The following is a 142,493-nucleotide window of genomic DNA, read 5'->3' as shown; positions in this document are numbered from 1 at the left end:
AAAAGAGAGAGAGAGAGAGAGAGAGAGAGAGAGAGAGAGAGAGAATAAAGCACATCAAATAAAAAGAGGCCGGTAGAGAGAATCACCCACGCATCAATCCCCTCGACTCTGTGTGTGTGGAGGTTTCTCTGTGCTGCCGGCGAGTCAGACACCTTATCTGCTCTTTCTTCGGCTGAGCACCATTTATACATTTTACACATTTCCCCGACGCTGTTATCCCCCTGCCACTCGACAAGGAGCCTGAATAAGCATAAACGGCTGGTGGGTCGTCGGCGTCATAATCGACCGAGGGGGGGGAAGCAGATGGAAATATTCCCGAGTCGCTCAGAAGGACCACGTACGATAGAGGACAGGGTGAAGAGACAAGAGGAGTAATGTCGTTCTGCAGCAGGTTAAAACAAAAAACACACGGGGGGATTCATGTCCCCGAGGATGAGAAGGAAGGAGGCTACAAAGATACGAGCAAAATAAAGAAATGTGTAGATTCGTATGTCTTCAGGAAGGTTTAACATTAACAGAAAACACCAGAGAGGAACAAGTTTATACAAAGAAAGAGACACATTACTAAAGATACTTGTCATAACATGTATTGTGTTGTTGGCCCTGTTGCAGTTTTGCATCGGCCACAAACATCTACAGAAATAAATGAAAAAGCAGGAAACATAAGGAAAACATCTTACTACACAAGATATTAACATGAGACCACTGTACATTCACTCAGCAAGGACTTCAGTGGGTTTAAAGCTTGTAGCAACTGAAGGAAATGAAGGGAACTTAGAAGAGAAGACATACTAAGAAGCGGATTAAAAGGGAGACTTTGAGAGAAAATAATTGAAACGTGTGATGTGAAATCAGAGCACGTTATCGTCACCGCTCAAAGATGACTTCAGATGTCAAAGCAGACATGAACGCGACCGCGATCGGCCTATAAAGGATGTGTGAGGGTCACTGAAGAAGGCCGAGACTGAGCCGCGTTAACTGTGAGGTTTGAGTTTGTATTGCGGGATGAATCTGCACTACTTATACTTTGTAGGTTTAGTTTGAGGTATTTGTACTTTACTTGAGTGTTTGTCTTTTCTGCTTCTTTACATTTCTGCTCTACCGTCAATAAGACTTTTCTGATCCTGAGCAGGAAATGCAAGCAACCAAACAATATATGAAGGAGTGTGAAATACAAACAAATAAACATTTAAGTGACGACACATTGATGCATCCATAATTATAATGATATATATATTCTGTAATATCGTATAAATACTATTCTGAAATGAGGCATTCTGCAAAAGTAGTACTTTTACTTCTTATAGCCTACTTTAGTTATTAACACTTTTTGCAATTTTACTTAAGTAAAGTATTTAAATGCAGGACTTTTACTTGTACCTTGTGAGTATTTTGAAACTGTTGTATTATTTATTTTTAGTGCAACGACCGTTCATAACATGCATATATTGGGAACGGGGCCGAGCGCTCGGCCTGTGGCGAGGACTGCTCGTAAACTTCACATAGTGGCGTCACACACTCAAGTCGCGGCGAATCACAAACACCGTCTGAAATACGGTCCGGTTCACAGGAAATAAACACAACCAAGTCCAGAACAAATGGTGGAATACACTTAGTGGAGGTACTAATAGGCAAATAGGCAGATTAGTCACTTGCTTTGATGCAACAACTTAAAAAGTAGAGCGTGGATTTAGACGAGCTCGACTCTGAAGCCCCTCCCCCGCTGCTGCACGAAGCCCGTCTTCTTACTGAGCCAAAGTTTGTTGATATTGAATGCGTCAGACGTCCAAAGTGCACCAAATTCAACTCTGCACGTCCTCCTGTCCCCGTCAATACACACACCAAGTGTGAAGTCGATCGGACGAACTGTTCTCAAGATATGCAAAGGACACACAGACACGTCGACAGATGGACGGTGATTCTTTGCTTCATTAGATTAAAATATCGGAGTACTTCTTCCATTACTGCAGCATCTGTATCAAATTCTGTTGGACACAAACAGCAGAGGAAGCTTCGGTTCTCTCCGTTGGCTTCCTGGCACACCTTAATGGACCTGAGCCATCATGAATGTAATTATTTATACCTGCACTTCTCGCTGATGACTTAAAATGTCTGCCCTGAGTAAGCTCTAAATCTTTGTACCCTCTAAAATTTAATTTCCCCATAGATTTGGCTTCAAACGGATCTGTCTCTCCGCTGGCAACACGGTGTAGTTTCGCGTTGATGAATGCACACTCACGGGGACGAATGAGAAAAGATGTGTCTACAGGAGTCTGCTCTGTCAGTGCATTTGCAAGGACGTTCTCGGTACAGTGACAGCTTTCTGCGAGCCAGCAGCGAGCCAGATTTAGCTCCCCAGCAGATCGATAAAGTATTCATACAGGACGGAGACGAGGGCGGCATAAAAGGCCCCATTTTTTTTTTGACATGTCGTTGCAGTGCTGCGTGCCTCGAATGTGAAGGAGGAGAAAGAGGGGAAACTCCCACACAGGAGATCTGCATGGATGATGATGAAACGAGGACGAAGCTCCTAATGTGTGTGGAGTTTGAATTCCACGATGTTAACGATGTCGCGGTGATACAGAAATTCAAAACGCATTATCAAACTGAATTAAGAGGTTTTTGATCAGATTTTCACACCGAGAAACTAAAGAGAAACGAGTCCTTTCGTGTTAATAATTAGGAGTAAAAGTGAGAATGGACAGTACAGTGAAATGAGTTTATCATTTATCATTAATCCAATTTAAATCCATTCTTTTTGAGATCACATCTGACCTGAATATGTCTCCTCGTCACTAAGGATGTATAAATATATCCATTGATAAGTTTGAGTGTAAGTTTTCTTAATTTGAATCAAAATGGTGTAAATATTCACAAACACATAAGATGTCGGTGGCATTCGAAGTCTTTCGACATCCAAACAGCAGAAGAAAGATTCTCCAAAACTCACCTAGTCGACTTCAAACACGTGGCACCTATAGTCTATGTTAGCACGTAAGAAATCCAATTTTAGACACTGAAAAACTTAGATTTTCTCCAAATTCGCGTTAGTGGACTAAGCGATGTTGGACAACTTAAACTTTAAGTTTGTTTTAAGAACAAAAGTGAAGCGTCAGACATAAAATAGACATAAAATCCTGTAAATTGCACGGCAGCGAGATTGCTGCCGTGCACTAACCTACTTAAACCGGCGCTCTTGTGGTTTCAAAGTGTCGACGGGCACCCAGAGATGCATCTTTCCTGCATTAGCGATGCAGGATTTTCCGAGCCGTCTCTTCTGGGAGAGAAGTAGAAACAGCAGCAAGCAGCAGAATGAAGAACATACAGACTGTGAAAGCAGCACCAGGAGTCAGACTGATAAAACCTACCCTCAAAAACCTGTTCTTCTTCTATTTTCCTTCATTTAACCAGCAGAGACGTGGCCTTAGAAGTGTGTCACGACACAAAAGTGCAGAGGGAACATCTGGTTCAGAAGTACATGTTCTGGTATTTAAATGTTCTCTGAGGGTTTGTGCACCTGAAGCTTACCATAAATAAAGCTTTAGAATAAAGATGGCTATATAGATGAACTATTCTATGCAGGGTCCGTTCCATATTGTTTCAGCCTTTTGGTTTTAGACTGAACAGCCCCGTCTTTTAAAAATGACGTTCCCCTGCATGTTCCTGTCCCGTGGAGTTATGTCGCCTGAACATGACCAAGTGGTTTTGTAGCGTTTAGCTGTTTTGTTTCAACAGTAACCACGAGTTTAAAACGGTGTAAAACTGCGACCTTGATCCCGAAGGAAACACATTTCTCTCTAAATGTTATCGAGGGAGCAGTTTAGTCGAACGGGACCATCATTTTATAATCACTAATTTGAGTTTGTAGCAACATTCCTGTGTCCTTGAGTGCTAATGTGCACGTTTCTAACTCTGATCACATGAATCCAGCATTGTTCTGGTTTAAACAGTGTTTTTGAGACGTGACAACACAGACCAGAATGAGGAGGTGAGACAGACAGGAAGTGACGTTTGTCAATACAAATTTGATTAAGATGATTCAAAAAGTGTAACATTACAGCCTCCGGTCACTTGACACGACTGTCCCTGCTCTGCTGATGTGAGGTCTCGGAGTCTTTGATAGCTTCATTGGTTTCTGATGCATTGTGGGAAAATACACTTCTTTTTAATGCAAAGGAAATCAGGGAAAAAGTCTCTTTTTTGCTGCATTGGGCAGAGAAGGACAGAGTATTGGAACACTGTACTCAAGTAAAAGTAAGATTACTTATTATAGTTTACATTGTGACAACAAGGCAGTTCTACGGCACAGAGGGAGACGATATATTATATATATTAATCCCTGCAGCCTTATCAAATCTCAAACAACGGCAGTTCCCAGTCTGGATGGATGGAGTAGCCAAACGGATGCATAATTTACTCCGTCGCTGAGGATTTTAGCTGCAACCTGCTTCCAGAATCTGCAAAGTTAACTGCAGAGTGTGTGTGTGTTCGTAAATGTGCGTGAGACGACCCAGTCCTGTGTGGTGAGCTTTGATTTTCACCGTGAATCTGCTGTGATGCTGTTTCTCTTCTCCCCTGATAGGTTGTTCTCTGCGTGTGTGTGTGTGTGTGTGTGTGATGTAAAAATAGATATTTTTACCCATGAGATCTCTCTCTTTCTCTCTCTTTCTCTCCGTTATTCTCTCTCTTCCTCTTCTTCGGTTCAATCTGAAGCTTCCATACTGTTTCCAGCAGAAAGCCCGACGCATCTCACGAGGAGAAAAGCGATCATAACCTCTTTTCTCCTCTCTGCGTCTCTCAGGATGTCGATCGTCAGCATCGTTGCCAGGGAGATCTTGGACTCCCGGGGAAACCCCACTGTGGAAGTGGACCTTTGCACGGAGAAAGGTGACGACTATCAGAGGGAAACTAAGAAAGTAACACGATGATGTGGACGTCAGATGACAGATGGGGAGATTTAGTCTTCTCAGTTTAAGCACGCTTCAGTACTGAGATAAAAACACGTCACATGACATTTTATACAAGATGATTTATAGATACTTTTTATAGAGAGCATACGGGCAACACAGTCTCAACTCGTCGAATACCGATGCTCGGTCAGCGGCTCTGTGACGCTCGAGCAGCAGTTTGGGACGAGTCTGAGGCAGCGCGTCAGTTTCCGCTTGTTAAATAATGCAGGTTGACTTATTGCATCTCGTGAAGGGCTCATTGCATGAGGACAACATGATCTCAAAAATGTATTCTACACGGCAAAGTGTATATTTAAAATGACCGACACAGGTCTTCATCAGTGCAGGTTGACTTAGTAATTAGATTTACTTACGCAAAATAAAACAATTATGACTTGGAGACACACGGGAAAAGTCGAGTGAAAGTCCGATGTTTGTTCCGTCCAACCTGCCCGACCATCTGCTGTTTATTGACTTTCTTGCAATTTAAACTACGTTAGTAGCTCTAACTGTCTAATAATGCTGTGGATGTGTTTACATTGGAGTTTGTTGGAAGCCTGGTGCGTCTCATACAGACGCTAAAGGTATCGGACGCCGAGGGGCATCGACCAAGCGGCTAACAAAACACATTTGAGACTTCACATATAGCTCACAGAAAAAGGAGAAAGAGAAAGAGGGACATAGAAAAATAGTCAATCTGTTTTAATTTGGGGGGGGGAGAGTATTAAAGGGTTAATGTCTCAATATCAAATGGTATGAACTGCGTGATGGGTTTGTCCTCTCCTCTCTCCATTCCTTGCATTTAAAACTGTAATTCTTTCAGGTCTGTTCAGGGCTGCGGTGCCCAGCGGAGCGTCCACAGGAATCTACGAGGCTCTGGAGCTCCGAGATGGAGACAAGAGCCGCTACAAGGGCAAAGGTACCGGGACGGATCGACTGTGTTTGCGTGTTTTCATTCTTCAAAAAAGTTATATGTATATATTAGAGGTTTTGGTGAGAGCCAGAAGGACTCAACCATACAGTCCAGGTGCAGCTGAAAGACCAAAACAACAAGCAACAGAGACAGAAATGTCCGTCTCCTTCTACCTTTCCTCCTTTATTTGTTGCAGAGTTACAATTTCCCTTTGCTGGCTGACTTATGTTCGTTTGTCCTCTCTTCTTCTAGGAGTTTTGAAGGCGGTCGGGCACATCAACGATACTCTGGGTCCCGCCCTTATAGCCTCCGTAAGTCACTGAAACATACATCCAACTACAACCACATTCTACATACCAAGTCTGGTGTCCTTTGTCTCAGCAGGCCTGTGACTCGAAGAGAGAAGTAGGCACGGAGTAGTTCTTGTTCTGGGAATAACTTCTGGGAATTTGGCTAGTTTTCCAGATTGTAGCTACAGGTTGTGACCATAGACTGCACCTAAGAAGTGCACGTCACACATTGGGACTGCTGTTATGAAGCCTCAAGTTTGTTTTTGCAATCAATGAACCGCAGGAATATTATTTATATCATATTAATATTTGGAATGTGGAGGAGTGACATAGAGATACGGCTCTGATAGCGTCAGCGACCTGTCAATCACAGTAAGCCCCGCCCCTAAAGCATCCCCTGCTTTATGGTCTGTTTGACTCTAAATGGACCATCATTTACTAAATGAACATCATGCTGCATTGAAGAAACGTCGATATTCAACGTATCCTGTGGTTTGCAGAAACGTACAACATGTCTTTCTGCTGGCGGTGTTGGTTGTGAGTGACAGCAGGACTTCTAGAATCAAAGATGTGTTCTTGTGCCTCCACCGTCCACACGGTCAGATTGATTCAGTTGGATCAGTTAATCAGTAAAATGTCCAGTTTGGACCTTAAGTGTGAACACAACGACCTCGGTGACACCAAGCGCAGGTCCGGTCGATCGACGTGCGGACAGGAAGCCGCGAGAATCAGATAAATTCATTGACGCGGTCGGTAACGGAGGAGAAATGTGATGAGCGAGTGTGTAGAGATGCTGTGAAGGAAAGATGACGATACTTTGTCTGTGTGAGAATGAAGTGTGAGTGAGTGAGAGGAACAGTGAGGGAGTGCGTGTGTGTTTGTGTGTGTGTGTGTGAGAATGATGTTATAAGTGCAGCACGGTTTTGATTGATGATCATTGATGATCCATATTGGCAGATACAGAAATACCTTTTTATAGCGTTTTTTGCATAAAATCACAAAATTCAAATGAAAAATGACATTATTGATAAAATAACAAATGTATTATGAGCTTCGTAGAGCGATAGGAAGTTAAACAGCTCATAATTCATCTCTATCTGCTGCGAAAACATCTTCAAACAACTGGATTTATTCAAGTTTCTCAAGATTACATTTGAACAAATCTCGGTGACATTTTAATTCACATTCGCCCAGGACTCATTTTCACTGAGCTGATTTATTGATCACAGTGTCACATCATCAGGGATCAGCGCATAGAAAGCATGAACGCTGATGTCCTCATCGCATATCTTCACTGAATATCTGAATAACGATCGTCGGTTATGTACCCGGGGAGAAGCAGCAAACACGGCTCTGGACTCTGACAATAGTAGATTTCAACAGATTTATGTGTTTTAATACAGCGGGTCTAAGGACCTCTAAACTGATGCACATTAGTTCAAGGACCTCCATCTGAGGAGATTATAGAGCGCTGCAGGAATGAGTCCAGAAGATGAGTCAGCGTTTTGTTACACTTCCTGTTCCCTCGTCTCAAAGTCAATGTGTTTTTTTAATGTCTTTTGATTAGATGTCTGAAATAAGATCTGTGTTTAACACAATCTAAAGATATTTTAACGTTTAGTTCTCCGATATAAAATAGGTAATAAAAACCCCTCCGGTGAATTTAGACGCTTTTAAGCGTCTAAATGAGACGACGAGGCGTCCTCACGAGGACACTCGTCCTCCTTTAGCTCAGCGGTGGAGACGTGAAGTCATGTGACCGCGGTGGAGCTACTTTATAGCCTAACGTTAGCTTTTCACTTCAGCCGATTGTATTTACGCTTTAAAAATCATAAAATTGTTGTTAATTCGTGAAGATTATCTTGCCGAAGTATCATAAATGTTTATTTTCTGCAATAATCTAAAATCCAATGGAAGAATCGCATCAGAACAGAGGAAACATGATTGTTGCTTTTTTACTTAAAGGGTGTTGAGCTTTAGGGCTAGAGGACAGAACGACGCATCAAATTATACGATAATAAAGTTACTGTACATGTAATTAAATTACTCAGAAATATGATTGGTGGACTGTCGAATATAATAAAAGGTTAAAACTGCAACTTTTCTTTCTCACACAGTTAGCTTGGTAAATTCACATTTGTACAAAAGTACCTATTATTATTATTTGTATGATATATAACTTCAAATATGGACTTTTTACATCAAAACCTCAACAGATTTGAGCCAAAATGGATCCCAAAAGATGTCTGAATGTGTCAATAAGCTAAAACTTGTTGTAATAAAGCTAATATATTGCTCCAGCTGTGCGTATTTCTTTACGGTGTGTTTCTGTATGTGTGCGTCTGCAGGGCATCAGCGTAGTGGAGCAGGAGCAGCTGGACAACACGATGATCGAGATGGACGGAACAGAAAACAAATGTGAGTCGAAAAAAAACACGGCTTCGTCAGAGTCCACCAGCTGGAAATCCTCCTCTTCCTCCTCCTCAACCTTCTCCTCCTCTTCCTCTTCCTCCTCTTCCTCCTCCTCGATCCAGCAGCTCCCGTGATGTCACACACACTTTGAAAAATGTATTTTTTTAGCCAAAGCGTTTGTCGCAAAGTGACAACAACAAACACAAATAGAGACGAGAACAAGACAGAGCTCATAGATTGTTTTTGCCAAACAGGCCGAGCTACGCAAACGCTTAATAAATACATTCTCTGTTCATTTATTTTAATCTACAATCAGACCAACTCATCATGTCAGGCAGCGAGGTAAACAGCAGCGAGAGTAACGGCAGGAATTCATTTCAGCCAAAGGAAAGCCGTCGGACTGAACTGGAGCTGAATGTGTTGTGAAATGTTTTTAATTAACTTTCTGTCCTCGTTGAAATATACAATTACAAACAGATTAAAAGTCTCAGAGAGAGTTTATTTATGTTTATTGCAAAGAATAACAAGTAGACCATGAGGATATTTGTATTTGTTTGTGTTGGTAATTCTTCTGTTTATAGTATTAACGCTGAGAAGTTGAAGATGGTTTAAGAATGTAAATGCTTCACTTACAGGCGAAATGAAAAGGAGAATTACAAGATGTGACGTTAATTTAACAAAAGATTATTGAAAAACATAAATAAAAATTAAGCTGCACATAAGGTCTGGTTGTAAATTTAAATTAAATGTTATTATTTTGAATTAATAATGTTGTTTTTGGTCCAAATTTGAAAATAATCTGAAATAAAAATTCATTATTTAGTCATAAACTACCTGAATGTCTGTTAACTCCTCCCACATGAATAACGGCTACAAATGCAAATTGCGATTTAAATAAAAAGGACAGTAAAATAATGAATCATTTCCTGTTTTCTGTCCCGTCAAACAGCTCAGTTTGGGGCCAACGCCATCCTGGGAGTGTCTCTAGCCGTCTGTAAGGCCGGTGCGGCAGAGAAAGACGTCCCCCTGTACCGCCACATAGCCGACCTGGCCGGAAACACGGAGCTGGTGCTGCCGGTTCCTGTAAGTCACAGAACTCACTGCGTCTACACAAGAAAACACGAGGATGACGAGTTGACTTTGCTACTAATTGATTTAAAAAATAAAATATATTTCCTGTTACAGCAACGAGATGAGTCGATTAGGTGTGTAAATGTTTGTTGTTTTGATTATAGGTGATAGTGTTTGCGCTGTAACATGATCTGGATTAATGACCTTTAGGCTTTGATGAACCCCCAATTTACAATTCACACATGTGCAGAAGTTTACAGATGTTTCTTAGTTTCTGATATTCTCTTCTCGTTTCCTCTCCTTGTCTCCTTGTATTCACCTCTCCCCATTCTTCTTCTGTCCTCTCGTTTCCTCTCCCCTCTTCTCCTTGTTTCCTCTCCTCTCGTTTCCTCTCCCCTTTTCTCCTTGCTTTCTCTCCTCTCCCCTTTCTTCTATCATCCACTCATTTCCTATTCCCCCTTTATTCCCTATTCCTGACTCATGCTTGTTTCCTCTCCTTGTCTCCTTGTGTCCTCTCCCCCCTCAGGCCTTTAATGTGATAAATGGAGGATCTCATGCAGGCAACAAACTGGCCATGCAGGAGTTCATGGTTCTTCCTGTTGGAGCCGAGTCTTTCAAGTAAGAATCCATCTCCCAAACTACAACATGAACATGAAGGATTTATAGTTTATTCATTCATTTATTCTTTCCTGTCTTCCTTTTTTCAACTGCTCTCACGTTTTCCCTTTGATTTCTTTCTCTCCTGCCGATGTTGGTCTCTCCGCTCTCTGACCGTCTCGTCCTCCTTCCCTCCCTCCGTCCCTCAGGGAGGCGCTGAGGATAGGATCGGAGCTGTACCACACTCTGAAGGGGGTGATCCAGGAGAAATACGGCCAGGACGCCACCAACGTGGGAGACGAGGGAGGATTTGCTCCCAACATCCTGGAGAACAGTGAGGGTGAGGATCCTCCGTTTAACCCCAACCCGCCTCGTCTTCTTCGCTCTCTTCACATGTGGAGAAAACAGTCGAATAGTCCTTTTCTCTTAGGTTCCTAACTGAGTGGCCGCCATGATAAGAGCTGTTCCAATTCTCTAAATGCCAAGGAAAGGTGCTTCAATGCTTCCTTTATTAGCTCCTTTAGCAGAGGAAACACTGGACCTTCCTTTACGAAAGGAAAGCAGATAATTCAGCCGTCCATGAAAACAAACAATATGCGCATCTTACAGAAGTTTATCAATTATACTCGTACAGTCATAAAGTAATAAGATGCATGTTGATGAATGTAAAGAGACAGGGACAATCCTTCTGTTTAATTTCACATATGTATTTATTTCAAACATGTAACAAATAAGAATATGAAATAAAATGAACATTTTGACATTTATTGCTGAGCTGGAACTAAAACCTCGACTCCCTGCTCTCCATGTCGTCCCTTCACTCCTCAGCTCTGGATCTGCTGCAGACGGCCATAGAGAAGGCCGGCTTCACGGACAAGGTGGTGGTCGGGATGGACGTGGCCGCCTCCGAGTTTTACCGCGAGGGGAAATACGACCTGGACTTCAAATCCCCACCGGATCCGGAGAGACACATCTCTGGAGAGGAGCTGGCGGACATCTATCAGGGCTTCGTCAACAACTACCCAGGTGGACTCTACATCTTTGAGTTGATCTTCAGGTTCGGAGACAAAGACGTCTGTTTTTCCTCACCTCTCCTCTCCTCCTTCCTTTCCCAGTGGTGTCCATCGAGGACCCGTTCGACCAGGACGACTGGGAGGCCTGGTCCCGTCTGACGGCCCGGGTGGGGATCCAGGTGGTGGGCGACGACCTGACGGTGACCAACCCGAAGAGGATAGAGAAAGCTGCCGAGGAGCGAGCCTGCAACTGCCTGCTGCTCAAAGTCAACCAGATCGGCTCCGTCACCGAGGCCATACAGGCGTACGTCTGCTTTAAGTCGATGTCAACGACACTTTTAAATATACTAATAGAGACGCTAAGTCTCTTCCTTCTGGTTGACCTTATTTTGGATGAAACATAGTCAAGGTTCAAGGTTCGAGGATCTTTTATTGTCTTGATGCAACACAGGAATGCACAACAAAAGTCAGTTGTAGCCAATTTGTAACAAACACAAACAAAACAAACCACTTCAGCCAAACAGAAAAAACGTTTTTTATTTGTAAAACGTGCACAAAACCTCGTGGACGGGAACTCGCTCAGCGGCGGCTCTTTCGTTTTGCTTTCAGCTGTTTTACTAACAACTTAATTAATGTAGAAACTAACACGTTGTTAAATTAAATCTGCTTTATTAGGAGGCTTCACAGATCTACAAACACGACTTGTGTGAAGACAACAGGTCCCACGCTGCGCACACTACGGCTCTCTTCTCAGAGAGAGAAATAATCTAACTCGGCCGCCTCGGGCCGGCGAACTTGGACTGATTAAAAAAGGTCATCCGTCTTCGCTGAGACGACAGAGAGGCCTGTAGGAAGATGCGTGGAGGCCCAGCTGCCCTGCTATCAATCACACAATGTGGAGACACACGCGGCATGTTGTCAGTCATCACTCATTACCTGTCAGCCACGTTGACCTTGTGCCAGAGAGCAGGAGCTCCGAACCGACCTGAGCAGGAGATAAACGCAGGACGGGAAGTGACAGCGAGGTTTTTAGGTTGAAGATTAGCCGTCAATCAAATGCAACGACGCAGCTACCGCGTCGGACTGTGCTGTGGATGTCTTTGTGCAGAGAGTGCGTACTCCAGTCTCCAAATGTGTGCGTCATAAATCTCAGACCTAACAAAACGTCACTCAGGGTTATGAAGCCATCAGTCATGACAGAGAAGCTGCGTTACAGCAGAAGGGGGATGAAACAGATAGAAAACGGTGTTGATGACAGCCGAGGTGATGTATTGTGCCCGTCTCATGAAAAGCTTCCTGCGTCGTTAATCTGATATATTGTTTTAATATCTCAGAAGGATGAGATCTTGTTCCTTTTTTTTAAAACCTCAAATTTGACCCCCGGACAACAACAGCATCTTCATCGTCAAGTTGTTAGCAGGTTAACGTTTCAGGTGAGCTCAAATAAATCCCTAATTAATTAACTCCAAGATTGATAATAAGGAGTCAAAACAGACACGATTTCAAGTCTTAAATAAGAAGTATCAACATGAAACATCCCCAGTTGTTTTCTTACATTAAGACAATTGTTATTATTAGTTTTGTGAAATGATTAAATATGCAAAAAAAAACCTCTGTGTGAACCTTCAGCACATAGAGAGGAACGAACGGGTAACGTTTGGTGTATGAAGAGCTGCTGAGGTGGAGATTTCTGGATCAGAGTCTGAGAACAAACTATTTTAGAGAAAACGTCCTTTAAAGAGACGTTTAGTTCAATTACGGACATTTTGAAGACCTAAATCCAGTACTTAAGTTACAAAGTAAAGTAAGAGAGTGGTTTTGTTCTGTGTTCTGTGTTCTTTGTGTCGCCTACTGATAGAAATGCATCCTGTCTTTACGCTGTGAACATCAGGGGGTCGTGTCTGATCATTGCTCTCTCGTCCGTCTCTCAGGTGTAAGCTGGCTCAGGCCAACGGTTGGGGCGTGATGGTCAGCCACCGTTCAGGAGAGACGGAGGACACCTTCATCGCCGACCTGGTGGTGGGACTCTGCACTGGACAGGTGGGGATGACGAGTCACCGCCAAGTGACGTGATCGTGATTAGTTCATTCGTTTGGTTCTCTTGGGTCCTGATCTTTGCTGCCTGTGTTGCAGATTAAGACCGGCGCCCCCTGCAGATCCGAGAGGTTGGCCAAGTACAACCAGCTCATGAGGTCAGTGTGCCGCACGCACACAAACCAATGCATGAACCAGTGCAGCTTCACTGGGATGCAGTAGTGAGATACAGTTCTGGACATGCTGTAAAGTAGATGCATGGCTGCAGACCTTTCCCTCTTATCTTCTTTTATACACATTTTGCCAAAATTGAGCCCGACATATTTGGAAACATTTCTGATCTGGAATTTATGAAGAAATTCTGTGGGTTTGAGCGATGAGGGGCTTCTCCTTTTTTAAAAGGGTTACATACAAAAAGAGAAAATTAACAGTATATACAATAAAGAATAGAAAATGTTCCCCTGACAAACAGTTTCTCAGTATATTGTAGTTTAAATAAGCTATCCTGTTGGAAAAGATGGAACAACTGGACGTTTTGGGAACATGGACACAACTTCTCTTCTTTTTGACGCTGCCAGAGCACACAAATAAAGAGTTTACATCATCAAACCATCTGCGCTTAAGACAAATAAAAGCTGTTTGGAAACCCACGTGGCTGCTGTTCAGAGACAACAGAGCCAGCGGGCCTTATATAGCCATGGCCACGCCCACCTCTCAGGTGCAACCAGTTGCCTTGATGACACAAACCAGAAACATGTGACAGAAAGGTAAAACGAGGCAAACTAGATTCTCTAGATTACAGCATATGAAGTTAAAGCAGCGTGTTCTACGTCGAGCAGGTTCATGAACAGTTTTCATCAGTGAAACCTCAAATAAGTTTTTCTCTTATGAGGCAAAAAATAATTTTAAATGGTCAGAATTTAATTTCAAATGTCTTTAAGAAAATTGACTCGCATACGATACTTTTTCTCCCTCAGGTCGCTGTTCACGACTAGTTTCCCTCTTCGGCATTATATAACGTATTATAAGAAGCAACCATTGTTTAAGTGTTGATGTTATGTGGTATATAACAAGTATTAGAACGGGTTAAACGAACACAGGACTTTCACCCAGGAGACAGCTGTTTGTGTCCTGTGACCTTATGCTTGTTATGGAGCATTTTGTCAGAAAATCAGCTAAAGGTGGTTGATAATTTACGCTAGTTACGTTGTCACGTTACGTTTCTACGTCGTTATTCGAACACAAACCCTGATCTTTGTTCTGACCGTAACTAATTAGTTCTGTTTCCTAAACCTAACCAATCGTTTCTCAGTGTTAATGTCGTTTCAAACGTTGCTTTAGTTCAGAAACATCAACATTCAACGTATCTTGCGGTTTAGGGGGAGAGGGTTGTTAAATACCCAGTTATTGATAATCTGTGTTAGTTTTTTGTCTACATTTTTATTATCCTCATCACCTGCTGGCTGATTTATTTCCCCTCATAAAGTCTTCTAGACTCATTACAACTTTTTAAACATAATGACGGAAACTCCTATAATTTAATATTATTATTATTATACATCTGATTCTCTGTAACTCTCTTTGGCTCCAAATCTGGCAGCAGCCCTGCTACTCTACAACACGCCTCCTCAGATTCCCGCTTTGTCTTAGCGCTAATCATCACAGAGCTAATTGACGTGACAGGCGACAGCAGCGCCGGTGTCACCCCATGTGTCCGAGCCAGTCAGCAGCGGGAGGGAGGAGGGAGGAGGGAGGAGGGAGGAGAGAGGAAGGATCGGCTCAGCGTTGTAATCCCATCGGACTGCTGAGGAGACGCAGGAGAGGTGGAGGGTGGAGAGATTTACAGGGGTATTAACCAGCGATAAACGCTAATCAGTGCAGTGAAGCGTGCACGCACACGTGTACAGACACGCCAAATAAATTAGTCATTTAAACTGCGGCAAGTTGTGACACAGTGGCAGCTTTGGAGATGCTTTTTTAAATTTTTTTTAATCCAGTAAATTTGGTTTCACCTTTTAGATTTGAGTTGTGAGCAGAGAGCTGACCGACTGACACCTCGGAGCTTTGTGTTTTAAACTCCGCTCTGTTACACGTCAGACATGTTTTCACACTTATATGTTTAAATGATTTCTCTCTCCACTCCGTCCTTGTCCCGTCTCATTCTCTGCAGGATTGAGGAGGAGTTGGGCGACCAGGCTCGCTTTGCAGGCCATAACTTCAGGAACCCCAGCGCCCTGTGAAACTGACAGACGAATGACTCACACACACACACACACACACACACACACACACACACACACACACACACACACACACACACACACACACACACACACACACACACACACACACACATCTAAACTGACAGACACGCCAAACATGGGATCGAGCCATGCACGATGAAATATCACACACTCATGAAAAAACACAGGAGCAAAAGAGCCAAGCAAAAACGAAAAAAAAAGATGAAACAACTTATGCACTGGACTTATAGGTGATGATGCTGTATGCACACACACACACACACACACACACACACACACACACACACACACACACACAGATAGAGTATGCAGATGCAACACGCGCTCACGCACATGCAGGGGAATACCATCAAAATATCAAATTTATAAGCCAGACATGCACTGTTACTGTAGTTTCAATAGTTCATGTACAGCCAGAGGACGGACCTGCAAAAATAAAGATTATTGTTGTAAAAACAGAGAGATAAATAAGTAGAGATATAATAGAATACTTTAAACTGACGCACGCAACTGAAAGGTATGAAAAAGAAAAAGAAAAAAAGAAAACTTTCAGCACCAAAAAAAGGACGACGCACTCTCAGAAAGAAACACAAAACAGCTGTTTCAGGGACTGAGTGGAAAAAATAAAAAAAAGTACGACACAAACACACTTACACACTCAGCTGTGTCTCACTCTCACCCGGACACTGAAGTACCTGCACTCCACCCACTTCTGTCCTCCTTCCCTCCCTCCTTTTTGTCTCCTTTTTCCTTCTTGTCGTGTCTGTTTCTCAGTTTTTAAAACCCTCTCTTTCTTCCCGCCCCGATGTGATTCTGATTATTTGTCCTTTTATGCTTGAAAAAAACCCACCTTTGTCCAAAAGAAAAAGAAAACGAATCTAAACGCCTGAATCCCTTCGTTCCTTCTGTTCCCCCTGAATGTCCATAGAATAGCTGTGTTAAGAAAAGATGAAGAAAATAAATACAATTTAAAAAAGAATGCTTGTCATTGAAAATAATGTGAAAATATGTGAAATAAAAAGATGGTAATTTACAATTTCAATCACAGTTAAAAGAATTTTGTCTTTTTTGTGTGTGTGTGTTTCTTGTTCAGCCCAGTTTTGTTGTGATTTTTACGACTCAAATTGACTGAATTTGTAGCTGCTTTATAGAAATAAAAGAAAGGTAAACAGTAATCAACGATTTTGATTATTTTTTGCCCTTTGTGTCCCTCCCGGGACTCCGTAGTTTTTGGCGTAAACACAGCTGTGGTTATTCTAAAATTGCAACTGCTGAGAGAAGCTGTCGGTAATCACAACATGTCATCCGGTGAGTTTCAGAGAAAGATGATCTGAACATGTCATGAACAAGGCGAGTGAATAAAGGACGCGTCTCGAGCTAATGGGAAGGTGTAGAACTACACGAACTGTTACGTTGAAACAACCACAGTTAGGTTTAGTAAAACCTCATTGAGGTTTAACACAAGTACGGAAAACACGATACATTCACTGTTGATACCACAGCGTTTACTATGCATGTATATGTTCACTCGTGTTTACATCATACGGACGGTCAGAACAGATCACAAGGACACAGAGGGGCAGAAAAGTAAAGATCGGAAGTAAAGTTTGAAACTTTAAACTTCTGTGTATCTTTTGTAATGTTGCAAAACTTAAGGCCGCAGAGTTTGTGAACACAAGAAGTTTTGTAGGTCTTTAAAACTTTAAAGGTAGCAGCATGTTTATCTCCTACACACGGATATCTTGATTATAGATATCAGCCAGACGTCCACCGATCACGAGCCCTACCAAACAGAAGACCAGGGGGTCCCAACATGTGGGGCCGTGGCCCCCAAAGAGATCATGAAGATGATGACAAACATTCAGTTTTTCTTTCACACAAATATATATTCATATATATTTTTTTTAACAATTTAAGATCACTTTGGTTCCACATCTCATGGTCACTTTAAAGCTGCTTGTGCATTCCTTCGTTTTACACCAGGATGAGAACACGTTATATCAACGTCATGCAGTCACGATCCGATTGTGACAAAAGCCAGAAATTATATAAACGCAACACAAATCAAACAAAACCTGTTTCAACGCTTTATATATTTATTCATTAATTTAGGTCCAGTGTTGAACATACAGCCAAAGTGTTAACGACATCTTCCACAATAAAAGTCCCTGACTCTTCAAAGCTGCGTAACAACGGAAAGAAAGATATTTTTACTTTATACTATAAGTACATTCTATCCAGAGCTTTTATTTTGAAGTGCCCTGAAGTGACAGTTGGTGTATTTGGGTGAGAGAGAGAGAGAGAACGAGGAGCAACATTAACACAACATTACAACAGTGCTACTAACACACAGAACAACCTGGGGTGACTGATCCTCAAACTTTATCGATACCAGTGTTTCCTGTCGTTCACACAGTGTTCAATGCATCACATCTGTATTTCTATCTCTCAAATGAAGAAAGCAAAACAGCTCACACTTTCTTTTATCCCCTGAAGCTGAACTCACGTCCTCTTTAAAATAAATAAATACAATCAGGCTGGAAACACGAGGATCTATTTGATGTTTACTGACCTTTATATCAACACAATCACGATGCGTGATATTTGATACAGTAACAGACATAATGGTAAAAATAAAAATAAATGTACAGCAGTTTGACTCTATGCTGTAATATGACAAATTATATGGAGCAAATGTGCAGATTTTCCCCCTTTCAAAATAAAAGTGGTCTAATTCGACACACGTCTGTCTTTGGATCAGTCAGCCCAGTTTGAGGACACGTGGCGACTAAAATCTAAAGTGTGTTGTTCTTTGGTCCCGACGGAGACGTTTTTTTTGTGCTACGCACGCGCGTTGATGATGTCGACAAACTCCGGCTTGAGGGAGGCTCCGCCCACCAGGAAGCCGTCCACGTCGCCCTGAGACGCCAGCTCTCTGCAGTTCGCTGCAGTTACTGAACCTGGAGAGAGAGAAAAACAAAACAAAACAAAAAGATGATTTTGTGGTGAAATTAAACCCGACGTCGATGCAGAAAAACAAAGAGAAAAGACACATTTGCTTTGCAAAAATTTCACTTTTATCTCTTGAAGTTAGAAGAAAATCTCTAATCCTTAACAAAGAAAGAAGATAACGCCGTCCAACAATTTCCATTCGCTTCGGCAATATTTTAAAAGACGCACATCAACAACACCGACAGCGCTGAGAGTAGTCGGACTCTCTTAGCGCCTCATATGAAAAGGTGTGATGTTGAGCACAGTTGAGTACTACACGTGAGCACACGTGTTCATGTTCTGTTTGCTTAAAGTTTACGTCCGTAAACGCAGGAAATATCACTTGTTTTTCTCCTTTCCGTGACTCTAAAACCAAACTCAAAGACGCGTCACATGAGCCTGATGTTTAAATTCCCTAAGACCTCCAGCGGAGTCGGGTCACGGTGCTGGTACTGACCTCCGTAGATGATCCTCACAGAGTCGGCCATGTCGTCCGAGACGTTGGCTCGGAGCCACGCCCGCAACTTCTCGTGGACCTCCTGAGCCTAGACACACACACACACACACAGTGAAGTTTAAGAGATGAGAACCAGGTGTTTAATGACTCTAATCGTCTGCCTTCAGGTCAGTGTTGTGTCGGTGTCTACCTGCTCAGGTGAAGCCGTCTTGCCTGTGCCGATGGCCCACACAGGCTCGTATGCCAGCACCACTTTCCCCCAGTCCGTCACGTTCTCTGGAACACATGAACCAATAGTTACAAACCAGAAAATGTCATTTTAAACACGTAACATGAAGCTGTGGCCACGAAGACGTCGACGCTGAGGTTAAACGCCCCTCAAAGCAGCTCGTTCACAGAACAACGGAGGGGAAACATTTGGTGGAAACGACGAAGTGTGAGCTGGAAAAATCACTTTTTCTGTGAGATCTCAGGAGAGAGAATCCTGCATCAACAGAGGAACAAAGACGACTCAAGATCCAGCAGAGACCACTGACCCATTTACATTTTAAATCAGCGTAGGCTGCCTGAAGCCAGAGGAAAGACCATCAATGAAACCCGGTGAACTGGTGGTTGTTTCACAAGGACTGAAGAACGAGACACAACATGAGGAGAATAGCCGAACGTGTAATGACATCACTGTTTGTGATGTTCTTAGTTGAGGTATTTATTAAATATTGAGTAATTAAAAGGCATAACATGCAAAGATATGAAACAAAATCGTTGGCTCTTGTCACTCTTGGATGAGGGTTAAATTATTTAAATAAAGAAGAAATAAAATCAGTGATTTCTTTTTTGAAAATCAGCAGGAAAACAGAAAAAAACAGAAGATCCACAAGACCAACAATTTTATAATACAAAATAAGAAGTAGAAGAAATATACAGCATAATAAAAAAAGTGTGTTATTTCCTTTGTTTACCTGCAATGACCTGCGTCTGAGCGTAGACGACTTCTTCTGTGGTGCCGGCCTCCCGCTCCTCCAGCTTCTCCCCGATGCAGGCGATCACAGCCAGGCCGCTCTCCAGAGCGTGAGCCACCTGAGAGACAAGCACGGACTCACGTCTCCGCCCGCTTCAGCAACTTCTTTTAAATCACTCAACATTTTCAGATGACAACAAAAAAAAAAAACTCTGTAGCAGGAGGAAGCGTCTCACCTTCTGACCAATCAGCTCGTCGCCTTCCCCAAAGACGTGGCGGCGCTCAGAGTGTCCCAGTATCACCCAGTCGGCCCCGCAGTCCTTTATCATGGCCGGACTGCAGAGAGAGGACAGTGTTGTAGTCAAGACCCCCGAAACCGAGAAATGTGGAACGAGCAAAACATAATCTCTCCTCAAACTGATCTGAAAGATCCACATTCCCAAAGAAAACAACTGAAGATTCCTCTTCATTCACCTCTTTTATTGACATATATGTATACATGTAGGGCCTTACGAACTTAAGAAATAACTTTAAAATCAATGTTAAAACTAACAGTTCACCGGTGTAAAGATTTAAAGGCGTAATATGTGCCGTTTATTCACCGTTTTTGCATCATTTTTTGAGGATTTCCTTCAAAGCCCGAACATCAAATTATGTCTCGATAACCTCAAACACGCATCAGCCTGCAGCTAATAAACAATAATATAATGAATAGGAATAATTCATGAGAGCCTCCATTCAGTGGGTGAGGTACCTGATCTCCCCCGTAAACGCTCCCTTGGCCACCTTGTAACAGTTCTGGGCTGCGACGCCGATCCTGAGATCCAGACTGGAGCGAACAAGGTCCAGGTAAATGGAGGGAGCACCGCACACCACCTCTGTAGGACAAATAGGTGCAAAACGTTTTCTTTTTATTGTTTGCAGGGCCTTCATCACCATCATCATCATCACCATCACTCTGCACACCCAACGCAATATAGTAGAAGTACAAGTAGAAGTACCTTAAAATCACACTTAAGTATTTGAGTAAATGTACTTAGTTACTCTCCACCAGTGAGGATAAAGCAGACGCGTCAGAGGCCTTCATGCGACTCATCCTGATCACATGACTCCCAATGTCAGCGTGTCATCAGGGCAGCACCTCCTTCTATCTGTCTGACTTCATATCCATTACTTTTTTATTTTTATTTATTGATCTCTGCATCATAAAACCTGCAGAAGAGTTCATCTGCAGACTGCAGTTTATCTGTGTGTCAACGTACCGGTCTGGTCGTCCAGGCTCGCGGTGTTCAGGGTGGAGATCACCTGCTCCAGACTCTCCCTATTGCCGTTCATCTTCCAGTTTCCACCCACGAAGAAGCTTCGGAGCGCCATGGCCGGCTGAAGGTGTCAGGTACCCGGGTGGAGGAGAGGCGGCGGAGGTCCGGAGGATCACTTCAGCTGCGGGATGAGGACTCCGGCTGGTGTGTACGTCAGGTGCTGTCGGAAATATGAGAACCCGACACGGGCAGACTAAAAGGACGTCCCTCTTCTTCTTGTTTGGTGTTTATAAAGAGAGTCAAACAGCTTCATGGCGCATTACTGTCACCTGTTGTTACAATGAAGTATGACATCCCCGCTGAGATAGATGGATGGACAAATGGATGGATGGATGGATGGATGGATGGATGGATGGATGGATGGATGGATGATAGATAGATAGATAGATACTTTATTAATCCCGCAAGGGGACATTTGTTCGCTACAGCAGCAATATGATACAGGTAAGCAAAGTAACAGAGTAAAAGAAATAATATATTGAGTATAAAAATGCACAATACATACAATAATCTAGTGTACTGTTTTATCAAGGTTTTTTTCTCTTATCATAGTTTGTCGTACTTTGTTGGGCCTCATTGTTGAGCTTTCTGTTGTTTTATTGTCTTGCTTTTGCTGCTTTGTCTGTCAAAGCACTTTGTAAACTCGTTTTAACCTTTAAAAAAATAAATAGAAGTTAAACTACTGAATTAATGAAATTTCAGCAAAAGGCTGCAACATAGCAGAATGGGAGAGTGAAGCGATCTGAATACGTTCTGAATGTGAACATGATGTTGCAACTAAATTCTGACAGCGGACAGTCCAAAAGATAACACTAGTTTTCGGTGTCCATCTTGAGTTCAGCCACATTTTTTTGCCCCAGCATTAGTCTGTCCTCCCCTCTGAGTCATGCCGCTGATGTGTGTTGACCTTGCAAACAAAACGTCCCTCTAGACTAGTTTGTCCTCCTGCGCTTGCACCCTCAGGGGACAAATGTAACTACATGCGTCCTACATGCACGTGTAGAAAATAACTTATTGTCATTGTAGTTATTTCATATCGTTTTCAAGACCGTCCCCAGACATTAACACACACACAAACACACCGACTCGGACATGGTGTTAATGCAGAATTCTATGTTTATTAGAAAGATTTTTAACAAACATTTCGTCTTTTTTACAGAGGAACTGCACAAGTGTAAAAGTACTACAAAATGCAGCTGAACCCAGGGGAGTAAAATGAAGAGTACGGGTCTTTACAGAGTGTTTCTCAGGTCAGACTGCCACCCGGCAGCCGGTCTCTCCACCTCTCATCCGTCTTGGTACGTCATCGTATTTGTCACGGTGAGACGGGGGAAACAGCAGCAGCACATCTCGGATCAAAGTCTGCTGGTCGTTTAGCAGGGGACCCAAGATGGCCGCTCTACCGTACACGTATAGTCTGGATATATGCAGCCCCCCAAAAAAACCAACCCCAAAGTAAAATAAAGAAAAATAAAGACACTGTACATCAACTCTCCATCCTAATGTGTTAAACTATAAAATACAAATAAATGTACATATCACTCTTTCATCTAAATAAGTGCAGGGCTCTTTTACAGGTCGAAGACAATACAAATAAATTTGTCATCCTACAGTCTTATTTTCAATATTCAAGTGTTCTTTCTTCTTTATTATTGTCAAAAATCTATACGTGTATAATTGACATTCTCGATAAGAGCTTATTTTATGCTCGGTAATCATTTTGAATAATGTGCTATTTTTTTAATAGTATTTTTTTGTGATTAAATCGTCCTGACATCAATAAGACTCTCTTGTACATACAGCGGGATGCATCGTGCACTGGTTACCTGATGCCATTTATACAACGTGACTCATTCGCAACCCTCTCGTATTTTGCATACACGAATGAGGAAGAAGTAGAGAGGGAGAGAGAAAGAGAGGAAGATCTGCACCAAATATCCACCAGGCTCACTTGTCTGGTAGCTTATTTTCCTCTCCTCTTGACCTCCCTATCTCTCTCATCCTTTTCCTTCCCCTTTCCTCCTCTTCCTCTCTTCCTCCTCCTCTCCCTCCGGCCCGGTGTTTTCCTCCGCCGGGACGCCTCAGTTCCACAGTTTGAGGAAGCTGTCCCAGGATCCTGTGCAGACGCCCATGCCGTCCTCTGGGACGCCGGTGCAGCTCACCCTGTTGTCGTGGCCGGACAGCACACCTGAAGGAGAGGAGAGGAGAGGAGAGAGGAGAGAGGAGAGAGGAGAGGACACAGAATGCAAAAAGAAGGAATGAAATGAAAAGACAAAAGTTAAAGGATATGAAAGAAGAGGGGAGTAAAGAGCATAGAAAAGGAAGAAAGAAGAGTAAAGAAATGACAGAAGCGGGTATTTAAAATAAAAGATTGAAAAGAAAGGAGAGGTGAGGAAAGGGAGGAAAGGAGAGAAGAGGAGACAAGACGATAGGAAAGGAATGGAAACAGGAAGGAAAGGAAGTGAGAGGAGAGAGTATGAAAAAGGAGGGCATGAATGTAAAGGAAAAATAAAATTAAAAGAAGCAAAAGTAGAAGAGAAGAGGATAGGAGACGAGAGGAGAGGGAAGGAAAAAAGGAGACTTTGATTCACTTGATCACATCAACACTGATTTTATGTGATATTTGTACTTTTCTGGATGTAAATCATATTTTTTTTGTCACTTGATGGTCTCGATGGTGTTTTTTTCCATTTGTGAAACTAACCTTTCTACATTTTGGTTTCATCCAACATGTGAGTCCATGTAAAGAATCTCTGTGTTGAAGGAATTAACAACCTGTTTTCTGTTGGAAGTATTTTCTTTTTATAATTATGCATTTAGCATACAGTGCAGTAGTGCCACCTACCTGATGCAAGTTTTGTGTCTATTCCATTAATGTTATCTATAAATATATACAATGAAAACATAGCTTAAGAATCAATTGTAAGTCAAATTCCAAGTTAATTTTTGGCATTATTGGTGTTTTTTATAAAGGTTATTTAACTGAGACAAGATTAGGAAATTGTCGGAGTCATTTTAAGCACAAATCATGATGTTTTTACTGAACCTAACCAAGTATTTTTTGGGTTTATTTTGGGGGGAAGGGGGGTTGTTGTCTGTGTTCATTCTTAGTTATTTTTCACAACTAAGAATATCTTGAAATCCTCAATAAATCAACCCCACTCACCGACTTTCTCTCCCTTCAGTGAGTCCCAGATGTGGCAGTTGAAGTCGTCGTAGCCGGCAAAGATAAGGCGGCCTGAGTTGGAGAGAGCCAAAGACGTGACGCCGGCGTTCAGGCTGCTGTCCTGGTAGCAAATCACCTCCTGGTCGGAGCGCAGGTCGTACATCTTGCAGCTGCAGTCGTCGGAGCCCGTGACGATGCAATTCCCACCGGGGTAGTACTGAGGCGAGGAGAGTAGAATATGTATGTGATGATTAAAGCCAAAATGTAGATAATAATAATAAAGGACGTTGTTTCACGCCGTAAAACTTTTGTTATCCTGGCAGGGTTTGAAAAGAGAAATAGCCGGATTGCACTCAACACAACTTGATGAAAGTCAGATGTTTTTTCTGGTATGTGTGATGTGATGCATTGTGGGATTCCTCACAGAGATGGCGTTGATGTCGCTGGTGTGTCCGGAGAAGGTCTGCTTGCAGGCCCCTTCCCTCAGGTCCCACAGCTTGGCCAGAGAGTCACAGGCTCCAGAGATGAAGGTGTTCATGTCGGAGGAGAGAGCCAGCGACATACAGTCTCCAATGTGGTTGGTGAAGATGATCTTCTGCTTGCCAGTCTCCAGGTCCCACAGACAGCTGGGGAGGAAGAGTAAGTTTTGAGTGCAAGGATGTTATGAAAGGATCGACTACATCATCCTTGGCTCTATGTGTTTCAGGTCCCTTTATTCACGTTCAAATTCATTCATGAAGGCCAGTTTTGCGGTTTTCCTTGAGTCCACTTCATATCTGACCTGTAAAACTTTTCACTTTCCAGGCTAAGAAACTGTATGATGCAAAACACAATAAGTTGATCGTTGGGAATTGCTATTATCGGGATAATCGTGAATATTCTTAGTGAGTTGAAAGAAATGTCTAGCTTGCTATCATGGTAGAGAGGTGAAAAGTAGCTTGATTTGAAAAATTCAGGAATTATCATGTGATAAAAATAGTTTCTCGACAAAATGCAGGTAAATTGATTCCAGTATGTTTTAGTGACATTTTAAGAGTTTTAACCATATTTTGATGATTATGGGGATAATATGGAGATTAGTTTGGGAAGGATAATCATGACATGTGATTTTCACATCGTCTCATGCCAATATGTTCAAATGAGTTAAGATGTGACTTAAGAGAATTGACTGACAATAAAAACTAGCATTTCCTTGTTGGGTTTTCCAAAATGGTGTAAGATTTTGGGTAATTTGCATTTAGGTGTCATGTTAGTGACGAGAAAAGTGACAAAAAAAAAAACGAAAAACAATTATGTCAATAGATACCTCTGCTGCTGGTATGCACACTATCTTGCTTGTATTTATACCTGTGATGAATACATACACATACAATGTCTGCTCTGCCTATGACCGAACGCTGACTTAGCTGCTTTATGCAAGATTTGTTTGGCTGTATGGAAAATAAAGTCTTCATCTATGTAGAAGGATACCTGAGGAGCGATATTCAATTTACTTAATGCAAAACTTCGGGGCCAAAGTTTTGTTCATTTTTCTCATTCGGTTTTGACAGGACAAGGGATTCTCAGAGAAGGTTCGTACTGCAGATGTTTCCAGTGGCATTGCACTTCGTTTAGCTGACCTTGTATTGTAGCTGAAGGTAAAATGATCAACTCACCAGGTGGTGTCACCGGAGGCTGTCAAGATCTCAGTGTCACTAAGAAAACGGCAGCAAGACAGGTAACCTGGGTGGGAAATCAACATCTCAGTCCGACTGAAAGGCAATTCATTTCTTTTTATGCTTTTATGTAATGTAAACTTAGTTTTGATTGTCATTCAGATGGGCGAAATGGTGGCGGTGAGTTTCATCCTCACCTGTGTGTGCGTCCAGTTCCCTGACAGTCTTGGGGTTGGCGGTCTTGATGTTGTACACTGTGCACATGTTATCCAGACCACCACTGGCCACCATGTTACCAGAGGGGGCGAAGGCGACGCTCATCACCCAAGCTGACTTTAGTGGGACAGCAACCAGCTGGGAAGTGGAAATTTAGTTTAGTTGATTTACGGGCCTTCACGTATATATTCTTCACATATAGAGTGTTGCAGGAATGAGTCCTACAACCTGGAAATTAGTTAACATTTATTTTGGCCCCTTCCGGTTCCCTCAGCTTGAAGTCAATGTGTTTTTTGGATTTGTTTTTGGTTAGATGCCTTAAAAAAGGGCTTCAGAGATTAATACGTTTTATTCTACCATATAAAATAGGTCAGTGACTTTACGTGTCTTATAAAAGGCGATTGATAACAAATGGATAAATGAGGCACAACGACTTGTCCGAATTTAGCTTAGTGGTGGTGACATGAAATCATGTGACTGTGGTGTAGTTCTCTTAGCTTTTTACTTCTGCCGATTGTCTTGATGCTTCTAAAATCACAAAAGTGGTGTATGCCACAGAGTTTATTTGCAATAATCCAAAATCCAATGAGAAAATCCCATTGGCTTCTGTCGAGGAAACCAGTGTGATGCTAAACTGCCTGTTGGACTACAAAAATGTGTCATCTCTGCAGCACTCTATGAGGGTATGACCCACATTGGCTGTTTGTGCTCATGGGCTTACACAATTTGTACAACAGTCAGTCAATCCTCCCACCATGATTTAATTCCTGACAAGGTGGAGCAGAAGTTAAAGCATCACTAAATATTTAACTCACCACTGAAATCCAGACTAATGTAATTATTTGAGGATTAGAAGTTCCTGAAGGAAGAGTAAAGTACCTAAACCACTCACAGCCTCGGTTAAACTCCTTTAACTTAAACACAGATTTTTACAAGCAAGACCAAAGAATAACTTACCTGAATTAAATTAGTTAATAAAGTTTATCAAAATGGATTTCCAAACTGACCAATTAAATCAAAACTAACTGTGGTTTAAGAATCATAAATGCCCAAACACATTTAACAAGTTTACGACAGAGGACACTTCCTGCCTCTCATTACAGTTATTTGAAAGTAAACTTTTGGTAGTTCCTAAATTCTACCTCACCTAGAAACTGCAGGAATTACTGCAGAACAATTTAAAAACGTATTTGTATGTTTGTCTTTTATACTGTATGAAGTCCAGTTAGACCTACAAGAAACACTAGTAGAACGTCAGCAGGCTCAATAAAAACAACCGCTTGTATATTACCACGTCTTTGTGGTTTTAATTTGATTGCAGCTGTTTGTATTACGATAGCTGTAGTTCCTTAACAAATTCAAGCTTTCTTCACACAAAACATATGGAAATACACAAGTACAGCTGAAACGATTCGTCGTTTAATCGATTGAATGAAAATGATTTGCCAATTATTTTGATAAATCAAATTCAGAAAATGTAGGGTAGCCTTTACTCCTTTGTGAACATATAACATTTATTTATTTAGTTAGAATTTTACTTCAAGTACCTTTTTGACCGGTGTGGTATTGGAAAGCTTCCTCCACCACTAGATGTCAGTATGTCTCCGCACCATAAACTGACAGGACCTTCGAAATACAGATTTAATAAAATAGAGTATGTGATCTCACCTTGTTCCCTGTGAAGGTGTCCCAGACGAGAAGCTTGCCATCCTGTGATGCACTCACCATTTGTCTGTCAGAGAGAAGACAGAGTAAAACTATTAGTAATTAATACTGAAAATCAACAGAATTACAACTTTGTGGTTCAAGTGAGTGCAGTGTCACATGTTGCAAGCAGTATGGCTCATCATCATCTATTAACTCTCACCAATTAATTTTAACCTGGCTTAATGCCGTTTATGTAAAAGTGTTTTACAAATTTGTATGTATTTTTTGACAGGGATGATGCAATTTAACATTGTTCCAATACAGAGCATGAAACCGATGTGCTGTGCAGAGATTGTATAGCTACATTGCTAATTTTTAACACCATCGTTAAATATAGCACGTACAGTATAATTAACACATACAGCTTTCAGTATCATCAAATCAGAAAATACTCGTAATTAGTACTACTAAGCCAAGTAATCTAATATCCATGAGAAACAGCACAAAACTTGGTACCTGTTTTAAAATGTACTATATTGGAATCTAACCGCCATACAGTTTGTGGAAGACAAACCTACTTATGTTTTCAGTTGCAAAAATAATCAACAAACCAAATTATCTAAATTGAAGTCGTGCTTTTGCTCAAGCTTACTGTCACAGTTGAATTGTTTCATGAAATTGTGAGGCAATTACCCAAAACTTTATCCAAAATGGCGAATGGATGGACTTACACTTATAATTAACTGAACCATTCAGATAATTTCTGCCTCACTGAAGGATTATAAAATACATTTAGCGTATCACAGCAGGAAATAGACAAGTAGAAATAATAAGAACTACATTTAGCTTTGTCAGTTTCATGGTTCTTGTATATGGTTTACTGGGACACTTAAACAGAACATGGTTTACTGGGACAATTTAACAGATCGTGGTTTACCGGGACAATTTAACAGATCGTGGTCCTGTCAACCTCCTCATTCTCACCTGGAGTCAGCGGCCCAGTGCATGGAATAGATTTTAGCCAAGTGCCCCTTGAGTGACTTCCTAAGCTTCAGCTGGACTCGGCCCACATCGGACGCCCCTCCTGCTGCTGCTGTCATGTTGCCGTCATTCACAGCTTTGCGGGACGCCTGGTGGTCACACAGGGAATTACATGTTGGGGTGAAACAAAAGAGACAAGACAGAAGAAAAGAGCAAGGACTTTAAACCTCACTTAGCCACCTCGGTTCCACAAATGTTCTCCTATTCTGCAGTTTTAAATTGAGTTAATTAAGATTATGTTCTGCATGATCAAATTTGATCTGACCCTGAAGAACAATTAAACAGATTTGTAGCTGCTATATAAGTCATTTAAAGGCATGGAGATAGGTGGTACTGCTGAGGTGAGAGTATCCCCAGTGGTGCTGTGGAGTACTGGAGGGGGTACCTGTGATTTTTCCTTCCTGCATAATTCCTAAAAATATATTAAGTAAAATTATAAATGTATATGAAAGTTTGACAAACCCTGTTTTATATTCAGTATTCCTATTTTCAATGCAGTCGTTAGCTGGTCAGGGGGTAATTAGCTGAAAATAATATAGCATCAGTGCAAATACTAGTAATGGCACTTGAAATAGTACTAGTAATAATGGTGGTAGAGGTAGTTTTGGAAACAATAGTTAGTAATAGTACTAGTGGCAGTAGGAATGATGTATATTTTACCTATTATCACTCTTCAATTAAAACCATGTATTTTCCAATTTGGGGGATTTCTGTATTTTTCAAGTAAACTAAAATATTAACTGTTTCCTACTTCTTAAGCTAAATAAACTTTTATAAAACTGGAAATGCATGAAACACATGAGGCAGAGCTTTTGTGTAATCGGGGCGTCACATTGCTTCCCCAATTTTTAACAACCGGCAACAGGAAGCACTGTGCGTTTCACCTGCACGGGACGTTTGCTCACCTCAATCTGTGCACGGAGGCCATCGCACTCCTTTTTCAGCGCGTCCATTTCAGCTTTCTCAGCTGCCATGGCGACGTTTGTTTGGGGATGTTAACTGATGGAAAAAAGAAACTGTCAATCTGGAAAAAGAGAGAAAAAGAGAGGATGGAAACAAAGAGAGAGAAAAACAAGAAAATGTGTCAGTTATGTCAAGTCAGCGCCACAGCTCCTGATGGAATTCACCGCCTTTGGCTATACTGCTGTCGAACTCCTGCCGCACACTACAGCCCAGTGCAGGTACAGAGATCCTCTGACCAGGCTGTGCATCACTCAGTGACCTTGATCTGGAACACTCAGGTTGCTGTTATACCATCAAGTCTAGATTAGACACATACTTGACGGATGTAATCCCTCCCTAAACCAAAGTTGTAATACAGTTAGCTCTCATGCTTGTCCAGCTATGATGTACAGAGTATGAAGGGAGGGAGAGATGAAGAAGAATAAGGAAAGAAAAATTACGTGGAGTGATAAAAGGAATGGCAAAGATGAGGGAAAAACAGTGTTCATACAAGGGAACTGGCTTGGTGATTGGTGCATGACAATAAAGTAATGTAAATTAGATTAGGTTATTTAATTAAAGAGGAGATTTGCTGGATTTTCTGGAGATTTTTGATTGATCTCAACTCTGATATTGAACATCAAAACTTTAACATCACATGTTGCATGTGTTATGTGTAGTTTTATACCTTGAGAAAAAGTTTGGGTTTAGCTCCCTTCTTCCCTCCCTTCCCTCCTTCCCTTCAAAATAATATTCTTTTCTTCTCTTTCCAATCCTGCCTCTGCTATTCTTTGTGCAATCTTTCCGTTGAGCCATCCTTTTTTAAATGTATTTCCTTCTGTGTGCAAACGTACAAACCGTTTCTGATTCTGATTTAACTCAAGGAATTTATGACCAGCTCATCTTTTGGCGGAGCTTTTAGGATTAGCTTCTCATTTCGAGAGATCCAAAGCATTTTTTGTCGATCATCTTTTAGATGAAATCAGTTTTGGGTACTTATTTGTTAACTAACATTAACGTTTTAAGGTCAACTCGTTAGCTTGGACCAATGAACATGGACAATCATTTTCAGTCGCCGACATCACAGTGAGGCAACAGCAAAGAGAGAAGCGTTGAATGGCTTTTTACCCCTGGTATTAAATGTCATCACTGTCTTTTCAAACACACCGGTTCCTTTACGTCATCAGTTAAGTTAAGTGGACGTATGTGCCTAACACTAATACTGTAATAGGATACTGTCCCCTGACTTATTTATCCCCAACAACCTCTGTGCTAAATTCAGCTTAATGGCAAGGAAAGTCAATGCTAAAACTCTGCACTAATGATGTGATTGTTGATGCTAAATAGCGGAATTTCCATTATTCAATGCTTTCATTCAATTTTCATAGATTGAACAGTTAATAAACTAATGGAGAAATTGATCAAAGAATAATTAAGAATGTAAAGCTGCAGCCCTCATGTGTCTTGCACAACACAATCAAAGGATTAATTTAACAGAAGAGGTGACGGGTCAGGATGAGGACTACATGCAGCCTGTGACAGGATGCAGGGTGGAGGATATGGACAGTGGTTGTAGGGTGGGTTGCTACAGGGCTTTAAATCCCCGGCAGGAGATCTTAAAGGAAGCTTTACCGGTCAAATCTCCTGTCATCCGATTACTGACTGCTCTTTACTCCGGGATCAGATACACAGGCAGGGAAGGAGATGTGGAGTCTATGTTATAGTCAAACTTCTGCAACTCCTCCTCCACGGTCCCGTTCTCTCACTTGACAGAAATGATGGCGTATTTGTGCGCTCACACATAAAATGTTTCTACTCTCAAGTGAAACCGTTTTCCGGAAGAATTCCAAAAACAATTGAAAAAGTGTATCAGTAAGAAACAAAACCCAGTTTCAGAATAGCCACCCAAGCAACATCAAGCCTGCAGCATAGAAATCTGCTAGCCCGAGTGAGCTGGAGGACGTCGGGCCCTGTGAGATAGATCAGGCTGCAGCTTACTGCTGCCACACCTGAGGCACCAATCCTCTTTGGCAGCTTCCCTACAATCCAAAGATCACCTTCAAAGGGTTTAAGGAATCATTACTTTGGATTTAATTCTATATACCAAAGAAAGTATCAGGAGCCTGCAGAGTGGAGAAGCTTTCTCGCGCTGGATTTTATACAACAACTCAGAAGTGAGCATTGGAGGAAAGCTCATGCTTCTACGAAATCACTGCAACATGCGGGTGCAGCGACATTTCGTCGTTAGCAGGAGGCCATGTGCGGAAATAGTTTACCATAACTCTCCTGTGTTGCACGGTGAAGCAATAGTCCACTTCCTGTTTTTTTTTTTAATTCACACAAATGCAAAGGAAATCCACTTCCTTTCTTTCTAGTCTCACAAAGTTAGAGGATGCAGCTTCACAGCGTTTCGCCACAGCTCCAAACGTTCTCCAACAGCAGAAGAAGCACCTGAAAAGAGGAAGCGTAGAAGAAGAAACTCACCTTTTTCCACACACAACGTGGTCAATTCTCTCCTTCTGCACCGACTGCAGATCCTGGTCCCCTTTGAAGGATTTTTTTTAGATTCCACAATCCCAGGGTGCTCGCAGGATCCTCCGACGCTCTCCCCGGCAGACTGATAGCAGCTTACTTGTGAGAAACTCTCTCTTTCTCTCTCCCTTCCTCCACAGTGAAGAACAGATGAGGATTGGAGGGGATGAAGGAGATAAGGGATGAAGGGATAAAGCTCAAAGATGGAAATAGAGAGGGAAGGTAGAGGGAGAGAGAAAGACAGGGAGAGGGAGCCTAGCGAGAGGAGGCAGGTAAACCGATTGGAGCAGGAAAATGAGGTTATGAGGTCAAAATGAAAGAAGAAGGCAGGAAGAGAAAGGGAACAGCTGGAGGTGAAATGTGAGAATATGAGAGAGGAGACGAAAGACTGTGCAGGTTTGCGGAGAAACTACACCTGTTGCACTTGAAAATTAGGCACCGGGGGAAGGAAACTGACACATCAGCCATGCACATAATTAAATATGAAAGAAATGTTCGTTTAATGCTACGAGCAACTAGTCTTTATGTGTAATGACTGCAAACTAAAAGCCAGAACAAAATTAAAAAATGAGCCTAATTCCAACAATTTTAGTCATCCTAAGGAAGCACGTAAAATCATTTGCAACCACATATTCATAAATCTGAGACATTATTTTCATTTCTTCAGTTCACTTGATTTTCAGGATATGTCCCCATGTGTCCTATGACAACAGAGAGGTGACATTGTACTCTGATTTCTGGCATTGCAGTGCATGTTCTCTGTCAGGGTAAAGGAACGGGGATGGATAGACCGGGGCGGAGTTTGACATGGGTGAATTGGTTTTTCGCAATGCTAATGAGCTGAGCCCGGTTAATCAGGGACTAATGGGATATCCGGGGGACGGGCAATCTCGTTAGGGAATTAGAGCAGGTCAGGCTGAAAGTGCGTCACACCTGACACACAGCGAAGGCAGGGAACACAAGTGGATCAAGAGTCAAACGCAGAGTTTTGCCTCAGAAATATGGCAGCTGCTTTCTCAAACTATAATGAAAGCACACTGGGTTTAAACAAACGGAGGAGGTCAGATATATTTGGATGCCGACAGCGAGGCAGGTTTAAAGAGAGAGGTTTTGAGTCGATCCATGACAGGAAGTAGAGCAGGTATTGCTCTCCAATGAGATGGTATCATTGGTCCGCCCCCCCCCCCCCCCCCCCCTTGACATCTTGTAATCTGACTTGTGGCTTGAGGGGAGATTTTCTATTTTTTCTTCTTCTTCTAGGAAAGGTGGGGAACTTCTCATAATGTGTGTGCTATGAATTAAACCCCTAAAGGAATAGTTAATTTCCCCCCATCCATATAGACCCTGTTACAGTTTATACACAATGATGTCGTATACGTTAGCTTGCACACTTTATGGCAACGGAAGAAGGACGGCGTGCAATAGCTTGTCAAGCTATGTGAGGGCATTAACCACCAAAGATGGCGATAGCAACCGAAACAAGTTGACTTTCCAGATCCGAGTAACATTAGTGAGTGAGTAGAAGAAATTATCAAGAGGCCCCATATTTAGTGTGTAGATATCAACATGTGTTTAGTGGTGAAACCCAGCGTGTAACGTGACACCAGAGAGACATTACGAGCTTCAAGTCACTAGAGGCTCTCTGCCATACATTCATGACAGACTCAGAGGTTTTGACTTTATTCACTTTTAAAACGGGCGCTGCAAACAGTCCAGTGTTGCAGCTTTGCAGCCATAGACGCCGCCGGTTTAACGAGTTACTATAAGATGCTCTTAGTGTCGGCAGCTGTTGAAAACACCAACAGAATGTGTAGGTGTCCTCGTAGAAGCCTTCAATCAATTAAAAATGCATACTCATCTGTGTTTATTATCTACGCCAGCCATAAGCAAGCTACTACGAGCAACCACGGACTCATTCGGCTGAAAGTCACCAGTTAACACGGTCACTGGTTGAACTGAAACACCTGTTGCTCTGAAACGATCCTGATCCCGTCTGAATTCTGTATAACTTGAGTCTGTTGCTGGAATATTGATTAGGACAACAGATCATGCAACAGCCAGATATTTGATGCTGGGAACATTTTTTTACGTGACTTTAGTTTCGGTCAGTCAACATTGTCTTTTGGTAGCGCACCAGACATGGACAGCGGTCTCCCAGTTCAGAGTCCTGTGTCGGCCAGTATACCCACCATGTCCTCCTGCTTAGCTGGAGTACCGCAAAGTATAATTATAAATGCATTTAAAATATGTCAAAAACAAACGGAAAGTTTTGTTGTATAGAAAATAACATTTTTGGTTTATACATATATACCTGGAGGCACATGACATGACACCTGACATGCTATCAGTTTATGAAGTTCCCAATATTTTGAGTTGTATTTTTGTCCACCACATGCCCAATATTCACTTTTCTTTTTAGCTCTGGTACGATCTCGACCAATTCCTTTATGAAATATCTGTCGTAGCATAACGAGCGATAAAGTCCACACAGGGAGGACGTCACGGTGGACGGATGGGTCCAAAAACAGAAGACTTTTACCCAGAAGACTGTTGTTTGTGTCCCATTAAAACCAGAAGTCAATGTTGACTTATTTGTCACATAACTTCTGTACCTAAGTACGAAGCCTATCCATGTAGTTTTGCTGCCTAAACGCTGCAGGAGAACTGTTTGTGTTACGGGACATTCATAGAAGAAAAGATGGAAACCAACAAAATAACTTTTTGCAATCCAATGAATTTATTTCAGTTTGTGCTCATCAAGACGCTAAAACCTCCAACGTGGTTATCAGCCGATATCAACATTTTCCAAGAGACAACTTTTTAGATGAGCTTAATCGTCTCCGTGGACAGCGTGCCAATTGAATGTATCCTCGTTACTAAACTGCGGCTCTAAGCCACAAGCCTCGTCCTCATTGGCTGAAGATCCTGCTAATCCAGCGTTTGACCTCGTGCTTCATGCTGACATCATCAGTGCTGTTTTAAGGCCTCTCCTAAGGGGGACTTTGAGAGTAAGCCTCACCTTGCACAGTGTCTCTTTTTAGCAATTGACGCAACAGATTGTGCGCTGACATATACGGGACATATTGTCCTACAGCGAGGCACTCGAGTCCTTTCTGCTGCTCAAGTTTATCGAAGTTTCAGGCACTGCATGAGGTTAAGTGCAACATTTCATAGAATATAGTCAGTATTTAACATTAAATAATGTTAAATACATGTAAATCAGATTTGTGCTTCTGTTATTTGAGTACATTTGTGTGTTTGTGTGTGTGTGTGTGATACATACTCCACTCTCTTCTTCTTCTATGAAAATATACGTTCAACAAAATCCAGAAAGTTTGTGGATCAAATAAAATGTTCTGCATGAGTCCCCGTTTGCCTTATATATTTATTTGTGTACAACTTTTCATTTTGAATGCACGAAACCAAACAATCAGTGTAAAAACAACGCACACATCTCTCTCTCTTTGTTTTCTACTTCCCAAAAGAGTTTGTTTATTAATCAGCTTCATTTCGTTCAATTATTTGTCATCATTAAAAACATGTGTGCAGGATTGTTCATCCTCATCTGAACACCGTCTGTATTCCCCGTGTGAGACCTGCTGGATATCGATAAATCCCACGTTGTTTTTCTAGCAGCTCTCAAAGCAAAGTTTTTACATTAAAGTTCAATCAGGAAACGATAGTATTAGTAGTTAATCCCACATCTTCCTTCACTTAGTATGAATGGGAGGAAGTATTGCAATATGCAGAACTTGTCTGAATGTACATATTGGCACCTCACAGACTTGAGAATTTATTTCCATAAATGCAAAAACATTTTTTTAATGTAGTTCATGTACAAACCTTTAAAACCTTGAAATAATATTTTGCCTTTTACATGAAAGTTACTGGAGACAGTATGGGTGATTGTAGCTAAATGATTTGAGCACCATGTACACGTTTTTGTTCATGCTTTTCCCTGCATTTTTCTGTTTATGCTTCTGAAATAAAGATTTTCTTTTCGGGTTCCTGAAACTAAAACTAGAAACGGGTCCGTTGTTAGATTTGTTGAAGGGACACTATTACTCCCCCCCCCCCCCCGTCTCTCTCTGAGTGTCAGCCTGTAATCTGGGATAATGGACTGTGACAGAAGAGGGCTAGCTAACTTCCTGATCACTCGCTGTGGTAACGAGCTCAGGAGGGAAGGAGCAATACAAACCGTGCTTCTTCATTCAGGGACACTCTCAGCCCACTTTGACAAGACAGGAAGTGGACGAGATGAAGACAATATGTGTGGGGCTTCAAGTCCAGAGAAGAAGAGACAAAATCTTAACCCGTCAATCAGACAGTCAAAGCAGTTTTACATTTTGTTTCAAAACTCTTTCCATATTTTTATGAACCAAAACTGAAACTTTCGCACCAAGAAATACAGCAGGAGGAAATAGCTCACATAAATTCACTATGAAGAGTTTAACAATCTACTAAAGTTGCTCTGTACTCTATTTTCTTTGCAATCTTTAGGTAAATGTGGCCTGCAGACCATATAGAGTCAACAGATGGACTGCTTGTGTTAGTCGTGCCACCTGCTGGGCAACAACAACAACAACAACAAGGATGAGAAGGACGATGAGCAGCGAGACTGAATCAAAGCAGTAAAGATGTGAGTTGTAAAGTAATGTGAGACATTAAGATACAGAAAAATGATCATTATTATTTATTTACAAGATCCACAGGACATAATTCAGCATAATTTCAAATATTTGATTCACGTTACATTCAAATCGTAAACAAACAAGTATGAAACTTTATTTAAAAGTGCATTGTATTCAAAATGATCATTCTTAATCACAGTTCTGCACAGTTACCATCATGACACGTGTACAGTTATTATAAATCTATTATAAACACTACAAATTTCATTTAATATGTAAACAAATAAATGATAACATTGATAATGATCTTGAATTCCTGATTTAATAAACAAAACAAAAAAACGAATCATGTAAAAAAGATATTGTTTATGTAGTAAAAAGGCAAAGAAACAAAAGCAAAACCACGTGAAACACCTTTGGTACCATAAAGCCATAGAAGCACCACCGTCTCATTAGCATGCTGATTTCAGTAGACATCTCTGCAACACAATAGACAACGCTGTGACCTCTTCATATTCTATTATAGGATGTTAAGCTAATATCTGAATGTTTTTTAACTAAACTTCTGGACAGATCGCACGCATTGCATCTTTAAATGCTGATACTCATCATAAGATCAGTGACCAAGAATATACGGAATATCTAAAACATGACAAAATAAAATGTTCAGTAACTCCTGCAGAGTTTGGATAACTTTAAATATCTTCAGACTACTGTAAACCCATTTTAATAGGACTTTTAACCAGTGCTTTCAAAACAATGAGAGGAGAGAAGTTTCATTCATCTTATATTCATCCCGTAAACCTGACATATCTGACTGTATCGTGTCAGTTTTGAAGTTGCTTTCATGCCTGCGGGTGACAAACTACAGACGACCAGAGCGGTGCTGATGTCTCAGTGTGGTACGGCGGAGCTGGCGACGGCGGCCATGTCTTTCTCGCAGATGAAGGGCCAGTACGCGGTGCAGGGGGCGTCGTACCAGCTCCGGATCGCCACTCGCTCCAACACGCGCGTTTTCACGATGTAGCCACAGTCCTCGTTGATGTGGTTGTTGGGCTCGCCGACCTCCCAAAAACTGCAGAATCAAATCAAAATCACCTCGGTCAACAATATATAGTCAAAGGCAGAATGAGTAGAATTTGTCTGTTGCGGTTTTGTAAACACAATACTCAAAATCCCAGCCGGCGGGTAAAAGCCAACGCCAGATTCAGACTAATTTTGAACGAGCTTTGCTGCCCGCTTGTTGTTTGGCCTCATTTTATTTGTGTTTTTTCAGCGTTGTGTGCATCCTCTTGGATGCGCATTTACAATCTGTCACCTTGTCGCAACGTCTTCATTGGGGCCCAGAAACGTCTGGAACACAGCCGTATAAGAAAAGAGGGCAGAGTCTCTGCAGATACAGACTCACATCGAGTGGGTCTGGAGTTAACAATAAGGTGATTGAACTGGATGTTCTCCGAGAAGACAATCTGTCTTTAAACATCATACTGAGAGTCTTACAAATGAGAAGTTTGGTAAGTTATGTAAGGTGTAAATTATAGAAATCATTTTTTTCTTTTGCTGAATTTAAGTGATGCATCTTTCGGCAATTGAGTGAACAAAGGTTAAATAAATTGAAAATAAGTGATGATTAAGAATAATTACTTGTATGTGAGTCTATACATTGTTTTATGGATACACTCACGAATCAATTAATCCTACTAATTTATTTCTAGAGAAGCTTACAGGATGCAAACATAACAGCAGCAGCCCGCGTAAAAAGTGGTTAAAGGTTCAAGAATAAAGGTTGAATATTACAATAAATATGAAATCAGCAAGAAGCTGAGCCAAAACAACATGAGGAAAAAATAATGAACATCTCAGCAGGAAAAGAGGAAGGAAAGGAATGTAGGGGGCAAAAGAGGAATGACAAAAGGTTCGACATTTTCAAAAAGAGGAAGAGAAATCAGATGGTTATTAGAATATCTGCTGAGTTGGCATACGATGGGAAAGAAACTTCACTGAGAGACAAAATATTAAAAGAAGATGACTTTGCGTTTTAAAGCTAAATGTGTTTTTCCACAGTTTCTTCAGACTCTCTGACTCATTTGTTTTTCATCAGAGATCAGAGGTCAGGGTCACCTGCCGTGAAGCTTCCTGCAGCAGTTACATAAGGCTGCTCAGAGCTGCTGTTTCAGCAGGCAGACGTGATCAGGGCCTCACTCCAGCTGTTACATCACATCTGTAACATCTAGAACCTTAAACTCATTGTTTATGTGCATAACATCTATGCTTCACATTACTACGATTAATGTAAATACAATTGTAAAAAGGGGCCCAAGGTGATGTCCAACCAGCAGTCCAAAACCACAAAATATTCAATTTATAATGACTATGAGAGGAGAAAGCAGGCCAGCTGTCATTCAGAGAGTTGGAAATGTAATGTAGTTTAAATGTGCATATCTCATCTCTCCTGGAGAACATTCATTGCGTTGTCCCCGAAAAGTGACAGAAATAGTTAGCGAGAGAGATCGTGTCTCTCGTTTACTAAAACCTTTGACATCTGCATCCCTCGAGCCACGCTGCTGGCTAACAATAAGGATCACAATGGTTTCAAACCATTAATAGCTTTAAAGAAGTACACTTTTCCATTGCCTGGGTCCAGATCTTTGAATCGGCCCTGACAATTCTGTCTTTGGAGTCCAGAAACTTCACTTCCTTTTTTTGATTTTTTCCATTCAAAACTGTTCTGCACCTCAGGGATGACTTTCCAGTGAAACGGGAAGTATTGCGTTGAAGTTTGCACTTAACAGCGTTTATTTGCCTCGTCCGCTTCCCCCTTTTTCCCTCCGCTGGCCACATCTTCCCTCTCGCCAGCTGACCCTCTCCGTTTGGCCTCGTTCAGCGTGACCCAGTCCAACAACCGCCACAGTGCGGCTTGCAGGCCCAAATGTGTGCCAAAGTCTGCAGGTCAGTGTTCAACAGAGGTCCAATGGTCAGTCAATGTGTGTGTGAGTGTTTGTTCAGGTATGTGTGAATCACAGACAGTCTGCAGCCACAGGAGTGAACTCAAAGTTTGGGCAGAAATTAACTGTTTGTAACTCTACTTATCCACCAACAGAGACTCAGTCCTCCATGTCTTTCAAGGCCACTTTCATCTCCTGTATCTTTTTTAATACCTTGTGAAGTTCCTCATAAATAATAAATAAATACAAGAATGAGTGAGAAACCTTTGTTTATTGTACACTTTTGTATGTATTGCAGGCTTTAGTAGTAGCTACACTAGTCATAGAAAAGAGACAAATCTTTTGTTTTTGACAATCAGTCAAGTTGTGCCATGAATATCACATATGATGTTTCTCAATTTAAAAGATTTTGCATGTCTAGAACTCTGCATCTGTAAAAACTTTGAAAATACATAATTAGAAATACTACAAACTCAAAAGTCGCGGAAGTAACATCTCTTATTAAAAACTACGATGTGTTTACCTGCTTTATGGTCTGTTTGACTCTAAATGGACCATCATTTACTAAATGAACATCATGCTGTATTGAAGAAGACTTGAAACTAGAGATTGAGACCATAAACTCATGTTTACAATGTTTACTGAGGTAATAAATCAAGAGAGAAGTAGAGTCATTTTCTCATAGACTTCTATACAACCAGAGGAGTCGCCCCCTGGTGGACACTAGAGAGAATGCAGCTTTAACACACATTTCCGCCTGGTTAGGCGAGATGAGTTGTAAAAGAAGTGAACCTACCCTCCGACCAGCGGGGTGTCATCCACCCATTTCCACTTATCCTCTGTGTGCCCGTCAGTGATCCCGAACCAGTAGGCGTTCCAGTGGCCTCTGGGAAGTTGATCCCACAGAAACGTCTGAGAGGAAACACGCAGACAAAGGGAATGTTGAAGTGCATCCAAGGAACACATTCATCACTGGTTGTTTTTGTACAGCAGCTCATCCTGACATTTGATTAACATCACAACCCAGACAGATGTTGATATTGGACTATAGTGTAATTATAGTGTTTTGTGTTGCATAAGGTTGGTGATATTCTACTATCTTTCACATTTCAGCAAATCCAGAAATAAGACAGTGAATGTTTCTACTAACAAATATTATATCAAAGTCGGATATACCTTCTTCCTGTGAGCCATTAAGCCCCATTAAATGAAACACTTTGTTTCGTAAGAGACTCATAGAAAAAAAACTCCAACGGACGCAAAACCTAAAGGCGTTCCTCGGGACACACGTCAGCATCGTGACCGTCACGTTGCGACCATGCAGCTCGCGTCGCACACTGTACCTGCTCCTCCGCCGTGTGGATGATGGCCAGGTAAGCTCCTTGGCTCTGGCAGTACGACTTGCTCTCGGGCCAATCCCTCGTGTTTCTGGAGATGAAGTAACAGCTGTTGTTGAAGAGATGCCAGTTCACGGGGCAGACGATCGGGGCCTTCGTCGTGGGTTTGATCACCTCAGGAGCTGATGAAAGAGAGCGATTAAGCATCCGGGAAGCAGATCAGCGTGGTCCTCAAAATGCACAGTTCACCCTCAGTAACAGTCGAGAAGTTTATATGTATGTGACCAAAACAAACCCATGTACAAATATGGAGCCGGCTACCTTTAGTGGCTGTCATTGTGTTCAGTTTGGCCAGAAGCTCGTCCTTCTCCTCCTGCAGCTGTTTTTTCTCCTCCTGCAGCTGTTTTTTCTCCTCCTGCAGCTGTTTTTTCTCCTCCTGCAGCGGTTTTTTCTCCTCCTGCAGCTGTTTTTTCTCCTCCTGCAGCTGTTTTTTCTCCTCCTGCAGTTTGCTGATGGAGGCGGTCAAAGCCGACGTGTCCGAGTCCTGCGTCTGCTTCTGCATCTCTGAGGTCACTTCTCCATCTCTCTGAGTTTTGTTCTTATCTGTGGAACGTATATGGTAAACATGATCAATTAGCTTAAAGATCATTTAAGAGGAACATCTTGGAAAGTATGAAAGTATCTAAGTTCCAGATCACACACGACAAGACTTGAAGTACAACATTTGGTGCTTTAAGCTAAACGTTGACCTGAAGGATGCGGGTGAGTGTTTTTATTTGTAATTTACTCATTTTTAAAATACAGCATCGGTAGTCTGCAGAATGCGTCTGACGTCGTCCTCGTCCACATGTTTGTGCCGGTTGAACACGTGATGGGAATGTTGGTACACCACTAGTCGTCAGAAAAAACTCCACAGGGTTCCTTTAATGTATTTTCTTTTTACTTTAATACCAAAAGCAATAAACAAAAAGAAATAAATAAGTATCTGACAGTTCGTATACTCACAGTGTGAGGTGACGGCTATGAGGGAGATCAGCAGGACGGCACACAGCGTAGCCAGGCAGATGGTGGCGAGGCGGTAGGGCCCGGGGCCGCCCGGCCTGGGGATCAGTCTGATTGGGGAGACTGGGTGAGCTGGAAGTGGGAAGACAGCAAGATTGTTTATCAATCTAATAAATCAAGTTTTCTGGATATTGTGTACTGATACACATAGAGCTAAATATCAAGCCCGTTTAATGTGAATGTTAAAGGCAAGGCACGTTTATTTATACAGCACATTTCAGCAACAAGGCAATTCAAAGTGCTTTACATAAAACATCACAAACATCTTGTGCAAATAACATAATAATAACTCAATGCAACCTCTACTAACGTCATCATGATAAAGTTATAATCTATTTTTGCCCAATTCTCATTTCTACTAAACAGAGCCTGAATGCATCATAATGTAACTGAATGGAACCACTAACGTTAGCCGTTAGCGGGGCCAACGTTAACTAGCTCTCCTGCTGTCAACTTAAACACAGATTTGTTGTTCACAAAGTAGCATTGTCACGGATCGACGTATAGAATAACGATAACGATCTGCAGTGAATCTCTTTTTACACTACGATGGTACCGGATCTTACTCGTCGTGGCCCCTCCAGCTCTTTACAATGTTTCCATTTACAGGTGAATAACTCAGAGGAATCTCTGCTCTGTTCAGACTTGTGAAAAAGCTGTCAGGTCAGTTTCTGGGATGTTGGAGATTCGGCTGCACTACAGTGACTTGATTTGATTTGTCTGGACACGATGCAACCGTCACCAGGCGGGAAGATTCATGCCCACACAGATTTAAGGATTTATTATTAATGCTGCTGTTAGGCTGTCAGTGTCAGATGTGAAATGACTTGCATGATATTTAGTGAATACGGTTTGCCAGAAGCAGTCTGACTCGATTTTGTCCATGAATCATAATCCATGTTTTTTTGTTACATTTAGTCAATAAATGAAATGATGGAGATCTGATTCCAAATCCCAAGGAGAAGAGTTTGAGTGGAAAAAAAAAGTGAACGCAAAAGTCATGGCTTCAACCCTTTGATCTTTCACCCATCGCTTAAATATCCTGAAAGCTTTAGTTAACATCTGCATGCTAACATGCCCACAAGTTCATTTTTACACTATTGCGGTACTTTGTATGGATTTTATGTTGTAATGTGTGTCATGTTTGCTCTTTGTAATGCACTTTGCACTTTTGTTTTGTTTTGAAAAGTGCACCATGAGACAAGTTTAAAGCAGAAACAGTTTCTGACATTTAACCAAACAATGAATCTATGAACAGAGCAAATACGATTCATTGATGATAAATAACCATTACTGGCAGCCCTAGCAAGTATTATAATAAACTATTGATAATAAATAATAATTAAAAAAATATGAATTGAAAACTAAATATTTACTTCATTCTACTGCTGGATGACACAAACAAAGGTGTGCAAAACTGACATTAAGGTGAAATAACGTAGCTCGCGTGTGTTTTGATTTGTGTAGTGAATCCGGTATTTTACACATTCTGTCTTCAATAAAGCAGCGAGCGTGAACTGAAAACAGTCAACAAGAGAGACTCAAATCAAAGTAACTCAAATATTAAGCAGCAGACGTGATTTTAATTCGCAGCAGTTACATGACATACTTTGAGTACTTACCGCCGAGCCCCACATCTGGCCTGCGGTTCATATCGTCATATGCGCCCTCGTCGTCTATCAGTTTGGAGTACATCCCCTCACAGGCCAGGGAGCTCTCGGTGGTCGACATTGCAGTATTGATATTAAAAGTTTTAAAACAAGTTTCAGTGTGGAGTGAAAGGGGAAACAAAACTCCCAGTCAAGCTGTGAGTGCCCCTCCTCTCCCTGTTTCTACTGGGTACTGGTAAACCGTCTCTGCTGCTGCATGTAGAGTCAAGCCCCCCGAAGAACAGCCCCAGATGTGTTCAGCTCATTTGTTTCACAATAAAAGCCCCAACGATGCGCTGGTGCTGCATAAGTTGGTCTTTGAGTAAATATCCTTTCTTATACTCCACTATTTAAAAAAAATGATACCACTATCTATTGTGAAGGCTTCACAGCGCTTTATTTCTCACACGTCTCTCTTAGGAAGAAGAAACGTATCCAACATCTGAATAAATGCCTTACAAATGAATGGACGTAATGGAGTCTGCCTACCAACATATTTTACTACTTATTTGACTACTGACAGGAATAAAGTACTGCAAGAAACAATATGTCAACTTATAACATGAAACTTTCTGTTAGCAAAGTCATCTAAAGAAAATAAACAAACAGATTAACATCATTAGTTTAGAAAAGTTGCAGTTCATTTGCATATTGTGTTAAAGAAAATGACAGAGTGCAGGTATTCAAAATAAACTGAGAAAACTAGTGTCCATTGTGGTCATACTCCCCAACGTCTAAGAACAAATGGCATAAAAACAGCAAGTCTCTTATTTTGAAGGCAAAGCTGTCTTGTTGTGGGTGTGCTTAAAGTAGCTCTCTGACGTTTATTATGTCACGTTGTTGACGGTAAAACCAACAAAACATTGACTATTTATTTACAGGAACATGTGAAACAGTTTCCAGTGATTTGCTGTGTTTCTGTGTGTCAGGTCTTCACATTGTCTTCTGGATGAATCGATTTATGAGTATCAGTCCGTCTGTCAGCTCCTTCTCAAAGAACAAAATAGATGAGATGAATTTGATTGCATATAATAAAACTGTTGTAAATCACTACAGCTGTCATGGTGAGGTTTTCTAATGCATCTTAACTTTATTGTTAACAATGCTAGCAGCTGGATGTCATGCTGGGTCTGTGGACCTGTTTGGTCCAGAGTGAGATATCTCAACAATGATTGATCTCCATGACATGTTGTACTGACACTCATGTTCCCCAGAGGATACACTGTGATAACTTTGATGATCGCCTGACTTCTCATTTGGCATCAGGTCAAAATTGTTATTTGTTCAATTTGTACTTTTTGGTTTAGTAGATATTTAAAAAACAAACGTCAGTCCCACCAGACTCGACTATACCTTGTATTTAGTGCTAATTAGAAAATGTTACATGTTAATTTGCTACAATGTAAAAAAACAACAACAAAAGTATATGAGCCCTGAACTGGGGGGAAAGGAGCAGAAGAATGAAGACGAGGGTCAGGATGCACAATGGTGAAGATGAGGAGAATTTGCTCATCAGCCTAAATTTAAATTTGTGTTAAGTGCAATTAGCAATATGTTAGCTTTACCCTCCTGTTATGTTCGTTTCTTAGGTACAGCCATGATGTTCGCGGGTCAATATGACCCGGTGCATGTTTAATCATCCAAAAGTTGTCAGAAACCAAAAAATCCTAATAAATATAGTTTGTACCTCATCACCAACACCCTTACTAACAATTCAATCAGTATTTAGTGGAATGAAGTAATTCCCCCCTCCATAGATCATAGTTCAATGAGGATAACTCACTTGTTTTAATGAAAAATACATGTTAAAACAATTTTTTAGGTACATTGGAAAAACCTAGATGTAAATTGCATTAGTCTACCATAACATGTATTTTTCTCTAAATTATTTTTACATTTTGAAACATTATTTTTTTCATGGGGTGATGTAGATAAATGGAGATGAGACACCTCTGCTGTTTAGGGTCATATTGACCCGCTCACTCAAAATCAAGCTAAATGAGTCATGAGGATTTGTATTGAAAGTAAACTTTACTCATGTTTACTTGTAGTGTTAAGAAACAGACATTTACAAAAATTAACAAGATATAAACACAATGAACGAGGTGTGTGTGTGTGTGTGTGTGTAGGTGTGTGTGTGTGTGTGTGTCTACACAGCACACGAGTGTCATGAGTGTCCAGTAAGCTGCTGTGTTGCATGTATCTGCAGAGTGTAATGTTGGTAGGACTCCCAAGCAACCCTTTCATATGTTTCTCTCCTCTCCTGCTAAGTGTGGGCGGAGTTTTCCCACGAGAAAAAAAAAGGTTCCTGCCAAAATAGTATCTTTCTCGCACAGGTGCGGTAGTGAGACCGCACCTGTGTGCGTGTGTGTGTGGGTGTGGGTGTGTGTGAAATGGGGTGAAACATGTTGGGAGGAGTAAGAGATACTTTGTCTCACATTTTCAAAGAAAGAAATGGTCTAAACTTGACCCTTCTGACCCCTTACAGCCTCCACTTTCACTGCCGGGTCAAATTGACCCGAACATCATCTCTGTTATATAAACCTGCAGGGGGGGGGTTGCAAATACATGATATTTTTTTTATTTAATTTTTTTCACGTTGATTACCCTAATTAAGGCAAGCAGAAGAAGTTTCATACAGAAAAAGTACTTTAAAATATTTTTTCTAGATTTTCAAACTTTGAAACGGGTCAATTTGACCTGCAACATAACAGGAGGGTTAAGGAAGTTAGTTTTATATTTTATGAGAACCTTTTTGTTTTGATCCCATCTGATTTGAATTTTGAGTGAACTACATTGAAAAAAAGGATTCGACAGAACCAAAGAAGTTGAAGTATTTGTCTCTTTTTATTGAATCATTCTCCCAACTGGTATTTCATTAATCAATATCTAATGTTGTCATTCTCTCAATCACTACATTGATTTGTCTTCTTTTAATTTCCCACCATTTCCCCTGCAGGAGGCTACGCCCTTTCTGCTGGCTGTCAGAGGCATTAGGTGTTCACACCTGGTTGGTCTCGTCTACTTCACAGCTGCCAACTAGCTGCAAGTGGAGAAAAGCGCCCCCCTTCAGCCCCATGGCCATCCGTGAGTACTGCACCTTTAGATAATGATAAACAATAGACCTAAAAGTTCAGATAATTTAACACCAAAAATAAAAGCTGTTATTTATTACTATTCTACATACTGTGTGTGTAAACACAAAAAATAGCAGATGTATACACATTATAGAGCGACTTAACTGGAACTTTTTAGTGAGTTCCAGTTGATTAAATTCTGACCTTGCTGCAGTGATTTGAGAAGTGCGGTCAGTTAACTGCTGCTTTTCCGCTTGGTGGTAAAGATGCCGATAAATATTTTATAGCTTTAAAGTTTTTCTGTTGTTGTTGTCGTTGTACCTCCCTGTTCCTGGGTGGAGTTTATAATTATGATGCTTTGTACATTGCTTATATTGTTATTACAAATGATCACAGAATACAATCAGAAACGTAACAATGAAGTGATAAAAAATGGAAAGACGACGAAGACAACAGTGTTTAGTTGCTCTCCTTATTTCGCTGTTATTTGGAAAACAAGGCCATTAAATATCAAGTAGACACAGAGTGAAGATGAAGGTCTAACCGACTATGATGAAGCTACAACTGAGACTTTGATGTTTCAGTGAAAAAGATATCAATGAATAGCTGAAATACCTCAACAAGGTCCGGCCTTAAAACAATGTTAAAACTGTGGTCCTGCAACAAAGCTTCCCCTGAATATGAAGCAATGTCACTTTTGCACCAGAAGATGTCACCATTAAATAATATATTAAACTTTGAAACTCCAGCGACAGCAATGGTCCAAATAAGATTCATATGTGCAACACAGTGAAACTACAACAGACCATAATATCACTGCTACAGTAACGAGAATCGGAGGATTGTTTCGGTTCCCTTTTTCATTTCCTCCATCTGGACCGACTCTTCCAACACAGCCTGGTAGGTTGAGAAGTTTATTTTGATAATAAGAGATAAAATAATATTAAACATTCTCAGGAATTATTCAAATATGTGTCATGTGCATTTCATGGAAGATTACAAAATAAAAATAAAGATAGGAAGAATTTTTTTTGCATTTATAACAGTTTAACTAGAATGTACAATGACCAACATTTTATTTTTCACTTGTTCATAAAAATACGTGCAGTTATACTGTTAGTGTATGATGATGGTGTATGATGTGGAGTGTATAAAGATGGAGAAGGATACAAAATTATAAATATATGAAATAAAGTATTGAAATGCTTAAGTGTGTATTGGCTTGGCAAAGTAAACATTATTACTTACTATGGTATTAAACATAGTATAATTAATTACTATAGTATAAATAGTATTTCCTGACATTCTACTGTTATATTGACTTCATTGTTAGTCAAACTTACATTTCTTCTATTTCTATGCAGCTGTTGAGTCAGATCAGTTCCTCTCCAGCTGAGGAGGTTTTTGTACGACGGTGTATCACTGTGTGAACGAGCTGTAATCCTGCTGACAGTAATAATCTCCTGCATCTTCAATCTGAACTCCACTGATGGTCAAAGTGAAGTCAGTCCCAGACTGAACCCCACTGAAACGACCTGAAACTCCAGTATGACGGGATACAGCATCATAAATTAGGAGTTTAGGAGATTCTCCTTGTTTCTGAAGGTACCACTGAATGTCATTAGTAACACTTGAACTGGCTTTACACCTGATGGAGACAGTCTGTCCTGGAACAACAGACTGAGATCCAGGAGACTGAGTCAGGATGATTTCTCCTGATGAATCTGGAAAACATGAAAAAGAGCAGAAGGGTTATTGAGACAAATCCAGTTTGGAGAAAGATGATCAACATCCAAACAGAAGAGTCTCATTTCTTTAACATGGAGAACAGATGGAAGAAGGTCAATGCTGCTTGTTTCACTGTTTCTCCATCACAGCAGAACATCATTGTGGTGAACCAAAGCTTTCACAAGAGAGTCTCACCCTGAACAAGGAGCCCCAGGGTGGTCAGCAGTAGAGTCAGTGACATCATCATTGTGCTGCCGGCGTGTCCGTGTCTCTGAAAGGCCTGGACAGCCACTGATCAACACTGGCCTCTTAACGGCTGGGAGCAGAGAGGCAGGACTCATATGCAAACACACAGAGTCAGTGAACTGTAGCTGTCCTCAACACATCATCATGTTTCCTCCTCTCTGGCTATTTAAATCATGACATAGTGGAGTGAAAATATCTTGAGATCCAGTTTCCATCAAGCTGATGTAAATTATAGGATGGAAGAAATTTGAGTCTTATTACACACTATCATTTCCAATACCTGACCAAGATATCTACATTTTCTCTTTATTGACTACAGAATGTACGAGTGACGTAGAAGGATCCAAATCCATCAAGGGTCTCATATCAAATTCAGGTTTTTGTCTGATTAAAACCAAATATTAAGAGAGTCAGTCTGAGGTTATAATGACAGCTATAATAACAAAAAGTATATAAAATCTTGGAAAGAAAGTTTTGTAGATGTTTATCAAGTCAGGTATACGGAAATTTGTTTCCTGCTTTACAAATGATCTGTAATTTCTTTGACATAAACACAATCCTTGACTTTATCTCAGTTTGATGAAATGTGGTTTCCAAACAATGCAAAACATTTCCTGCACATTTAAAAAACGGAGAGTAGCCAAAAAATCTGCTGTATCTTGTGATCAGATGAAAAAACGATGCCGGTAATGATGTCATCAGCATACAGGCTGATTTTCTAATGCTGTGAATGAACAGATACCTGAGATGTTAAAAGACTTCTCTGAGGAAGAAATAGAGAAGTCTGAGAATACTGAGAGTGATGGAGAAACAAGTCGTCCATAACTAGTTCATCTTCATAACTATATTTGTATTATATATGTATCGACATTGAGTCATCTGTATAGACCAGATACCCAGCTACTGGAGTGTGTGTGTGTCTCTGTGCTTTTGCAGGTCTTTTGGGGACATAAATCTGATTACACAGTCACATTGTGGGTACTTGACTTCCTTATGAGGACAAAAGGCCGTTCTGCATCACGTAAAACATTACATTTTAGGCTGAAGACTTGGATTGAGGTTAGAATAAGGGATAAGATTAGGCTGGTTGTGACTATGGTTAAGTTAATTCCCAGAAAATGAATGAAAGTCAATGTATTGTTCCGAGAAGTCATAAAATCATGAATGTATGTATGTGTGTGTGTGTGTGTGTGTGTGTGTGTGTGTGTGTGTGTGTGTGTATATTCAGTGAAGTGTATCAGTCTCTGCAGTAGCTTCCAGCTGCAGCAGTCAGTTCAGTTTCTGTTCAGTCTGACTGAGGGAGGTTTTTGTACGACGCTTTTTCACTGTGTGAACACATACTGACTGTTGATAACGTGAAAACTCTGACAGTAGTAAACTGCTAGATCTTCAGTCTGGACTCCACTGATGGTCAGAGTGAAGTCAGACTTTGATCCACTGCCTGTAAAACGACCTGGAGTCCCTGATGCTAGAGTGCTGGTATCAGAAATTAGTAGTTTAGGAGTTTCTCCATCTCTGTGTTGGTACCAGTGAAAATAGCTAGTGCTTTCAACCTTCTGACTGGTCCTACATGTGATGAAGACGAAGCCTCCCAGAGCAGAGCTCACTGCTCCAGGCTGAGTCACTGTGACCTGGCCTCTGGACTCTGAGGACACAGAGACAAAAACATAAAGCAGCGTCACGGTTTAGTCGGCTTCATTTCAGAGGGACGGATGTTCACAGAGGAGAGGAGTTTGATTCTCTGGACTTTACCTGTGAAGCAGCAGCAGAGGAGAGTCCAGATGAGGACGCAGATCAAAGTCATGTTTTTGATGAGGAGGATTTCTGTGTCTTCTGTTGTGATGAAGGACAGCTGTCAGTCATCCAGTGTTCAACTCTCAGGACTATAAACTCTCCCAGAGCACTGGAGCATGGTGCTGCTGATGCAAAGTGGCTCTCTATGGAAATGCTGTGACTGACTCCAACAGGGACTTGGATTACTGTGATGATGCTGTTTATCAATGGATCAATCACTTCATCAGAGTATTGATCAGGAATGTGTCAGTGCTCATTTATAAGAGTCTTTGGTTTGAGTTTGATGGAAACATTTTCTTCTGGAATGTTTTGTTAATCTCCCTAATTCACTACAACACAAATCAACATCACTGTGAGACGAATTTAAACAAAAATATAGTTTTTAATTTGTCACGGTAAAAAACAAACATGACTTTATGACAATTATTTACATTTGGCATGATTTGTTGGAGAGTTTTTCTTCAGGAATATCTTCATCAATCATCAATTGGTTTTGGTGAAAGTCAAGTTAATATTTCTCATAGATGTCAACATTTCTAAAATAAATTGTTAAATACATATGTATGATTTCTGAATCCGTTTTTAGTAATTGAACCATTTATTAAATGAAATGTGTAAACTGTGAATGTGTTTGTTGAGTTTGTTTGTGTCAAAGTCAGAGAGCGTGTCTCTCTACAGTGAGAGGTTTTTGTACGGCGGCTCAATGACTTTGTATCACTGTGGTTCACGTTCGGTGGAGGAACCAGACTGCATGTTGGAAGTAAGTCAAATGTTTGAATATTTATTTATTTCAGAAGTCATTGGTCTTTGTATTCTTTTATATTCAACAATGTAGAAACAAAAAGTTGTCTTTTAATTTTGATGGACGACTTTTTCGACAGTTATGTTGCACGAAGAGACAAAGTTCAGTTCAGCAACAGAAATTAAAAAAAGTAATTGTTAAGAAAGTAAAATTTTAAACTGGGGAATAAATCATAACTTACAACTTCAATGGTAAAGTCAGATCTTGAGTGTTTGTAGGTTTAGTTCAGTCTGTCAAAGTCAGAGAGCGTGTCTCTCTACAGTGAGAGGTTTTTGTACGGCGGCTCAATGACTTTGTATCACTGTGGTGGACTTTTGGTGGAGGAACCAGACTGCATGTTGGAAGTAAGTTTCTGCACAATAATACTAAATTAATTATTCTAAAGTCATGTTTTAAATGTAGTTTTTGGATGTTTGAGGCAGATGAATATATCTTGTTTTAATCGTACACTTTTAGGATTCATGTGTTTATTTCTCCTCCTTCATCATGGAGACTAACTCAGAGCAGCTTTACTAAACATGTGTTTACTCATTCCTCTCCTACTGAAACTCAAACAGCTGGAAATGTAGAAAATATAAAACTTCTACAAATGTTTTAAAAGTTTGGGTTCATTTCTACCTCAATTAAAACTGTTTAATAAAAACAATTTCAGAATCAGAATGATTCAAATAAAATTGAACAAAGTGAAGATAAAGATACGTATTTGAAATGTGCAAAACCTCTTCATTTTGTCAAATAGTGTTTCGACATTTTAAAATCTTTGAACAGTTTTTAATGATGACTGACATCCACATGAAGAACGTTTGATTGTAGTCACTTCATGTTTTGTACTTGTAAGTTTTTCCACTAAATATTTTAAAGTAATGTTTAGTTAACGTTTTTGATGATAAAGATTTAATATTTGTCCACATGTTGATGTTTTATCTCTAGTGTAGTTTGATGTATTTCAGCTCATTCTGTATGATGATTCTCTCTGTGCTGATATGCATGAGAGGCTTCTTAAAGGGAAGTGAAACAATGTGTGAGTGAGTGACTGGTGGAGCAGAAAGAACATCTGACAGAAACTCCTTAAAGGAGAAAATCACCTCTCTCACAGTAAAGGTGTCCAAGTGTCTGGTGTTTGATTGACAGCTGTGTGGTCCCTGTCCTCTAAGCTGATTGGTGTCTCCTAGGTGACGTCCGTCCCACCCTGACGGTGCTGCCCCCCTCCAGTGAGGAGCTGCAGCAGGGGAAGGCCACGCTCATGTGCCTGGCCAACAAGGGCTTCCCCTCAGACTGGAGTCTGGCCTGGAAGGTGGACGGCAGCAGCAGCAGCAGCGGGGAGGAGAGCAGGAGCCCCGGGGTGCTGGAGAAGGACGGCCACTACAGCTGGAGCAGCACCCTGAGGCTCCCTGCAGACCAGTGGAGGAAGGTGGTCTCTGTGACCTGTGAGGCCACCCAGGGCTCCCAGCCTCTGCTCTCAGAGACACTGATCAGAGACCAGTGTTCCCAGTCCTGACCTGACTCACTGGGACTCTGCTGCTGGTTTCACTCTGATGCTCTCAGTCTGTACTCTGTAACTCTTTATGTCTGTTTATCTCTTTCTTTCACTCACTCACTGTCTCAGTTCATGTTTCATTTCTAAAGTTTTGATGCTCATTTTGATTTTTATTGACAATAAATAAGTTTTCATCAAATTCATTGTTATCTTGTATGTTATTATAAAATAAATGTTTCTTTCTTAATAGTTCCAATAAATCTAGAAACAGCTAACTCAACTGAGTCTTGAGATTTTATAATTACTTGGAAAAGTCTAAAGAAAATAACATTAATATAAAGTTGATTTTGATACTTTTGGTATTTAGAAAAAACAAACAGATAATCATTACTTTAAGTTAATGTGACCCAGACATGATAGAAGTAAATTCATCCTTTAATCCAGTTTCCTTAAAGCTTTTGTGACGTCAGAATCTGCTTCATTACAATAATTGCTAATTCATATTTTTAATAACAAAGTTGATGATACAAAAATATGAAAATCAGATAATCTGTATGTTTATCACAAACAAAGTGTGTCATTGGTAGAAACACGGTGTGTGAAGTGTTCAGCAAGGATGAAGAATCTGAATGAACTACAAAGTCTGAGAATCTTTAATTAAATCTGAATAATGAAGTATGATATCTTCATCATATTATATCATTATAGTGTCAGTATCAGCAGTGTGATGAAAATATGAAATAAGTTAAGTGTTTCACTATGAACAAAGGATTATTGAATACACACAATTTGTTTAGGTTTGTTGGAAACTTCACTGTTTGACTTGAATATTAATCAAATTTTAAATGAAATTTGAAATACTTGGAAAATAAACCTTGAAAAGACTTGGAAGAAAAGATTGTGTTCTATAGAGTTCATGTTACCTTTATTAACTTCTCTACTTTTCCACTCATCTTTGATGAGACTTTAAATATATTATTATTATTCATATTATTAATAGATCAATTCCCTATTTCAACAAGATTACCGTTATTATTTATTGTAGTATAATATTATATTCTGACATATATCTATCAAATCGATTTCACTGTCAGTCAAACGTAAAGTGTCTGTATTTCTGTGCAGCTGTTGAGTCAGATCAGTTCCTCTTCAGCTGAGGAGGTTTTTGTACGACGGTGTATCACTGTGTGAACGGCCAGCTGGCACTCTGCTGACAGTAATAATCTCCTGCATCTTCAGTCTGAACTCCACTGATGGTCAAAGTGAAGTCAGTTCCAGATCCACTTCCACTGAAACGACCTGAAACTCCAGTATGACGAGTTGTAGCGTAATAAATCAGGAGTTTTGGAGATTCTCCAGATTTCTGAAGGTACCAGTGAAGGCTGCTACTAGCACTTGAACTGGCTTTACACCTGATGGAGACAGTCTGTCCTGGAACAACAGACTGAGATCCAGGAGACTGAGTCAGGATGATTTCTCCTGATGAATCTGGAAAACATGAAGAAGAGCAGAAGGGTTATTGAGACAAATCCAGTTTGGAGAAAGATGATCAACATCCAAACAGAAGAGTCTCATTTCTTTAACATGGAGAACAGATGGAAGAAGGTCAATGCTGCTTGTTTCACTGTTTCTCCATCACAGCAGAACATCATTGTGGTGAACCAAAGCTTTCAGAAGAGAGTCTCACCCTGAACAAGGAGCCCCAGGGTGGTCAGCAGTAGAGTCAGTGACATCATCATTGTGCTGCCGGCGTGTCAGTGTCTCTGAAAGGCCTGGACAGCCACTGATCAACACTGGCCTCTTAACGGCTGGGAGCAGAGAGGCAGGACTCATATGCAAACACACAGAGTCAGTGAACTGTAGCTGTCCTCAACACTTCATCATGTTTCCTCCTCTCTGCTGAGAGCTTTGATCTACACATTTACATGTGGAGGACATTGAATGGTCTGGTAGATCTCTAATTTATTTGACATGAACACAATGCTTGACTTTTAACTGCTTTATCTCAGTTTGATGAAATGTGGTTTCTATACAATGCAAAATATTTCCTGCACATTTAATAAGCGTAGAGTAGCTAAAAAATCTGCTGTATCTTGTGATCAGATGAAAAAACAATAGAAAGTAAAATGAAGAGTTAATGTCAGGTAATGATGTCATCAGCATACAGGCTGATTTTCTGATGCTGTGAATGAACAGATACCTGAGATGTTAAAGGACTTCTCTGAGGAAGAAACACGTGTTTTAATGCTAAATACTGAGTGGTGGAGAAACAAGTCGTCCATAACTAATTCATCTTCATAACTATATTTGTATTATATATGTATCGACATTGAGTGATCTGTATTGACCAGATAACCAACTATATAGAGTATGTTTGTGTCTCTGTGCTTTTGCAGGTCTTGTGGGGACATTAACCTGATTATACAGTCACATTGTGGGTACTTGCCGTCCTTATGAGGACAAAAGGCCGTTCTGCATCATGTAAAACATTACATTTTAAACTGAAGACTTGGATTGAGGTTAGAATAAGGGTTCAGATTGGGCTGGTTGTGATTATGGTTAAGGTAATTCACAGAAAATGAATGAAAGTCAATGTATTGTTCTGAAAAGTCATGAAATCATGAATGTGTGTGTGTGTGTGTGTATGTGTGTGTGTGTCTTCAGTGAAGTGTATCAGTCTCTGCAGTAGCTTCCAGCTGCAGCAGTCAGTTCAGTTTCTGTTCAGTCTGACTGAGGGAGGTTTTTGTACGATGCTTTTTCACTGTGTGAACACATGCTGACTGTTGATAGAGTGATAACTCTGACAGTAGTAAACTGCTAGATCTTCAGTCTGGACTCCACTGATGCTCAGAGTAAAGTCAGACTTTGATCCACTGCCTGTAAAACGACCTGGAATCCCTGATTGTCGAGAAGTTGCTCTATAGATAAGCAGTTTTGGAGTTTCTCCATCTCTCTGTTGGTACCAGGCTAAAAAGTCTGAGTTATAAACATCCTGACTGGTCCTACATGTGATGGAGACGGAGCCTCCCAGAGCAGAGCTCACTGCTCCAGGCTGAGTCACTGTGACCTGGCCTCTGGACTCTGAGGACACAGAGACAAAAACATAAAGCAGCGTCACGGTTTAGTCGGCTTCATTTCAGAGGGACGGATGTTCACAGAGGAGAGGAGTTTGATTCTCTGGACTTTACCTGTGAAGCAGCAGCAGAGGAGAGTCCAGATGAGGACGCAGATCAAAGTCATGTTTTTGATGAGGAGGATTTCTGTGTCTTCTGTTGTGATGAAGGACAGCTGTCAGTCATCCAGTGTTCAACTCTCAGGACTATAAACTCTCCCAGAGCACTGGAGCATGGTGCTGCTGATGCAAAGTGGCTCTCTATGGAAATGCTGTGACTGACTCCAACAGGGACTTGGATTACTGTGATGATGCTGTTTATCAATGGATCAATCACTTCATCAGAGTATTGATCAGGAATGTGTCAGCGCTCATTTATAAGAGTCTTTGGTTTGAGTTTGATGGAAACATTTTCTTCTGGAATGTTTTGTTAATCTCCCTAATTCACTACAACACACATCAACATCACTGTGGGACGAATTTAAACAAAAATATTGGTTTTAATTAATCAGAGTATTAAAGAAACATGAGTTCATAACATTTATTTACATTTGGCAGGATTTTCTTTAGGAATATCTTCATCAATCATCAATTGGTTTTACTGAAAGTCAAGTTAATATTTCTCATAGATGTCTAACATTTCACAAATAAATTGTTAAATACATATGTATGATTTCTGAATCCGTTTTAATAATTTTAACCAGTTATAACATAAACTGTGTAAACTGTGAATGTGTTGGTTGAGTTTGTTTGTGTCAAAGTCAGAGAGCGTGTCTCTCTACAGTGAGAGGTTTTTGTACGGCGGCTCAATGACTTTGTATCACTGTGGTACACGTTCGGTGGAGGAACCAGACTGGATGTTGGAAGTAAGTCAAATGTTTGAATATTTATTTATTTCAGAAGTCATTGGTCTTTGTATTCTTTTATATTCAACAATGTAGAAACAAATAGTTGTCTTTTAATTTTGATGGACGACTTTCTCGACAGTTATGTTGCACGAAGAGACAAAGTTCAGTTCAGCAACAGAAATTAAAAAAACTAATTTTTAGGAAAGTAAAACTTTAAACTGGCGATTAAATCATAACTTACATCTTCAATGGTAAAGTTAGATCTTGAGTGTTTGTAGGTTTAGTTCAGTCTGTCAAAGTCAGAGAGCGTGTCTCTCTACAGTGAGAGGTTTTTGTACGGCGGCTCAATGACTTTGTATCACTGTGGTTGACTTTTGGTGGAGGAACCAGACTGAACGTTGGAAGTAAGTTTCTGCACAATAATACTAAATTAATTATTCTAAAGTAATGTTTTAAATGTAGTTTTTGGATGTTTGAGGCAGATGAATATATCTTGTTTTAATCGTACACTTTTAGGATTCATGTGTTTATTTCTCCTCCTTCATCATGGAGACTAACTCAGAGCAGCTTTACTAAACATGTGTTTACTTATTCCTCTCCTACTGAAACTCAAACAGCTGGAAAAGTAAAACAGATAAAACTTCTAGAAATGTTTTAAAAGTTTGGGTTCATTTCTACCTCAATTAAAACTGTTTTAAAACAAATTCAGAATCAGAATGATTCAAATAAAATTGAACAGAGTGAAGATAAAGATACGTATTTGAAAATGTGCAAAACCTCTTCATTGTGTCAAATATTGTTTCGAAATTGTTAAAATCTTTGAACAGTTTTTAATGATGACTGACATCCGCATGAAGAACGTTTGATTGAAGTTACTTCATGTTCTGTACTTGTAAATGTTTCCACTAAATATTTTAAAATAATGTTTAGTTAATGTTTTTGATGATAAAGATTTAATATTTGTCCACATGTTGATGTTTTATCTCCAGTGTAGTTTGATGTATTTCAGCTCATTCTGTATGATGATTCTCTCTGTGCTGATATGCATGAGAGGCTTCTTAAAGGGAAGTGAAACAATGTGTGAGTGAGTGACTGGTGGAGCAGAAAGAACATCTGACAGAAACTCCTTAAAGGAGAAAATCACCTCTCTCACAGTAAAGGTGTCCAAGTGTCTGGTGTTTGATTGACAGCTGTGTGGTCCCTGTCCTCTAAGCTGATTGGTGTCTCCTAGGTGATGTCCGTCCCACCCTGACGGTGCTGCCTCCCTCCAGTGAGGAGCTGCAGCAGGGGAAGGCCACGCTCATGTGCCTGGCCAACAAGGGCTTCCCCTCAGACTGGAGTCTGGCCTGGAAGGTGGACGGCAGCAGCAGCAGCAGCGGGGAGGAGAGCAGGAGCCCCGGGGTGCTGGAGAAGGACGGCCACTACAGCTGGAGCAGCACCCTGAGGCTCCCTGCAGACCAGTGGAGGAAGGTGGTCTCTGTGACCTGTGAGGCCACCCAGGGCTCCCAGCCTCTGCTCTCAGAGACACTGATCAGAGACCAGTGTTCCCAGTCCTGACCTGACTCACTGGAATTCTGCTGCTGGTTTCACTCTGATGCTCTCAGTCTGTACTCTGTAACTCTCTCTGGTTCTCTTTCTCTCATCACATGTTCCAACATTAACTTCTTCTTGCTTGTATTGATGGTTTACACATTTTAAAATAATAAAGATTGCATCATGCTTATTATAAAAGTGACGTGTCTTTTGACTTTCTTTCTTATACATTTATTATAAACAAGGAACATTAGTCAGATTAATGCACAAAATTCAAAAAAGTAACAAGTGCAATTATGTTTAGATTACTTTCAAATAGTTTTATGACTGGATATTCTTCTATTGTCGTTACAGTTTAAACTATATTCATTAACGTCTGTAACAATACACATGGTAAGAAAATTCCAATTGTGAGTCACAAAGCTCTCTCTTAATACTAATATTTAACCTTCAAGAAGATCCATGTTATGTTCATGTGTTGTTCAATTCTTTCAAGAAATGTTCAACATCTGGATTCAAAATCTAAATAATAGGGCATTTCAGGAGTAGAAATAAAAAGCAGCGTATCATCTGCATAACGTTATATAAGATACATTTTATTTTAGTTCTTCTGTGTAATAATGTTTTAATGAACCAGTAAATCTTCACCAAAAGACATAAAAGAGAGATTAGGATAGTCTCTGTCTCCTCCTGTCTGTCTGAAGGATCAACACATGCTCGTTTTTCACTGCTTGTAGTGAAACTATTATTCTTTTAAAATACTAAAGACCTGTTCATCAAATCATCTGTGTCCACATAATATAAAACTATAACTGCTGTTGTATTTGACTGTCTTACATTTAAATGTAGATCTATTTAATCCAAAGAGACTGACTTTGTTTTAGCATCAGATAACTTGGAGTTTATAATTAAGATGATGATTTTAAAAATAAATACTGCTCAGTGATGTGTTCTCTACTGAATTGTGTTGTATTATATAATTTCTCGATATCATCTAAGACACTAAAAATGTACTATGTTTATCAGGTCAGTTATACGGAAACGTGCTTCCTGATTTCCAAATGATCTGTAATTTATTTGACATAAACACAATGCTTGTCTTTTAACTGCTTTATCTCAGTTTGATGAAATGTGGTTTACAAACAATGCAAAATATTTCCTGCACATTTAAAAAGCGGAGAGTAGCCAAAAAACCTGCTGTATCTTGTGATCAGATGAAAAAAAGGATAGAAAGTAAAATGAAGAGTTAGTGGCAGGTAATGATGTCATCAGCATACAGGCTGATTTTCTGATGGTGTGAATGAACAGATACCTGAGATGTTAAAGGACTTCTCTGAGGAAGAAACACATGTTTCAATGCTAAATGCTGAGAGTGGTGGAGAAACAAGTTCATAACTAATTCATTTTTATAACTATATCTGTATTATATACTGTATGTATCAACATTAATCCACAGTAACTATGAGTGGTCTGTATAGACCAGATAACCAACTACTGGAGTGTGTGTGTCACTGTGCTTTTGCAGATCTTATGGGGACATAAATCTGATTACACAGTCACATTGTGGGTACTTGCATTCCTTATGAGGACAAAAGGCCCTTCTGCATCATGTAAAACATTACATTTTAAACTGAAGACTTGGATTGAGGTTAGAATAAGGGTTAAGATTGGGCTGGTTGTAGTAATGGTTAAGGCAATTCACAGAAAATGAATGAAAGTCAATGTATTGTTCCAAAAAGTCATGAAATCATGAATGTTTGTTTGTGTGCGTGCGTGTTTTTCTATCCTGGTGGGGTCCGACACCTGACATAACACTCTCCCCGTGGGGACCAATTTTTGCCGTGGGGACCGACCCCTGTTCCCCACAGGCACAAGCATTGCAATCAATAGAAAACAGCCTGCTGACATGCCTGGTGCAGTTTATTTGAAGGAAAAAAAATGGACCCCGCAGAGTTGATTTTTTTCCGACTTTGTGTGTGACCTAGTGGTGAGAGGTGGTTTTGCGGTGTGTGTCGTTGCACTGGTGGGGACCATTTTCCAGTTTTGTGTGTGTGTGTGTGTGTGTGTGTGTGTCTTCAGTGAAGTGTATCAGTCTCTGCAGTAGCTTCCAGCTGCAGCAGTCAGTTCAGTTTCTGTTCAGAGGTTTTTGTACGACGCTTTTTCACTGTGTGAACACCCATTGACTGTTGATGTGATGACCACTCTGACAGTAGTAAACTGCTGCATCTTCAGTCTGGACTCCACTGATGGTCAGAGTGAAGTCTGAGTTTGATCCACTGCCTGTAAAACGACCTGGAATCCCTGATGCTCGAGTGCTAGTCTGCTGAATGAGCAGTTTAGGAGTTTCTCCATCTCTCTGTTGGTACCAGGCTAAATAGTTGGAGGTATAAATATCCTGACTGGTCCTACATGTGATGGAGACGGAGCCTCCCAGAGCAGAGCTCACTGCTCCAGACTGAGTCACTGTGACCTGGCCTCTGGACTCTGAGGACACAGAGACAAAAACATAAAGCAGCGTCACGGTTTAGTCGGCTTCATTTCAGAGGGACGGATGTTCACAGAGGAGAGGAGTTTGATTCTCTGGACTTTACCTGTGAAGCAGCAGCAGAGGAGAGTCCAGATGAGGACGCAGATCAAAGTCATGTTTTTGATGAGGAGGATTTCTGTGTCTTCTGTTGTGATGAAGGACAGCTGTCAGTCATCCAGTGTTCAACTCTCAGGACTATAAACTCTCCCAGAGCACTGGAGCATGGTGCTGCTGATGCAAAGTGGCTCTCTATGGAAATGCTGTGACTGACTCCAACAGGGACTTGGTCATCATTCTGTATGATGATTCTCTCTGTGCTGATATGCATGAGAGGCTTCTGAAAGGGAAGTGAAACAATGTGTGAGTGAGTGACTGGTGGAGCAGAAAGAACATCTGACAGAAACTCATTAAAGCACAAAATCAAGTCTCTGCTACTGGTTTCATTCTGATACTGCTCTCAGTCTGCACTCTGTAACTCTTCCCTTCTGTGTCTTTGTATCAGCACAACACTTTCATAAAGTGAAATTTCATTTTTCCATCCAGTAATGTTTAATTCCTCAGTACACTTAAACAATAAAGATGTTATGATCAAACAACTTGTGTCCAAGAATGTTATTACAAGTAATGCCTGCTGTCTCCTACTGCTGTCTTAAGTGATCACAGAAGATCCATTAAATCCATTGAGACTGAGTTTGTCTCATGGTAAACTTACAGCAACTCTCTCATGTTAGCACACCATATATGTTTGCAATTAAATGCAGTAAGAACTGTATGTCTGTGTGTTCTGGTACTTTAATTTTTGTTCGGACAAATTTGAACTTTGACTTGACGGAGGAAATGTTGGTCATCGCTCAAGTTTTTGCTATATTCCTACGTGCAAAGGCCGCTGTCAATCTATCTTTCATGTTTTTTATCCCAGCTAAGGTGGGAAATTAAAATATAAATAGGGTCAATGCCTTCCCTACATTTGTTTCTTTTTCCCACATTTACAACCAAACATTTCATCTTCCTGGTGGTAAAGGCCAGAGCTTTATGCAACCTTTTATTTAATTGTTCAACTGTTGTATGTTGAATCAGTGACACACCACAAGATGGCATTGATGAACTAAGATGTGATTTGTCTGTTTCAAATACATTGATTCAATTACATTTTTAATTATTGGCATTGAACAGGAAATCATTATTTTAGTTTTAAGTCTCTTTCTAGTTTAAGTCTCTTTCTAGTTGTGTCATTGTACTGTATGTTTTGTCAGCTTGCACATTATGTAAAACATCAAAAACACCTGGGCATGACAGTCAGAGCCTGTTGTGATTTATGTTTCAATAACATTCAAGCACGCAAAACTAAGTTTGTCCTTTTGAAAAGTAGCGTTCAGACACAGATGGTTCAGACAGCGAGTAGAAAAAGTCATGAAATTGGTCACTGCGAAGTCATAACTTAATGTAAATGACATTGAGCTTCTAAAACTGGGGTGGCCAAACTGGACCAGCGGTGAGTTTTTTTTTTTAAATGGTTGAAAACTACATTTATTATTATTGTTTGGCCTGTGACTCATCATATTTCTGTGTATGGGGCCCACAATCAAAAAAGTGTGGCCACTCCTGTTTTAAATATAGCGCTTTAAATGCTGAGTACTACCTCTATGCACCAGTTAACTGACACTCTCAACTGCTTGTTTAGTGGGAAGATGATAATTAAATTGAAGCATTTGTTTTCTGTTCTTATAATTACAGGCAGGGCCGTTCTACAGGTTTTTCTTTAGGTCATCTTTCGATTATAATCTACATAAGACTCACTTACAGTACGTATGTCTTAACCATCACCTTTACAGGGTTTGCTGAATGTTCCTGTCACTACTTTTACAATGCTGTTATATAAAAGTCATTTAAAACCATGTAATTACACCTTTCTGGTTGTGCAGCGTTGCTGTGGAACTATTGACAGAGCTCAAGTGCTGCATCTGGATTTACAATGACCAACCCATCTCCACCTCGCTCCTCTTCAAACATTAGGAACACAGTTACCTCGAGTCTCGTGTAGCAAGACCCTGGAAGATTTTAAAAGTGACAATACACATCATTCAACCCATAGAATGGAGTATGGAGTAAGATACACCTACTTGATACCAGCATGTTTACATTGTCCTTGCGAGCATGTTGCCATGGGTTCAGCCTATGTTTCCTCTTCATCATCACAAGTTGTGCAACCTTTAAGTAATTGCACACTCAAAGTAAGTCACGCCATTCAGAATTCTTGGCATTTGAGGAGATGTGTCAAATTTGGGCAAGGCCATGCGCAGGTTATGAATAAGTGATTTCCAAATTGTTTTAAACGCACAACATCTATTTGTTGATAGCTTGAAAAGTAAATAAGATATCAACAAGCTTTTGGTGACTTTTAATAAGCTTGGTCCAACGAGGAACCACAGAAAATGTGGTAGCAGTCAGACCTACAGTTTAGGAGATGTCCAAAATGTGTTTTTCAAAAAATACTAAATGGCGCAAATTTTGTCTGCCGGACTTATATGGTTCAGTGGCTTTTTGGTAGAGCACATTATGCTGGACATGTGTGTGTCCAATTTAATTGGACAAACAAAGTGATGAGAGGCGGGCCCTTCCAGAATCTTGCTTTTGGTCATTTGGTCAGCATGTGGCTGATTGGAGTCATATTTCTTGAGAGGCTTGAGAGATGTTAGTCATGAAAAAATAAATCACATGATCAATCCAAACCAGAAACTCTGACCGTAGGTTTGTGTATGAGGATTGGACCGCACACAAAACAAACAGACTAAACCGGTTTCCAGGCTTTTCTGGAGGTTACACAGTTGTTATATAACCAAATCTGAAAGGTCATGCGCTAGTCCTCACTTAATAATAGGTCATTATTCAATAATAGGCTGCGTGCTGGTAAAAAAGTAATTTATTAAGGACTCCTCCAGACCAACAATCCAAACAAAGGTACATAGTTGTAAATGTTGTGTTGTCAGTAAATAGGTTTTGGTGAAACTCTGCATCTGAGTTCTTTTTTCTTCAAAAATATAAAAAAGGCAAAGCAAATTAAGCCTCAGGAGGATACAAACCAGCCAAAGAAATGATCATAAGAGAACCCAAGCCATCTAAAAAGCACAACACATGATTTTATTAATCATTCCCAATGATTAATAATAGTCTGTCAACCATTAACCAACACCAGTACCATATGTATTTCTATTTATGTTTAAGTACATTGTGAGAGATGAAGAAAAAGGTCAAAGTCACATTCCTTGTGTGTGCACGCATACTTAACACGCTGAAGCTATTCATAAAGCCCTTAGTTATACTTTTTAACCCTTTATGAAGTATGCCTTGAGAAAGTGCCACTATGAAGAGATCAACACTCCACCAACACACACATATATATGTACAGTATATACAGTACATTATGATTAAGGCACAATAAGAAGGATTTCCTATAAATATGAAATGTATCGACAAAATTAATTCCTTTAAATCATCACTTATGACCATAGACTGTAAGAAGTGGCCGAAGTCACGGTGACGTCTCTCATTGGTTTGTGGACTGCCGCTTTGAAGCCAGGAGTCCAGTGCTTTGGTCGTCGCCACCTTGATTTTTTTCAACAAGTGACCATATTACGACCGCCAAGCGAGGGACGTAGAGACGCTGTGTCCGGCTCTTGTAGCGGTAGCGGCCTGTCAATCACAAGGTATCCTGCTTTATGGTCTATTCGACTCTGAATGGACCATCATTTACAAAATGAACGTCACGCTGTTTTAAAAGAAGACTTGAAACTTGTTACAAATGAGAAGTAGGGTAATTTTCTTAAAGACTTCTATACAATCAGACTTCTTTTTGTAAACAGAGGAGTTGACTCTTGAGACCCCCTGAAAGCTTCCAAAGCAACATTTTGGGGGGGGTCTCTGGAAAAGTGTCTTCTAAAACCGTATTATGTCATATCACTTTTTGTTTTTCCAATTGCAAAACATTTATTTACCAATATGAATACAGAACAACATTGTTGTGGGGTTTCTTCCTATGTTGCCATTGAATACCTGGTGCTGTTCCATGGCTAGTACTGTTGCAAATAGATCGCATGAGAAGAAGCCGAGCTTTCAGGCCTCTGTGGTCCATCCTTTTCTCAGCTAAGATGGAATGTTTTGCCATCTCTTGCCTTTGTCAAATATTAAGGACCGGCCGTGTACGAGTGGAAAAGTTGTCAGCAACACACGAGTGTATGGGGTTTGAATGTGAGCGTGTCTTTGAATGTCCTACTTGCAAATCGCAACAGACAAAACCCACTAATAGTTTAATTAAACTAATTCTGACTACCCATTAGGGCCATTCATGCTCAAACAAGTAGACTCGGGTGTGTGAGGGGTGGTAATTATATGTTTTGTGTGTTCTTCTGAATAATGACTACACGTCTTGTTCCAGGCGTAGTCATACACAGTAATGCAGTTCAGGAGCTACACCTGTACTTAAAGGTGTTTAACTTTTGCTCGTGTTTTTCGCCAAAAAATATGTCTTTCGATAAAGAACGATAAAAGATAATACTCAGCCTGAGGCAGCTGAACAAGGGGACGTGGAAACTTAATTAACATTCTATGTTATCAACTACAGTCATTCCAGTCGAGCGTGACGCTGCTCCGTAGACAACGAATAGGAGACGGAGTGTGTTTGTTTTCTTTCTTTATACTCAGATTAGCTTTATTCTAGTGTCGTGTTCTCAGTTGTGAAACAGAAAATGTAACTATTATACTCAGAATATTTCTCTGGGTGCTCTCAGTGTCATCTGCAAAAGTTTCAGACTTTTGATCATGTTGACTGATGTTCTTAGACTGTTTTAGACCATAGAGACATGTATGAAGTTTGAAAAATGGAACAATAACAGCCAAAAGTCATTTACAACTTTTTCACAGTGTGCTTTATTAAAACCAAGAACAAATAAAAGCAGAACAGTCTCTAGCAGACTGATCGTTGCATTAAAAGGTATCATTACAGAGCATAAATCATGGGTACATCTTTCTCACTCTTCACTCAAAAATAAATTAACAGATAATAAAAACTTTATTTTTATACTGTGTGCTTTTCTGATCACACAATTCAGCAGCTCATGCTCTAACAGAATATCAGACAGTTTTGTCAAATAATCTCTTTTTTCAGTACATCTCTTTGGCGTCTGTTAAGGATTCCCTGATTTAGGACCATCATTTTCCCAACATCTGACCAGATTTCTCTCACTTTTTTCACCATTTAAAGAAATGCCGTTTCGTCTAAACTTCATTCATTCCATTTCACATTAAACACTAAGATATACAGTACATCAAAACAATACAGTTCCTTCATAGATGGCCATCATAATGTGACATGTAATGAATGACCTGCATTTTCATTTGCACACAACACACGTACTCACAAACACAATTTTGTATACTATCTCATCAAGAACATTCATCATTTGTTTTCTGCAAAGCACTTTCTGACAAGCTGGTTCAATAAAACTTAATTTTAGAATTAAATTATAAATACATTTTTGGTGAAATCTCACATACAGTGTGTAATGTAAAGTGCTCAAAAGTGACACAGAATCTGTGTTTACACCATCGTCCCATGACCATTGTCAAAGAACTCATCGTCACTTTCTTCATATTCAGAGTCCACCTCGGTGATGGTGTCAGAGATGGAGTCGGAGATGGAGTCGGAGATGGAGTCGGAGCGGGTTACAGATTTGTCCTGGGTGGAGATAAAGGGAACATCAGCTCAATTAAATTGCACCACACCTGGGACACTTCTGGCAAAGCTTTGTGTTCTAGTTCAGGACAGTTGCAGGATTTAGCAGGAGGGTGTGGTTGGACTTTTGTCAGTACATTCAGTTTCTGCTTGCATCCTTATGTAAAGAAAATTACTTGTAGGGCAATGAAATGTTCTTTTCTGTTAGCTGTTTATGTAGCAATCCTCATCATATTGTCCTTTGTCATGATTAATATCTATTTTAAGAATACAAAAGAATGCTAAGAATACAAATGAGATGTATCATAGTATTAATTATTTAATACTTTGTACATTTGCAATAAAGAAAGAATACATAATGAATAATATTATTACTGTACAGAGTAAAAGAGGCAACACTAAGCAGTAGTTAAAGTAAAACAGTAGTTGTAAATACCTTTTTGCCTTCCAGGTATAATGGTTCAGGCTTTTGCTCTTTGGGCTCTGTGTCCAAAAAGGCCACATAATGGATCAGAGTGTAGATTCTGGATGACAGAACAAGAAAGAACAATTTTGATTGAGGAAAAAGAAGATTGACTGGCCAACATGTAAACATCATTACAAATAAAACCCTGTTGATGAAAAACAAAGTCATTTCGTGCAAGTGGTCACCTGTGGTAGAACATCGTAAGGAACTGGATCACAACCGATGTCGCAAATCCAAAAATGAACATGAAGGCAATGGGATCAATTATTACGTCTTCCCCGGTGGACTCAAGCTCGAGGTTGACCTTGGGGAGCTTGATGGAGAAGGAGGCCCCGAAGAGCTGCAGGGTAAACGTCGCCACCAGCCACAGGGCATTCATGATGAAGAAGGCAAAGTTTATCTGTGTGTAAAAGAGAAGGATAAGATTCATTTAACATAAATTGCACAGTGGTTTCCTGTTATTGTAGATGTGTAGCTCCCCACACCTACCCTGTTCCTCAGCTCTCGCAGGTCATTGCTAATAATTTTCTGTCTCTCCTTGTCGTCCTGCAGAGGTTCCAGGTACTTCCTCTGAAGCTCTATAAAGAACTCCTCCTCCTCCTGCAGAGAAACCCTTTCAATCAATTATTTGTACATATTTAAATGCAACTTAAGAGTTTTCACCTGCATTATGAAACAGAATATGGTGAGCATGATTGTGACAATGTGATTCAGTGGCAGTTGATCACGCTGACCTGATAAAACGAGACATACACACCTTGTTGAGCGAGTCCTCCTGCAGCTGCATGTCAGTGGATATATTCTGTAGTTGTGTGACAAAACCTGGACGGAAGAGCAAGACAAGAGGGTATTAGAGGACATTACATTTTCAACAGAGCTGGAATCTTTTTGCAAAAAATAAAATATCACGATTGATTGATTATTGCAAAACTATTTAAACTTACATTGGATAGTTGAGTCGAAAAAAAGCTCTGGTTGCCTGTAACACAATCATAACATGTATTAGTATCATCTCACACTTTGTGACACTGGCACATTACATTTCAATCAACGTTCCACCTTTAGGACTTACGTCTGTTCCTCTGGGATGCTTTCGTCCCCCACATTCGTGTTTTGGGGCTGGAGTTCAGGCTGTTGGGACTCTGTGATCAGGATCTCCTGGTTGACAGGGAGCTGCACTCCTCCAGCTCTCTGGTTGGATTTTTTGCAACATTTGCACCACGAGAAGAACCGTTGGAAGGTGCTTTTTACTGCAAGGGTGAAGATCAGCTTAAGTTCAGTCAGCACAAACAGTAATACTGGTCTCGTGTTGCACTGTGAGTGACTTGACAGAAAACTCTTTTTTATTTTTTGGTTTCAACCTGGTATCTACCTCTCTGGGTGTTTGTTTGCATGGCGACGGGATCTGGTGTTGCAGCTCCAGAGCTAGGTTTTGACTCCCGTGTACCCCAGGACACATTGTTCATGTTGACCATGGAATAGATAGTGAGCAGGAGGTAGGCGCTGGGGATGCAGAGGATGTAGAGAAAGCCGTGGAACACCAGTTGGACTTCCTGAGGATGCATTATCGCAGTGATGATGTAAATCAAGGCCATGGAGATGACGAAAATGCTGCTGGGTGTCAGGATGGTTTTGTCCTTCACCATAGAGCCTGAAGAAAGATAAGGGCATGTTGAGTTAGCAGCTCTTCTGAAAAAATGTTTTACAAAGTCCAAATAAAGTCGCTGCACGTGTTTCTATAAAGTTATACCTGTTTGAATATTACTCACCGATAATGGACATCGTCACCACCAACATGAGGAATGCGTATATGATACTCAAGATCCCAGCAATACGTATCTGAGTGTCCGATTTGAGTTTAAAGCAAAGAACCAAGTAGATGACGGGAGGCACCACAGCGATGACCAGCGCAGTGTTGGAATCTATTGTTAAGACGAATGTCAAGCTACCTGGAGACCACAAAAGGAAGCACATACAGATTTTTATTTTTGCATTTATTTGAACAAAATTTAAACATTCTTAAAAAAGTCGGTTGATCTGAAAATAAATTGTGTCTACAAACACAAAACACCAACCTGCAATCAACAGGCAGATTGTGGCAGGGGCCAGAATGGCTGAGGTGATGGCGAAGAGCTGGTAGAACATGAACGGTTTGGATATGGAGGGGTTTCTCTTGGAAATTATGCCGGTGGAGCCTAGCAGATCCGCCACGTTGGCCAATGTGGACGGTCCCCATCGCCGACGCTGAAGTTGGCAAATAATCATCAGCCTGACTTGTGTGATCTTTGGTTTAATGATAACTTTTAACCAACAAGATCGATATTCATGGATGCTTCGGATATACAGTTACTGAGTATCTGAGTTTGTCAAATCTTGGAACAGTTTACGATCAGCTACAGCACTCACCTGGTTGTAGAGTTCTTTGAAGTCCTCAGGTGCATTGGTGTAAGCATCAGCTGCTGCGTTGTACTCCACCCTCCATCCCTGCTTCAGCAGCAGAGTGCACAGCCAGCGGTCCTCACCTGCAGCGAACAAAAAATGCATTCATATGTGAGAGGAGGAGACCGACTGACTGAGTGAGAGACAGGAAGTCCTACCAAACAACATCCTCACCTTGGTCATACTGGATGTAGTGGCTCGCCTCCGTGGACTTGGTGGAGTATCTCTTCATCACGTTGTCGTCCATCAGCGCCTCTGCTCTGAACAGACTGAAGCAACCGGGGCTGCAAAGCACACAGCCGATCACGTGCTCCGCTGTCTTCTGCAGCCAATGACTGACAGCATATTCAAACTTCTGGAACCACACTGTGGGACCTGTAATTGAAATACAGAGGTATTGTAAATCTCAACAGTTCACAACCCGTTCAGCTTCAGTGGTGGATCTTAGAGCTCTTTGTTGATATGATTGGACAGTTGTTTAATGTTGTGTTTGGTTGTTTTTTTCCTGCCTTCTCCTAGTTTAATGTAATTATTGTACAATGTGCACACCTGATCCGGTGGGGTGAATCCTGCCACACACTGCCCCTACACGTGGGTACATTTTTAAACGGTCGATGAGCAGCATCACAGCAGCCGGTTGGAAGTCTGTGTCGCCATCTAAAGCCAGGATGTAGGTGTTGTGCTTCTCTCTCTGGAGGAACAGGCACAGTTTGTTTTGTTTTACATTTAGGACTCATTTAGAAATACTATGGTTGGAGCGCATGAAAAAAAAATCTGAAAAGGTTTTACTCTCATCTTACCTGAAGCTCCGCTGTCAGCTCAGCCTTGTCCTCTCCCTTCTTCAAGCGTGCGTAATATTTGGTCATGAGTTTCCAGCCCAGAAGATAGTAAAGATACATGACCTGGAAAACAAGAACAAACAAAACTAATTTTCAACCGCTGTTGAGCGTGAATGTGACCCAACGTGAGCTGTAATGGTACATGTAAATGTATAGACATTATTTTCCTACCTGAGACCATCTTTTCTTGTGGCGGATGAGTTCCTTGTCCTTGAAGTGAACTATGATAACGTTCCCATGAGGCATGGTGACCACCAGACGACCTCCGTACGGCGTCTTTATGATCTTCTGCACAGGGATCTGCTGATTCTGTTTGAGGAACTTGTCATCGATGTTTGTGAAGATGCTGATGATGCAGAGTGAGAGAACTTTGATAGTAAATTGTACTGGACACATTTTGTATGCATAACACTAAATTGCACAGTAACTGTAGGCCATCTCTAAACATGGTTCTTACCTATAAACTTCTGTGAGGATTGTCACGAGGTTCTCTGCATATTTGTTGAGGTGATTCCCCTGACTCCCTTCAACATGTATGAATGCGTCGTCAAAGTAGATGTGCGATTCAAAGGTGACATCGTTGTACTTTGGGTCTATCTTTGGTCTGTACTTGTCCAGTCTGCAGTGTTCAGAGAAACAAAAATAGGAACGTTGTTAAGAGTACAACTGTCTGCGCTAAGGACACAAACTCTTAGGGAAATAAAATCCAGCAACACATTGAGAAACTAGGTTTTTTTTGTCTTCCCACGTCATGTAGCATTTCCTCAACTGAAATGCGAGGCTAAAATTGTCTTTGTAGTTAAAATATTGAAGTGCAAAGCAAGAGACTGGATTCTTGCTTTCTCTAGCACACCCTATGTTCACAACTCCCTTAGATCCAAACAACTAATTCACATCAGGGAATCAAAAGAGATAGAGTTAGAGGAATGGAATGGAAAAAAACAAACTCACCTGAATATGGAGATGATGATGTTCATCATCTCATCGTAGGTTTCGTGCCACATGGTCGCACACAGATACAGCATCGTGGTATCAGATGACCTGTTACTAAACATTACAAGATTTGCAAATGTGAGAAACATAGTTTTGTTTGGAGAAGAGACAATGTAACTCTAACTTGAAAGCATGAACTAACCAACCTAAAGTTGCAGCCCAATTCCAAACACTCCTCGAACAATCAACAACCATGCGTTAGATGACTCCTACACACACTTACTTCTTCCTCCTGTTTTTCGTCTGGATGTCGAATCGGGTGTTGAGGAGAAGGGACTGCTCAATAAAGGCACCCTCAAACAGCCTCCTGACGAACAGGTCTTGGGTCCTCTGGATACGAGACACGTTGAGGTACCACAGATGGAGGGTGGCCAACACAAGACTGAGCCACCAAGACACTGCTGAACCTGGAGGAAGATTAACAAACACATTTGAGGAAAATTCCACCTTTGGATACTGAAAAGTACCTTGATCTCTACCATATGACGTTTTTTTTTGTGTATCCAGAAAAATGCAGCACTAAATAACAAAATAGCCATGCAAGTTTAACCGGTAATACTTCTTGTTGAATACGTAATGGCCCCAAGGACCTACAATAACCCTATTTTTGAGTGTTATATGTGCCAAAATGCATTGTACCAGGATTTACATTCTTACCTGTCAGCAAGCCAATGTCAGTTAACTTGGCCATGTCCAGAAAGCACAGAGTGTGTGTAACATCCAAAACCAGATGTGGGAACACGCTGCCGTTCAGGCTTTGGTTTCTTCCATCAACAACTTCATTGCAGTAGCCTGTGAAGCTGATTGCAGTCCCGTTCAGACTTATTCTGTAGTCTTGATAGTAAACGATAACAGGGACAATGAAGAGAACCATGACGGCCAGTGAGGCCAGGTACAAAGGCAGGATGAAGCATCGTCGCAGGGCGTGCATCTTGCAGGCCACCAGAGAAAACCAGTGGCAGAGTACGGAGGAGATCAGCTGGACCCCGATGATGATGGCTATAATTTTTGTCTCACGGCTCGGGATGGAGGTCACGATGTCCCAGTCCAATTTGGCCAGAGGGACGTAGGCTCCGAGCACACCGGCAGTCACCGCAATCCTGAGCAGGCTGGAGAGGATGTGCAGCATGTTCTGGCATGTTTTCACGTCTCTGCACAGCACTTTGAGGAAGACGGAGCTGCTATTCCCGCTGATCAGTCTGAAGTAGTTCTCCCACCAGTTAAAAGACATCAAGAAGGAACCACCAACAGCCAGACCCACCCAAATGATCGTCTTGATATCAGTGGGATCCTTCATGATGTATAAGAAGAGGAACAGGACGTAACCGAGCAAAATGAGGAGGAAGGCGGTGATGGAAGGCAGCAGGAAGCGGTTCTTTTCTTTGGCGGTGCACTGGGTGATCACCTGTAGCAGCGCAGAGAAGACGGCTACACTGTTCAGTATCGTCACGTTGGTCACGATGTCCAAGTGGGGCATTGCCACGATGGTGAGAATCGCTGCACCCATAGCCACCAGGAACTCAAAGAACAGAACCTGAAGAGAAAGAAGATCATGAAGTTAAACAACACGGTAAAGAAGAGCCAGGTTACCTGCTGGGCTCTGCTTTTGGCACCACCCAACGTCCTGTTGACTCTCGTCTTACCAGGGCTATCGTCGACTTTCTTGGCAGCTTTGATGTTTTGTAGCATGCCTTCCAGACGCTTTTGAGAAATAGCAAGACGCTGGAACTTATGAGGGCGCAGCCGATACAAAGCAGAGCAACGGGTCTCATCTCATCTGGGAGGGTTTTTGTGCCTTCGTTGGACAAGGTGATGAGAAGGAGGAATGAAACCTAGAACAGTTTAAAAAAAAGTGATAATCATTTAATTGGTTAGTTAATACTGTGATATGAGCACTTATTACACCTAAATTAAATCTATATTCCCACAGCTCTTTCTGTCAACTTGCTCTTCAAAATGCATCACATATGCAAATTCATGTATATGTAACAAAATGTATGAATGATAGCAAACCTTGCTACATAGGGCCAATCCAAACACAAACACAGCTACGACACACAGGGAGATGATCTTTAGTAGTTTGATCATCTTCCATGGCGTGTGTTCATCTTCAACGGCGGGAACCTCTCGGCAGGTATCCCACGGCTTCCTAAAGAAAGACACCAAGGATAGATAGATGTAACAAATGTGTATAACACACTATAGTTGTAAGCAGATATGAGAAACAAATCATTAATAAAATGGGATATAACACAGCTGTAATTATATAAAATATTTCTCTGAAGAAATTGAAAAAATAATTGTTGAAAATCTGCTTAAAACTGCATTATATGTCTTTATATTTAACTAATTATATGTGTGTATACTGCTTGATAAATAGGGAAAAACTGATGACTCAAAATATATTTTCACATTTTCTGCTTAAATAATTATTTGTATTTGTTTAACAGGGACCGTGCACATTAATCAACATTTCAGTTTCCACCAGAGTTAGCTAGAAAGCTCATTTTTGTCTGTAGTCCCTGGTCCGCAGGTTATATTATTAATTTAGTGGCCAAATATAAGAGCACCTTGCGTACATGAAAAGGCTTAGATTCACATTATCTTTAATCGAATAGACATTGATTGATAACAACTGGAAATAGATTTTTATTTGTATTATTGAAATATAAATAAGTTACATATTAAATGAAATCTAAATAAAAACAAATAGTTGTACTTACGAGGGCATATTTTTGTAATCCGCCATCCTTCCTTCCTTCCGTCCTTGTGTCTTGGTGTTGTCTGGTTGAGTGTCAGTATTTAAGTGCAGCACTCTTGTTTCATAACTGACTTTAGAGGGCGGCTCTACAGGTGACCTCAGCATACATAGGCTACGTAAAAGCTGTCAATTAACATTCCAAGTACAACGCCAATGAACAGCAATTAATCAAAGAATAGCAAAGTAAATGGGTGGCCCTCTTGCAGCAGTCATGTTGTTTCTGTATCTCCTGTGTGTTCGGAGCAGAGGTGGAAGAAGTACTCAGATATTGTATTTAAGTAAAAGTAGAAATACCACAGTGTTCCAAGTACAAGTTAGGTTTTGCTCAATAAACAGTGTTGGCATCAAAGTTTATTTTAAGTATCAAAAGCAGAATGTCCCTTTCAGAAAATAATGTATATTAAATTTGATATATTTATATTGAATTGTACTTATTGATGCATTGTTGTGCACATCAGGTCAATGTTTTATGCTGGTGAAGGTTCTCTACTTTATCTGATGAGTGGCTGAAATTGCCATTTGCAGTACAGTAATCATAAAGGAACACAACAGAAGAAGTCCAACCTCTGCTGGGCTGCAATGTTCATGACTGAAGTCTAAAGTCATTGGTGGGAAAAAAGCCACACTTGTGATTTGTTGTCGTCTTACCAATTTTGAGACTTAAAATACAAGCTCTGTTCTGACGTAGGTAAAAGTTCATGAAGTGTCGAAAAGAGAAAGAGTTCATCCTCTGGGGAGCATGACAGCCTAAAGATTGTTATATCTTAGTGTCACAAGAGGGAAGATAAAACAGCTCTACCAAAGCGCACGAAAGCATGAATATCCATTGTTAATTTCATGTTTGGAGTTTGTATTTTGATTTTAAAAAAGTGGGAGTATGAATGTCAATTTCTTTAAAAAAAAATCTGTAGATATCAATAAGGTTCTGATCAGACAAATCACGTTTCAGCAGCTTTGGGCTTTTTGTAAATGTTTTCAATGAGATGGATGAAACAATGAATTCAAAACCAGGACGTCTTTCTAAACCACATGGCTCTGCAGAATAAAGACTCGGTCCAGAGAATAAACCTTTTAAAACAGAAAAATGTAGCTTCGAACATCATATAAATGTATTTAAAAATCTCTCATGCTGATTAGTGTTTATCAAGGACAAAGTGAGGCCAAGAGATCACCAGGTCTTCCTCAAAGCTTGTATCTGGGTGTAACATGGACTGATACCATCAAACTCTTGGACAAATGATGTAGAACTTAGTCATCCGTATGTGTAAGTGATTTGTTTTGTGACACGCCGCGTCCATATGTATTTACAATCACCAAGGGCACAAGAATAAAGCACCGTGGGACTCTGCAGCTGCTGCTGCCTGTCACAACTGCAATCACAAAGATACATAGCTGTAATAAATCTTACTCTGCAGGGTGGTTTCACAAAGATTCTGTTCAACAACCTTCAGAAAGACATCTCTTTTATCAGTTGCACAAAGCTACTACCTGATGATGTTAAATACAAATACATTCCTATGGTTTTTGTGTAAATTAATAACTATTTTTTTCAAACTAACATGGCAGACCATCCACTTGACCTACTCGGCACCATCACTTTCAATAGAAAACTGAAAGAAGACATTTTAAAGAGGAATTCCAGCAGTGGGTGTAACAATAGAACAGTAAATAAGAAATGTATTGTACTCAAACAGGCGTCGCACAAGGACTTTCAGTAAAAGATAAAAGAAAAATATATAAAATATTACATAATATTACATAATATGAAAGTGGAGGATTAGACAGAACCGAAAGAGGGCTCGTCTAAACATGTCAGGTGTGTCAGTTTCAAAAGGTCACGTGACATAACCACAGAGGCAAAGTCTGCAGTTTTAAGCCTGGTGCAAGGAACAATCAACAACCCTTCGTATGTTATCTCACAAAAAAATACATTTTTTATGCATTTTTTCCGACAACAGTCCAGCAACTCGTTACATGCATACCATCTTTTCAAAATAAACCTCCATCTTCACAGTAAACAACTCTTAATGAATTAACTCACATGAATCCTGTGGTCTAAAGCCATGCCGATCTTTTCCAGACCACGTGTAAACCATCCAGGGATTTTTTGAGGCAAAAGGTAAGGCAAGAGGTAGCAATAATCTTTGATGACTGAAGATGTATTGGACCAACTTTAAACATAATATTCAAAATATCAAAGGGATAACATTTTCAAAAGATCTAAAACTGTAAAAACAACAACATTGCTAGCAAACACTTTATGAGTCAGGTTATAAAAGATCGAAACCAAAAGCACGAATCATCCACAAAAACAACAGACAACGTTGGGTGATAAGGTCTGGATCACACTCGGCGATCCGGTTCAGCCCAAAGGTGTTGGACGGGGTTGAGGTCAGGGCCAGCCAAGTTCTTCAACACCAAACTTGGAAATTAATTTCTGCAGGGAGCCGACTTCATGCACGGGGACATGAAATGGCTTTTAGCAAACTGTTGAAAGCACGCTGTTGTCTGAAATTGTTTGCTGTAAAATTTCCCTTAATCAGAGCAAAGAGACCCAAAATATGAGAAACAGTCTCGAACAAAAGTGCACAAAAGTGAATGGGGCTGTCAAGTATAAAACGGATTTACTATGAATTATGTGTAAATTGTAGATTTACTTAAAGGCCATTGGTGTAAATCGAATGAGGATGTGTCTTTGGGCAAGACACGTACCCTATATTTCAAACTAAAGCTTATTTATGTCTAAATATAGTTATCTATAAGTTATTTCACCATTATTCACTTTCCTAAAGTCTCCAAAACTCTCCAGAACCACACTTTGCATTTTACGCACGGACGCAGGGACCTGACTCTCTGTTACGCAGGTGACTTCCGTGTTGTGGCTTTAAATCTAACCCCTGAAGCTGTATATCATTATTTTCGAAATTTCACTGGCTATACGAAGCGTCAGTCATCAGAACGATCGGTTGCAATTGGCTCGGTCTTTACACGAAAGCAGAGGGGCAGGCACTTTCCTTCAACGCGGACTCTCGTTGGCTATTCTAGGCTGTGGACAGGACGTGGAAGCTCCTATTGGGCTCAAGCGAGGTGTCAATCCAAAGGTCAGAGTGCAGCCGCCATTTTGAGACCCAGAGACCAGCAATGTTTACATGCGAACTGGAGTTACTTTGGAAAATATATAAATAATTAGGCATATCTGCCGGCTAATTTGAAATGATGCAACAGCCAGTCCGTGGGTGTTTATTGATGTAATAATGGGTTTTGGACTAAATATTACTGGACTTTTGGCAATGTAACAAGACCATTTATGTCGGAATATTATCAATGGGTGGATTACTACGAGGTGAGTTGTTTGTTTGTTGGTGGTCTGACATAGGCGTTGATTGTACCTGCTGTTGTGATTGTATGTTGAAATGGTTTGCATAAATCGAATCACAAGAATCTTAGCTTTCCAAAGATATGTCGCATCAGTACCTACCTTTTACATAGCAGTTGTGTACATAACACAGATGTACAGTTAACACTGTCGGAGTGTTAACAGGTTGGACCCGATGTTTGATATGCAAGGCTTGAGCTGCTTGTAGCTCATCCGCTTTGTGAATGCGTTGTATACACCGTAGGGTGTATTTAGTTTCTCGCAACTGGCAATGAAAGACTTCTGTAAAACAACTGTCTTACCCAAACCAGACCTAAAAGGGGCGTTCAACATCGACTCCGTCGTCAAAAAAGGCCCAGCAGAGGAGGAACTCCCTGTTCCTGCTCAGGAATTTCAACCTGTTGATCCAGTTCTACACAGCTGTCATGCGATGTGCTTTTTTTTTCACATCCACCACCGTCTGCTTTGGATTGTCCACCAAACAGGACAAGAACAGACCACAACAGACAGGACTGCAGAAAAAAAAATCATTGGTGCCAACCTGCCCTCCATTCAGGACGTATACACCTCCACACAGTTCGCCTGATATCAGACAGAATAGTCAACTTGTTACACACATCTTCAGTCTGACATTGACACCACTCTAATCCATTTCCATGGGGGTCCACTCTAACTATGTGGGATGTTCAGGACCCAGGCAACTCCAGAGTCAGGAAATGGGCAGGAAACAACCCTTCACACCCTGGACACAACCTAACGTCTCCCCTCTGGTCGGCAAAACAACCCGACACAAGAACAGTTTCTCTCGCTGTTATCAGCCATAGTGTCAAAAACAATTACTGTGCAGATACCCTGTAACGCTAAACGTCCGCCGTACCTGCAAATTATTACCACAACAGCAATACCTTGTGAGTCTGTGTGTGGTCTAGGACAGTGATTCTCAACTGGTGGGTCGTGACCCAAAAGTGGATCGCGGACCCATTTTCAGTAGGTCGTGGGCCTTTGCCTGAAAGAAGAAAAAAAAATCTGTTGCTTTTATGTTGAAGGGGATTTTTTATGCAGCGGAGTGCCGTCTATTCACACTCCTTAACAGTATTTGCCGTTAATGCCTTGTAAACACCCGCTATTTCACAGCATAGAACAGGTTATTTTCATTAAATAAATTTGAGACGTTGAAAATGTTCCTCGATTTGGGTTCACTGCTTGTCATCAAGGGGTGACGGTGGGTTCCGCAGCCAGACCAGTTGAGAACCACGTGGTCTAGGAAACACCTTCTGTACCGGGAACTACCACAAAGTGGTTTTGAGTTCTTTGCCAGGTGTTTATATTTCTTGTGTCACCACACAGTAATGCCACGACTGTAAAGATGTGCAGTCACGAAACGTTACATGTGTGTAGTGGAGATCAAAATGAAGACAAAGTTCAAAGATGGGTGTTGTTCGAGCAAGGGGTGCCGCAAGTAAGCCACCTCTCTAATTGTTCACCTACTTGTACGTACATAATGACGTTTATTTTTATCTAGCTTTGCTCAGCTTTGTTGTCCTAGCTTGCAATTTAGGAATGATTTACTAGGGAAATATGCAGCGTCACTTTAATTGACTAATTAAGGAAAATAAATAGAACTAAAGATTAAAGCACAAAACCTTTGACTTAACTGAACACCACTGTTTGCATCCTGTTTGGCTGTTTGTTTAACCTTGACCATCTGACCAAGTGGTTTTATCCGCCGAAAATCACCCAAACCATAAGATACGTAAGTATGTAAGTACGAGGACTTGATACAAAAACAATCTAGAGAGAATAAAAGCACCAGTCAACCAGTTTATTATTATTATTATTATTTATTATTTTAGTACAGTATCATAATTCAAAAAGGGCTTGTCAACAAAAAGCAATCAAATACACATCCTTGTGCTGTAGGCTTTTTTTTTTGCAGTGCTGGGGTTTCCTTCATACACTTCATGGACATATTACACACACACACCGCTCCAATCAGACTGTCAAACCACCGTCAGACTGTCAAACGCAGTTTCTGACGTCTGTATTGTATCGATGAACAGTCACAGCGCTATAATCATTTTAATGTTGGCAAAGGCTCAATTAGTGGGGAAGACTGATCCATTACGTCTCCGTTTCATCTAAATTACAGGATTAGAGGGCAATCCCTTTATTATAGTTGTAATTATGCTTTTGAAAGGGTGAAGTTAGGACATTGATCTGGATTAGTAACTCATGTAGAAACACATTGGTTCTCTATGTAAAAGGGAGTGGACATGTGAACGGGACTATTTATAACTGTGTTTAAGTAAATTAGATATAATGTTCTGCTCTCTGAAATGAAATCTGGTCAAACAACCAGAGTCCTGTATGTTTGTACTTCAGTAAAAAGCACAGAACTCCTTTGACTTTCATTGGTTCTTTGAGGTCTGCATTTTTTTTAAAGTTTGTTTTCATGGCAGCTCTCTTAGTTTGTGTTACTTTACCAGCCTAAGGTGAGATTTGATGAATATCAACTAAAAACAACATTTCAAAAGCCTTATTGCGTAGCACAGCTTATCAGCAACACCTTTAATGTAGTCACATTGTCATTTGAGCAACAGATGACTTAACAAAATGATTTATTAACAACGAACGCTGCTACACACAGCTTGTGGGCTGCCACTTGGCTCACTGGCAGCAGGGTAAGCGGGCTAGCCGGGGTTCTCTGTGTGGATCTCCTTTTAATTAACCAGCTTGGCACTAATCGGTGATTGAGCGCAGCCGAGTTCAATCACCCGCTGCAGCTGGCAGCACCGAGAGGACACTGAGGGGGGGGCAGAGGGAGAGAGACACAACAGGACACGTAACAAGTGGAAAGAAAACATACAAAATACACATTTAAGTGTTTATTTTACTACCTTGTCTATTTGCGACAGTATATTTCTCCTTTGAGAGTTTGTTCACATATCATTCAGAGCCTGATTTATAAAACATGTTATCAATAAAAACATGGCATGTCTCCCCTTAAATATTAACATGATATTTGTATCAAAAAGAACGTTTTAAGAAGGGATTTCAAATACAACAATGCTGTCTGATCCCAGTAGGATCATGTGTCTTTTAATTACGCAGCACATATGTAACAATCTGATGTGCATGTACCTGCTGTGACTCAGCAGAGTTGTTTCTGCGCAGCGATACTTTCTGCAGTACATCATGTACAGAATAGTCGACCATCAAAACTATGACTGTGCATCATTAAAGACTAATTGTTCATTTGTGCCCAAATGAGCTTTTGTTCAGCCCAGTATTGTCACTTAATGGTGACGGTACGAACGACAACAACTCCAATTGAAAATCAATTAGGATCCTTTTACGCGGTGGACACACGGATTAAACGCCTTCACGTCACCAATGGTCAGAGTTGGAGACGTGGTATCAAGTATCGATGTGTCAAACAAACTCAGGACTTTTGACTGACTGGTGTTCAACCCTGCGCGTCCCAAAGTGTTCTTGTGGTTTACTGTACATAGTTGTTTTAAGCCCAAACATGTTTTTACGAAAACCTAGTTTGTTTTGTTGCCTAAATCTAATTTACGTTTTGTAACATAATTCAACTTTGTCCAGTTAGACCACCTATGTTTAGGCAATATCCTGCTTTAGTGTGGAGATGATAATTATGACCGTACTCATCGTTCTTACTTTACTGATAGTTACAGAAATAGACACAGGAACATATTATGAGAGCAAGGAACATGAGGTCAGGGGTCAGTCGGCAGAGTAACGTGTGTGTTTGTGTTTGTTTGCATGTGTGTCAGTGCACGAAAAAGGTAAATGACACATTCAAAATGTGTGCTTCCTGCTTTCTTATAAGAGAATTCTTGTCTGTTGAATGACACAGAGTCTAACAGTGGCGTGTGGAACAGTAAGTTCAGCATTGTACGTGAGCGCATGAGTGGAAAGCGTGTGTGTAGTGTAGAAACAAACAATAATGAGACTAAAGCAGGTTTATAACAGAGTGCGCTGGCACACAGGGCCCATGTGTTGCTGATGAGCTCGGGTGTTTCCACTCTGCTGATGACCTTCTGCCACGCCCACCTCCAAACCTGCAGGGAAGCAGCCACAAGGGACGTCACAATATTAACACTACAGCTTTAACTAAATGCATGTGTTGCTTGTTTTTCTTATTCCTCTAATCTAATGTACCAGAGAAACACCTTGGTGTTTCAGTACCCTCGTGGCACATTGTTCCCCTGAGGCAACACACTAAAATCTGTCTGGGGGGGGTGCACTCAAACACATCCTGTTTCACACTAGATAGTATTCCAAGGAAAGCATTTAGGAGGGTGGAGTGACTGACCACGTATCCTCTGCAGGCATGAAGCACATCGTTGTACAAGCTGCACACCCTCCCACTGTGTTTCATCTGCTCAGCGTCCTTCTTCACACAGTTCCTCCCTGTAATAGTAACTGTGAAGCCGTCAAGCATCACTTAAAGTTCCGGGATGTGTGGTTTTAATTAAGTTGAATGTGCAACGTTTGGGCATCACGCACTATTCTTCTGTTCTGCTGGATGTTATTGCGCAATATGGAGAGGCTGTGTTGCTACCCGTGTTGTCTCGAAAGCCCAAAACAAAGTGCTATAAGGGAGACAATAAAGGCTAATCTTTTCTTACCTTGTACATTTAGCTATCAATTTCAACCATTTTACCTTTGCCCACACAATGAGCTGAAGTTTACTTAAGATGCGTTTAAAGACTTGGGGAGATTGTGCTCTCCAGTCGGCAGCCCCCCTTAACTTTGGAATAATCTCCTAATGTGCTTGAGGTCTTTGAACTCTGCAGACTCTTTCAGAGAGCAGCTAAAAACCCATTATGATGTATTTCATGTTTTCATCGTCTTTAAAAGGTGCCGTTTGAATAAACTTTGCTAGTTTTAGGATGTGTTTTGTTTTTTAGATCGCAACAGAATTTCCGTCGTTGCAAATAAGTTGCTCCACTATTTTTCCACTAGCAACTGTAAAAGTACCGCTGATCTCACGGCTCACAGGATTATTATTGGGGTAAGAAAAATCAAAAGCACAAAATATAATTCGCCTTTTTAATGGATACTTTTACCATCTCAACTATTCCAATGATTGACGAGGTTTAACTGACCTGCTCATAATGAATAAATGTGGTTGTGTTATTAGCCCAAGTCGTCACATGAGGACTCTCGGCGAGAATGGGGACTTTTCTTTTGCTATACTTGACAGTTTTAAGAGGAGAAATCATTCGTTGTGATTCAACTAGGTGTCACTTTGCCTTTTGTTGTGGTGACAAACAAAACCAGGTTGGCTTTACGCCCAGCTCGTATTCATTTGTAATGTACAAAGCTACTTTATCTTTCTAACTAGAGCATCGACGCCCATTGATGCCTCTGGAAATATCTTATTTTGAATACATTATCAAAGCAAGTAAATGTTTATTTATTCCTAATGGCAAATGTCTACAGAACACATTCTTCTTTTCAAAACACTTATGTGCAAAATGACTCATTCATGCTGGCGTGATAAATGATCTGCACGACAGGCATGTTTATTTCATACTTCTACAGCATCACTGTATGTCAAGTAGCTCAGAAGTAACAGTGATACTGCACATCTTGCTCCCTCTTGTGGTCAAGTCTAGTAACAGCAGCTACAGTCATGTTTGTTTCAGCTCGAGTTTCATCCGTTAAATGAAAACAGGTCATGCAACCATTCTCAGACCTGCTATCACGGTGCATCACATCTCTAAGTTTGTGTCTCTAATGCGAGAGCGCGCTGAAAAGTAATCAATGAAAATGATGAAACTTTATTGGGGGGTTGTTCATCACCGCGGTCGGGATGTTATACCTTTCTGTGTGTGTTGTGTGTTATTTCGTAGGCATGTTTAATGTTGAAACAACTTTTCTTTTCATAAAGACTTTAATGATTTGAGTAAATCTGTGGGAGCCACAACACAGACTTTTATTTTGTGGAATGTAAAAATATTAACATTCAATTTCACATAGAGCTGAGCAGGTCAGAACATCGCTTTCTCTGATCGTTCACCGACTCTAAAATGTAGATTTAAAGATCAACCATCTGCAAAAACTAAAGAAAACGACGGCTGGAAGATGAACATATTCAAGCCACTTTTGGAGGAAACCGGCCGTCAGCTCACGCTGCAGTGAGAGTAGCTGAATGATCCGTGTGGTGAAAGCGGTGAGTGAATTGTGGGACGGAGGGAACAGAAAGACGGACGCCCTCGGTGAACAACACAGCAGTCCTCAGAAACGTTTCCATCAGGTTCCTTTCTTTCCAGCTCAGTTTGTCCCGCTGAGACGGTGTTTTTTTTAAGAAGCAGAAAAAGAAACCTCGATATAAAATCAGGGATGTGCCCACGACCTGCTAAAACCACAAGACGACAGAAATCCATTCGCTGTCAGTAGGTGGCGTTTGTCCCAAAACAGAATTAATAAAAAAAACAAAAGAAAGCCCAGCCCTGGCAAATAAAAATCCACTTGAAATCTACTTAAAAACCAGCATTTATTTTCAACCGTTTTTGACCCTTTTCTCCCGTCTTCGTCCTCTCTGCAGCATCCTCACTCGTACTCGGCGATCAGCACCATCATGCCGACTCCGAACAGCAGGGCCAGGATCTCCATCAGAGACTGGCCGAAACTGGAGCGGCCCGCCAGCAGTTCTGGGAGCACGGTCACGGTGGCGATGTAAACAAACCCGCCGGCCGTGAACGGCAGGATCCAGGCGGTCGCGGCGGCGCCGACGCCCTCGGCCAGCAGGGAGCAAGCCGTGCCGGCCAGAGCTCCCAGAGCCGTCAGCAGCTGGAGACACATGGCCTGATGGGAAAGAGGAAGAGAGTTGCTACAGCGCTCACGTCACGTGGTCTCTTTACCACACAATTTATGGCATTTTGTTGTTTTCTTCTATAAAAAGGTGAAAAACTACAACCTGAACATTTGGTTTAAGGGAGCTGAAAATCCTACAATTGGCTCCTCACTCATTCTTGATGTTTTGACACTTAATTGTTAATTGGACACTATAGATTTCCCCACAGAGTTTTAAATTGAGGGGATGTTTCACGAAGCAAAGTGAATGTATTTTAATATTGTCTGTGATGGAGTCTTTTTTTACAAACTGCAGCTTGGAGTAGTCAGCTACCTTTTTTTTGGTGCAGCCCGACTGGACGAGGATGGCGAAGTCTCCGATCTCGTGTGGGACCTCGTGCAGCAGGATGGTGACGGTGGTGACGGCGCCGACCGTCGGCCCAACCAGGAAGGACGCTCCGATGGCCAGGCCGTCGGTAAAGTTGTGTGTGAAGTCAGCCGCCAGGTTCAGGTAACCCGACACCTTGATGTCTGTGTCAGAGAAGTGAACGGAGAACAAATGAGGTGACATTCACTGATTTCAGCGAGCCTCTAGGAACTTCTGAGGAAAAGGATCGGTTGCTTCTGTTCGATTGAAGTCACAATGTTTGGATGACACACATTTGATAAAAGACTTGATAAAAGAAAGAAAGAAAGAAATGATTGATAGTTTCTTCATTAAAGCCAAGAACACATGTTTTTATAGCTCCAGAAAACCAGAAAGAAAACCCAGAAAAAAACATAATAAACACCCCGAGGTGATTTTTTTATTTATATTTCAGACACTAGAAATAAGTTCCGTCTGTACTTTGGAGACTTCTATTTTCCTTCGACTGTAGGAAACGTTTAGGAAGCCAGTAGATCGTTTAAAACGTAAAAGACAAATGGTGAAAAGCCAATAAAATGCAACGTAATCACTTAAATCGAGTGATTTCAGACAGATTTCAGCAACAGTTGGAGTTGATCGATTTGCTCTTAAAATGATTGAAAAGTTTAAATTTGTAATAAATGAGTTGCGTCCGTCATGTCGTCAACAGTTGCACTATGAAACTACATTTACATTTTAGTTTTGTCAGCCAGGGCCGGACCAGATTACTTTGTAAACAAAGCAATATTTTGAGTTTACACAGGCCGGTATCGTTTTCACGGTGAGAGTCTCTCTGTGTGCGTCGCTGTGGGGAGACGTGTGTTCCTGGAGACGCCCATGGTAGCAGAAGTGGTTTTAAGTTTGCCAGGTGTTCGTACTTCAGCCTGTCTGGTGACAGATCTGTCTCACAGTCACAGCTTCACAAGGTTCAAGAAGCAGTGACGAGTTAAAGTAAACATGAAGGGTTTGAAGACGGGTGTGCTTTGATACCTTACTTTACAAGGTTAAAATGTCAATAATTATATTTCCACACTGTCATTAAAATGCTGCTGAATCTATAGTTATAGTTCACTAGATATCGAAAAAGTCTTTTCATTCAAATTCAGTTTTAATACAAACATCTACGTCTTTTAACCCGTTGATGATCTCAACACAAACAGCTCGACAACGTTTGAGTTAAAGAAATGCAAAATAAAACAACAACGCACGACGTGAGCACGTACCTGCACAGTCTTCTGAATTTAGTGTTTTAATAACTAGAAATGTAAATGCCCAATGTGAAATATCCTTCACATTGTTTTAAAGTTGTAAATATCGATGGAGCTACTTTGTTTTCGATCAGTAATCAGTATATTGTTCACCTGTGCTCTTCGTCTCCTCTTTCTTTGACACCGTCTTGTCTTTGCTGGCTTTCTCTCCTTTCTTCTTCTTCTCTTCTTCTCCATCACTGTCCTTTTCCTTGGGAGCATCTGAAAATGTGACATAAAGTTAAAATAAGATCTCAGATCAACTGTTGTCTTTAATTTCACCAAATCAAGAATACTTTTTGTAGATCTTGCAGATGGATATTTTATGTATTGCAAGGAAGTTCCATGGCGTACCATGCGAGTGTCCGTGGGAATGTCCGTGTCCTCCCTTCAGCGCTCGCACAAACTTCTCCACAACCAGGAAGGCGATGATCCCACCGAGAACCCACAGACCCACTGACATCATGTGATCGTGGGCAGCTCCTGCGCAGGCAGAGGATATTATCATTATTACAGCATACAGCTGAACATTGAAGATACGGGGTCATTTCTCTGGTTGACTTTTGCACCCGATATCACCCGTCAATAACAAGAGCACCATGTGACGAAAACAAAGGGTTGCGACTGCGTACCGTGGGCGTGACCGTGGTCATGTGACTCCTCACTTGCGTGCGAGTGTGCGTGATCTTCTTCTCCGTGGTGAGAGTGGGGCTCTGTGCACAACAACACACGACACGGGCAGAAACAGACATTATACTCACACAGATGAACTGAAGATCCTGAAACAGAGTCTGTGTTTTTGATGAGCATCATCATCATCATCATCATCAGTGTTGAAGATATTCATGTTCGTCTAAAGACAAAGGGGAAGTGAGCTTTGTCTCTAAGATTGCCTTCCTTCATGTGCATGGAGTGCACATCAAAAATGAAGAGTGAATATACAGCGTTTGATGTCAGAGGGGACTATTTTCTCGTGAACTGATGATTGATCTCACATTTAGGTGTTTTACTTCATAAATGCACCTTAACAAAGAGTTTCTTTCGAGATAACCTGCAAAAGGTGGAGAAGAAAGTAAAAACTCATCATCAACACAAACATGATTAAATGATAAAAAACAGAAACTTCTACAGATCGACAAACCCACCCAAAGCGTGTGGTATGAGGTGGAGGAAGGCGTCGCCCAGCAGTCCACCTGAGGCGAAGCTGAGCAGCACCTTGAGCAGGTTCTGGTGCTGGTCGCTGTTGGACTGAACCGGGATCAGGAACAGGATGAGGAAAGGAGCGGCGCTGATGAGCAGGGTCGCTCCGATGGCCTGCGGACAGGGATGGAGGGTTAGGGTCACTTTTACACAACACAGGGGTAAAAACATGTATGAGGATAAGCAAACAATTCCACATTTCAGACAGACGACCCATTGTTCCCATTCTAACCTGTGTCCAGAGCTCCACCATGTCCCTCTTCTCTCCTTCTGCCTCCCTCTTCACCCTCTCCCCTCCGTGGGAGTGTGCGTGTCCACTCTCCTCCTTGTGCACCCGAACAACATCCTCCTGATGAGCGTGCCCGTGGTCGTGAGCGTGCCCGTGGTCGTGAGCGTGCCCGTGGTCGTGAGCGTGCCCGTGCCCGTGCCCGTGAGCGTGCCCGTGAGCGTGCCCGTGATCGTGCCCGTGATCGTGCCCGTGAGCGTGCTGCTCTTCTTCGTGTGGGAGGAGGTTGGCCTCGGCGCTCCACTTGCTCGCTCCGTGGAACATCCTCACGTCTTCCTGGTCATCGTCTTCCCCGTGGGAGTGGCCGTGGTGATGGTGGCCGTGGCCGTGGCCGTGGTCCCCATGGGCGCTGGTTGAATGGGCGGCTAACAGGAGAACCGCAGACGTGGCCAGCGTCAGTGCCAGCAGACGTACACAGCCCATAATATCCCCTTTGACAAAGAGAGAAACAGTGAAGAAGACATGAAGATAGAAACTCACAGGTGTCTGATGATCAGTGGGTCTGTATAATATAATATTCACACATGTTCTGTCTGCTCAATTGTAAACTGTCATGGCCGATTTTAAAATGAAATTGCAATGAAATAAAAATAAAAAGTAACCATCACTCTGCCTCCAACTGGTCTCACGTCTATGTATGCACACATGTTTAATGGCAGACGTTACTTGTTTTGAGATGTGCATTTACAGCAGCTGCATAACACACTCTGTATGTCGTCAAATGAGTTCCAGATTACCACCAAATCTGGTTGAAGTGACCAGATACCGTGCTTCCTCAGTGAGGATGGGGTGAGTTATGTTGAGCTATCTGTTCTTCATCAGATCAGCATGTTCGTATTATAGTGCCAACATGGCAGGTATTCAAGTTGCACTATAAATTGGCCACTGCAGTGACTCCAGATGGGGATGCATTTTGCTGCATCATGGTCGCTGGTGGAGGAAGTACTCACATCATTTACTGAAGTAAAAGTAGCAAATATCTCAGTGACAAAAAGTACTAGGATTGACATTATAATATACTGAAAATACTGGCCCTTTGCATACTTATATGCATTGTATTATACCAAAAGGATTGATGCATTATGTGTATATCACTTTAATGTTGCAAGTGGTAATAATAATACATCATTATGATGTGTGCAGACATAAAGGGACAGTTCACCCCAAACCCATGTTTAACTTTTTAAATGTAGTTATTTTAGTCGCGCATTAAGCACCACAAGTCAAGTGCCATACAAACACTACACTATCTAAAAAAAAAAAACTCTGCAGCCATCCCTAAAACAATCTAGATTATGAACTAACCCTACAAGTAAAGGTAATCACGTGGATCTTTGATTTTGGGATGAACTCTCCCTGTAACTGGAACGACACGTTTATCTATTTATCAACCAGCCTCTCCAGCTTTGTTTTAAACTCGTGTGTTTATTTTACTGGCGGCTTCGTGCATCGGACGTGGGGATAATCTGTTAACTTAAATCCCACAGTAAACAGTGAAAGCCAAACAGTAAACACGCATCATCACACAAGTTGTAGAAGAAAGCCTGCTAGCTTCACTAGCTAGCTAACTGAGCTAACAACCAACTTGCTAACGTGTTGCTGCAGCAGCACGGACAACAATAACTGCGACGCACAATGCAAAAACACAAACAAGTCATTCTTACCGGAATGTGTCGGATAACTCTCTGTCCTGCGTGCAGTATGTTTGATAAACCGCTAATACGTATGTCTACGGTGATGCTACTGGTAAGACGTGGCATTTACTCAAGTAAACTCATCGAAATCTCGCGAGAACGCAGTGCACTCCCATGTGTGCCTCTATTCTGTGTCCCCTTGTTGTCTCTAGATGCGTTTTATTTGTCATGAGAGGATTATCATATGATTTGCAGGTGTTTTCTAATAGTCCTTAAAAAACAGAATGTATATAAATACTGGTAAAATGGCTTTGTGATGACAAACGAGGTCTCACTGGAAATATCGCGAGATTTGACTCAACACACTCACTTCAGGCTGCTGGAGGCAGCAGCAGTGGCATCCTGCAGGAGAACAGGATGTAGGTCCGTTTGTCTGTTTACTTCACTATGTGTTTGACAGTTATAGTTACTTTGCAGATTCAGGTTGTTACAAAATATGAATCAACTTATTATCATGTGTTATTGCAGGTTTAGCTTCCCAGCAGTATAAAGTAGTTGAACTCCATCTTTACAACATTAAAGTGATAAATCAATGCATAAATAATTATAATCCAGTAATGTAATATATGATTCTAAAATGGACCATTCTGCATTAACTACCTTTACTTTTGATACGTCATACTACATATTGTGATGCTAATACTTTTGCACTTTTACTAAATACATATTTTAAATGCAGGACTTTTTACTTGTAACAGTATTTACACACTGTGGTATCGCTACATTCACTTAAGTACAATATATGTACTTCTTCCATCTCTGTATATTTGTAGGAATATGTAGAAACATCAAAATAAAAGTTTTGTAAAAATATGTTTTAGTAAATAGCTGTGTTATGAATGTAAAGTTATTTCTGTTGTACCTTTGTACCTGTCTATACAGTGGAGGACTGTAGGCTAACTAAGCATTTTATTCAAACACATAGTTAATTACAAAGTTGGGGTACTTGTACTACTTGTAGTATTACCATTTAGAAGTATAAAGTTGCATATACTTCTACTCCACTAAATTTAAGAGGGAATTATCGTACTTCTTATTTGTCTGACAGCTATAGTTACTTTTCAGATTACAATTGTTCATACTTCCTGTTCATTGAAAACCATGTCTGTCCAAATGTGGTGATGTTATGACTCTCAAGGTAACGCCACGCCTACACTGCGCATGCCCGGTATCACAGGTGAACGTTCAATCAGCTGACTCGCTCTTAAGCTTGAGGTTTACTTATCATAACAAGATGAAAACGTTATTTATGTTGCTGCTCTTCTGTCATGTTGCATCTACAGGTAAGATCACACTGTTACTCTCACCGTTACGCTGTTTCTTGTTATTATTGTCGCTGTAAAACTCGTTGCAGTCACTTTGTAAAGTGCGACATCAGGAAACATAGTTTCACTTTCACTCTGTCACAGTGTGTTTACAATAATTCCATTATTCAAACGTATCCATTTGACACTGACTCAACATGATCAGCCTATGTATTGTTCTCATGACACATATACTGCATTCATGCTTTAGTGTAGGAAAGTAAGAGTTGTTCATAACCTCTGTGTGACGTAATGTCCGTATCTTTAGGGAGGATAGAGGCTGTCCATATATTATTGTTTGTAAATCACATTATATATGACAACTATTGCAAGACATTGACGAGCTAATAATAATAATTCCCTAAAGTACACAATTGCAAATGAACAAATATCTGCTGTAAGAAGGCCAAAGTTACATGATTTAAAATAAGGCTACAATTAAATATATATGATTATTGTACACGGGCCATCTACATGACTTGTTGCTCAATGCACAAAGTCACAACATAAAATTAGTAACGGGAGTGAGTCTATGACATATTTTTTAGGTAGCTCATTGTGATTTAACATATTTTTAAATTTTCCTTTTTTACATTTTTTATTGACCACCAAAAACATCCCCAAAATGTATGAAAATTCAGTTCTAATAAACCTTCTTTGTCCTGCAGTGAAACACTCCCTGAAATATTTCGTGACTGGAACTTCTGGAGACCCAAACCTTCCAGAGTTTGTGGGTCTTGCGATGGTCAATGAAGTCCAGGTGGGTTACTGTGACAGCAACATTAAGACCGTGGATCCCAAACAGGACTGGGTGAGAGATTTTATAAAGGATGACCCAAAACACAAAGAGTGGTATACTCAGAAGTGTTATGGTAGTCAGCAGGTCTTCAGATTCAACATTGACGGCTTGAAGCAGCGCTTAAACCAAACTGGAGGTAGGTCTGTTTATGTTCATGTTTAACTTTTGGCTGGTGAGATGTAGCTTCCTGTATAAACACATGTCAGTGCTTTTTGATACAGAGAATATGGACTTTCACTCTGTTTTCCAGCAGATGTTGAGTGGCTTCCACAGAGCCAATAATTGGTGGATCAGTGTGTCTCTGTGGTGAAGATGCGATATTATGTGTTAATAATCGTCATTTTCTCCCTCTCTGCCTCTCAGGTGCCCACATTTTACAGAGGATGAGCGGCTGTGAGTGGGATGACGAGACTGGAGAGGTGATTGGTTTTCATCAGTTTGGTTATGATGGAGAAGACTTCCTTGCGTTGGACCTGCAGACGCTGACGTGGACTGCACCAAGACAGCAGGCGTTCACCACCAAACTTAGATGGGATGCTGACAAAGCCAAATTAGAATACAATAAATATTTCTACATCCACGAATGTCCTGTCTGGCTGAAGAAGTATCTGCACTATGGGAGGAGATTTCTGCTGAGAACAGGTAGATTCACGTGACCTGATGCTTTTTAAAGGACACTAAAGTGTTCACACGCCTCTTCTGTTTTTAATGTACAGTAAACATGGACATAGTTTCTCTCACCTCACTTCATCTCTTTTATTCTTGGCGTCCTCTCCACTTTCATTTCATAACTTTACACTGTGTGCAGAATTATTAGGCAAATGAGTATTTTGTGTGCAGAATTATTAGGCAAGTTGCTTGAAGAAGGTGTCTTCCAGAAACTGGCAGTAGGTCTGGGAGTTGATCTTCACTCCATCATCAACCCCAAAAGGTCCCACGAGCTCATCTTTGATTATACCAGCCCATACCAGTACCCCACCTCCACCTTGCTGGCGTCTGAGTCGGTGAGGAACTTCCTGCCCTTTACTGATCCAGCCTCGTGCCCATCCATCTGGCCCATCAAGACTCACTCTCATTTCATCAGACCAAAACACCTTGGAGAAATCAGTCTTCATATATTTCTTGGCCCAATCTTGACGTTTTATCTTGTGCGTCTTGTTCAAAGGTGGCCTCTTTTTGGCTTTCCTTACCTTGGCCAGGTCCCTAAGTATTGAGCACCTTGTGCTTCTTGCCACTCCAGACACGTTGCAGCTCTAAAATATGGCACAACTGGTGGCCAATGGCTTCCTGGCAACTTCACGCTTGATCCTTCTCAATTCATGGGCAGTTATTTTGCGTCTTCTTTTTTCTACACGCTTCTTGCGCCCCTGTTGACTATTTGCCAGGAACCGCTTGATTGTGCGATGATCCCGCTTCAAAAGCTTAGCAATTTCCAAACTGCTGCACCCCTCTGAAACACTTCTGACAATTTTTGACTTTTCAGAGTCTGTCAAATCTCTTTTCTGACCCATTTTGCCAAAGGAAAGGAAGTTGCCTAATAATTAAGCACACCTTTTGTAGGGTGTTGATGTCATTTGGCCACACCCCTTCTCATTACAGAGATGCACATCACTTGATTTACTTCATTGGTAGTTGGCTTTCAAGCCTATACAGCATGGAGTAGGACAAAGTGTATAAAAAGGAGGATGTGGTCAAAATACTCATTTGCCTAATAATTCTGCACACAGTGTATTCACTTAAAGCTACTATATTTATTGATTATCTGATACTCAGGAATATCAATGAATAGATTATTGATTTAATGATGAACGGTCCTTAAATAAAAATTCAGTACATTAAAAACATGGTTATTAAACAGCAGCATTTTCACTGATTTACATTTCTTTACATTTAATAAAAAACATGTTCAGCTTAAAAAATACATTTTAACAATTAAAGGCTTTGGTTTAGATTCATTACAAACAGTTGTGTCTATGTGAGAGAGACAAACACAAAGAGACATTTCCTGTCTAAACCTCTCAAATAATTTAATTTAAATATAAACCCTCAAAATAAAACAAATTAAAATGAACTGTTCAAGGCTTTTTGTTCTCCATTTACATCTCACAGCCCCCAGATGTATGTTGTTGTTTTACATCTGTTGTCATTGTTTCATGTTAAATATAGAGATAATGTAGTGCAGAGCCTCACTAGTACTAGTTCAGTAAGTGCTGTAATAGTATCATGAATCAGACTCCCCCTGGTGGTGTAAGTAGACTGCATGATGTGCATTTGAATTAAATCACATGATCTGTGTACTGTCCAGGGTAAGAAAGTAACGTGCATCAATATTTACTGATGCTATTAAACTGATTTATTTGTATTGATGCATAACATGCCAGCCTAAGTCCTATAAACAGTTTTCTTGTTTGTTTTTAAATCCCTAGAACTTCCCTCAGTGTCTCTCCTCCAGAAGACTCCCTCCTCCCCAGTCAGCTGCCACGCTACAGGTTTCTACCCTGACAGAGCCATGATGTACTGGAGGAAAGATGGAGAGGAGCATCATGAGGACGTGGACCACGGAGAGATCCTCCCCAACCACGATGGATCCTTCCAGATCAGTGTCGACCTGAACCTTTCATCAGTCGCACCTGAAGACTGGAGGAGGTACGACTGTGTGTTTCATCTCTCTGGTGTGGAGGACGACATCGTCACCAAACTGGACAAAGCACAGATCAGGACCAACTGGGGTAAGACTGAGATCAGATGTGATGGAAATTTAAAAACTAACGCTCGACCAGGATCATAACTTCAGAGGTTTTGCCCAAAAGCATTTTGTTGTCAATTCAGTAGACGAGTTGTTGTGACTTTTACATCTTTAACCCTCCTCTCAATCCTAAAAGAAGAATCAGGTTTGTGACCTCTTATCCTCTTCTTCTTACTCTTATTTTCATAGTGTTGGTAATTATTTCTATGATAACATTGTTCTCATCATCTGTGGTAGAGACAACGTGTGAATGTTTTGTGTTCCAGTTTCTCCCTCAGAGTTTCCTGCTGGTGTTACTGGAGTTGTTGTAGGACTGCTGCTGCTTCTGGCACTCTGCATCGCTGGACTCTTCATCTGGAGGAGGAACAATGATGGTGAGTGAAGACATTTTTACTCCACTGTTGGATTCAACACAGTAGAAGACGTACTGCGTATACTGTATAAGCTCTCCCACATTTACAGTCAAAGCAGAAACCAGTGAAACTAATACAAAACATGCAAAAGTGTTTTGTTGGTTTCTTTTCATAAACTCTGTATTTTCTTTAACATTTAATACTGTAACGTCTCTTTATTTCAGGATTCAGACCTGCAAACGCAGAGTGAAATGTCCATAGCATGTCCACTGATGAACCAATGGTTGGCTCACCTCTTGTCCGTTCTGACCTGTGACAGACCGGATGATGGATGGGTCCTCTTCTATCGATGCTCCTTGAGGTCGACAAGCAGACAGGGTTTTGGAGAGTTTGGGGATATTTGAAGGCATACTTTGTTTTTTTCTCTGTCAGCTGCCTTTTCCAACATGAGAGAGGATCAATACGTTCCTTCTTTGTTTGTGATCTTCCTGTGTCGGAGCACTGCTATGAAGTTAAGGAACTCTTCTCTGAAGTCCTCCAAGTGCTTTGAGGTTGGGTGCTTTCCAGATGTTGTCTCCTTTTTCTGGTTCAGTTTTTTGACAATGTTTACATGAACGGTCGTCAGCTCACCCCTGACGGTCCAGCAATCTATTATCGCATAAGTCAGCTTTTTGATATCTTTTAACAGTTTTGCAATAACACAGTTTACATTTGGTGCTGTTTTCAGAACTTTTTCTACATTTTTATTGGATGTGTAATATAAACTGCATTATATTTTGGGTGGCCAGTTATGGCTGCATGTTCAAGGGGGATTTGCAAATTATGGGTTATATTAATTCAATCACTGAGTGCACCTTTCTAGTTGTATCAACAACAATAAAGACATCTCTGTTACAACAACTGTTATGTTGGTGTCTTTTCTATTGACTGCATCCAAAAGGTGCGCTTTAGATCAGTGCTACATTTAAAACAGCATCACCAGGTTATCCATTAATCTGAGTCTTTGCACGCTAACATTTTAAACAAACTTGGCAAGTTTAACCATTAAATCAACATGCCCGATGCATTTCCTTCATTATTTCACGAGCTGAAAACTTCTTTGTGATGACAAACGAGGTCTCACTGGAAATATCGCGAGATTTGACTCAACACACTCACTTCAGGCTGCTGGAGGCAGCAGCAGTGGCATCCTGCAGGAGAACACGATGTAGGTCCGTTTGTCTGCGACTTTAACAACAGTAATACAATACATTATATTTAGTATAAATATGTTTTTAATGCTGGAATGTAACTCAGTAATAGTAGTTACATATACTTAAGTACTGTAGGTCCTACTTAAGTAGTATTTGAGGTTGCCTACTTGAGTATTTCCATGTTATGCTACTTTACTCTTCTACTCCACTAGATTTCAGAGGGAAATACTGAAATACTGTTTACTTCACTATGTGTTTGACAGTTATAGTTACTTTGCAGGTTACGGTTGTTACAAAATATGAATCAACTTATTATGATGTGTTATTGCAGGTTTAGCTTCCCAGCAGTATAAAGTAGTTGAACTCCATCTTTACAACATTAAAGTGATGAATCAATGCATCAATAATTATAATCCAGTAATGTAATATATGATTCTAAAATGGACCATTCTGCATTAACTACCTTTACTTTTGATACTTCATACTACATATTGTGATGCTAATACTTTTGCACTTTTACTAAAGAAAACAATTGAATGCAGGACTTTTTACTTGTAACAGTATTTAGACACTGTGGTATCGCTACGTTCACTTAAGTACAATATATGTACTTCTTACATCTCTGTATATTTGTAGAAATATGTAGAAACATCAAAATAAAGGTATTGTAGAAATATTTAGAAACATCAGTATGTATAGAAAGTTATAATAAAAAGTTTTGTAAAAATATGTTTTAGTCATAGCTGTGTTATGAAAGTAAAGTTATTTTTGTTGTACTTTTGTACCTGTCTATACAGTGGAGGACTGTAGGCTAACTAAGCAATTTGATTCAAACACATAGTTACATACAAAGTTGAGGTACTTGTACTACTTGAGTATTACCATTTAGAAGTATAAAGTTGCATATACTTCTACTCCACTAAATTTAAGAGGGAATTATCGTACTTCTTATTTGTCTGACAGCTATAGTTACTTTTCAGATTACAATTGTTCATACTTCCTGTTCATTGTTTATCCAAATGTGGTGATTTTGATTTTCGACTATTTTTTATGTTATGACTAATAGTCACGCTACACCCTACACTGCGCATGCCCGGTATCAAAAGCGAACTTTCAATCAGCTGACTCGCTCTTAAGCTTGAGGTTTACTGATCATATCAAGATGAAAACGTTGTTTATGTTGCTGCTCTTCTGTCATGTTGCATCTACAGGTAAGATCACACTGTTACTCTCACCGTTACGCTGTTTCTTGTTATTATTGTCGCTGTAAAACTCGTTGCAGTCACTTCGTAAAGTGCGACATCAGGAAACATAGTTTCACTTTCACTCTGTCACAGAGAGTTTACAATAATTCCGTCATTCAAACGTATCCATTTGACACTGACTCAACATGATCAGCCTATGTATTGTTCTCATGACACATATACTGCATTCATGCTTTAGTGTAGGAAAGTAAGAGTTGTTCATAACCTCTGTGTGACGTAATGTCCGTAACTTTAGGGAGGATAGAGGCTGTCCATATATTATTGTTTGTAAATCACATTATATATGACTAAAGTACACAATCGCAAATCAACAAATATCTGCTGTAAGAAGGCCAAAGTTACATGATTAAAAATAAGTCTACAATAAAAAAATATATTATTATTGTACACGGGCCATCTACATGACTCGTTGCTCAATGCACAAAGTCACAACATCAAATTAGTAACGGGAGTGAGTCTATAACATATTCTTTAGCTCATTGTGATTTAACATGTTTTTAAATTCTCCTTTTTTTTTTTAGTTTGACGACCATTAATATCCATAATTTGAATAAAAATTAAGTTCCAATAAACCTTCTTTGTCCTGCAGTGAAACACTTCTTGAAATTTTTCCTGACTGCAACTTCTGGAGTCTCAAACCTTCCAGAGTTTGTGGTTTTTGCGATGGTCAATGAAGTCCAGGTGGGTTACTGTGACAGCAACAGCAAGACCGTGGATCCCAAACAGCACTGGATGAAAGATTTTTTGAACGATAACCCAAAACACTGGGAGATGTGTACTCAGAAGTGTTCTTTCAGTCATCAGTTCTCCAGAGCCAACATTGACGGCTTGAAGCAGCGTTTTAACCAAACTGGAGGTAGGTCTGTTTATGTTCATGTTTAGCTTTTGGCTGGTGAGATGTAGCTTCCTGTATAAACACATGTCAGTGCTTTTTGATACAGAGAATATGAACTTTCACTCTGTTTTCCAGCAGATGTTGAGTGGCTTCCACAGAGCCAATAATTGGTGGATCAGCGTGTCTCTGTGGTGAAGATGTGATATTATGTGTTAATCATTGTCACTTTCTCCCTCTCTACCTCTCAGGTGCCCACATTTTACAGGCCATGAGCGGCTGTGAGTGGGATGATGAGACTGGAGAGGTTACTGGTTTTAATCAGTTTGGTTATGATGGAGAAGACTTCATTGTGTTGGACCTGCAGACACTGACGTGGACTGCACCAAGACAGCAGGCGTTCACCACCAAACTTAGATGGGATGCTGACAAAGCCAGATTAGAATACAATAAATATTTCTACATCCACATATGTCCTGACTGGCTGAAGAAGTATCTGCACTATGGGAGGAGCTTTCTGCAGAGAACAGGTAGATTCACGTGACCTGATGCTTTTTAAAGGACACTAAAGTGTTCACACGCCTCTTCTGTTTTTAATGTACAGTAAACATGGACATAGTTTCTCTCACCTCACTTCATCTCTTTTATTCTTGGCGTCCTCTCCACTTTCATTTCATAACTTTATTCACTTAAAGCTCATTAAAGTTCTTCACGGTGATTTTCAGTGAAATCATTCACATCTGCTCCATGAACACATTTATCTCACAGGACTTCATGTTGGGATGTCAATATTAAGATAAATAATAATTAGGGCTGGGACCAATATTTACTGATTATCTGATACTCAGGAATATCAATGAATAGATTATTGATTTAATGATGAACGGTCCTTAAATTAAAATTCAGTACATGAAAGACATGGTTATTAAACAGCAGCATTTTCATTGATTTACATATCTTTACATTTAATAAGAAACAAATGTTAAGCTTTAAAAATACACTGCATTGTAACGATTAAAGGCTTTGGTTTAGAGTCATTACAAACAGTTGTGTCTATGTGAGAGAGACAAACACAAAGAGACATTTCCTGTTAAACCTCTCAAATAATTTAATTTAAATATAAACCCTCAAAATAAAACAAATTAAAATGAACTGTTCAAGGCTTTTTGTTCTCCATTTACATCTCACAGCCCCCAGATGTATGTTGTTGTTTTACATTTGTTGTCATTGTTTCATGTTAAATATAGAGATAATGTAGTGCAGAGCCTCACTAGTACTAGTTCAGTAAGTGCTGTAATAGTATCATGAATCAGACTCCCCCTGGTGGTGTAAGTAGACTGCATGATGTGCATTTGAATTAAATCACATGATCTGTGTACTGTCCAGGGTAAGAAAGTAACGTGCATCAATATTTACTGATGCTTTTAAACTGATTTATTTGTATTGATGCATAACATGCCAGCCTAAGTCCTATAAACAGCTTTCTTGTTTGTTTTTAAATCCCTAGAACTTCCCTCAGTGTCTCTCCTCCAGAAGACTCCCTCCTCCCCAGTCAGCTGCCACGCTACAGGTTTCTACCCTGACAGAGCCATGATGTACTGGAGGAAAGATGGAGAGGAGCATTATGAGGACGTGGACCACGGAGAGATCCTCCCCAACCACGATGGATCCTTCCAGATCAGTGTCGACCTGAACCTTTCATCAGTCGCACCTGAAGACTGGAGGAGGTACGACTGTGTGTTTCATCTCTCTGGTGTGGAGGACGACATCGTCACCAAACTGGACAAAGCACAGATCAGGACCAACTGGGGTAAGACTGAGATCAGATGTGATGGAAATTTAAAAACTAACGCTAGACCAGGATCATAACTTCAGAGGTTTTGCCCAAAAGCATTTTGTTGTCAATTCAGTAGACGAGTTGTTGTGACTTTTACATCTTTAACCCTCCTCTCAATCCTAAAAGAAGAATCAGGTTTGTGACCTCTTATCCTCTTCTTCTTACTCTTATTTTCATAGTGTTGGTAATTATTTCTATGATAACATTGTTCTCATCATCTGTGGTAGAGACAACGTGTGAATGTTTTGTGTTCCAGTTTCTCCCTCAGAGTTTCCTGCTGGTGTTACTGGAGTTGTTGTAGGACTGCTGCTGCTTCTGGCACTCTGCATCGCTGGACTCTTCATCTGGAGGAGGAACAATGATGGTGAGTGAAGACATTTTTACTCCACTGTTGGATTCAACACAGTAGAAGACGTACTGCGTATACTGTATAAGCTCTCCCACATTTACAGTCAAAGCAGAAACCAGTGAAACTAATTCAAAACATGCAAAAGTGTTTTGTTGGTTTCTTTTCATGAACTCTGTATTTTCTTTAACATTTAATATTGTAACGTCTCTTTATTTCAGGATTCAGACCTGCAAACACAGAGTGAAATGTCCATAGCATGTCCACTGATGAACCAATGGTTGGCTCACCTCTTGTCCGTTCTGACCTGTGACAGACCGGATGATGGATGGGTCCTCTTCTATCGATGCTCCTTGAGGTCGACAAGCAGACCGGGTTTTGGAGAGTTTGGGGATATTTGAAGACCACCCTTACTTTTACAAGTCATAATTTACCAACTGTCTGTGTCTTACAAAGCATTTATTAATGACATTGAAAGGCCATCAGTGCCTCAAAATCCACAAAAGTCTCAATTATCTTCTCAACAGAAAAGGCAAATAGACAAAACACAAAGTGACTGAAGAACTCTTGACAAAGTAACAGTTAAACCAGGTTTCTTCTTCATTTGTCAGTGTGAAGCTGTCCTTAGTTAACTTTGATTTTGTTAGATTAGAATCCCCTTCCACTGATTTTCGCTCAATCCAGTTACTCCTGATGGTCCAGCATCAATTAATAAAAATGAATTGAAATACTTTTTGATATCTTTAACAGTTTTGCAATTTATATTTCGTACTGTTTTCATAACTTTTTCTACATTTTTATTGGATGTGTAATATAAACTGCATTATATTTTGGGTGGCCAGTTATTGTTTCATGTTCAAGGGGGATTTGCAAATTATGGGTTATATTAACTCAATCACTGAGTGCACCTTTCTAGTTGTATCAACAACAATAAAGACATCTCTGTTATGGAACAACTGTTATGTTGGTGTCTTTTCTATTGACTGCATCCAAAAGGTGCGCTTTAGATCAGTGCTACATTTCAAACAGCATCATCAGGTTATCCATTAATCTGAGTCTTTGCACGCTAACATTTTAAACAAACTTGGCAAGTTTAACCTTTAGATCATCATGCCAGGTGTTTTGACAAGAAATCCCGGTGGCCTGATTTCCTCTTAAAAAACAATAAATTCTGTAACCCTGACTCAAAGCTGACACTGATTAACCAACAGTCCATGAATCATTCATGTCATATGCATTGCATGTGTTGTAACTCTATTATGTTCCATTCATTCTGTACACTTCCCTCCTCTGTTGCTCTCTCTGAGGTTTCTTCTTCTTTTCTCACCGTTAAAGGTTTTGTTTGGAGTTCTTCCTGTACCGGTGTGAGGGTCCTGGCACAGAGGATGTCGTGTGTGTACAGATTTAAAGACCTCTGAGGTAAATTTGTGATTTTGGGCGATACAAAATAAATTGAATTGAACAGTAAAGACAGCCCACTAAAGGGAGGAAGACAGACACGAGCTGGGATTGTGCTTTTTGCCGGCTGAGGATGGACAAAGCAGAAGACTCTGGGCTGGAGGAGAGACCCAAATGGGACAACAAGGTTCAGTACCTGCTGACATGTATCGGCTTTGCAGTGGGGATTGGAAACGTCTGGCGTTTTCCTTACTTGTGCCAAATCTATGGAGGAGGTGAGATGCTATAATATGATGCACCAGATTAATTAAGTTTGCTGTTCACACACGTGTTATTTATTCACTTTATTTCTAACATGTTTCAGACTGTTTTGGGGATTATGAGACACTGAATTGAAATGCAAACACAACGGATTATTTCTGCCTCGGTGTAATTAGTCATTAACAAAAGGACTCTCAGTGTAATTAGTCATTAACAAAAGGAGTAGGCCAGTCATTGTCAAAATTAAGAACTGTATCTGTGTTTGTTTGATTGATCGCGGTGAATGTTAGGGATTGTTTCCTCATTGTTCTAGACAAAATCCTGAAGGACCTGAGTAACTGATTAAAACAGCCCAAAAAACACAGTGATCACTTTGTGTCTAAATGTATTTATATTTCTGGAGATCTTTTAGTATGGAAGTGCGCCCAATTAGCATAGCCTGAAATCTCCCTTATATGGCTTGATTAAGGTAATAATAATGCATTTGTTTTACCAACATGGTTCAAACAAGTGTTGTAGTCAAGACCACCGAAGCCGAGACAAAATCATGAGCAAGACCAGATCGCAGCGAGACGAGACCCAGACTTTGAGGGGATGACTAACTGTGAGGTCACCGCTTGCTTCATGTCTTCAGGTGCGTTCCTCATCCCCTACCTGATAGCGCTGGTGTTTGAGGGCCTCCCTCTGCTCTACCTGGAGCTGGCTATAGGACAGAGGTTCCGCATGGGCAGCATCGGTGTCTGGAACTCCATCTCACCACTCCTGGGAGGAGTCGGTGGGTGGCCTAGAATCATTTGGGACATTTAATAGGATTTTTTTTTTTTTTTTGGCATTTTCTTCATTATTTCACGAGCCGAAAAACGTCTTTGTGGTATTGGAAATGTTGTTTATCATATATTTCCTATGTGTAGGAATTGCCTCCATGTTGGTGTCATTACTGGTGTGCATTTTCTACAATACTCTTCTTGCCTGGGTGCTCTGGTACCTCTTTCACTCTTTCCAAAACCCCCTGCCGTGGAGCCAGTGTCCACTCAACGACAACCTCACAGGTAACAAGAAACCCGACCAGTTAGCTGCTCTTAATACCTTTGTCTGCAATGCTTCCAATCACAGTGGCAGAAGAATTGCCAATAACCTTAAATGCAACATACGTTTGAGTGACTCTTATATTTATTATAAGTTACAAGTTGCAAGAGGGCTCTTAACGATCAGTCTCTACGTCACATTTCATAGGAAAACTACTGGATTTTTATTATTTTATGGCACAAAGGAATCTTCCAACACAACATAAAATTAAAAGAGCATGCTTTTGCTCAGTGACAGATAGTGAAATGTGGGACAGGTTACGAGCACAAATCATGGTCTCATTCGTTTTCAGTAATCTTACCAAGATATTAAAATTCCGAATTTAGCACCTTAAAGATTAAGCCCTTACAGAGTTTCATAGATGTTGTCATCGGCTTTTAACTTGTGTGTGCATCCATATAGGTTACAATACGGAGTGTGTGAAGAGCACTCCAGCAAACTACTTCTGGTACCGCGAGACCCTGAACATCACACCCGACATCGAGACCAGCGGCTCTCTGCAGTGGTGGCTGGTGATCTGTTTGGCCAGCGCCTGGTGCGTGGTCTACGTCTGCTTCATCAGAGGCATCGAGTCCATGGGAAAGGTCTGTTTATGTGGCGAAGGAACACAAGTCCTATTTCAACATCAACCACTGCTGACAATCACAGTGACATGTGGAAGGAAAAGAGTTAATAATGAAGTCTGTACCGTTTGTTTGCCTGTTTCAGGCTGTGTACGTGACGGCCATCTTCCCTTACCTGGTGCTGACTATTTTCCTGATCCGTGCTCTCACTCTGCCTGGAGCTACTGTTGGACTGGTGTACCTCTTCACTCCTGATGTGAGTTTGACCCACTTGGTACTACAGGTGATGTAAGATTGTAATGCAGGGACACGATGACCCGATGTGCTGTGTTTACCCACGCTGCAGTGGGAGATACTGATGACCCCTCAGGTGTGGCTGGACGCTTCCACCCAGATCTTCTTCTCGCTCTCGGTGGCCTTTGGAGGTCTGATAGCTTTCTCGAGCTATAACGCAGAGAGGTAATGACTAAGACTATCCTCCCACAGTATAATTTTGATGATTTGTGTGTGACTTTTATTTTCTGTTCTGTGTCCATTAGAAACAACTGTGAGATGGATGCTATTCTAGTGGGGGTGATAAATAGCGCCACATCTCTCTACGGCGCCATTCCCATCTTCTCCATCCTGGGATTTAAAGCCAACACCGCCTACAACTCCTGTGTGAAGGAGTGCGTATTCACACATATTCAAACATGTATTGTTTTTATTGCTCATACTAATGAGGAAGATTTTCTTTTTGATATCCGATCTGCAGCAACATCTTGGCTCTGACCAACCACTTTGAGTTTTCAGACCAGAACATAACAGCGGAGAGCTATGATCACTGGTTGGAGTATCTAAATCGTACATCTCCAGGTGAGGTGGCCAGTGTGGACCTGAGGCACTGTGACCTGCAAACATTCCTCGACCAGGTATTGTAACGAAGGTTACGTTATTGTAACCCTAGTTCTATAAGCACAGGCTTCTGCCTCTACTGGGTGAAACTCTCCTCTAATAACAAGCACGCGTTCGTTTTCTGCGGTGAGTCAGTTCGTGCTTCCTCGTTACTTTCTTGCCTCTCTTTCGTCTTCCTCTCCCAGAGCGCATCAGGTACCGGCCTGGCTTTTATTGTGTTCAGCGAAGCGGTGGTGTCGATGCCAGGCGCTCAGATATGGGCCATACTGTTCTTCTCCATGCTCTTCAGCCTGGGTCTCTCCTCCATGTTTGGCAACTTAGAGGGTGTCCTCGCGCCCATCAAAGACCTGAAACTATTGCCCCCGTGGATCCCTGATGGACTCGTAGCAGGTAAGCTTAAAGGGATAGTTCGGGGGGTTTTAAAGCGGTATGCAGCAATACATTCTCCTGCTGCCTCCTCTGTGAAAAAAACTTTTTTTCCTTCACTTCCTTAGCGGCCATCTGCTTGATAGGCTTCTTGATGGCTCTCCTCTTCACCATGGGTTCGGGGAACTACTGGGTGGAGATCTTTAACACCTACGTGGGCTCAGTACCTCTGCTCATCGTTGCATTCTTTGAGATTACTGCAGTCATTTATGTCTACGGAATGAAAAAGTAACCTTTTCTCCTCCTCTTCGATACTCTTATGAGATTCCTGTACACTTGAGATCTCAGTGTGCTAAACATTTTCTCTGGTCCCCGTATCCCCTGACAGTTTCAGTGAAGACATCTACTTCATGACTGGGAAGAGGCCCAACATTTTCTGGAAGGCGTGCTGGATGGTGATCAGTCCTTTAATGCTTCTGGCGGTGTTGATTGCCTACGTTGTCGTCCAGGCACAAAAACACCCAACTTATCCCACATGGAACCCGGCCTATGTAAGTACGTCGAGGGTACTGACATGCTCAGATAAAAAGACTCTGGCTGCAGCGCTTATCTTCTAGGGGGACGCATGCGTCCCTATACGCTTTCCCCGCATTGGTAACAATTGAAAAAGGCATTATTGACACAACTTTAAATGCTGTCAGTATCAGCAAGTAGACTTTAAGTAATGCTAAGCTAACCAAATTGCTTACCTGCTGTAGCTTCATATTTAGCACACAGATATGAGAGTGGTATTGATTATAAAGAGGGAGAATAAAGAGAATCAGCAAATTTCACAGAACTTTATTTATACTTTGTTGTCTTTTCCTTCAGGAACTATTCCCCAAAACTGAGGTGAAGCCCTATCCAGACTGGGTGTTTGCAATAATCATCCTGCTCTCTGCGGTACCCGTGCTTCCCATCCCTCTGGTGGCTCTCTACAAACTGATCTGCGGTAGAATCAAGAAGTCCTCTGCTCGCACTGACCTCAGTCCCTCCCGCAATGACGGCTTTAAGGTTGAAACACAGGAACAGACGAATCAGAGAGCTTAAGAAATCACGTTACTGAACAAATAGGACATCATCCTAATCGTTGTCACTGCTTCTGTTCTGCGGACAGCTGACATATGTCATGCATGTTTACATTTATCAGGATTTATCTAACAGTGAAAGTCTTTCCTTTGTACATTGTTGTGCATAATGTAAATGATGTAAATGATGCCTTGATGTCACAAAACATCATTTAACGAGATCTAAAGCTTCCTGCTGTCACTTGAGTTATGAACATGACAGACTTCTGTGAACTTATTTATGTTCAAATTATCTTCCAAGTGACGTCATTACTTCTTTGTGGAAAACTACCACAAAGTGTAAATCAAAGTCCAGAGACACAAACAGCAATGGGATGAGGCAAGATCTAGAACAGTGGCTGAATGATTTTCAATTATACGTATTTATTGTGTTTATGACTGAGGGTTTAAAACTTTAGTGTTTTATGACTAAAGACTGTTTTTCTTTCTCTAGAAGCTCTTCCTCGATGCTTTGTAACGGATACATTTTCTAGGGCACACTGAAGATCAGATAACTGCAAATCACGGATTTCAAACCTGAGGATGAGAGAAGAAATTTTCTTGATTTTGATAAAATTCAGTGCCCAAAGAAATAGACAAAACTCACAACACAATGACAATATTTCAGTCCAAGCTGGACTGAATACTGATCTACACCTTTGAGCTGCTGAGGGTTTCCTGGTTGTCTTGGGAGCTGTAATCGGGGCCAGCTGGTAGTCTACATCTGGATGGCCAAGAAGTCGACTGGGGTCCTGGGGTTAGTGGCCTGTCGAACCCTGGCCAGCCTCATATCCCCCAGACGTCGCTCTAGACTGCGCTTCCCTGTCAAGAAGATGATGAACTGTAAAATTCATCCACCTAAACTATTTCCAGCACCTGTAAAGTTGAATTAAAGGCGGCGATAAATAGATTTATGTATATGTAAGATCGTCTTGTGTCTAGAGCGGTCGGGTTGTGTTCACCTTTCACCTAGTCCACATTCAAAGGGATTGACCTACAGACCAGCTGTTATGACGTTTTCATATTGTTCATTTATGGAATGTTTTCTTTATGTGACTCATCGCTCTACTTTCCTGCAGTTCAGTCATTTCCTGGCCCTAAACAAACACGTTTACTGTGGCTGTGTTTATGGTTAGGCGGCAAAGTGCAATTGTGGTCCTCATTTTGGCCCTCTTACTGCAACAGCAAGGCAATGATGATGGTTTTATTTGGTACAGACAATCACAAACACATTTAGTGTATGTCTGTATAAGTTTCAGTGTATTACCTACTTTTACATTTAGTGCAGATTGATATTTGCATCAAAATACAACTTAAATTGCGATTACGGCAAGAGTCTGTAACGGGCAGAAGAAATAGTTCCTGGAAGTAACTCCAGCTCCTTCCATCAACAGAGATGTATTAATGTATTATATCTGATGCTGCAGAGTGCATCATGTTCATATCTTAACTCAAATAAATCTCAACCTTTGGCCTCTTCTCATTAAAATAGATTTTGTACAAATTAAAATGTGCCTTTTTCGGGTTCTGGTCTTTAGGAACTTATGATTGGTATTTTCGTTTTAAAGACATTTTAAAGAACTATAATCAACAAAATGATAACGGATTAATCGATAATCTAAATAATTGTTAGTTGGAGTCATGATTTACTGTTGTGTCGTGTGTTGTGCAGAACATTGTATTTAATCCGTTTGTATGAAATATGCTTCATAAACGTATTATTGGGACAACAGCGCTTGTCATCTTGTGCTGCCGTAGGACCGGTGGTCTTGACGTGTGAAGCGACGTACGTTTGTGCAGGTGTGGGAGCAGACCCTTGTAGAGAGGACGGTGCTGTGACAGCACGAGCAAGAAGGACAGACAGAAAAGCAGCTCCACTGCTTCATACTGCACAACGCCAGTCTGAGCCTTACTGCCGAGAATCAGACCTGAAGAACAAAATGATCAAAATCATTTTAGGACTTCATAATGCTTAAATGTTTGTTTTTCCAGACGCGTAAAAAAGGGGAAATGTTGCCTTTGTTGCTGAGCCTGATGAGCTGATTGGCGTATTCGGCCATATCCAACATCATCTGCAGGAAGTAGACGGGGTTCTTAGCAACCGTCTGACCGAAGGGCAAACTCTGGGCACACACATGGAACCTAAAGTGAAAAGAGAATACAAAGACCGGGGCCAGTCAGATAATTACATTCTGAGATAAGAGAAGGTACACTCAGTCCTCAGCTCAGTGCAGTTATTGATTGATAACCCTCGCTGTCCTTAGAGGTGCCACATTTGATAGTCAGAGCATCAATATAACACTTTTATTAGCAGATCGGGTCACTGTCTTTACCTGCATGCATGAAGCAGCACCAGCTTGTAGATGTTCTGGTAGACCGCCTCAAGAGAATTGGTCTGAAAAAGAAAAGCAGGAAAGCGAAGCCGCAGAAATGAAATAAAAAAAGAAAGCAGTGTGCCTCTGTGTGTGTGTGTGACTTCTTCTTCATTGATGCATCTTAATCAAATGCAAAAAGGAGTATGAAAGGTAAACCATCTTTAACATTTGTACGCGACACATAACATTATTAACTAGTTATATTTTCTGTTCACTGATCGGTTTAACTATTAGTCTTGAATGCATTTACTGATATTTACTATCAATTTGCTCGATTTAATGCAAGTCATAAACTCGATTCTCGCTGAACTTGACACGTTTACAACTGTTATTTAAACTGTGTTGCTGTTTCAGAGTAACTTCCAGCTGGTCATCTTAAACATTGTTGACTGTATCCTTCAAGAGACACAGCTCATGTGCGTTTGTGCTGCTGCTGATGAACATGTATCGGGCCAAGAGCTCTTCAATTAAAAGGCTGTTTTTAAATAAAGGCGTCACTAATTCCCTGACCTTCAGGTCCAAGAACAAGGCATGAAACTTGAGTCTGAGGACGGCCATCAGCTTCTTCCTCATCTGCTGTCCGGCTGAGTGGAACGAGCCCAAAGTGAGGCTGTAGCGCAAAGACAGGCCGGCATAGCTGTGGGAGACGGAAAGAAACACAAAGCAACTCGTAAACAAAACGAAGATTAGCCGCAGAAAATGGAACTTTGCAAATAGATATGTGGTTGTACTCTGTGTTCTGTTTTCTATGGAAGAATATGAATCATCGAGTCGTTCTGCAGAACAGTTATGAGAAGGTATAAAGTACAGGAGAAGGGGGGGCACTCAGCTTACAAGAAACTATTAAGGATAACTTACGCAAGAAGCTCACTTGAGGCAATAATTCTGCAGTATAACTTTCGAGAGGCTTCACCTAGAATAGTCTTTGGAGACGTCCAGAGACTGCGTGTCCAGCAGCAGTCCACACCAGGGGAAGAGGCAGTGGGGGGGCAGCACACGGATACCGGGACATGAGCCCACGCTTCCCGTCGCCTGAAAGTTCACCGCCACCTTCTGCGGGTTGACCACCAGACCGTACTGTGGCACCCCGGCCAGCAAGATCCTACACACAATGGGGAAAGTGCCATCAGACATGCAACTGAGTGACAAAAACAGTATATATACAGTAAGTTTCATTCTTAGGTTGGTCTGTTTTTTAGGTGTCTGAAATATGTTTTGCTGCGGCCTACAGTGCTTTGCTCCTGTGTCAGTCCTCCTGTCTGTTACTCTAAACTTGGGGAGTGCAGACCAGTCTCCTGTAGATAATACACTGACTTTGGATAAGTACTTCATACAAGCAGAAAAACACCCATACCATAACTTTAAATAAAAAACAATGTGCAGCCATATATGAATTTGCTAATACACCGGACTCCTAATATTAAGAAAAAGCTTCTGCAGGAAGTGAACACCAAACCAGCTGCCATATTCAGTATTGCAGTAGTTAATATAAAAAGGACACAGAAACAGATGCACTGGATACTGTCACTCATTCAGTGTTTATTTCACGTGTCTAAACAGAAGGCAGGTGAGAGAAAAGGTAAATGTTGGCTGAGAGCCCTTGTGAACAGTGTGTGGAAAACCTGCGTCATACCTGAGAAAGGTTTGTGCGTTGTGCAAGTCCGGCGTGATCAGAAGGAAGTCGTCCACCAGTCTCATCAAACATCTACAGGACACACAGAGTGGAAAATAACACAGACAGTGAATAAAAAAAAGAGCTACAAAAGCAAAAAGTCTTCCCTCTGCTGCTGCGGATGTGTCACTACATCCGTAGAAGTCGATGTTGGCTGAAATACATAGCCGGCTGCTGTACCCTTTCTTTAAAGTCATGTCTTTAAACAGGACGTTCTCCATGTGACCGTAGCAGAGACAGCAGAGCAGACTGGACACAGCCGATCCCTGAGGAATCCCTCGGCACTGACGGTATGTTCTGAAACACAAGAGATACAAAATCAGGTTGTAAGTAAAAACGGTGCAAAATAAGCGTGAATGTGCGAGACGATGTCGTGTAAACTCATTTTCGTACCGCGTTCTTCGCATGTGATCGCATTTACACATGAGCGAAGACATGCCGCTCACATTTTGGTCTGTTTTGATGTTGCTTGTGCTTACTTCTTTCCAAACTGAACAACACTGCCGGTTAGCATTTGGGTGAAGAACTGCAGCGCCTCTCTGCCACGAAGATCTGAGCAGAAATGCTGAGAGAAAGAAATGAAATGCTCAGGTTAGAAGAATCGTCAAACTTCCCGATCTAAATCTTTAGACTCATCTGAGGACGTCACGCTCACCTGTTCCACCAGTATGGCGTGATGAACGTTTCCTCTTTTCTGCAGTGACGTCACAAAGCCCTTCATGTTGGTGGATCCCATGTTACCCTCCAGGAACTCTGCCTGTATTAACAAACATGATAAACTCTCCAATTCGCCTATGTGTAGAGTAAATGTGTGTGTGTGTGTGTGTGTGTGTGTGTGTGTGTGACGGACCTGTCTAACAAAGGACTTCTTCAGGCCCTCGTGGACATCAGCCCAGATCTTGGCATAGCGACGGCTGGTAATGACTTCTTCCTGGACAGGTGTCAGAGCCTGGCCAATCACCTCAATGAGTTTCTCATGAGGCAGACTCTCATAGGCTCCACTCACATCCACCTTAAAACACACAGAAAAGAAAGAATGAATGAATGAAGGAGGAAACATCATTTAACATAAGACTTGAATCTTTTTTTTCACAGTTTAAACGGTGCTAAAACTACAGTATGATGCTTATTGTAACGTATCATGTCTCTGCCAGTGCAATAAACAAACCAGCAGACAATAACCAACCTTAACAAAGTAGAGGGGTTTTGGTTCAGCCTTCTGGGCCGGAGCTAGAGAGCGTACCACCTTGTGGATATCCGTCATCCCCCACACGGTGGAGCCCAGGAGGGAAGGAGTGGAGCGCACACAGGCCCGCAGCACGTCCAGCAGGTCCCGCACACGGCCTTGGTAGAGCTGCAGGGGAGAAGAAATGTCCTGAATGCATAAAGATGCACCGGTACAGATACCCGGGCTTTGGGTATCAGACGATAAGGAGCTATACGAGTGTTTCATTAATCAGCTGCATACCTCACTGTGTGGAAGTGACTGAGATCATTCTCCTACGTACGCCCATGCGACTTATGGATTTGTACGGTATAAACAATATGTAATTATCAAGACGTACCCTTGTTTTGGCATCTGCTCCCACGACTCGTGTTATGGGCCTCATGCTGTCAGTCTTGGGAATGAAGCGAAGGCGGGAGACGACGGTGGCTTTGGGGAGAGCTGCCACCTGAGTCGGAGTCAACTCCTCCATCTGACCCTTGGAGAGGTGACCTCTGAAAAAATAAATGTGTGAGCTTGTGTGTCCCATCACTGCACGAGTACAAACCATTGCAGGAGTGTGTGTGTGTGTGTGTGTGTGTGTGTGTACCTGAAGGCTAAGTCCTGCAGTTTAGCCCAGACTTCCTGTCTGTAGAACCTGATGGCGTTCTTCTGGCCCACGCTCTCGGTGACGTAGAAGCAGGCTCGGACCAGACCCACGACGTACCCGTCCAGAAGCCAAGCCAGGAACTGACCCAGGATCTGTGTCCGGTACGTGAGCTCACTGGGCGGGGACCTGCCTACAGATAGAGAGTGGTTCAGTCAGAATACAGGTGACGGGTGAAAGAAGTTCACCTACTACGACAATCTTACCAGTTTTGCTGATCTTCAGCCAATCGCAGTCGTTCACCTTCATCTTCCACATCAGTTCAGCCAGTGAAAGACGCTCAAACTTGCCACTGGACAGGAAGCTCCTGACCCTGAAGAAGAACTGAAGTCTGTTGTGGTCGGAGCCCCACAACTCCCGAGGGATCACAGCCGAGAGGCATTCCCTGACGAACAGGTAGACCCGGTGAGGTGCACAGTGTTGAGGCAAGAGGGAGCTTAATACCTCGTGTTCGGCATCGCTCCCCTCCACTGCTGGGCACATCCTCTGCAGTATTCTGCTGTAGGGACACCTCCTGTGCAGACGCAGCAGCTGACTGAACACGGGGACCGTGTTGAAAAAGCGCCGAGGGAGTTTCTTCGGCTTCCTCTCCAGATCGCTCAGGTACGCCAGCCCCTCAAAGAAGACTGTTCGCACCAAATCTGGCCCTTGTAGCCTCCTGCATCCACCAGCGCACGCCTTCTTCCTGTTGAGGAGGAAGCCACGCATGCCTCTTCCCCCGTACAGGAATCCCAGTGTGCGGATGAAACACTGCGAGGGAGGCAAAGGGGGGAAAATCCCCGACCTCCAACTGGGTCCTCCCTCCGCGGGAATCACAGTTGTTTGCATTTCAACAGGCTGTTTGGAACCAGTGGGGCCATGTTCCAAAGGCTTCATGGATAGTGGTGGTTCCACAGACACGGGCTGTCCTTCCTCCACTGATTCACTGCAAACCTGTTGCTTTTCCTGTGTGGGCTCTTGCTGTCCTACCCGTCTCCTCTTTCCCGAACAAGTCATAATCTCCTCCTCATCCTTCTGGTCAGTATCTCTCTTTCTTTTCCCCTTCTTCCCTCTTACATCCTTTCTGTTCCTCGTCTTGCCGATAGCAGGATTCCCAACTTCCCGTCTCCTTTTCAAGCTTACTGCACCTCTATTCCTTCCACAGCGAGCACCTTTATGTGTCCTGGACCGAGGCTGGAGGTAAAACCCAGTGGAGGCAGTGGACACCTTGTCATAGACGGGAGCGCCGCACAGCTGCAAAACACACGAAGGAGGAACTGCCACAAACACGGAGCAGCTCTCCAGCAGGTACCGCGTGAGGTCCGTGCCGAGGCGTATCGTGACTTTCTTCCACATGTCGCTGCCGTGGATGTAGGCGGCACTTTGAGTCACATCTCCTTGGAATTTAAAGTGGTCGGCGTCCCGCTCCTCCTGAGCCACGGACAGAAAGCTGTAGCCGTGTGTCAAGATGTTTCTTTTTCTTTTCCTTTTCAGACTGTTAAGAACAAAGGCCAGCAGCTCAGGTAGAGTGCAGATCTGTGGATATAAAATACACAACATCAGAATCAAAACAAACCAACATAAGAAGTGTCTCTCTTTATATAATTACATCCTGATGTGTTCCTTTTCTTTTTGCATAAATTCAGTCTCTTATAAACTTGACAACTTAGTGGTTTATGCATTCATAATTCCTCAAGACTTGAATGTTTGTCTTATTGTAAATGTGGCATTTAACGCAAAGTTTATTATTATCCACCACAACACAGCTACTAGCCAATATATCGATTGCTCCCTTATAGTTTATATATATATATGATAGTTTTGTATTCCAATATAAAAGTTCACTGTTCATATAGACCACTTCACACTTCCTGTTGATGTGTATGTGGAAGACATATAAGCTGACAGGAAGTAAACATGATGCGTTATATTTAACACCACTCCAATGCACAGCCATGGGATATATTAATAAAACCCTATCAGTTAGCACGAGCGCTAACGTTCTGTTTTATTTGTATTTGTTGATTTTATTAATTTTTTTTACTATGTATATATATATATATATATATATATATATATATATATATATATATATACATTTATAATTGTATTTATTTCTTAGTTTATCTTTGCTAAATATATGTATATATATTTTTTTTATTGTAGTTTATTTGTATTAATTTTACTAAATGATTTAACTAACTATATATATATATATATATATATATATATATATATATACACACATATATATTTAATTATAAATAATTAGTATTATTTTATTTATATATATATATATATATGTCTATCAAAGCACTTTATAAACTCTGTTTTTAAAGGTGCTATATAAATAAAACTATTATTATTCAAGTTATTATTATTATTATTATAAACCGCTGCGGTCGGACGTTACGTCATGCTCGCTATCGCACGTGCCACCGCTAAGATATTACACTCACGGGACAGTTACCTGGTTGCAGCTTGGCACCTGTTGCAGCTCCTTGTCAAAGCACACGTAAACACCGCCGACGAAGGACCTGAAGCGGCTCGTGTCGGACTGTTCCACGAGCACCGCGCTCCGTCCTTCTCTGAACACGATGCTGTCCGCGAACTCCTCCAGCGTCTGTGTGCGCTGATACAGAGACCGCAGGATGTCGAGCGTCTGGGACAAATCAGTCGTGCACATACTGTCGGTAAGAAGAGTCGTTGTGTGGTTTAGTCAGGACATGGTAAACACAGCGGGGTAGGTCAGCGAGCATGCCTTTGAGCTTTATTTTACGTTAAGGAGCCCGCGTCGTCCTCAGCCAATGAGAGACCAGTTTGTTGTAAGTGTCCAATCACATAGCCCGATACTCAAACGGAGTATTTATAGTCGACCAATAGGCAACAAGAAAAGGCATGTTGTCTTTTTTTTCATGAATAGATGTGAAAATTGACAGCAAAATATTGTATCCATATTAAATAATCTTGCTCTCACTGTTTCATAGCTGTTTATTTGAGAAAGTCTTCCTTCAATTAACAAACAACAAGATAAATAAATGCAAGTCATACACGAGACACAATAGGCAGGCTACTTGAAGAGGTGAGGACATTTAAAAATAGTTTTAGTTGCTTTTGAGTTGCATGAAGTCACAATAGAATCTGTAGTGTATCCATTTATCTTAAAATTAATAAACGGATGGCTTTGTTTTCATGAATTTATATTTATGAATATGATACTTGGCAAGAACAAAAATCCTTCTGATCGGAGAGAATGTCAATATTAAGATAAAGCTGTTAATATCATACCAACATGTGTGTTCATGCTACACTGGTTACCGATTTTGAGCACACAAGTTTGTCTCTGCTAGAACTCTCCTTAGGTTAATGCAAAAAATAATGAATAAAAGTGAAACTTATCGACCTATTATCAATAATAGAATACTTTATTCACAATGTAAAAATAAAACGAACATTTCATTTGTCTTTCCAGAGACTGTGTGCATAATGTTGCATCTCTGCAGTGTTGTTCACACATTTTCACAGCTCACTGTCGGTAAATATCGTACAGTAAGGATTGGACTAAAAGAGAGTTGCACAGATAGTTATTTAAAGCTTTATAATGGGTTCTGGTGATGAGGTGACAGCAAATGTGCAGGGTGGGTGGTGGGACCCAATGTGATATCTTTTCATCAGGCTCAAAATCCTTGCATAGCTATGATTTTCCAGCCCCCATATTGAGTTAATCTGCTCTGCTGAAGGTAATAAATATTGTATTGAAGAGTAACATCCACTGGGACCTAATAGCAAGTGAAGACTCTCCCTCTGCCTGTGTGTTGGCCTGTCGGTAGAGCTTCATCTTCTTCAATATTTCATGTACCCTGTTTTGTTTCAGTTGACTTACTGCTTAGCACACCACACCAGTTACACGGTTTGCATTACATATTCAGCAGGAGTGACTTGCCACTTACACAAAATCCAGATTATGCAGATTTATAAACGTTTAATGGAAGTTGTGTAACCGTCCAGACAGCCTCTCATCTCTCGTGTGTCAGCAAATTCCAGGATAATCTGTTCAAAGCTCAGTGTGGGGAGAGGGAACACACAGTGACCTGCCTCACAGGATAACATGGTCTACAAAGAGTTAATATAAACGCCCTGCCCACATGCACACATGCACACATACCATTACAGATACAAAAGTCAAGCTGGTCAAAATATGTGAGCATGAGACCGGAGGTTTAGTAAATGTACCTTCAAAATAAAAGCGTTTGTCACTCGCAATCAAACGGGCTCAAACTATTTTACATAATCACTGTTGAAGCCAACTTTCCCAGCCTTAAAATGAGATTCAATTCACAATTTCACCCAAATTTCACCACAGTAAGAAACAGATTCAGATTTAAATGTTAAATATTTAAACCAAAACTGCATTTTAGGGATGGAGATCCCATTTTCCTTTGTACATTGTTACAGTATGACATGCTTCTGAGTTGTGACCTTTATTGTGAAATGATAAACACTACAGAGGAAGTCATGCTGTTTTTCACTCAGTCAACACAATTTACCGCAAAGTTCAGGGAGTCACTGCGAACGTTTTTTGAGGGGAAACTAAGTGAGGATTTGTTCAAATAAACAATCTAATGACCGAGAGTCAAATTCCAACCAAACAATAGTGCGCTGTAGAAGAAAACATGTCAAAAACAGACTGCAAAACAAATACAGATATGACAGCGGCGGTAAGTTTGTCTGATGTCAGCTGTTTCTTGTTAAAGCGCGAGCAAACATTTGCATACATTGTTTCTCTTTTCCCCTTCAGATGGAGGAAACGATGCAGCGACTTCAAGGACGATTCCAGGCGATGTCGCAGCAGCTGGAGTCCAAAAATATCCTTTTTTTTTGGGTTCCTGTTAACACCTTCATGTCAACAGGGACCTCTTCACTGCATGCTTCAATGTTTTTTGGCGTTTCCGGTTTGACGTTCCCTCAGAAATGACGCAGTTCGCAGAGGTGTGCAGAATGTGGACTAGTTACCGGTGTTGTGACGAATCCTGTGCCCCCCGTCGTATAGTATATAATGACACTCAACTGTTTATTAAGTTTAAATTAATGCTATCCAAATATGCCAAAGATCTCTCTATACTACCATATTGTTATTACTATATTACCAACTTAATTTTTCTTAATCTTTTTAATGATTTATTCGGCTCAAATAATTGTACTAATCAATCAAAAACAATTTTAGAGAATCGTATTGTTAACATATTTTCGATTTACATTTGTCAAATGCAATGAAATGTGTTCTTGCAGGTGTTATTAATACCATTATGATTCATTTTATGATTTGAATCTGTGCTTGTGCTACTGTTAAAATGTCTTCTGTGAAAAAAAGGAAAGTTATGTTGTTTTAAAATACTCTTCTTTGGGTGTCGTACACACGGCTTTTAGTTGCTGTATTGTGTAGTTGCCGTCTGACGCTAACGTGCACAGCTCCTGCAGAGTTTTCCTTCACTCCCATACTTGATGAGATGGGAACGCGCATCGATGGCCTGGAGACGAACGTGTCCGAGCTCATGACGCAGGCCGGCATGGAGGAGCAGGCCGTGTCCAAGTGACCGCCGGCCTTCCATACGTCGGTAACACAAGCTCTCGTCACGCAACCGCCACAAACTGAGGAGGCCAACAGTGATGTCACTTTAGTGGCGACTACAGTCGCACACGTTCATCAAGAGTCTTCAAATGAAATGTTTTCCAAGGTGCTGCTCACACATCTGTGTGTCTCTAACACTAATCACAGGTTTAAGGAGTTTATTGTTGTAACTTTTTGGAACTGTGAGGACAAAAAAATATTTTTATTTAGTTTTCTAAGCATGTTCAATCAGATTACAGCGCTACTCTGTGGAGATCTATTTTAAACAAACATGGTTTCCTTTATATTCAATGTTTTCTAACCAAACAATTCCTCTTTTTACACTCACACTGTAACAAACACATTGAATGCACTCACTACCTCATGCAATGATCTCGTCTTGAAACCACGTCGTGGTCCTCTCCACTGTCACTGCCACAAACTATAGGTGTGTGTGTGTGCGCGTGCATGTGCTTAAGAGCACACTATGTGGATGTGTGTACAGGGACCTGCGACGTGAAGACATAGTTGCTCTGCAGTGCCTCTCGTCGCGGGAGGAGGGATGTGTTAAAATGTTAGCACCAAAGACAACGTTAGGCGTGTCGTGTTAGCAGCCTAAGCTAAGCTAAGAAGTTGAGCTGAACTCGTACTTGAATTTTTCTTCGGCTGCACTCTGAAGCTCAAAACTCACACTTTACCGCATCATTTCTACAAGGGTGTCTTCTCTTCTTCTTTCCAAATAAGTGTTGCATATGGAGAATTTATAGTCTTTGTACAAACAGATGATTTCAAAATGTTCACTAAGCGCTGAGCACAATATTAGCTCACTTAGAATTAAATTGTGACATCATTGGAAGAAAATCTAGTTCTGAGAAATGTGGTGACAAAAAACAGTAGGTAGACATTCTGCAAACTGAAGGATGCATATTTTTTTATTGATGACTTTAACTTATCTTGATGTCTGGGAGAATATTGTTTATCACATCTATGCAATTGATTTCCTGTCATAATTCATATCGTATGTGGTTTCCTCTGCTGTACCACCGCTGTTTAAAGATCAGCCGCCAGATAAACGACATGTTTACTAGATCCTGTAGTTCTGTGACTGTTCATCACTGCACCAAAGTTAACACGCTACAGCCAAATAAAGATTTATTTAAAAAACACTTTCAGTATTTACCTCCTTGTTTTATTCTTTTAGCTTGAGGACTGATTTGCTGACCTCGTGGTGGTCAGAGTGCAGCTGATATGAGGCTGTGTCTCCCTCTAGTGGTCACGTGTGCTCATTGCACAGAGTCTATGTGTCGCTGACCGTGGTCCTGCATTCTCTTTGCTCAGTTTGCGCCTGTATATTTGTGAATACGGATTAAATGAACAGTCATTTTAGTCAATTTGATGCAGTAGTATTCATAACAAAAAAAGCTGACTACCCTCACACTTTTGTATGCTTTTGTTCTGGAGCTGTTTTTCATGGTTTGTCGATTAGCGCTTTTGCTCCAAATTAATGGAAATCTACAACATATAATAATTTATATTCTTTACAAGAACTTGACTGACCTGCTTCGAGCAAATCTCTGCAGCCAGGTCCCAAAAAACCTGAAACTAGAGTGGAGGCAGTTATAGCAGCACAGTCACGGTTTAAAAATCAGATGTTCAACATTTTCACATTATGTTTATTTTTATGAAAAAAAAAACAATGGAAAGTGATGAACATGAGCCCCTGAGTCCATCATGTAAATGTGCCAGATTTAGCCATAAAGGGCTAATTTTCATCTGCGATCAATCAAGTTTATTCATATGGGTAATATCAATTCACAAGTTTTCCTCAGGGGCATTTACGATCTCTACAGCACACAACAGCCTCTGTCCTTGGAGCTTCGCAGCAGATAAAGTAAAATGAATAAATATGATGTATGAGGTCATTGTGGCTGGTGATGCATTTGCAGTGTGTGTGCTGTAGATGGCAGTACTTATTAATCTCGGCGCTGCTGCTCTTTCATCATGTTGCATAAAAGGCACAGCCGCAGAATCACCTCTCAGACCACCAGAGACAAAACGCACAAATCAAACCGCTCACACGTCCTTGGATCTGTGCGAGGTGAACGTGCACGCTGTGTGCACGTATGTGCGTGCACGCGTAGAGAGAGAGAGAGAGAGAGAGAGAGAGCGAGAGAGAGAGAGAGAGAGAGAGAGAGAGAGGGGGGCACACGTGTGAGTGTACTTCAAATACTGACTGGCCTCGCTGTCATGCTCAGCGAAGCCAAAGAGCAAGAACACTGCTGACCGCGTTTCTGTGGCAACCTGTGCCGATGCAGACACTTGTCAGCTTGTGTATGTGTGTGTGTGTGTGTGTGTGTGTGTGTGTGTCCCTGCTCATTGCACAGCGTGAGCGCCGCAGACAGTTTCAGCATTGCAGGATGGTGCTCCAGCAGTTGGAGCGGTAAATGGAGTCCACACGCTCTTCTCCCCGCGGTGGAGTGCTGAGTGGGTTGTGTGGAGATCCGTTGGCCCGGCTGAGAGGTTCAGTCCTGTGGACCCACGCCGGGCGCTTTCCTCTGGGAGGGGCGGGCTCTAATGGCTGCCTGCAATGCTTAGCGCCCTGCACTGGATATACAGGGAAGCACTTTAGAAAGTGTGTGTGATTGCATGAGAGCGTGTGCACACTTGTCCGCCCTAGTTCTCTCTCTCCCGCCCTCCCGAAGCTACTTTTGCACACTTCACTTAGGAGGTGAAACACAAAGTAAATGTCAATAGTCTAAAGTGGCTTCCTCTCTTCTGTCATTATCCATGGATCCTTGCGTCTGTCAGTCTGTCTGTCTATCCGTCTATCCATCTATCCGTCTATCTATTCATATCCATCTATCCATCTATCCATATATCTATCTACCCGTCTATCTACCCGTCTATTCTATCTATCCGTTTAATAAGTGTCACTGTCATGGAGGGGCCCGGGTGGAGTTTGACTTGACGTTACTTAGAGTGAAGGTTTGTTGTTGTGTTTGTTATTTATTAATTATGATGCTGCTGTAAACACATATTTGCTGATGGTTTTAACGACACATGAATCTTCACAACAAATATTTAAAAAAACTTATTCTGAGAACAAATTCGTGGGAAAAGTACAAAATCATAAAAAACATAAATTAATTAATATATCTCTCTGAAATGAGGCAAATCTGCGTAATAAATACTTCTATTGTTAAAACCTTTCCTGGAAATACATCTGTTAAAATCTGAATGCAGGACTTTCCCTTCAGGAGTTTTTTTTATGTTGTTTTATTGGTTCTTTTACGTAAGTAGAGGTCAACAGCAGCAGTCGTAGCTGCACTACTAGCAGTGCTTTTACATGTGCATCACAGGACGCTGCGCGCTGTGAGAGAAGCTCCTCAAATGGTGCGTCTTGTTCTGGACGTCTGCTGAAAGGTGGAAGCACACGGAGAGCAGCCAACCTTCGACCTCCATGTCCAAAGTCCTGAAACCGCACAGACAAACCAAAGAGAGATGAGAGGTAAAAATAGATGGGCTCTCTCTTCTGCAAGACACAAACACACACACACACACACACACACACACACACACACACACACACACACACACACACGAATATGGGGGACACACCTGTGTGTTGCCGACCACCTGAGGCTCTTTGATTCCTGGTGTGCTTTAATCTGCGCTGTGCTCTTGGTTGCCTTTGAAGTGAAAACCCCTGTCACCTTCGCCTCTCGCTCTCTCTCATTCACGCTCTCTCTTTCTCTCCACACACACACACACACACACACACACACACACACACAAACAAACAAAGCACAAATGACCACCACCTGTTATCTTTGTCATAGTAAACACAGAGCCGCAGCTCATCCAACTGCCCGTAGCTCTCGTTCACATATTCTATTCTACGGTGCCGGAACTGCGTCCTAAATTTACCCCAGCAGTTATTTTAGGGCCTTCGTAACATACATCACCTTCTGTCTGCTGTAACACATTTATATCTACAGGAATAGAAACGGGTTTCCAGCTCCATCCTGCCACAGAAGTCTTGTCATGGCCGGAGGAAAGAACAGAGGTTTGAGTACAGCAGAGAAGGAGTCTGATGGGGAGAAATGACACTGTATTTTAATTTAGAAGAGATTTATTCTTTTTTCAACCCTTACCACCTCTCGTAAGTTATACAAATGATTAAAATACATCTTTTATTGGAAGTAGTTTGTCACAAAACTTAAGAAAAAGAAACCTACAGGAAGAGTTCTACATTTTGGGGAATGCTCTTATTTGCTTTCTTTGCTGAAAGTCATGCTGCATTCAAGTCAAAGTCTGAGTTTCCCCAGCTGAAATTTCCAACTTCTAACCTCCGAGCGCTCCAGGTGCACGACGCCAAACGTAAACGAAAAGCACGGCTGACCGTGAAAAAACAGGTTTACACACAAACAAACTCTCAGCAGCATTTCTCTCATTTATGACAGAAAAATAGTTCTGCAGAGAAGATAACGTTCAGACTTGCATGAAAACGCCACTAATGTTTGCATGTGAGGAGGTAGCTTTAGTGATTGTTACATGATTTTACTTTATTATGAGTTTTAAAAATTACTTTTTGTGTCATGAACACACGTTCATGACATTTTCAACCCTAATAGTTCACCGCTCCATCAGATCTTATTTCTATTTTCTGACATATTTCATCTTCGTACTCATTTCTTTGTACTTTATATGTTTTTTAAAACTGCTTATCTCTTCATCTTCACCTCCTCCACCACTTCATCCATCTCTGCCTCTGTATTCGTGAAATAAAGGGTGTGTGTGTGTCCTGTGGAACGACAAGCCAGCAACCAACCCCGTCTCTGTCGCCATGGAAACTGTGTCAGCTTAGATAGGTGTGTGTGTGTGTGTGTGTCACTCAGCGACATGTGTGTGCAGGTTGGTGTGTGCACATGTGTGTGTGTGTTGTGTTCATGTGTAAATCTGTGTTAGAGGGACACATTTCCTTATCAAGTATCATTTCTGGGGATATTGGCAACGACTTTATTCCACCTGTAACGGTGATTATTATATTATTATATATATATTATTAATAATGGTGATTATTATATTATTATATATATATTATTAATAATGGTGATTATTATATTATTATATATATATTATTAATAATGGTGATTATTATATTATTATATATATATTATTAATAATGGTGATTATTATATTATTATATATATATTATTAATAATGGTGATTATTATATTATCCAGTATCACAATAGTAATATTGCACCAAAACTCTTCACGCAGATGTTGCATTGTATTGAAAATTTTGATATTATAATAATATTCCATTACTGGATGACGGCAGCATCAACTAAACCACAATGTGCATATTTCAGACCCGTCTACACGGTGTTTGTTTTTAAAACAAGTCAGCCAGAGACAGCCCCCCCCCCCCAACTCATGGAGCTAACATTAGCTTAGCTCAGCTAGCTACAGCTAATAGCATCTTCCAGCGACAGGTGTCATTTCAGTTTCCAAAACCTGCTTCTTTTTTCAAAATCTAGATTTCATTGTTTAAAAAAAATACCGTAAAAATCTGCCACTGTTATCATTTGGCTGTTTCAGTTGCCTTGCAGATGCATGAAGCTGTTGAAGATCACACTGCCCCCCCTCTTACTCATTACTCATTAGTAGAGCTAATTAAGGACGTGTCAGACGATGTCTTTCTTCCTTTAAGTCACTGGAGTGGAATCATTGTCCGATTCGAGGTGATCGTCATGGTTGCCTGACCCCCCCCCCACACCTCATCTCTCCCCGTCTGCCCCTTTATGATTAAGCGGTTCAGTGCCTGAGGTGGTACATTCATTGGTCTGTGTGAAGACAGGGTCATTAACACCAGTGAACTCCATCTAGAGAGGTGAGAGTCATTAGTTGTCTTGAGGAAAAGTTCATACTGTACTATGAACAGTGTAGAAAGCCTGAGGTGATATTGGGTTTTTAATGGCCAGTGGTGGTGTCAGTTTTTGGACTAAATTATCAAATAATTTTGCGCTCATAACATATTTAAGTTTTCTTTTTTTCCGTCCAGGATAGAACTTGCCTGTGACACACAAAAAAACACCAAATAAACCTGATGTTTGCTTTAAAACATCAGATTAGACAGCATGGAGTTCAGTGTTATGTGGTGCAGTGTGTAGGATTTGGCAATATCCACGATTGCAACCAATTGAATCTTCTCCCGTGTGCCAAGCGTTTAGGAAAACTACAGCGGATGACGCAAAAACACGAAAATAGGAATGATCTATCTGGGAGCAGTGTTTGGTTTGTCCCTTATGGGCTACTGTAGAAACACGGCGGCTACTCTGTGTGTAGACCTAAATGGCACACAAATTATACACACACTTTAATGTTGTTTTCTGCCAATAGATGCCCCTAAATGCTGCGCACTGTTCCTTCAACGGAGGCGTTAGAGTGGCAGCATGCAGGTTTTCTAAATAAATGAACCGCGTGTAATCAACTGGGACAGAGAAATTACAGCGAGGACGAAATGCAAAATGCAGTTCAAGTATCAAGTGTTATTGAATCTTTGGATTCTGCACAAAAACGTGCAGAAAATCAACAAACGAAACTGTTCGTCTAACAAGCAGCTCAAGAGTCTTCAGTGAAAAACGTCTTGAAGGATAACTTAAAGGGCAACTTTAGTAATTTTACAACCTTTGGGTCAAACTGACTAACATTTCTGAAAGTGGTCCAGCCTTGAGAGAGAACACTGTCGACGGCAGCAGCTTAACCGGGCGGCACCGTGATCTATTGGGTCAAGTTGGCACTTACGTCCACTAACGGCGCTTGTTTTTACCACAACGGGCTCTGATTGATATTATAAGTGTCTGACATTATGGAAGGAGTCTCGCTCAAGGAGATGTCAAGTTCTGAAAGCTCAAGAGGACACGAGACAACGGTCCCTCACAGAACCTTAGACATCAGAACTGTTGGGTGTGATTGTTAAAGAGGTTCTTTGAATGACTCCCCCGCTTCTCCTCCCCATCTAGAAGGAGGAGGCTGAACTCAATCAGAATAGTGAGGTAATCCTGAATAAACACCTGAATATACATGATGCGAAACAGCCAGGCGGCAACCTCCGTTTCTGCAGAGTGAAGCCGATGCGGAAGTGTCTTCAAACCTGCATTCTCTCTAATGAGAAAATGACTCTACTTCTCTCTTGATTTATTACCTCAGTAAACATCGTAAACATGAGTTTATGGTCTCAATCTCTAGTTTCAAGTCTTCTTCAATACAGCATGATGTTCATTTAGGAAATGATGGTCCATCATGGAACTCAAGGTCCACAAACCAATGGAGGATGTCACGACTACTGCGTCCACTTCTTACGCAGTCTATGGTCACAGCTCTTCTGCTGGTCCGATGCTACAGCGCTCGTATTGCCCGAGGCAGACCGTTTCTGTCTACACACCATCAAAACAAAATGGCCTGCGACAGAGAGGTCGTCACGAGACATTTTCCCTAACCTCATTACGTCGCCCTGCAGACAGGGGAGACAAGGAGAAGTGGAGAGGAGAGAGGGCGAAGGAAAGAAAAGAAGCGTCATTAAAAGGAGAGATGTGAGGAACGTCTGCGGTCTTCTTTGAAAGGTCACTGGACTCAGAAAACCTGAAAGATAACGGTACACGTTGTAATCCACTACAGACTTGTGTAATGCAGATCGATCGACAAAACTGAAACACGCACACACGCACACAACACACACACACACGCACACACACGCACACACAGCGTTCACACGGTGTGTTTAATCATTGGTGCTGGTAATTAGCAGCTGTAATTTCTTTCTCCGAAACACTAATCATCATCTCTCTCACATAAACACTCTCTTTGTCAAGCTTGACAGGCAGTGAGAGGAGGAATGAAAAGAGGAAGAGGAAGGAGAGATGGGGAGGAAGAACAGAGGAGATGACTCAGGATTAGGGGAGTGGAGGTGCAGGAACACCACTTGAAGGATTTCTTTTTAAACATTAATTTGTCCAGCTAACTTCAGATAAACAAAGAATTATGTTTAGTTTTTCTCCCAAAGAGGAGATTTTATTCGGGTCGCCGTAATGTTTTATTCAACATTTCTATCTGCAGTACTCGTCTGAGCCACATGAAGGAGCCTGAATGTGCGTATTGTTCCGATAATTGTCTATTTACATCAATGCATGGAATATGAAAGGCTGGTGTATTCTGTTTGTTTAACTGATGAGAGGAGAGTAAACAGCAGCCTGTTAACTAAATGCATTTATTTGGTGTTATTCAAAAAGTACATTCTATATTGCATGTTTTACTTTAAATAAATATCTGTTTAGTCACTATCTACCACTACAGGAGGTAACACAGTAATGAGTCCTTGGCCCACTGATGACAGTGTTGTAATATTTATATCTGCGACAGGTGAATCTCTCCACCCACTCCAGCTCTCACAGAAATGACATTCAAGCTTGAGACTGTTGAGCACTCTGCCTGTCCGACCATCCCACTGGATCTCCGTGTGAAGAGGTTTTTGCAGCAACAAAAGACGTCACGCTCCTTCCTTTGCTTCGATCAGTTTTATTGTAAGGAAAACAGAAACATCGGTGGTTTCAAGTGAGCTCATGGTGAGGACAGCATCTTTGGGCTGATCAGTAACAAATGTGCATTTGATATATTTCTATGCCTTTGCAACCACGAGCTGGTAATTCAAGTGTGTAGCCTATGTGTAATTGCAGCATCGGGGCAATGTGTCAAACATAACAATGTCAAAGAAGGGTAAAAAAAACGGAGAGGAGAAACTAGAGGACAGGAGGAGCAGAAGCGTCGGGGGAGAATGGAAAAAAAGAGGAGAAGGGAGGGAATAGTAGCCGGAAGGAGGCGGACGAAGGCAGCCCGTCCTTTGTGGATTGTGGAAAGGTCAATTAGACAGTTTACAGGCCGCTGTCGCACAAAAGTACACACCGCACTCACACGCAACCTCAGACGCACACTGAGACATGAACAGAGGTTTGAATTTCATTATCAGGCTGCCAACCTGCCCATCAATTAGCATGAATAAGATTGTATCACCTCTCGCTGAGGGAGTAGGCCGGAGAGCACAGCTACGTGCAGCGATACACACTTACTGTATCGGCCAGGTTATTCTATTATAACCGTGCAACAAGGCATTTTTCTTCACTTGTGTTGCAAAAATCAGCCCGTGAAGTCATAATTCCACATGTTTCTGGGGGAGGATTTATCGTTTTAAAATCATTTGTAATCTAATGATACGAAGCAACATAAAAAAAACCATAAAAACAAGCTGCAGTGCAGGTAGTTGAGAGAGGAGTGTGAGGAAAGTACAACGGCGAACGGTGAGAGTGGAGATTAATGGCGGGATGGTGACGGAGCACAGGAGAGATGAAAGAGAGAAGAGAGAGAAGAGGGAGAAGAGAGGGATGAGAGGGTGAGGACAGGCTCGATGGGCCGTCTCCCGTGGCAACACTCTGTTGCCGATGGACACACACACACACACACACACATGAATATTCAAAGAAGTAAAAAGGGAGAGAGCTTCATTCTATATTCATGCCATTTTCAATAAGGCATATTTCAATTAGAGGAGGAGAGATTCATTTATTATCAAGTAATGCGGTTTCAATTATACATGTGTGAATTAGAGATAGAAGGGAAGAGGAGGCTGAGAGACCAAATGGAGAAAGGAGGAGGAGAACTTGGTACAATACTTAAAGGAATAGTTCGAGACTTATTTGCTTTCTTGCCGAGACAACCTTCTCATCTAACTCTCAGCAAAAAGCAAAGCTTTGTTGAAATGCTCATTTCATCCCGACAGAAATCAACAAATCAAACGCTCGACACGAAGAAAGTCTTCCACAAGCTGCTCGCTGGACATCCAGCATCTGTAGCAATAGCCACGAAAGATAACGCTCCATGAATGAAATTATTCGATGAAATTGTTTCGTAGGTTATCCACGTAATCATGAACGAGGTAGCATAAGGACCGCTGAAGGAGCCCGCTGTTCCATCCCCGTGTCAAACTACAACTTTGATACTTGTGTTCCATAACTTGCGAACATTACTTCTGTGGTGATTTTAACCGAAATTAAGATCTATTTCTAAACCTAACCAAGTAGTTTTGTTGCCTCAACCTATATAGTTTCCTGGGAAGAATTCATTTAGAAAGGACCGTACGCATGTAACGAGCGAAAATTGACACGTGTTGCTGGCTTTCGTGGGAAAACACATGAAAAATGAGGAGGAACCTTTCATAGGATATCCTACGAAACGTTGTATGAAGGTACGATGTTTATAGATAAGACACATTGTGAATTCAGTCGTGATGGTTTGTAGTTTTTTAAGAGTGGGTCATTGGAGAACGCGTTTGGGAAACATGGGTAGAGGAGAGACAGGAAATGAGGAGAGAGAGGAACAAGAATGCAGACGCTGGACAATTGTGCAAAACTCTGGAAAACGAGAAGTAACATTCGTAAGATATCATACGAGTAATTGTTTGAAGATACTTTGCAGTGTTGCCAACTTGGTGACTTCCTCGCTCGCTTTAGCAACTTTTGGAGCTAATGCTGCTTTCATAGGAAAAGAGCTGGCAACACTGGACCGGGTATGTTGTCTTGCTAGCTTCTCCAGATTACCAACCCATAGCTTAACAATCATAGAATCAATCCTGCTCAGTGCATCCTGCATGCATTCATCTGCCTCCCGCTGCATAGTTGCATTCTTTCAGGCTGAACCTGCTTGTTTCATGTGAGCTATCTGAGTCTGCTTCAGGGTGATTGATGCTTACCTTGGATTGAAGGACACGACACACGGCGTACAATAAGTGTGCGTTGCAGTGGTCCTGCAGCGTGATGGACGTTTACCTTGTGCCTCGAGATTATCTCACTCTCCAACGAGAGGCTCTGTCTGTCCTTGGCTAATTATACTGTAATGTGTTTTCCTTCCCTTCTGTTATAACTCAGTCTCATCACTATTTCTCCTCCAACACAGACACACACCAACACATTCTTCCGTCTGACTGCTGCAGATAAACATACAATCAATAAGGCAAGACTTCTTGTTTTTCTGTCGCATTAAAAAGTGTGAAGATACTTCAGTGTGAAGTGAAAGAAAACAGTTTATTATCTTAGTGTTGTCTTTGTACATAGATGTCAGGTCTGCGGCCCAAAATACCAACATGTTCATTTCATTAATATCATGGCTGTGTTGATGCATGTTCAGCATGAATTAAACAACAACGCCGGGTTACATTTCAATCTGAGATCTTTTAAAGTTAGCTATCATATGTTTAACTCAAATGCTTTATTGTTAGAATATGTATCTTATATACATTTATGTTTTCATAGAAAATGCATCTCCTGCAAAAAAACGCCTGTGAATGCTGACAGCTAAAATTAATTGCAAAGCATCGCTGAAAAACTGTGGTATGCAGAATTGTCCTTTAATACATAATTACGTGTGAAAATACATGGCACAATTCAAATGTGATCAACACAAATATTTGTCTCTGAATAAGACTATGCATGCATACAATGGACGCTATAATCGATGGATTTTGCGAATAAAAACAACGGAGTGAAAAACCATGTCAGCACAGAAGAAATCAATTCATGCACTACATGTGAAATCATTACATCACCATGTCGGGGCATTATCGGAGGCTCTGCCCTCATGGGACGAGACAAAAAGTACAAAACGATTCTCTGCCACTGCTCACTTAAAATGACATTTGTGCCATTAGGAGACAAAGACAGAGTTCTTTACCTCCCGGTGACTCCTGGAGCTTTTCTCTCACACTCAATAGATGAAATGTTCCTCGACTCCGTTCTTGAGCGTCTGTATCGGTATGACTTGCAGTGTGACACTGCCATTCAAAAGTTTGGAATCACCTGTTATATTAATGTGTTTCCTCTCTGCTTTGGTGAAAAATGTGGCCCCCAAAAAAAGAGAAATTCAAATACCTTTGATTTTGAATTGTTTTTCCAGTCCACAACAGCGTACGTGAACATTAGCATAAGTTACATTACTGTAACTGAGCTCTAACTGTTTTTCTGCATTCTACTGAGTTGTTAGATTGAATAGGTTTGTCAGTCCACAGTTCAGCCGATATTCCATTAGTGCTTAGCCTAGTTCACGGTAAATTCCAGCCTGTTAAAGACAATACTGTCCACTTGACACTAAACAATCTGTTAAATCTGCAAAACATTTGGATGCTATGCCTCCAGTTTCTTTTACCAGTGACTTGTGATTTCTTCTAATCTTATTCCACTGTTGCTCATATTGATCTCTGTCTTTCCTCTTTCTGCAGATCCATTTGAAAACTATAGCATCAAACTCTGCACAGCTGGCATCATTCAGTGAAGCTCAAACACCATGTGGAGTAACAAGGGGGACTTAAAGACAGACGTCCTTCTTCATCACTTCATTTTGAGGACCTGCCTGGTGGGTCCCTTGTGTACAATCGTCTTATATTAGGCGACCAAGTAACTACACAGGCACACACATTAATCTAAATATCCATGTTACATTGTCAAGCTCAAATCAATCTTCTGCTTACATTAGGTTCATTTGCAGGAGAAGTAACTGCTCAATATCAGAGAGTGGCCTCTATCTTTCACTGCCAGTTGTCATGTGTTTATTTTTCTGGTTAGACTTTTGTTTGATTTTCCTTCATAGCTCCCCCCCCTCTCTCTCTCTCTCTCTCTCTCTCTCTCTCTCTCACTCTCTCTCTCGCGCACTCTCTCTCTCGTGCGCGCGGTCGGTGGTGCCGCACGCGAGGGGACGTGAAGGCACAGGCGCGAGCCTCCTATTGACAAGCCGCTCCGTCGAATCAGACGAAAAGGATCCACCTTCAAACGTAGTCCCAGCCAATTGTCGCGCGGGGGAGGCGGCCCTTATGCAAATGTGTTGGCATGGGAGACGCAGCGGTTCATTCATCTTCTTGCACAGAAAGAGAGAGAGAGAGAGAGAGCGAGACAGAGAGAGAGAGAGAGGTGAGTTAAACACGAAGGTTATTTTGCATGAGGGAGGAACTGCTTTGGACCAAAACAGTTCGGTGAAATTAGCTGCAAAGCAAAGAAGCGGCATCTGTTTGAAAGCTGCGAGGAGCTTCTTCTTCTTCCAAACATTACAGGGTAAGTGGAGGACATTTGGTGTCTTTGTGCCATCATGTTATATTAATGTGTATATAAGTGTTGGTCAAAATGTGTCACATATTCCTTTTAACTGGTTTTGATTCCTATACTGAGAGAAACAATAGGTGATGGGACAGGAAGTCGTTGTGTTACTGGTCTGCAATTCAATTCAATTTATTCTGCATAGCCCAAAATCACACATCACAAATGTGCCTCAGAGGGCTTTACAGTCTGTACCTATAATCAAAGGTGTGTCCGGTGTCTTCAGGAGGAACTGAACTATTAACCCGAGTGTTACACTTATTTATTACTACAAATCAGTCGAGTCAAGGTTGCAATTGTACTGGACTGCCTTATTGAGGGGGTTCAGTGTCTTGCTCAAGGGCACTCTGGGCTGAAGAGGCAATCCAACCTGCGACTCCCTGTTTTCAAGAAAAGGGACACTCCGTTGACCCTATATCCGCTGTGGGGGAGGCAAACATGATCGCGCTTGTGTTGTGCCAGAAGTCGGTGCCAGAATGTCCTTCATGCTCCCGGAGCAATCAATGGATGAACCAAATGAGGCTCTTTACCTGCGTGTCGCACCACCGTGTCTGGACTCTCTGCTCTGCACATATAGTGCATTAACATGCATGTATATTGAATCATATGTGTTTATTTGTCTTGTGCTTGAGGAATGCAGCTGCAGGGTGTGGGTGCCTTCTGAGTGGCTGGTTGCAGTAACTCCTTTGTGCATAAAGAGTTGGTGAGCAAAAGGAGCCTGGAGCTGCAAGTCTCACTGTTTGGCCTTCAAAAGTCATTTTAAATTGGATTGCACGAATAAAGTCAGAGAGAAACACAGCAGGCGGAACAAGTGGTCCAGTTCTATCTGCGTGACCCGGTCCTCTGGGAATGACACCAGGTCCCGCAGCATCAATAGGGACCGGCTGGTCCACATTACTGGTGGCCCTTCAGGCCGGGGCTGTGCATCAGAGGGTCATATACCAGATGAGTTATTGCATCACAGCAACTGACCCCACGGTTGTGTCTGCGTATTTGCGCGCCTCGCTGGATCTATATATGCATCGATTGTTTTCATATACGATGCAAAGCAGCAACGCAACATTGCACAGCGACACAAACACACCAGCGATGGGGTGCTTCCACATGACAGACAGCTGGCGTCTCGGTTTGGCTGAACAGTGGCGGATCTTTAGTGCACGATGGGTGCACATTCTGCAACTCTGTCACATTATGTGTTAACTCTAGGTGATGCATGAATGTGTATCAATGCACATATAATATGGTTTTGCAGCAGTATGATTGCTTTTCTTGGCTCTTCATTAAGCCGAAATATACAGTTGTTCCTGTTCTGCTTTACTAACTGCAACCCACGCTTACACTCTCAGAAGACGGTGCATAGTTTAAGAGTCAGGCTGTCTGAAGTGGAGCTGAGCGTCCCTCCAGGGAGCGATCACAACCATCATCATTCTAATCTGTTCTGCTATTTAAAGAGCCTCTATTTTACTTTAACAAATGACCAATCAATCACTCTTTTCTGCATAAGAACTGCAGGATTGTTCACAAAGAGGTTTGCATGAGATAATAAATAAACACTCAGTGGGCGCTTTATTAGGTACAACTGTACAAACTATTCAAATTCAGCAATCAATTCTACCTTTATGTTTAGTCACATTGTCAGAAACGTTTCATTTTGTATTACTGAGGTGGTGTCGAGCTAGACTCCATTATATTGAGAGGTTCATCCCATTTAGAAACACCAGGGGAGCAGAATATTAGGAACACTTCTCAGTATAAAGCAATCCATCACTAACTACGACCTGAGTGCTAAAACATAATGGGATCAACACCTTTGTGACTGTGACAAAAAAGAGCAACCCTCAAAGGCGTCATACAAGTACAGCAGAAGGTGTTTGTGTTGTATTAGAATAAACAGGTGTACCTAATAGGTTCCACTGAGGGTTCATTCTGTGTGTTTCTCACATAGACTGTATAAGTCACCGTGAAGTCACCCATTGGTTTGTGAACCGCTGTATTGAAACCTTGAGTTTGGCATTTTGACTGTTGTCACCCATTTTGGCTTTTTCTCCATCGCCCGCCGTCTTGTTTTCTTTGACAGGAGGGGAACTGAATGCTCATTAAGACATTTTAGGCAACCAACAAGTTACAATTAACCTTTATGAACTGAAAACACACTGTGAAAGGGTTACATTTCTCAGACGAAAACACAGACAACTCTCAGACCAGACGACTCCGTATAGAGACCTGGCAATCACCGTGTAGCCCCGCCATAAAGCATCCCCTGCTTTATGGTCTGTGTGACTCTAAATGGACCATCATTTACTAAATGAACATCATGCTGTATTGAAGAAGACTTGAAACTAGAGATTGAGACCATAAACTCATGTTTACAATGTTTACTGAGGTAATAAATCAAGAGAGAAGTAGAGTCATTTTCTCATAGACTTCTATACAACCAGAGGAGTCGCCCCCTGGTGGTCAGTAGAGAGAATGCAGCTTTAAGACACTTCAGCATTGGGTTCACGGTTCAGACTTAGCATCACACACTTTGACTGATCTTTTAATACATGGACTAACAACAATAAATCGCTTTAGGAGTGATATCAATGTCAAATTGTTGAGTTTTAGATGTTGGTATTTCCATCAAGGACTGTACTTCTAACTGTTGAGAGCATAGACTGCAGAACCATACCCGATGGTTAGCTGCAGTGCTGCACTTAAGCTCTAAGTACACTCCGTTGAGTGATAATCCAAATAAAGAACACAAAGCTTTCACTACTAAACGCTTAAGTGCTTTCTCATTGACCTTTACTTTAAGACTGTTTATAAACATACGCTCCCATCACTTTTTTCTCATTTATGGTATCTCAAAACGGTACATTGTTAATGTATATTCTCAATCAGTCTTTCCAGGATTTACAGAAGTGCTACTCAGTGGTGTATATCGTTTAGCTTTAGAGCCTCCATGTGATCCACCACCATCATTTTGGTGTCTATCTTCTCGTCACACAAGACGAGCAACAGGCTTTGTACCTAAAGATGCAGTAAGTGGATTGTTTGGGTCTCTGCGGGGATGACAGTCACAGTCATAGCTCCCTGTCATTTACCACAGGAGGTGGAAAGAAGCTACAGTTACACACAACAGCTCATTGATAGATCACTGGATGGGGGATCACATAATCATAGCGACTTCCTCTATATACTCCGGAAATACCTATTGATCCCCCGTTTGTAGAGCACAGTAGCATCAGCTTGGAGCAACATGTTGCACTACAATTTCCTGCCTGCATCCGTCCGTACACGTGTGTGCTGTTCGTTTTTCCGCTGTCTTCATTCAGCAGTAGATGATGGATGCTGCGACACCCACGTCCACTACACACGCACACACACCCACGCACACACACCCACGCACACACACTTTTTTGTATCTCTTTCTTTCCCTCCCTTTGTATCACTTCCATTTTGTCATAAGCCTGTGGCCAGGTGTACTATGCATCTGTCTCATGCATCACCGACTCATTGTGTGTGTGTGTGTGTGTGTGTGTGTGTGTGTGTGTGTGTGTGTGTGTGTGTGTGTGTGTGTGTGTGTGTGTGTGTGTGTGTGTGTGTGTGTGTGTGTGTTGAAGGTGGCTGCTGTCCCTTGACTGATTGATTCATCCGTTCCCGTCACATGCTTTATTACCCAGGGAGACAGATGTTGGAATATGAGGATGTGTGTCTGGGTGTGTGTGTGTGTGTGTGTTTGTGACACACACTCATGGACCAGCTGATAGTGGTTGAGCAACAACAAAGGAATGATGAGTGAAGGAGTTTGGCGTAACCGGCTGATAACTAATGAACACCCACAGTTATCAGTGGACACCAATGATGGAGAGTTCTCCGGCAGCGTAACACACACAAGAGAGGAAGCGATGAGGCGACATGCAGAGAGTGAGGATCGTACAGCGAAGACAGAAATCATTTATTTAATTTAACACAATTTCAATTGATTTATTATTCAATGTATTTTTTTGGTATTCATTAGTCACATTTGGACTTTGATCCTGTGACATTTATAAGACTGGATGGAGAAGCATTTCAAGCTAAATCGTGCTGCACATTGTTTTTCTTTTACCTTAACACGGGTGGTCAAAGTGCCTATTGCAATAAAATATATATATATATATATATATATATATATATATATATATACTGGAATATGGCTTGAGCATGTTTCTAATAAATTGCACATCTTAGTTTAAATACTAGCTGTCGACTAAATGTATTGAAATTATCTCTGTCTCAAAACAAAATATTACCATTTCTGCCTGTTCCTTTAGTTACATCTTAATATTAGACAAACAGATTTACATTTGCATCGTAATCTTTAATTCAATAATTTAGGTCCTGAATAGAAACCAATATTTGTTTTAAATTCATTCATTTACAGATTTACAGATAACATTATAACATCTTGAGTGGGCACTTAGACTATAGAGTTAAAGTATATAATTAATTGAAATTAAATGTAAGAGTAGCAGATACAGATTAATTTTCCATGCCACATGTGTAACTGGTTGAAAACTATACATTTACTGTTGTTCAGCCTGTGACTCCTTATGTACGTGTCACTGTATGTGGCACACAATAGAAGAATGTGGCCACCCCTGATTGGCTGCACAATAAACAGCCTGGTCTCCTTTGAATGACGTTCCCATTCAACGGAAATATATTGTCAATTGCATTTCATGGGAAACTTATTCATCAGTAACTTCAATAATGTAACAAACAAACTTATTTTAAACCAAATGTAACAAAGTATTTTTTTGCCAAAAAAAAAAAAAAAAAGGTAAAAGTTGTTTTGTTTCAATTTACAAAACACTGCGACCGTGATCCAGAAGAAAATAGTCTTCCCTCAAAACAATATGAGAATGCACTTCAGTTGTGGTGGAACCTAATTTAGTAGGAGACAGGGTTGCAATAAAACACCAGGGCGGTTGTTTTCTTACAGAAGGTCACCGGTTCAAATCCGCGTCTGAGTGCTGCGGTTTCCTCCAACAGTCTGAAGTGAACTGACACAAAATCTGCCCAGAGGTGTGAACGTGGGTGTGAATGCGTCGGCCAGTCTATAATGTATGAGTCAGCCTTGTGATAGACTGACAACCTGTCAGGGTAAAGCCTGCCTCAGGCCCAATGCATGCTGGGACAGTCTCCCCTGGTCTAGAAGAATTGCTGGATGACTGGACAATAAAATGCCTCCATATAGTGAGTTACGCAGATATTCAGTCAGAACAAAAGGAACGAGGATTATTACACCTGCAATATTGAATTAAATAGATTATCTGTTCACTGCTTACTTCTCTTGTTGATCAGATCTGAGGTAGCTTGTCTTCGTGTTTTTTTTAAGGGGCAACAATCAACGCCTGTCATCTGCCTGTTTGCAAATGTCTGTACTTTATATTGTTGTTAAAAAAAACTTCTTGCAGCTGCGTCACAGAAAAATCTTTCTGGGCTTCACTGGAGATGGTTTGGAACAGTTTATAGAGTTTACAGTCTTTATATGTTGAGGCTAATGCTGCGGTAGCATGTTCTGAGCTCAGTGCTGTTCTTCAGGCTCATCTATGGCTTTATGGAGGCATATTGTGTTTGTCTTGTATACTGTGCATGCTCCTTTTTTGTGTGCATATATATATTTTGTCAAAAGCAAGGTGCCTCCAGCTTTTTCTCCATTATATTTGACACAAATACCTGTATTTAAAAGTGACTTAAACCTCTGTACACAGACTAAACGATGACTGTGGTTGTCATCTGATGTCAATGGGCCAAAGTTTGTTGAGTCCAAGTCAGTGCCAAAACCAAAACTCAATCTTGATTCACTCTGGAGTGATGCACACGTGGTCAACGATAAACCCACGAGATCGAGGCGGCCGCAGTTTTTAGAGCCAGGCGCTGCAGGAGCTCTCCACCGACTGCATGACCCAATGCATGATGGGAAACTGATAATGATAAAGCTTATTTTATACAACACATATCAAAGCGAGCAGCAAAGTGTTTCACAGAAAGACATAAAAAGAACTGAAGGATAGCATACGATACAGATACACGCACATTTCCACAGAAATATATATTTACAAACACATCCGAACAAGTAGCCTACAGATCAGATCACAACAGGAAGTAACTGTTTCTTTGACTTCCTGTTTATTTTTTGAAGGCGGCTGAAAACTGTTCGACTTGACAGCATTTTTTTTTTTTTTTCAATGCCGCCTGCTGCCGTCGCCGCCTGCTCTCGCCCACTTTCCAGGCGAGGCGCAGCTCATGTTGAACAAGCCTATTTATTCACCGATGGCGGTGCCACCTGCTCATCAGGATCTTAACTAATCATTCTCACACACACACACACACATCGATGGCACAACATTCAGGACCAGTGTGGGGTTTGCAGACTGGAGGAGTCTTGTTGTTGAGTTGCTATCGGACAACCAGCTACCTCCTGGTCATGACCTGGTCTCTGTTTGGCTGGACTTGACTCTGGTGCAGAAACAGTTGTTACTTGTCTAAGTAAAAACGAGGTCAGGAAAAAAAAACAAGCAGAGATCACAAAAACCAGGAACACGAACACAAGGAAATAAGACAAAGGGACCGAAGGGAACACACGGGTTAAATACTCTGGGCAGGTGCAGGTGATTAGACACAGGTGGATCCAATCAGGGCGGGGCAGACAATCACAAAGGCGGGAAAACACACAAAGGCAGGAAGGGAAGACTCTGGCCAAATCCCAATGTCCCCCCTAAACCCTCAAACCCTGAACCCTCAAGGACTTACTGACGTCACCTGTTGAGTGGTTGAGGCTGTGAGGGCTTGAGATGGTGTAAATAGAAACGGGACTGCACTTTGCTGCAACATATCACGTTTATCATGAAAACGACAAATAATATGATGTAATTGTGTGTATTTATTTTATACTTTGTACTCCCTGATTTGAACGTCTTCACTCTTTCCTCACAAGATGAGAAGTAATTTCATTTAATCTATTTACTCGTTTTTGTCTAAACAGCTTCAATGACAAAATCAAATATTTGATGAATAAATCAATAAATATTCTCTGATTTCAAGTTTATTTTTTGTTCCATCTTTAACACTTAATGTTTGTGTGTAAATGTAATACTCCAGACTGAACACACGTGAGCCGTCCTCTTTGTTTACCTTTTTTTTTACGTCTCCATGCGTCCACTGGTTACCCCATGTTTAGCGTCACATTGCAATGAATTGTGGGTAATTCCCTTACGGAAAGGGTTCATAAAGGGCTCAAAATGTCTGCCAGAGAGCCCTCAAACACTCGATGATTTAACAGTGGGACAGTCCTAAACCCTCACGGACTGAGTGCGTAAGGGGGGACATTGGGATTTGGCCTCTGAAATGAGAAGAGAGAATAGACTGTATATAATAAGTGGGCGTAGTCATCGTGACGTCACTCATTGGTTTGTGGACCACCGTTTTGAAGCCTCAAGTTCGGCGATTTCTTGGCTGTCGCCTTGTTTGTTATTGTTGCAGCCCCCCTGCTGGTCAGTAGACAGAATGCACAATTTAAAACACTCCCACATTGGCTTCACTCTTCAGGACTGGAAGTTGCCTTCTTGGAGGAATGGAAAGTAACACAAAATAGAAAAAGGAAACATAACTTAAAAACGACACACAAAGCAGCTTCGAGCACTTCGTTCTGTATGTTGTCAGATGTCGACCGGCCCCCTAGCACCAGTGTTTCTATCAGAAGCACACATTAAAATGTCAACAGAGGATGGTGTTCAGCACTGCTGCAGGCATTTGTCCCATGCTGTTCTCTGAGAATGCTTTCAACACACCACACAATAAACACACTGCTATTGCATGTGTGTGTGTGTGTGTGTGTGTGTGTGTGTGTGTGTGTGTGTGTGTGTGTGCAAATGGGACATTTGTTCTAGAGCTTGTTTGTGTCTGGCTCTCTCACACCTGAGCCTTACAACCAAACAACTGTCCACCACGGCAAATGCAATACAGGAAAGTGTGTTTTTGTGTGTGTATATGAGCGAGTATGTGTGTTTGTGTGTGTGTGTGTGCGTGCTGGCATCTTTCCACTTCTGAGTTTAAATGTGTCGCCGGAATATTATTAGCAAACATTGTTACAACACTGTGCAGGTTTGACAGGGCGCAGACAGAAACAATAGGTGACAATTACAGCAGCACTCAGACACGAGTCACCCCGGACTTCGGTGAATGTGCGATAAATAAATACTGAAGTGAATGAATGAATGTTTTTTTTTTAGGTATATGGGAGATAAAGGTTATGAGAGAGGCTGACTCATCAGGGCACACCGCCGCTTTGTCCCCCGTGTTTCTCCCCTGGCTCGACATGCTGCCTGGTCTTAAATTAGAGTTTGAACCGCACCGAGGTGAGCCGCGTTTCTATAGAGATCCTTCCTGCGCCAGTCACCTGAGAGATGTATGTAGATCATACCGAACGGGAAGCAGCACCTCAGCACCAACGAGGTCTCTTTAACATGTCCATCCATTTTCACTGTTCATCAACAATATGCTGACATTTCTAGATGTGAGCATCGATAGCTGATACAAATGTAAAGCATGATAATACGATCACTATAACTACTAGGAATATTTATAGTACTTCTACACGTACTAGGCTATACTGACACTACTTAGGGCAAAATAGATGAACTCAATATCAGGATATTAAGAACACTTTGAGGTAGTTCCCCGATATTATATTTCACGAAATAGCAAATAGGAGTGATACAATCCTCTATTACAGCATATGTATTTTTAGATATTGACCGCATGGGACTTCAGGTGGTTATTGTTATACGTGTTATAATTTACTGTTCAATTCCACAATGAATATAATCAAACACAGAGCATCATGTTGGATGTGGAACACTGGCCAATAACCCACCCCCCCCCCTTCCCTTTACATCAAACCCATGTATCAGTCAGCCAATTGCTCAGGTTGCCAGATGGAGTGTTTTGATTGGCCGAAAGCGCAATCCTCCGCCTGCCGGGCGGCTGTTTTGCCAGTGAGCCGGGGCAACTGTTGTCAAGACTACAAATTGTTCTATTTCACTGTTGATGGTTTGGTGAGCTGCCATGAAGACCATCGTCCACATATCAATACGCTGTCCACCCACCGCTCATCAGATTTCTATTCTCTGTTTTTTCTCACACACACACACACACACACACACACACACACACACACACACACACACACACAGTGTATAGCCAGGGCTGGTATTGGACTGGTATCCTATTGATTGTTCTCCTATTGCTGCTACAGTCCATTGTACTTTTTCCACTCTCAAAGGTTATTGGCATTGCAAACACACAACGCACAACCACACACACACACACACACACACACACACACACACACACACACACACACACACACACACAGGAAACGACTATTTCATCGGAGGCCTATAGCTTCCAATTTTTGCTCCCTTTCCAACTCAATTACAGCTTTTTCCCGGCTAATCATTTTCACTCCCAGGGACACCAACACATTTCCCCCTCTGGGCTATACGTTGAGTTAGAGATAGAGTGCCTGGGCCTCATAGTAATGACAGTGTGCCTGGGCCTCGTAGTAATGACAGTGTGCCTGGGCCTCGTAGTAATGACAGTGTGCCTGGGCCTCGTAGTAATGACAGTGTGCCTGGGCCTCGTAGTAATGACAGTGTGCCTGGGCCTCGTAGTAATGACAGTGTGCCTGGGCCTCGTAGTAATGACAGTGTGCCTGGGCCTCGTAGTAATGACAGTGTGCCTGGGCCTCGTAGTAATGACAGTGTGCCTGGGCCTCGTAGTAATGACAGTGTGCCTGGGCCTCGTAGTAATGACAGTGTGCCTGGGCCTCGTAGTAATGACAGTGTACTGACAGTGTAATCCCGCTGCTTTGCATTCCTGTTGCTTCGTTCTGTCAGTATAACAGAAAGGAAATTTGCTTTTCTTATTAAAGAAGCAGAATAATTCTAGCGTGATTTGAGTTGAGGTCAAATCCTGAATTAGGCTGTTCTCATTTACCATTCTGTACCTATGAAAAGTAATGCATTGTAATCCGTATGTATCCCACAAAATTCATATTCATAATTTTTTTTCTACGTAATTGCAAAGAAGGACGAATGCAGCGTAGGGAGGAGGTTGGGGTGGATAAAGCACTGGACCTTTGTGGGTCTAGAAGTCACAACATTGATATATGTGTTACCTGCTTAGGTAACGTCACTTCTGTAGTTATTTGAACCAAAACCACAATCGTGTCCTGAGCCTAACTGTACTTTTGTTGCCTGGACCTAACTAAGTTATTTCCTGTGAAAACAGAAGATTATTTTTATGCATGTAACGAGCTGAAATTGACATTGTTGCTGGACGTTCATAGGAAAACACACAGGAAATAAGGACTAACATTTATCAAGATATCAAAATGAACCTTTGTTGGAGGACAAGTTGCCTGAATACTGTTTCACACCATTCGATTGTTTGACAGTTTTTCTCATCACATTAGTCAAATCAGATTTGTTTATGTTCATATCTTATCTTTCTGGGACAGATTTCTTCATATCTTCTGGTATATATCAAATCACCAGAGCACAAACCTTCACCATGACACCCGATCACAGCAACGGTTGGCTTTAAAAGTTACTCTCACCTGTTCAGAACTGGGGAAGACCTCGTGACATCACAGCTGTACGTCACTGAAGTTAAAACACTGGTGGTCAGCAGAGAAAAGATATTCAGGGGGTGTTACGTTATATTGTCTGTGATTGTTGTAATTAGTAGTTTGTGTGTCAGTGTGTAACTGAATTGTCTTCTTGAGACGTTTATGTGTAATTTGATCTCCTTTAGACCAGAATAAATCCCGCTGCTTGCCGCTCTCCTAACCGTGACAAGAGCCTTGAGTTTAAGAAATACTGCCGTCAAAATGTGAGCTTCATTGCTACTGACTCTGGCACGCAATCATCGTTAACTAAAGCTTATCCAATCAGCTGGATTGCCATCAAGCTGGGCCGACAAACACACATACACACAGTGACACGCACACACACACAGTCTCCCACGCATTTACAACTCAGATTAGACTTTGTGTTTGCTCTCAGCCTGACGGCTGGAATGAACATGCGTTATTGCCCCTTCAGACTCAACAAGATGCATGTCTTTCTCTATTGAACGCCTGTTGGGACAATTTTCTACAAGCTCTGCTTATCTGCCAGTCGCCTCGTCTTTCACCGTCCCTCCGTCTTCCTCGCCTTCTTCGCTCCCCGTTTCCCTCTTCACGTCCATTTGTTTTCTCCCTCAGACGTGTGAATCCAGATTGAGTCATCCCCCATTTATTTATTTTTCCACACAGCCTCTTCATCTTTTCTCCCTTCGTCCTCTCCTCCTATATCGTTATATATTAGTGTATGAGTTAGTGTATTGTCCCTTTGTGATGGAAGTAATATGTCCTGGTCGTCCCAGGTTGAAGCTGGCGTATTTGTATGTGTGTGTATGTGAGTGCTTGGGCCTGCACGCGTTGACGCGAGCAGACCTTTAAAGACGTCGGCGTGCACAACAACAGCATGGTGCCCGGCCGATTGATCCCTTTGGTGGGATGTGCAGAGCAGGCGTTCAGGGCTGAATTAGTGTATTTTTGGGATATTGCAGCATTTGGGGAATAAAGCATCTTTCGTGTTTTGCACCAGAGGGAGAGAGCAGAAATAGGTTGGGCCCCGGGATGGGAGTCTTTGCAGGCTGTTATGGGTTTACCAGAGCTATAACTGGACTTAGTAATTTAGTACTGAAGCTGATACCGGGCTATTCGTTCCTAACTCACTTCCTGGGTGCAACAGACTTGTTCCTGAGATTCGCAGAATCACGTAAATGAATAATCAGGCTGAGTTGCCAATTTGTAGTACTTCATTTATCCAGCCTCACATAGTGTTCATGTAAACCAATTACTGGTTG

At 41.3% G+C, this 142,493-nt stretch overlaps 11 protein-coding genes, 1 long non-coding RNA gene and 2 gene segments (V, D, J or C); 7 read left to right on the top strand and 7 right to left on the bottom strand.

The window, feature by feature from the left end:
- Positions 1–4,802: 4,802 nt before the first annotated feature.
- LOC306708025 (gamma-enolase) lies at positions 4,803–15,839 on the top strand (the record flags this gene model as incomplete). 2 transcript variants are annotated; one of them, XM_079175708.1, is made up of 12 exons in its annotated part: positions 4,803–4,887; positions 5,773–5,868; positions 6,115–6,173; positions 8,501–8,570; positions 9,514–9,647; positions 10,162–10,253; positions 10,442–10,572; positions 11,061–11,258; positions 11,348–11,549; positions 13,177–13,285; positions 13,379–13,437; positions 15,450–15,839. In XM_079175708.1, 12 exons carry the CDS (start codon positions 4,803–4,805, stop codon positions 15,517–15,519), a joined length of 1,305 nt encoding a protein of 434 aa, XP_079031834.1. In that variant the 3' UTR covers positions 15,520–15,839. The 2 variants fall into 2 exon arrangements, with proteins under 2 accessions (XP_079031834.1, XP_079031835.1); XM_079175709.1 differs by lacking the exons at positions 6,115–6,173; positions 8,501–8,570.
- Positions 15,840–18,384: 2,545 nt separating this feature from the next.
- tpi1a (triosephosphate isomerase 1a) lies at positions 18,385–21,418 on the bottom strand (the record flags this gene model as incomplete). The annotated part of the gene is made up of 7 exons (XM_079175530.1): positions 21,212–21,418; positions 20,704–20,827; positions 20,186–20,285; positions 19,951–20,068; positions 19,182–19,267; positions 18,992–19,079; positions 18,385–18,503 (listed from the first exon to the last, which is right to left on the bottom strand). Exons 1-7 carry the CDS (start codon positions 21,321–21,323, stop codon positions 18,385–18,387), a joined length of 747 nt encoding a protein of 248 aa, XP_079031656.1. The 5' UTR covers positions 21,324–21,418.
- Positions 21,419–23,349: 1,931 nt separating this feature from the next.
- On the bottom strand, positions 23,350–29,967 carry gnb3b (guanine nucleotide binding protein (G protein), beta polypeptide 3b; the record flags this gene model as incomplete). Its single annotated transcript, XM_079175771.1, has 8 exons — positions 23,350–23,456; positions 24,435–24,651; positions 24,859–25,060; positions 26,090–26,156; positions 26,287–26,443; positions 27,974–28,037; positions 28,937–29,082; positions 29,899–29,967. The coding sequence occupies 8 exons, from the start codon at positions 29,965–29,967 to the stop codon at positions 23,350–23,352; spliced, it is 1,029 nt and encodes a 342-aa protein (XP_079031897.1).
- Positions 27,904–53,414, top strand: LOC306708079 (Ig kappa-b4 chain C region-like). The segment is given in 3 exons: positions 27,904–27,907; positions 51,659–51,696; positions 52,911–53,414.
- LOC306708486 (uncharacterized protein) lies at positions 37,146–44,282 on the bottom strand. Its single transcript, XM_079176328.1, has 6 exons — positions 44,065–44,282; positions 42,386–42,514; positions 41,702–41,983; positions 41,387–41,562; positions 40,840–40,955; positions 37,146–38,173 (listed from the first exon to the last, which is right to left on the bottom strand). Exons 1-6 carry the CDS (start codon positions 44,171–44,173, stop codon positions 37,993–37,995), a joined length of 993 nt encoding a protein of 330 aa, XP_079032454.1. The 5' UTR covers positions 44,174–44,282; the 3' UTR covers positions 37,146–37,992.
- On the bottom strand, positions 46,920–49,135 carry LOC306708080. The gene is made up of 3 exons (XR_013767443.1): positions 49,092–49,135; positions 48,817–48,892; positions 46,920–47,191 (listed from the first exon to the last, which is right to left on the bottom strand). It is a non-coding gene; the product is annotated as an uncharacterized lncRNA (long non-coding RNA).
- Positions 53,415–57,116: 3,702 nt separating the features above from the next.
- Positions 57,117–58,900, top strand: LOC306708767 (Ig kappa-b4 chain C region-like). The segment is given in 2 exons: positions 57,117–57,193; positions 58,407–58,900.
- Positions 58,901–67,372: 8,472 nt separating this feature from the next.
- LOC306708478 (chitin synthase chs-2-like) lies at positions 67,373–82,305 on the bottom strand (the record flags this gene model as incomplete). The annotated part of the gene is made up of 22 exons (XM_079176321.1): positions 67,373–67,487; positions 67,615–67,829; positions 67,919–68,029; positions 68,187–68,251; positions 68,374–68,408; positions 68,502–68,679; positions 68,802–69,080; positions 69,199–69,374; positions 69,501–69,673; positions 69,836–69,951; positions 70,043–70,243; positions 70,418–70,559; positions 70,669–70,770; positions 70,879–71,053; positions 71,165–71,326; positions 71,659–71,754; positions 71,924–72,107; positions 72,358–73,234; positions 73,344–73,532; positions 73,714–73,849; positions 81,849–81,922; positions 82,177–82,305. The coding sequence occupies 22 exons, from the start codon at positions 82,303–82,305 to the stop codon at positions 67,373–67,375; spliced, it is 3,930 nt and encodes a 1,309-aa protein (XP_079032447.1).
- A 1,479-nt stretch (positions 82,306–83,784) lies between these two features.
- slc39a7 (solute carrier family 39 member 7) lies at positions 83,785–89,591 on the bottom strand. The gene is made up of 8 exons (XM_079176393.1): positions 89,469–89,591; positions 87,751–88,235; positions 87,464–87,632; positions 86,951–87,031; positions 86,673–86,801; positions 86,433–86,540; positions 85,000–85,196; positions 83,785–84,677 (listed from the first exon to the last, which is right to left on the bottom strand). Exons 2-8 carry the CDS (start codon positions 88,225–88,227, stop codon positions 84,423–84,425), a joined length of 1,416 nt encoding a protein of 471 aa, XP_079032519.1. The 5' UTR covers positions 88,228–88,235; positions 89,469–89,591; the 3' UTR covers positions 83,785–84,422.
- A 1,076-nt stretch (positions 89,592–90,667) lies between these two features.
- Positions 90,668–95,592, top strand: LOC306708019 (major histocompatibility complex class I-related gene protein-like). Its single transcript, XM_079175701.1, has 6 exons — positions 90,668–90,781; positions 91,471–91,737; positions 91,965–92,243; positions 94,028–94,330; positions 94,614–94,721; positions 94,925–95,592. Exons 1-6 carry the CDS (start codon positions 90,733–90,735, stop codon positions 94,948–94,950), a joined length of 1,032 nt encoding a protein of 343 aa, XP_079031827.1. The 5' UTR covers positions 90,668–90,732; the 3' UTR covers positions 94,951–95,592.
- Positions 95,593–96,999: 1,407 nt separating this feature from the next.
- Positions 97,000–101,099, top strand: LOC306708020 (major histocompatibility complex class I-related gene protein-like). The gene is made up of 6 exons (XM_079175702.1): positions 97,000–97,104; positions 97,748–98,014; positions 98,242–98,520; positions 99,498–99,800; positions 100,084–100,191; positions 100,395–101,099. Exons 1-6 carry the CDS (start codon positions 97,056–97,058, stop codon positions 100,418–100,420), a joined length of 1,032 nt encoding a protein of 343 aa, XP_079031828.1. The 5' UTR covers positions 97,000–97,055; the 3' UTR covers positions 100,421–101,099.
- A 605-nt stretch (positions 101,100–101,704) lies between these two features.
- On the top strand, positions 101,705–106,071 carry LOC306708261 (sodium-dependent neutral amino acid transporter B(0)AT3-like; the record flags this gene model as incomplete). The annotated part of the gene is made up of 12 exons (XM_079176055.1): positions 101,705–101,846; positions 102,467–102,607; positions 102,744–102,881; positions 103,321–103,502; positions 103,627–103,737; positions 103,828–103,940; positions 104,021–104,149; positions 104,236–104,392; positions 104,561–104,765; positions 104,870–105,029; positions 105,130–105,292; positions 105,612–106,071. 12 exons carry the CDS (start codon positions 101,705–101,707, stop codon positions 105,828–105,830), a joined length of 1,860 nt encoding a protein of 619 aa, XP_079032181.1. The 3' UTR covers positions 105,831–106,071.
- A 494-nt stretch (positions 106,072–106,565) lies between these two features.
- Positions 106,566–114,430, bottom strand: tert (telomerase reverse transcriptase; the record flags this gene model as incomplete). The annotated part of the gene is made up of 16 exons (XM_079175678.1): positions 106,566–106,669; positions 107,638–107,775; positions 107,865–107,989; positions 108,181–108,242; positions 108,733–108,859; positions 109,136–109,324; positions 109,856–109,927; positions 110,075–110,191; positions 110,374–110,459; positions 110,550–110,651; positions 110,745–110,906; positions 111,081–111,248; positions 111,460–111,613; positions 111,709–111,898; positions 111,972–113,280; positions 114,215–114,430. The coding sequence occupies 16 exons, from the start codon at positions 114,428–114,430 to the stop codon at positions 106,566–106,568; spliced, it is 3,321 nt and encodes a 1,106-aa protein (XP_079031804.1).
- Positions 114,431–116,303: 1,873 nt separating this feature from the next.
- On the top strand, positions 116,304–118,488 carry LOC306708716 (uncharacterized protein). The gene is made up of 3 exons (XM_079176635.1): positions 116,304–116,462; positions 116,543–116,609; positions 117,244–118,488. The coding sequence occupies exons 1-3, from the start codon at positions 116,418–116,420 to the stop codon at positions 117,336–117,338; spliced, it is 207 nt and encodes a 68-aa protein (XP_079032761.1). The 5' UTR covers positions 116,304–116,417; the 3' UTR covers positions 117,339–118,488.
- The last annotated feature ends 24,005 nt before the right edge of the window (positions 118,489–142,493 follow it).

The sequence above is a fragment of the Pholis gunnellus genome (genome assembly GCF_910591455.1).
Source record: "Pholis gunnellus genome assembly, chromosome: 16".
Taxonomy (NCBI): Eukaryota; Metazoa; Chordata; class Actinopteri; order Perciformes; family Pholidae; genus Pholis; species Pholis gunnellus.
The sequence above is the reverse complement of the archived record's forward strand: the minus strand, read 5'-3'. Positions and strand labels throughout refer to the sequence as shown.

What these genes read in the sequence shown, in the direction of transcription:
- LOC306708716 (XM_079176635.1), top strand. Translation starts at nt 116,418, where the DNA reads ATGTCAAAAACAGACTGCAAAACAAATACAGATATGACAGCGGCG. An exon ending in ATACAGATATGACAGCGGCG is followed by an intron (nt 116,463 to 116,542) that starts GTAAGTTTGTCT and finishes TTTCCCCTTCAG; the next exon opens with ATGGAGGAAACGATGCAGCG. An exon ending in GCAGCAGCTGGAGTCCAAAA is followed by an intron (nt 116,610 to 117,243) that starts ATATCCTTTTTT and finishes TCACTCCCATAC; the next exon opens with TTGATGAGATGGGAACGCGC.
- LOC306708020 (XM_079175702.1), top strand. Translation starts at nt 97,056, where the DNA reads ATGAAAACGTTGTTTATGTTGCTGCTCTTCTGTCATGTTGCATCTACA. An exon ending in GCGTTTTAACCAAACTGGAG is followed by an intron (nt 98,015 to 98,241) that starts GTAGGTCTGTTT and finishes TCTACCTCTCAG; the next exon opens with GTGCCCACATTTTACAGGCC. An exon ending in CTGGAGGAGGAACAATGATG is followed by an intron (nt 100,192 to 100,394) that starts GTGAGTGAAGAC and finishes TCTTTATTTCAG; the next exon opens with GATTCAGACCTGCAAACACA.
- slc39a7 (XM_079176393.1), bottom strand. Translation starts at nt 88,227, where the DNA reads ATGGGCTGTGTACGTCTGCTGGCACTGACGCTGGCCACGTCTGCGGTT. An exon ending in TGACCACGGTCACGCCCACG is followed by an intron (nt 86,802 to 86,950) that starts GTACGCAGTCGC and finishes CTGCCTGCGCAG; the next exon opens with GAGCTGCCCACGATCACATG. An exon ending in TTCCCACGGACACTCGCATG is followed by an intron (nt 86,541 to 86,672) that starts GTACGCCATGGA and finishes TCACATTTTCAG; the next exon opens with ATGCTCCCAAGGAAAAGGAC.
- LOC306708019 (XM_079175701.1), top strand. Translation starts at nt 90,733, where the DNA reads ATGAAAACGTTATTTATGTTGCTGCTCTTCTGTCATGTTGCATCTACA. An exon ending in GCGCTTAAACCAAACTGGAG is followed by an intron (nt 91,738 to 91,964) that starts GTAGGTCTGTTT and finishes TCTGCCTCTCAG; the next exon opens with GTGCCCACATTTTACAGAGG. An exon ending in CTGGAGGAGGAACAATGATG is followed by an intron (nt 94,722 to 94,924) that starts GTGAGTGAAGAC and finishes TCTTTATTTCAG; the next exon opens with GATTCAGACCTGCAAACGCA.
- LOC306708486 (XM_079176328.1), bottom strand. Translation starts at nt 44,173, where the DNA reads ATGTCGACCACCGAGAGCTCCCTGGCCTGTGAGGGGATGTACTCCAAA. An exon ending in CATAGCCGTCACCTCACACT is followed by an intron (nt 41,984 to 42,385) that starts GTGAGTATACGA and finishes TACGTTCCACAG; the next exon opens with ATAAGAACAAAACTCAGAGA. An exon ending in GACACCCCGCTGGTCGGAGG is followed by an intron (nt 38,174 to 40,839) that starts GTAGGTTCACTT and finishes TTGATTCTGCAG; the next exon opens with TTTTTGGGAGGTCGGCGAGC.